Raw genomic sequence first — 144179 nt, 5'->3', positions numbered from 1 at the left:
GACTGTAATGGTACTGGTTGTGGTTGCTATTGTCTTCCTAACACAGATGAGGCTGCACACCGGGAGGTTACAGTAACAGTGATCTCAGTCTTTAATAAGACACTGCTATAAGACAGTGAGGAACAGGCCTTAGGGGCCGGCTTATATACAGTGCTCCCAAGGGATGCTGGGATCCCTTGGGACTTCAGGGGATGAGTTCCCTGGTGGCAGAAAATGGGAGTGCATGCTTTACAGATATACAACATCACTCCCCTGCCAAATTCAAAGTGAAAACTATTTACAAGGTGAGGCGGTCGGGAGCCTTTCTTTCCCTGGTGGACTGCCTCGGTACAAATGTCTGTTCTGGTGTGTTGGTTGTGCCCTCGCTGGGCTGGCGTGTTGTCGGCCCTGCAGGGCTGCTAGGTGAGCCTGGCCTTGCTGGGCTGTTGGGCGCGATGGGTTCGATTTCCTGGTCCGGGGTGGTGTCGTTGATCCTTTGGGTGTGTGTTGTGGGCTGGAAAAAGGTGGTGTCTGCTGTGTGTTGTTCAGGGCAGTCTGTGAACTGCAGCCTCATTTGGTCCAGGTGCTTTCTGCAAATTTGTCCATTGTCTAGTTTGACTACAAACACCCTCCCTATTCCCTTCTTTAGCTATCACCGTGCCCGCGATCCACTTGGGATCATGTCCATAGTTTAGCACATACACAGGGTCATTCAGATCAATTTCCCGTGACACATTGGCGCGACCATTGTTTACATTTTGTTGCTGCCACCTGCTCTCTACCTGACCATGCAGGTTGGGGTGAACCAGCGAGAGTCTGGTTTTAAGTGTCCTTTTCATACGTAGCTCAGCCGGGGGCACCCTTGTGAGCGAGTGGGGTCTCGTGCGGTAGCTGAGCAGTACGCGGGACAGGCGGGTTTGTAGTGAGCCTTCTGTGACTCGTTTAAGGCTCTGTTTGATGGTTTGTACTGCCCGCTCTGCCTGCCCATTGGAGGCTGGTTTAATCGGGGCCGAGGTGACATATTTGATCCCATTGCGGGTCATGAATTCTTTAAATTCGGCACTGGTGAAACATGGCCCGTTGTCACTGACCAGTATGTCAGGCAGGCTGTGGGTGGCAAACTGGGCCCTCAGGCTTTGAATGATGGCGGTGGCAGTGCTTCCTGACATTATTTCACATTCAATCCATTTTGAAAAAGCATCCACCACCAAGAACATTTTACCGAGAAACGGGCCTGCATAGTCGACATGGATGCTCGACCATGGTCTGGAGGGACGAGACCCCAAACTTAGTGGTGCATCTCTGGGCGCATTGTTCGACTGAGCACACACAATGCATTGCCGTACACAGGACTCTAAGTCAGAGTTGATACCGGGCCACCACACGTGGGATCTGGCTATCATTTTCATCATTACAAGACCCGGGTGTGTGCTGTGGAGATCCGAGATGAACGTCTCCCTGCCCTTTTTTGGTAGCACTACGCGGTTACCCCACAACAGGCAGTCTGCCTGAATGGACAGCTCGTCCTTTTGCCGCTGGAACGGCTTGATTGGCTCTTGCATTTCAACGGGGATGCTGGCCCAGCTCCCATGCAGTACACAGTTTTTTACAAGGGACAGCAGAGGATCTTGGCTGGTTCAAGTCCTAATCTGGCGGGCCATGACAGGTGATTTATCATTTTCAAACACTTCCATGACCATCAACAAGTTTGCGGGCTGCGCCACCATCAACAAGTTTGCCGGCTGCGCCATTTCCACCCCCGTGGTGGGCAATGGTAGCCGACTGAGAGCATCTGCACAGTTCTTGGTGCCTGGCCTGTGGCGGATGGTATAGTTATACGCTGATAGCGCGAGTGCCCACCTTTGTATGCGGGCTGAGGCATTAGTATTTATCCCCTTGTTTTCAGCGAACAGGGATGTGAGGGGCTTGTGATCGGTTTCCAGCTCAAATTTGAGGCCAAACAGGTACTGATGCATTTTCTTTACCCCGAACGCACACGCTAATGCCTCTTTCTCAATCATGCTGTCGGCCCTCTCGGCCTTAGACAAGCTCCTGGGAGCATAGGCGACAGGTTGCAACATCCCCGCAACGTTAGCTTGTTGTAATACACACCCGACTCCGTACGACAACGCATCACATGCTAATACAAGTCTTTTACACGGGTTATACAATACAAGCAGTTTGTTGGATTATAAAATGTTTCTGGCTTTCTCAAAAGCAATTACTTGGTATTTTTCCCCATACCCAGTTCTCACTTTTGCGCAATAACACATGTAGGAGCTCCAAAAGGGTGCTTAACCCCCGTAGGAATTTACCAAAATAGTTGAGGAGTCCCAGGAACGACCGCATCTCCATGACGTTCTGTGGCCTGGGCACGTTCCTGATAGCCTCTGGCTTGGCGTCTGTGGGCCGAATGCTGTCCACCGCGATCTTTCTCCCCAAAAAACTCCACTTCTGTTGCCATGAAGATGCATTTCGACCTCTTCAGCCGCAGCCCTACGCGATCCAGTCGCTGGAGGACCTCCTCCAGGTTTTTTAGGTGTTCGGCGGTGTCCCAACCCGTGACTAATATGTCATCCTGAAAGACCACCGTGTGTGGTATCGTCTTGAGTAGGCTCTCCATGTTTCTCTGGAAGATCGCTGCAGCCGAACGAATTCCAAACGTGCATCTGTTGTAGATGAATAGTCCCTTGTGCGTGTTGATGCAGGTGAGGCCCTTTGAAGATCCACCAGCTCCTGCATCATGTAGGCCGAAATCAGGTCAAGCTTGGTGAAAGTCGTGCCTCCTGCCAGCGTCGCAAATAGGTCATCTGCCTTAGCTAGCGGGTATTGGTCCTGTAGCGAGAAACGATTAATAGTTACTTTATAATCGCCGCAAATCCTGACCGTGGCATCACTTTTGAGTACTAGAACAATCGGTCTGGCCCACTCGCTGAATTCCACTGGGGAAATGATGCCCTCGCGTTGCAGCCTGTCCAGCTCGATTTCCACTCTCTCCCTCATCATGTGAGGTACCGCTCGCGCCTCGAGGTGACTGGGTCGTGCCTCTGGGACCAAGTGGATCCACACCTTCGCCCCGGAAAAGTTTCCAATGCCTGGCTTAAAAAAGGAAGGAAATTTGTTAAGAACCTGGGTACATGAGGCCTCATCAACATGTGATAGCGCTCGGATGTCATCCCAGTTCCAGTGGAATTTGCCCAGCCAGCTCCTTCCAAGCAATGTGGGGTCATCGCCTGGGACAATCCAGAGTGGCAGTTCATGCACCGAGCCCTCGTAGGTGACCTTGACCATAGCGCTGTCCAGGACAGTGATAAGCTCTTTGGTGTATATTCTCAGTTTTGTGTGGATGGGGCTCAGGGCTGGTCTGAATGCCTTGTTGCACCACAGTCTCGCAAACATCTTTTTACTCATGATGGATTGGCTAGCGCCAGTGTCCAGTTCCATGGCTACGGGTAAGCCATTCAATTTTACGTTTAGCATTACAAGTGGACATTTCGTCGAAAATGTGTGCACCGCGTGTACTTCAGTATCTGTCTCCTCTCTCTGAGGCTTGAAATTGCTTTGATCCACCATGGACCGATCTTCCTCTGCCACGTGGTAGTTAGCAGGTTTTGCAGAGCTTGAAGTTCGTTTGCAAGCTCGTTGGAGGTGCCCCATTGTTCCACAGCTCTTGCAAACATACCCTTTGAAGCGGCATGAATAGGCTGAATGCCTCTACAATGCCAACAAGGTGTGAATTGCCTTGCATTCATCCTTTGTTGGCGATTCTGAGTCACCTGGGTCACCTGAGGCCAGCTGGCATTTGCAGACTCATGGGTTCTGCCTTGTACATTTCTGCTCGCAAACAGAGTTCCAGTTAATTAATGAATATTGTTAGCACTTGTGTGCTGAGAGATTTGTTTGGTGTTATCACTGCTGGACATAAACACCTGTGCTATCGCAATGGCCTTACTGAGGGTCGGTGTCTCTACAGTCAAAAGTTTTCGTAGGATGGTCTTGTGGCCAATGCCCACTGCAAAAAAGTCTCTGAGCATTTCCTCCAGGTAGCCATCAAACTCACATTGTCCTGCAAGTTGCCTTAGCTCGGCGACATCGCTCGCCACTTCCTGACCTTCAGATCGCTGGCACATGTAGAACCAATACCTCGCCATCAGCACGATCTCCCTCGGGTTAAGATGCTCCCGAACCAGTGTACACAGCTCCTCATATGACTTATCTGTGGGTTTCACCGGAGCCAGAAGATTCTTCATGAGGCTGTAGGTCGGTGACCCACAGAATGTGAGGAGGACCGCTCTCCTTTTTGCAGCGCTTCCTTCTCCGTCCAGCTCGTTGGCTACAAAGTACTGGTCTAGCCGTTCGACATAGGCTTTCCAGTCCTCACCATCTGAAAACTTCTCCAGGATGCCCTCAGCTTGCTGCATCTTTGCGTTGGATTCGTATTCTCGTCGCCAGTTATTGTGTTCCTAACACAGATGAGGCTGCACACAGGGAGGTTAAAGTAACAGTGACCTCAGTCTTTAATAAGACACTCCAGAGTGAGGAACAGGCTTTAGGGGCCGGCTTGTATACAGTGCTCCCAAGGGATGCTGGGATCCCTTGGGACTTCAGGGGATGAGCTTTCTGGTGGCGGAACATGGGAGTGCATGCTTTACAGATGCACAACAGTTGCTTGCTTACAGATTAGACATGTCGTACACTGACTCACGGTGTACTCTATATCTTTATCAAGACCTGGCCACCATAAAAAACTGCGTGCAAAACTCTTGGTCAAGCACATTCTCAGGTGCTGGTCATGGAGGTCTCCCAATAATTTGGACCTGAATTTATTTGGTTTCACCACTCTTGCACCCCACATGATACAATCTTTATCGACTGATAATTCATTCCTACGAATGAAGAATGGATGTGTATCCTTGTCTGTTACCTGGTTTGGCCATCCATTTGCAATATATTCATACACCTTTGACATCACTGGGTCACATTTGGTTGCTCTATCAATCTCTTCAGCTGTGACTGGCAGTTCATCAATTCCTGGGAGTGGGTGCATTTCCAATTGCATCCAATTTTTCCATGGTTGGATGTAAACCATCTTTGTCTTCTCTGTACACTCAGTACTCCACTGAGTTTTTAAATAACTCACTTATGAGCAGACACCCCTACTCGTGCTTCTCTCGGCGTTTGAGGACTTCATTCAATATGTTATTATATATGTTGTAGAGAGTAAAAATATATATATAGACTTAGGCATTAGGCACCTGCTGGATATTTAAAACTCACATAAGCTTAAATGGACACACACATAAAATGGCTGCCCAGGCATGATGGGAAATCAGGTAGTCAAGCTGTGAACTGTTGAACGTTCACTGACCGAGCAATAACCCTGTGAGGCCCACTGTAGGAATGCCTGGGAAGACAGAGATAAGAAGGAAACCATCTCCTGTGAACAAGGTCATAAACCAATTAATTCCCCAGGAAGAAAGATAAGAGGGAAACCATTTGCTGTAAACAAGGCTATAAACCAATTATTTCTCCCAGATGAAAGAACTAGGGAGAGAACCTATAAAGTCATCGATCAGCCCAAGCTGACAATAACCGAACATATGGTTCCCTGGATACTAGGAGAATTCTATTGGGTTAAAAGAACCTATATGTAATCTATAATCGTTGTGATTGGCTTGTGTCCAGCCGTGATGGGCTGTGTAACTGTGGTAAACTGTTTTGTAACTGTTGTGAAACATATAAAGGTACATGTAACCCTTTGTTCTGTGGAGAGAAACCTGGATACGGTCCTGTGTGTTTCCTCCCCGCTGAGCGTTATTAAAGGCCGCCAGGCATTGGAACCGACTCTGAGTGTTGAGTGATTCTTCAGTAAAAAACACTAACGCTAACAATGGCGTAGTCGACGGGATTTCCCGGAGTCGCTGGACGCCCTTGGAAAAAACCCGGGTGAGTATAAAAAACAATTTTTAAGTATAAAGGGTGCGGAAGGTGGAAGCTGGTTGATCGACATGAGGAGACGATCTAATATCTCAAACGCCTAGCCTGAGCCTGAATTAAGAGGACTTTTGTCCCACGTGACGGCCAGGAACCAAGTAGGCGTAGGGAACACACTTAGACCGTGGGATCGTGATACCGAGAGACATCTTCCGGACCCAGTAGTGTAATTTGAAATACCCCGGGGTAGAACCAAGCGGTGTACAGCGGCTAACGGAATCCAAACCTGTGAACAGGGTCGGACCAACGGGCTGAGCGGTGGTAGGTAGTCGTTAAGGATACGTAGAGCACTGCGGGAATTGCTTAAACGCGTTTTTAAGAATTGTATAAGTTTGTGCAACAGCAGAACTTGTGACCTGACAGTAGCCAAGAGACAGTTTACTACAAGTCGCGCTAGAAAGAAAGCGGACCTCTGAGAGTAGATTCCTAACGGTACTAGTCCTACCCAGGAATGGCCATGAAAACAAGTAAACTCGAGTGGGGACCAGAAGGGTCGCTTACCCGCCACCTGGTGGAAAAACAAAAGAAGCTAATTGAAAAAATGATTAAAGCAGGGTGGAATCCTCAGGAACTAGTTATGTGAGGAATTATTTAGATAAAACTACGAATTCCCTGAAAGGTCATGGATCCAAAAATAGAGCCGGCCAAAAACAAGAAGAGAGACTGTTGTAAATGTATGATCGTTGAGTGAGAAGTGTCTGTGTGATTTTTGACTGCAGAATGAATTTTTTTATGTTTTCATGTTCCGAAAGCCTGGTTGGAAGAGGAATGCAAGTGTCTGTTTATTTTAGAAACAGAGTGAAAGTCTTTTTTTAACCCTTTGTAATGTTGTCCTGTATGTGGGAAGTTTTAAGACATTTAAGTTAGAAACGCAGGTGTGGATTTATTCGGATGATAAGTTACGGAGCTAGGAAAATAAACAAATTTAAGTTAGAAACGCAGGTGTGGATTTATTCGGATGATAAGTTACGGAGCTAGGAAAATAAACAAATAAAGAATAGATTTGTTGAGCAAAATATTTATTTGACATGCTCACTTACTTGCCGAAAGAAAACATGCAATGATTGATTGGGTTGAAAGACATAAATTTAGTTTCGGAATGAGATAAAGAATGCTTTAAAAAAAAAAGAGCTTCTAAAAAAAAAGTTTTAAATAAAGATTGAAATTACAAAGTTTGAATTGGGATTTTGAGATATTCAGAGAAGGCACAGGAAATACTGAGGTGGATTTAAAAAAAAAAAGAAAAAGATTAAATTAAATCTGATCAGGTCAAACTCCTGGGCAAGTGGCGAGCTATCTGCGAAGGTGTAAAAGGAACTTTTGGAAAATGTTAAAAAACAGCAACCTTTAGTAACGACTTTGAAACTGGAGCATTTTGAGATAACGAAAGGCAGCCCTCAAACTCTCAAAGCTGGACTCCATTCCAGTTATGGAGAAAAAGAAAAAGATAAAGACGCCACTTTGAAAGTAAACAAATGATTTTAAATACAAAACCTAATTTGAAAAAAGGAAAAAAAGATGTAACGGACTAAATGGAAAAAGACATAACTTACTAAATACTAGTTGATGTTTGCTGTGAAAAAGATATTGGTTTAATTAGAAGAGAAAAAAAAATTGGAATAAGTAAAAAAACACTCTACATGGATTCGAATTTTCAATTATGAAAAAGTTTCAATGCAGTTTGAAAAGATTTCCAAAATGGACAGTGTTTATCAAAAAAGTCCCGAACAGTCTAAACAAGCAGGAGGGTTTTGAAGATAACGAGGAGAAAGAGAGAAATTTAAAAAAAACAGAATTGAATTTCAGTAAACAAAATTGCTATTGTATGTGTGGTCTTGTTTTAAAACAATATAAAAAAAAATTCTTTGGCAAGTACTTGAATTAGAAGTTAAGAAAACATTGGAGTTTACTCTAATGATTTATGCTGTTTTTAACGGATTCCTAATTTCGAAGCCAGTTTTGAAGGCACAAAGACTTTTTTTTTCAGATGATTACGTGAAGTCACGTAATGACATCAGGTCTTCTTACAAACCTGGAAAGGAGTTAACCCTTTCCATTGACAGCCGTTTTATACTGAACATTATTAATTTGGATTTCTTAATAGGAAAAAAAAAAGACTCACCTAACAGAGGAAACAAAAATAAAAACAGAACTAGCTTATGTAATAATACTTGCCTGATACAATAAAGAAATAGATACTCAATAAAACAAATTGAAGAGTTAAAAGCTAAGATAAACAGGCTGGAAGAGATAACGGGACTAGACGGATAGTGCAGTGCACAGCCATAACACCATCACCTCTGGCAATAGAGCCAATGTACCCCACGGTGGGTAGGTGTAGTCCACAAACCCAACCTAACGGTAAAGCAGACAGCGATGTTTGGAGGAATATCTTTGGCCTTGGTCATAGGAGTTTGGGTAATATTTAAGTGGGTAAAGACACGGGCGCACGCCCTACAGATTCAGCTCGAAATGGTTCGATTATAACCTTGTGCTTCTGATTTTGCAGGGTGACAGGGACACTCGTAGAGCAAAAAACTTAACCCCTGGTGACGACCAGGCCGTCTGTTTAAAATTACAGATAATACTTACCGGAATGGGAATACGAAAGGCGCTACTCGTAATATGGATAGCCCTGCGACATGCACGTACCCTGGGCAACACCGACGGACAGCAGAGCACGCTGGAAATAAACAACTATATGAACTATGGAGTCTTGTTTAATTTAACGGATGGAATGTGCATCCCAGCAGCCAAGGACTGGAGCAAGGACAGGACTTATTTTAATGCATGGTTACAAGTGAATCCTAATAAGAATCCTAATAAGAATAAGAGTATGTGTACAGTGCTCCACGGGTATAAGGAGCAGATGCATTAAACGGAGGGATGTCAAAGGGCCTGATGAATGTACTTTCGGCATAATTTGCGCGCCTCCGGGACAATCCCAGCAATTGGTCATCCGCAAGAAGGGAATGGGGCTGTGTGGGTATTACGAAGAGGCGGGGGCGGCTGCAATATCATTGTATGTATGTTTCTCATCCCCTCCGACACCGCGCCCCATAAGAATCACTACATTGCCCGAAGAACTGCCTTGTCCCATAACTACTAAGGGACCAGAAAATGGGATTGCAATGTACAACGAAGGGGAATTATTGTATGATAATGTTAAACATGAAATTGTGCCTGTTCTGATCAATATTTCAGGCATCCAGATGCCGGAATATTGTACCGAACAGTCAAGGAAGATGTACAATGTATTAAGTAAAGTCGTAATGCAGCAGGCTGCCGATGCCATGGGTGCCAGTAAGTTCCGGGGACAGGGGTTAGCACCCAGGGTGAAGAGGGAAATAGTAAATGATGTTGCTACCGTTTTCAATACAGGAACCTCCGTAGTGAACTCGATAGACATACAAGGGTTAAATGAGAGGGTAGAACAGCTTAAAGGGGTGATGAAGGGGTTATTGGAGAGGGTGGAGCAAAACCAGGAAGACCAGGCCAACCTAGGAAAGGAGGGTGCCGAAATCCAGTTGGATGGCATCTCAGTCCTGGAAGCTCACGCCAAAACCATCAATCACCTCATTGATAGAGAACAAGAAGATACAATAAAGCAAAGACAGGGGCAACTCTGTCATGCTTATGGTCTGTGGATGGTGGGACAGATCCGCCACAACCTCGACCAGATCCAACGCGGGGAAGTACCCGATTGGATAGACAGTTCACATTTAGCTCAGTTGGCGAACCAAAGGGGGACACTGGATAATTGTACTCTGAAGGGACTGACCCGAGTATACCCCGCAATTCCAGATTGCCAGATGGGTAGGACGACCAGGATAGGGATAGTCCTGTTGATCCCTATAGCAACGCCGGACTCAGGGCCGTTCCCCTTATACCAACTAGAGAATATCGGAGTAATACGGGAAAATGTCTCCATACGCTACTACCTAACCACCACCTCTGCCGTTCGTCGAAACAACATACTTACTGGGATTTCCCTAGCAGATTGCAAGCAAAGGGGGGAAATCACAGTATGCCCTCACCCGGTGGGCCGAGGGGAACTAGACGAGTGCGGGTTTAACCGAACCAACGGGTGTGTACTAGAAATAGTGCCCGCACACATGCACTTCGCGAGGGCAGGCTACGGAGGGAGGGGAAGATACTGCGTCTCTACCACAGAGCGTTCATACCAGTATAATGACCTGCAGTGCCCTATACCGCAGCCAAACATTTGCTTTACACCACTACGACCTGTCGCGATCGGGCAAGCGCATATCACCCAGGTTAGGCGCCGGAAGTCCGAAGTTATTGAAGTAACTGATCAGCTCCATGATCATTTGCAGGATTATGACGAGCCAGAGCAGGTCCCTATCCCACATCTAACCGAGGTATTACGGGAGTTAAGGCTCAGAGTGGGGCAATCCGTAAAACTCTATCACCAGCTACAAACTAAAATCAAAGAACTGGAAGAAGATACCGAGGTAGACTTACAAAGTCAGAGTTGGTGGAGAAAGGTCTGGGACTGGGGAATAAATGTGAACATCCACCCATGGATCCGAATTATTTCACACACACTGGTCGGTATACAATTAATCTTAGCAATAACATGGGGCGTGATGGCCTGCCAGGTATGCAGGCGCCACAAACGGCGGAAACGGACTAATCACCGTTCCCTGGATATTAAACAGGCCTGTTTGATAAGGGGATGGGAGGAGCTAGCCTTTGTTAATTTGATTTAAGCAACCGGAACTCCTGAAACCGTGTGACTGGCCAGCACGTTGAGGCAAGGAATACCGGGCCGTGCACAAATATCAGATAAAGGCTGTATTTCGGTTAAAAGGGGACTAGGACTAGTCCCTTTACCGAAAGGGGGAATTGTTGTAGAGAGTAGAAATATATATATAGACTTAGGCATTAGGCACCTGCTGGATATTTAAAACTCACATAAGCTTAAATGGACACACACATAAAATGGCTGCCCAGGCATGATGGGAAATCTGGTAGTCAAGCTGTGAACTGTTGAACGTTCACTGACCGAGCAATAACCCTGTGAGGCCCACTGTAGGAATGCCTGGGAAGACAGAGATAAGAAGGAAACCATCTCCTGTGAACAAGGTCATAAACCAATTAATTCCCCAGGAAGAAAGATAAGAGGGAAACCATTTGCTGTAAACAAGGCTATAAACCAATTATTTCTCCCAGATGAAAGAACTAGGGAGAGAACCTATAAAGTCATCGATCAGCCCAAGCTGACAATAACCGAACATATGGTTCCCTGGATACTAGGAGAATTCTATTGGGTTAAAAGAACCTATATGTAATCTATAATCGTTGTGATTGGCTTGTGTCCAGCCGTGATGGGCTGTGTAACTGTAGTAAACTGTTTTGTAACTGTTGTGAAACATATAAAGGTACATGTAACCCTTTGTTCTGTGGAGAGAAACCTGGATACGGTCCTGTGTGTTTCCTCCCCGCTGAGCGTTATTAAAGGCCGCCAGGCATTGGAACCGACTCTGAGTGTTGAGTGATTCTTCAGAGAAAACACTAACGCTAACAATATATTTGCCTATTTGATGCTGAAATTAGTATGTCATCCAAATAACATACTACCCCTTCAACACCTTGCAAAATCTGGTTCATCACCCCTTGGAATATGGCAGGGGCAGAAGACACTCCAAACGGTAGCCTATTAAATTGATATTGGCCTAGATGAGTATTTATAGTCAAACATGACTTGGACTCCTCATCTAGTTCAAGCTGTAAGTAGGCATTCGTAAGATCCAGTTTTAAGAAGATCTGACCACCTGTCAGTGTTGTGAACAAATCTTCTATATTCAGCAATGTATTGGGGACATTACCTTCTCGAACCTGGTTTACAGTTACTTTATAATCATCACACAATCTTACTTTACCATCAGACTTAGGTACAACAACAATGGGTGTAGCCCAATTACATCGATCAATCTTACAAATAATGTTCTCAGCCTCTAGTCTTTTGAGTTCTTGCTCAACTTTCTCCTTGAGTGCATATGGTATGGAACGTGGCTTGTAGTAAACCGATCGAGCATCCTTCTGTACCCTGACACTCGCCTTGAAGCCTTGGATCGGACTGCCCGTTTCGCAGAACACCTTCGGATACTTCTTGATAACCTCATCCGTTGATGAAAATCTCGCTTCCACATAGAAAATCTTACTCCAATCCAGCTTCAGTGAGCTCAACCGATTTCTTCCTTGCAAGGCAGACTTGTCTCCTTTCACTACTATTAGAGGCAAGTTCTGAAATTGATCTTTATATTTCACTGGTACGGTGATACGACCTACCACAGGAATTTTCTCTCCCGAGTAGCCTCGCAGCTCTATCTTGGATTTCTCCAGTTGGAAATCACGCAATTTGTCGACGTACAGCAACTCCAGCACTAAACTCAGGGATGTACCTGTGTCAATTTCCATTGGTATCTTGAATCCCGCAACATCTAAGTGGATTTTGATGCTTTCCAAATCACTGTCCGTTAATCTTGTTCTCCTGATGACGTGTAACTCTACATTTCCTCTTCCTGTTGTTGCTCTTCCATGCTATGTAGTCTCTTGGGGATTTCTACTCATAGCTTTAAAATCTGGTTTACCCTTTAGTTGGCATGCCTTCGCAAGATGGCCAGTCTTCCAGCAGAAGAAACACTCTGCTATCACGTATGGACAACTTTGAGCAATGTGTTGTCCCAGGCGCCTATAGCATGACTTTGACGCTCTGTTAGAATTTCCAGTTTCTGAGACTTTGGGCCCCCACTGTCTCTTACTTTGAAGCTGCAGGTGATTTACCTCGGTTGACTGACGACCGTAATTATTATTTAATTCTCGGGAATATTGTTCGGCCATGCCCATCGACCTCGCTGTCTGACAAGCAATCTCAAAAGTCAAGTCATCCGTCGTCAATAACTTCCTTCTGATCACATCATTTTTCACCCCAAGTACAAAACCATCCCGTAATGCTCGGTTTTGAAAGTTTCCAAAATTACAGTGCATCGATTGCTTTTTTAATGCTACGATGTAATCACTGATATTTCATCAGTCTTTTGATTCCAAATCCCGAAACGATAGCTTTCAGCAATTTCTAACTGATTAGGGTTATAGTGCTGCTCCAGTTTCATTAAAATCTCTTTAAGCATTGTGTTCTTTGGCTCGTCAGACACAAGCAGATTTACAAGGGTTTCGTACAATGCCGGACCCGTCTCCGATAAGAAGATCGCTTTCTTACGTTCCAACACAGCTGCAATGTCTGGAACTTCGATTATGTTATTTGCCATGAAATACATTTCTAGCTGATCCACATACGCTTTAAAACGTTCCCGGTCGTGTCTATATTCCCCCAAATGTCCGATTACACCTGTCATGTTCACACCGTGTGCTATATTTTACCTCGGATTTTATAGCTTTTTTCCAAAGACAGAAACTTCCAAAGTCTCTCTGTCGGCTGGCTGAATCCTTCCCCAACAAAATTTAAGCTTTAAATCATCTGAAAGATCCAATCTCATCACAAAATGTGATATATTCACAGAGCACAGCACATACAGCTTCCTACATGGCAGGCAGCTCTCTCGGAAGCCTGCGGAATCTGCCTGGTTCTGTTTATTATTAACTCTGCAGTTGCAGTACACAATACGTCCACATCCACAGTGTAGAGCTACAAACATTACAAGCTTGCAGTCATTGCAAGTCCCAGTATGCTTCCCTAAGCTGACCTTGCATGAGAACCGGGGCTAACACATGGGTGGGGGTTCGCATAGCTCTGCCGGACATGAGCTTATACGGGGAGTACCCCGTACTCTTTGACTGGCAGGCTCGGAGCCCCATGAGGACGAGTGGTAGGACCTCTACCCGCCTCTTGGGTGAGTCCCCTGTCTCTTTGCGCAGCCTTTCTTTGAGGGTATGGATTAAACGCTCCACAGGCCCGGATGACTGCGGGTTGTGGGCGACATGCCATTTTCCTTTGATGCCGAGTACCTTAAGGGTCTCCTGCATGACCTGCCCAGTGAAGTGACTCCCTTGGTCGGACTCCACGTATTTTGATAGTCCCCATCGAGCAATCACTTCTCTGACTAGGATGCTGGCTGTTCCCAGGGCAATGGCTGTTCGGCATGGGAAGGCTTCCACCCATTTGGTGAATACATCCACCAATGCTAGGCAGTACTTGTAACCTCCCTGGGCAGTGGGTAGGGGTCCGATGTAATTGATTTGGATTGACTGCCAGGGTCCCTCTACCCTCCTGATATGTCCCATAGACATCTTTCTTTTCTGGGGGTCGGGGTTGTTGGCCGCGCACACCAGACAGCTGGCACAGAACTCGCGGACATCTTCCCTGAGTCCTGGCCACCACCATGCCTGTTCCACCCGTTGCCAAGTAGTCGCAGGTCCGGGGTGTCCTGCTCCTGGACCCTCGTGGGCCAGCTGGAGAAATTTTCTCCGGTGTTGTTGCGGTATTACCCATTTCTCCCCGCTGAACAGCATAACTTCTTTAATGGCAATTGCTGCAGTGCCGTATGGGCCGTCTATCCTTTCCCCTTTAGCTAGCGTGTTCTGGACAGTTTTTAGGACGGGTCTTGGGTCTGGACCATTTTTAGTTCCGGGGGCAGAGCTATCCCTACCTTCCCTGCCGTCCCTATCCTACCCCTGACTGCTGCAATAGATCCTGGGTTGTACGGATCGCAGAGCTTGCCCGTGCGGGCACCTTGCTTGGCCAACATATCAGCCTGCTGGTTTCCCTCGCTACGGGGTTCAGTGGTGGAATGTGCCTTCACCTTATGTATGTAGACATTCCCTTCCTCCCCTATGGCTTTCATGATCTTTTCCAGTAGGGGCTTAATTGCCAGGGGTCTCCCGTCTGCGGATGTGTATCGGTGGCGGAACCAGATAGCCAGGTACTCCGTACATGAATTGCATGTGAACATACTGTCCAAGCAAATCATGTATGGGAGAGGGAATTCTTCGGAGTGTGTGACTACATACACCACCGCAGACAGTTCAGAGTGCTGGGCGCTCATAGTGCTGGGGATTTTAATCGCCTGCTTCTGGGTCATAAACTCTGCAGCCTGTGAGTCGTTCACCCGCAGATACCCTGTTTGAACAGTCCACATAGATCTCTCGGCCTGTGGGGTGTAACCCAGCACGAAAACCAATTTAAATTTCCCATACCCCTTCTATGGAACACCGGTGGATTGTCCCTGGAAAAATCATGTTGGCTGCGAGTCTTGGTTCGCAGAGACCCTTTACCCTTAGGTCCATTTGAGAGAGGAACAGGGTCCAGCGAGCAATGCGGGCACTGCTCACTGTCCCGTCTTTGATTCTCCCGTCCAGGAGCATTTGGCTGGGCATATGAGCGGTAAGGAGTGTGATAGGGGATCGCCCTGTGAAGATCAGTGATCTTTTCACAGCCAACTGAGTGGCTAGGAGGTGATGTTCACAATTGGAGTATCCCTTCTCCACATCCGTGAGTATCCTGGAGGAGTAGACCACTGGTCTCAGCCGGCCGTGCCGCTCTTGGAGCAGTACTGCACTCAGCCTGTCTCCACTGACTGCTACCTCCAGGAAAAACTCTTTACCCCCATCGATGCCCCTAGAGCTGGCACTGTCTGCAGGTCTTTCTTGAGTTGGATAAATGCTGCCTCGCAACCTTTGTCCCATTCCCACTCCACTCCCTTGTGTCGGATTCGGAGCAGAGGGGCTGCTGTGGCTGCATAATCCTCAATGAAATCTCTGCAGTACCCGGTTAGCCCTAGAAAAGATCTGACTCCTGTCACTGTGCTGGGGGCGGGTAACTTCTGCACTGCTTCCCTTCTAGCTTTGTCAATGGCTCTTTCCCCAGTGCGCACAGCCAGTCCCAGGAATTTTACTTCCTTCAGGCCGATCTGTGCCTTCTTGGGGTTTACTTTCAATCCTTCTTCTTTCAGCAGCCCCAGCAGTTCAGCCAGCAGTGGGCCATGCTCCTCCCCCTCATCGGTGAACAGGAGCAGGTCATCCACATACTGTACTAATTGCTGGGGTCTGCTGAACCTCTTTATACAGTTGGCCATACACTGATGGAAAATACTGGGGCTGTTGTGGAAGCCCTGAGGGAGACAGTTGCAAGTGTATTGCTGTCCTTTAAAGATAAAAGCAAACTTGTATTGATCTTCCCTTCTTAAAGGTATGGACCAGAACCCGTTGGAAATATCCAGCACCATGAAGGTGGTCACGGAGGCTGGGATACTTCCAATGAGGTCGGCGACAGCAGCAACCGTGGGTGCACAGGCGGTGATGTTACGGTTGAGTACTCAATAGTCCACCGTGGCTCTCCAGGAGTTGTCCGGTTTCTTAACCGGCCACAATGGAGAGTTCACATGGGTAGCTATTGGTCTCAATACCCCCTGTTTAACTAAAGAACCCAAGGCTGTTTCCATGTCTGCCTCCGCCTCCCTGGGGAAGTTGTACTGTTTCTGTGGTCGGGTCATGGGGTCCCCATCTATGCTAAACTCGACAACATTTATTCTCCCGCAATCGTCATATTCTTGATATTCTACAGGGGTGTTACTGACCAGTGATTCAAGGTCGTAACCTTCCTTTGGGTTCATGGTGCACACCGTCCCTTTTCCCTGTTTTCCCGCGATAACAATCACCTCACTCTCCTGTCCCATACAGACTGATCCCCAAAGACAGTGGTTTCTTAAATCCACCAGGATCCTGTGGCCTAGGATGAAGTCAGCCCCCAGGATCCCTCTCCCTTCCTGCTTCCACTTCATCAGGGCACAAGTCCACTTCGTGTGGAGTGTACCTAAATGAATGGAGAGCGGAACGGAGAATGAGCCAGTCTGTTCAGTGCCTGTGAAACCCACCAAGCTGTAGGGGACCATGTTAGACAGAGGCGGCGTGGTTAGCTGCATAGACAAGGGTGCTTGATGCACCGGTGTCCAGCAGGCAAGTCCCTTTCACCTTTTCCACTTCCATCTGTATGGTCGGTCTCCCCCACACATCATACTCGAGGGAACACAGGTGGACAGGTTGTGCCTGTCCTAGTCATGGTTTTGGTTGGGAGGGGGCAGATGGGATTTCGGTACCGGTGGTGGTGGCTACCTTCCCAGGGCCATCTAACATGGCTCGGAATGCGGTTAGAAAAGTATTGAATGAGTGGGGAGGGACTGGCTTATCTGTCTCGGTCTTTTGGGCAAGGGCTGGAGAATTCTTTCCTGCGCTACTCTTCCAAGGATTTCTGCAATCCTTTCTCCAGTGCCCACTGTTTCTGCACCCGAATCAGGTACGTTTTGTATTGGAGGGGTTGCCCCCTAGTGGCGCCATTCCCTCTTATCTTGGCGAGGTCGGATTTTGTGAATCCTTCCCTTTTGTGGGTGCTCTTCTGTCCTTCTGCCGTTTCTGTGAGCTAGGGTCAGTTGCCTAAGCACTCCCTGTTCGGTGGCTTGGGGATCTCTGAGGTCGAACCAGGCCTCAGCCTTGGTTCTTTTTCGAGGTAAACTGTTAGCTACTAGGCTTTGGAGCCAGTGTGCTAACTTGTCCGGGCTTAAGTTATCCCTATCTATGTCCCCACTACAGGCGCTTTGGTATACAGGCCACAGTCGGTCTGCAAAAGCCTGTGGGGTTTCCCCTGTGAGCTGCACCATTTTCTCTACTCTGGAGAAGGGACTTGCGTCATTGCAGCCCATAGCTTCGAAAATGTCTTTCTGGATGGCAGCAAGTGTTTTCCGTCCTCTTTTGCTCTGAGTAGAGAGGGTCTGGTACAGTTTGCTAGTGACAGGAGAAGCATCTTTGCCATTTCTGCATCATCGCACCCATTAATATCCCCTGCCTGTTCCACATCCACAAAGTGAACCGAGTGGTCTCCCTTTGGAGTTAGGTTTCCCAGGTGGCTTATCATAGCCCTAAGCTGTTGGGGAGTGTGGGGAACCACAAATTGACTTTCCAGGGGCCCTGGGCCCCCGGCAAGGGTGGACGGGCCAAACTTCTGGCTCTGGTTCCGGCTCTCCCTGTTCTGGTTCGCCTCCCTCTCCTCCTTGCGGCCAGGCCGAGCTGAATCTTGTGCCACAGGTGGTGGTGGTTCACTATCCCTGTCCGCCCCGCAACTGATTTACCCCTCCTGCTGCTGAACCGGTGTAGTCACAGGTAGTGGCCGGGTAGTTTCCTCCTTCTCTTCCAGGTTTACCTGGGGCATACACGGGTTATTAGGCATACCATGCCTTTTGCCTTGGACAGAGCAAGGTTTAAACTTTTAATTTGTTGTGGCAGGGACCGTGGTCTGCCGATTCAAACCCATTAGTGCTAGCTACTTTATACGCTGCCTGCACATCTTTAAATCTTTCCTGGAGCTCTTTTACTTGTAGGGTGAGGCGAGTGCTTTCCTCCCTCAGTGACTTTTCATTACTTTTGGCCTCGGTAACCTGACATTGAAAATAGTCCTGACTGTTTTTAAACGTTTCCATAATCTGGGTCCTTTCCTGTTTTAGCTTACAGAGTTCTCCCCATAATCTTTCTTCGGACGTAACCCTTTCCTGATAGTTCTCTGCGCATTCCCATAACTCTGCCTGTCGTGTCTCATTTGTTTTGTCTGGGAGTTGCACCTGTCGCTGTGGACAGACCAACCAAATTGCCTTCTCTACTGCTTCTTTGTGATCTTTGCTTGCTGTCCTCTGGGCTGCAGCGTCAGCTAGAGGCTCAGCGCGCAATAGACTAAGCACCCATTCCTTAGTGACATTCACTTTCTTATACACATAGGAGGAAATCCTCTCTTCCATCTTGGTTCTTTGCCCCAAACCAGCACTTTCTACATCACACCCCTTGCACCAGAGTCCTGCTGCAGTCGCCATTTTGCAAGGCGGTGCTCTCTATGAGGGGGTCAGGTTCCCTTCTGACCAACTTGAGCGGTTTGAATCATTCCCAGTCCCTTGGATTCTAGACTCTGGATTGATTTGGGGGATGTGACAAAGTGCAAAGGACACTGGTTTGATGCAAAAGAACTTTGATTTTATTGCAGTCAAGAAATTACAAACTTATAATTACTCTAATAAGAAAGTGCAATGTCAAAACTTATTAAAGAACAATACCTGACACACTCAGAGGGTGTTACAATAGCTTTTAAGACTCTAATAGAGAACAGCACATTACATTCAATGGGGGTTACAGTAGAATTATACCTCGCACCTCCCAATACCTAATGCCAGCTAGGTTGGACTCCAGGGCAGGCAGGGTCTATGCTTACCAATCCTTTTTGACAGTTAGTGGTAGATCACAGTTTTGGGCTTCGCTGGATGCAGTAGGGTCGGCTTGCTGTACTCCGAACGTCGGAGAAGACTTCTAGCTGCGCAATCTTCAGTTGGGTTGAGTCCGCTGATGCGGTAAAGCGCGTTTTGGATTTGTGGGGTAAGTACCCGTTTTCTTTGGCTAGAAATAGGTTTCTGCAGTCTGTTAGGTAATGTTTTACCCATTGGTAGGATTAAATTGTAGAGTGGAAACTTTTTGATTCTTCGTTTTTTTCCCGTTGGAGTTTTCTTGCGAGTTTGATCGATCGCGTTGGTTTTCCGTTGGTACCACGTTGGTTGTGGTCGGTTGCTGCAGCAATGGTGATGTTCTTTCTTCCTTCAGGACTTCAGGACTTCGAGGCTGGAGAAGTTAGTTTACAACTGTTGCGTTGGTTTCTCTCCTTGTCTTGATGACATCAGCTTGGTCTCGGTTGTATGGCAAAGTGTTTCATACCCTCTGTTGAAACAGGGGGCCAGTTATATGGTTGGCGTTGTTCTAATCTTGGCACTAAATCAGTTCAGAATTCTTTGTTTAAATTTGGCGGGTTTGACTCTTCTTTGTTAAATTTTGGCGGGATTGTTAGAAGTTAATATGTTTTTGGTGGGTTGATGTTCGAAAACTGTTTCCTGATGGAAATATTAGCTTGGTAATCGCAATGTCCTTTTGTGCTTAGTTTTTCGCATACAGACTGGATTGGGCCTCTTTGTGATGTATATGCTGAAACGGTTTTTCAGATTCAGATTGATGGTTGGCTATCTCTGGACGAATACACGACCTCATCTCTCTCATCTGGAGGGAGGAGAGCATGCCGGGAGATCTTAGCGATGCAGTGATCATGACCATCTTTCAAAAAGGGGACAAGTCTGACTGCGGCAACTACAGATGAATCTCCCTGCTATCAACCACTGGGAAAGTCGTCACAAGAGTCCTCCTCAATCGTCTTCTCCCCGTGGTGGAGGAGCTCCTCCCAGAGTCGCAGTGCGGATTTCGTCCCCTCCGGGGCACAACGGATATGATATTTGCAGCTCAACAGTTGCAGGAAAAATGCAGGGAACAGCGCCAGCCCTTCTACATGGCCTTCTTCAACCTTACAAAGGGCGTTGACACTGTCAACCGCGAGGGTCTATGGAGCGTCCTCCTCCGTTTCGGATGCCCCCAAAATTACGTCACCATCCTCCGCCAGCTCCATGACGACATGCAGGCCGTGATCCTTACCGATTAATCCATCACAAATCCAATTCATGTTCGGACCGGGGTCAAGCAGGGCTGCGTCATTGCCCCAACCCTCTTCTCAATCTTTCTCGCTGCCATGCTCTACCTCACAGTTGATAAGCTCCCCGCTGGATTGGAGCTAAACTACAGAACCAGTGGGAAGCTGTTCAACCTTCGCCGTCTCCAGGCCAGGTCCAAGACCACTCCAACCTCTGTCGTCGAGCTACAGTATGCGGACGATGCCTGCGGCTGTGCACACACAGAGGCTGAACTCCAGGACATAGTCGACGTATTTACCGAGGCGTATGAAAGCATGGGCCTTACGCTAAACATTAGTGAGACATAGGTCCTCCACCAGCCTGTCCTCGCCGCACAGCACTGCCCCCCAAACATGAAGATCCACGGCATGGCGCTGGATAACGTTGACCACTTCCCCTATCTCGGGAGCCTCCTATCAACAAGAGCAGACATTGATGATGAGACCCAACACTGCCTCCAGTGCGCCAGTGCAGCCTTCGACCGGCTAAGGAAAAGTGTTTGAAGATCAGTCCCTCAAAACTGTCACCAAGCTCATGGTCTACAGGGCCGTAGTATTACCCACCCTCCTGTATGGCTCAGAGACGTGGATCACGTACAGTAGACACCTCAAGTCGCTGGAGAAATACCACCAACAATGTCTCCACAAGATCGTGCAAATCCCTTGGGAGGACAGACGCACAAACATTAACGTCCTCGTCCAGGCCAACATCCCCAGCATTGAAGCACTGACAACACTTGATCAGCTCCGCTGGGCAGGCCACACAGTTCGTATGCCAGACACAAGACTCCCAAAGCAAGCGCTCTACTCGGAACTCATCCACGGCAAATGAGCCAAAGGCGGGCAGAGGAAACGATACAAGGACACCCTCAAATCCTCCCTGATAAAGTGCGACATCCCCACTGACACCTGGGAGTCCTTGGCCATAGACCGCCCTAAGTGGAGGAAGTGCATTCGGAGGGCGCTGAGCTCCTCGAGTATCATTGCCGAGAGCATGCAGAAATCAAGCGCAGGCAGCGGAAGAAGCATGCGGAAAACCAGGCTACCTGCCGACCCTTTCCCTCAACAACTTTCTATGACAGAAACTGTGGCTCTCGTATTGGACTGTACAGCCACCTACTCTACAGCCACCTAAGAACTCATGCTAAGAGTGGAAGCAGGTCTTCCTCGATCCCAAGGGACTGCCTATGATGATGATTTGTTGTAATGTAAATGTCTCTTGTGAAGAAGGATTCTTGAATACCCATTTCTCCAGACAAATTACGTTAGTCCCAACACCTAGACAACCTCAATAATCAAGTTGTCTCCTGTTAGATTTTTAGGCCCGCCCACAGCCTTGAATTTGTCTTTTAAAAGTCCAAAATTCGATTAAAGTTCGTAGTTTCTTCCATCAGCACTTTAGGGTTCCAAACTTTCCGGTAGATAGTCCCAAATTAATTTTCGTTTCGAATGAGCCCAATTCACGAGGGGTTTCTCGTGAATTATGCATTCTTCACATTATCCCGTCTTCAGCAGGACGGGAAGTCACAGTAACGAAGAAAGAAGCCGAGAAGAGCACGAGACCACGGAAGGGAAGCGAGGTGACCGGAAAGTGTGTGCGGGAGCAGGCGAGAGCGCTGTCTGACTGATAGCCAACTTGTTTTGCCTGAAAGGGAGTGCTGAGTGTTTCTGCTCAATGGCTCTGTGCTGGTGAGCAGACACAAATGCTCAAGCATAACAGCTGTGTGAAGGTGGATGCAGAGTGCATTCAGGTTTGAGACGAGAAAAGTGGTGTCCTGCGCCTTCGTGACAACATGATGCACCATAAAGTGAAGGAAGCTGGTCAGCTGCTCAACTCCTGCTTACTCCAAATGAACACTAGCTCCTTAGAGCCAGATTTGAACCAGCAACCCAAGGATGATTTGGCTTCATATTCCACTACAGTCCTCCGTTCTACTAACTGAGCTATCGCACGCAAGCAGTAGAGGTGTTTCTGTGTGATGATTGTTTTCCGAGCACATGTTGACGCTTCTGGACTCGTGGAGTGGCCTGTGCGTCTTCAGTACCAGCCCATGCTGCAGTGCTGTGAGACTGTGAACCGCCAGCTACTCTTTACAGCCTGGAAAACGCGTGTGACTAACAATCACAAGAGTGTAGCTTTGACTTCTTATCAGGCTCGCAGATTTTTTACGCATTCTGAATTTAAAGACCTTGCAAGCTGCCCGACTTGGTCGTGCTGCCTGGCCGCTTGCATGGCAAGTGCCTTCTTCGCGCAGCAGGCAGCATGTCAGTCTGCTCAATCGAAGATCCTGAGTCAAATGCTCAGAAAAGGAATCAATGCTCGCAAGTCGTTCTTTTGGCTTCTCTCACCTCAAATATCCATCTTTGCAAATATCAAGACGTCTTGCTTACGACATGCTAGAAAAAGATTTACTGTGCTTCGGCCCATCTGGCATGAACTCAGTGACACGTGAGACCACGTTTCTTTTTGGAGAATTGCCCTGAGCAAAAATCAGAGTGGAGAATGCGGGCATCGATCCCAATACCTCTCACGTGCTAAACAAGTGCATTACCATTTGAGCTAAATCCACAATAGCTGTTTACAACTTACCCTCATTTGCTTCTCAGTTGCCTTTTCGCACGCGCCTCGCAAGTCAAAGGAAAAGAGGCATCCTGCAGAAACGAGAGGCAAAAGACGGCTAACGTCCATGACGGACAGCAGTGGCTGCAGCTCATCCGAAGATGAAGGGCGAGGCAAAAGTCCCCACTACCACCAGCAGAAGAAGAGGCAAAACGCCAATGCGTCCAGCGCAGTCCAGCTCCAGGACCCCGGGAGCAATGATGTCACCGATACACCCCTGCTCCGGATGTCCGGGAGCGACGAAGCCACCAATGCACCCCCGCTCCGGATCTCTGGGAGCGACGAAGTGACAGATGCACCAAGCTCCAGAACGCTGTGAGCGACGACACCACAGGGGATGCACACAAGGAACAACCAACACCAGGCGAGGGCAGCCCAGTTGACATGGAGGACCCCCCGTCCACACTGCTGGCGTCTCCTGGTCGAAGCATACCCAAGGCAGAGGACAACCCATATCTCACCAAGGTGCAATAGAAAAGTTTAAAGCTAACCTATGTATACGGGAACAGGCCACAGGGCCAAAGGACTGCATGTTCGAAATGTAATCTTTGGATTATAATCACCAATTTAAAAATGGGTTTAAAGATTGCATCCATTAACGTGCGTAGCATTAAGTCAACTACGCGATGTGTTTCCACCTTGGGGTACCTCGCCAAGCTCAAGGCAGACCTGTTGTTCTTGCAGGAATGCGGCTTCAGCAGTTACCGGCAGTGGTCGCAATGGTGGTCGCACGGACCATCCGTCTGGTCAGGAGGCAACGATTGGCATTCTTCCGGCCTGGGCATACTGCTGCGGGGAGGCCACTTCACCATCACTGAAGTTAAGGGATGATTGGCGGCTGCCTCCTCGTAGCAGGTGTATTGTATAAAAATGTTCCTTTAGGCTAATTAACGTGTATGCCTCGCTTCTCAGAAGCGAGTGTGTGGCCCTCCTCCAGCAGCTCCCACTGCTGCTGGCGACATCCAGACCGGTCGTTCTGGGCGGTGATTTCAACTGATTCATCGATGCGGCTGGATGATCCAGCAGAGCCGACAGCAAACTGGACGCCACGTCCAGACTCCTGATGGACGCGGTAAAAGATGCCAAGCTGTGCGACGTCTTCAGCAACCCTGCAGACAGAGCACCGCTCAGATACACCTGGTCGAGACCGGACGGCTCATCCGTTCCAGAATAGACTTCCTGTTTGTGTCCCACACGCTCAAGGTCAGATCCACGTACGTCACGCCGGTGTTCTCCGCTGACCACTGCCTCCTACTGGCCGACTGTCTCCCACATGAAGACCAGAAAGTTGGCAGGGGGATATGGAAGCTCAAGGTGAAACTGTTGACCCCGGAAAACGTTGAGGAACTCAAGAGGGATTATAAAGGTTGGAGAACCGTAAACTCCCTCTGTGATTCCCCGATGCACTGGTGGGAAACAATCAAGACAAACATCAAGAGGTTCTTCATTCTCAAAGGTGTTCAGGAGGCAAGAGGGAGACAGAGGGAATTGTCCCAGCTCCACAAGAGTAAGCAAAACCTGCTCCTGCTGCAGTCGATGGGGGTCGATGTCGCGGAGGAACTCCAAGTGTAAGGGGTTTTCTCAGGGAGTGTTGTTGTGCCTTGGGTGTCTCTCTCTGGGCTTCTGCCCTCACAGCTTATGCCTGGCCTGTGAGGTACCCTGAGTGCTGCAAGAGCACCCCTGGAGAGACTGTGTCCACAGCTTATGAAGGGGGTTTTGAGACTCATGCGTCCCCACAGCTTATGCCTAGCCTATGAGGCACCTGTGAGTGTCAAACACTCCTAACCCCTTCTTCCCTAGCCTGTGACACACAGTTGAGCGTTTTCGAGGCGCTCCTAGCTTCCCTTACACGGTTCTGACATAAGACTCATGATCAGGAGATGTAATACAATAGAACTGAGACAAGGTGATTCCAAGAGGAACTTTAGGCTTCCAATTTATTTGACAAGGTGTAACTCAACAAACAGCAATACACCAACAAAACAATCCCCCTAAATCCCACTAAAACGGACCCAACGAAAATCTTTACACCAGTTTAGCAGTACAATGCCCAACCTCCCACCTTTCCTGGCCTAACTGAGTTGGGAGTTCTGGGGACCAGAGGTTATACTCACTACTGTGCCTTCCGCAGTCTGGTGGTTTGTTTCTTCTATCTTCGGTGTCTTCGGACACTGGTTTTCCTTCAGTGTCGAGAGGCTTGCTGGTTGTGGTTGTTGGATGACGAGGGCAGGGAAAAATCATCACTTCCTTTTCACTACGTCAGAAACCCCTTTTTTATAGCCAGATTATCCAGTCCGTCTCTCCTGCTGAAGTCGATTCTTCTCATTGGTGGACCTTTTGATTTTGAAAAATGCAGCAGTTTTAGATTGTTTTTTTTTTTCCACTGATGTTAACCTACTCAAGGTTTGAGTGGGTGTTGATTGCATTGGCCTCCTGTAGCCATTGTGCTAGTCTGGCCTGAGCCAGATATTTCTATGCCTGATGGAAAAAGGTGGTGGAATATGTATGTGGCATTGTTTAAATGCTAATGTTTTCAAGGGGCAAGTTTCGAGGGTATACAGTTCCCAGACAATTTGATTAGTTCCAATGTCCAAACTGGCCCTTTAGATATTGAACCCACCCCTTTTCTTGCAGACCCGACATACACCTTTTAAAAATCCCAAATTCGATTAAAGTTCGTAGTTTCTTCCATGTGCACTTTAGGATTTCAAACTTTCTGGTAGATAGTTCCAAATTAAATTCCCTTTCCTATGAGTCCAAACACTGAGGGGGGGTCTCCATGAGTGCACCCCCTTTTATCCCCTGCAGGCCTCGTCTGCCCCTATAAAATTCATATGTGTCCCAAAGTTTTCCTTCCATCGGTTTCAATTCACAGCACAGACTGATCCCACAGCCCTTTTCCTTCTGGGTAAAATGAGGGGGTTTTCGTCCTCCCCTACATAATCAATGGCAAGATGAAGGGGAAGGGATGGGGTGGGATTCTAGCCTACACGGATGCGCGGTCCCACACTCCCCACTCCAAATTAACGCCCCCGAACTAAGAACACACATTAAGAAACCCCTACCCACAACCCCGCCAATACGCACAGTAATAGAAAGGTGTCCTACCACCACCAAGGGACCTGGGAATGGATTAGTATTGGTACCGACCGAAAAGCTGTTATATCAGGGGGTACATTATGCAGTAGCTTCAGTAATATTAAACCTTACCGAGGTACACCTACCTGCATGGTGTCCGAAGAAAACAGAGCTGCTATACCAGGCCCTACTTAGAGATATGTTCAAGAAATATTATGAGTTAGACTTTGGAAATGTAGACAAAGCTGACCTATACACCCTAAACTCTAGGGACACCATGGGGCCGGGAAGACCTAGAAGGGGAATCATAAATGACGTTTTCACTACCTACAATATAGCATCCTCTGTAATAAATAGCCTAGATGACATAGAAGTGCAAACACAGATAAACAGTTTAAAGACCCAATTGAGAAATATCCTGAAACAGGAAAATACTGTAGTCGGATCAGAACTACACGAGGACCAGGCTATGACTGTCCATTTAAAAGAAATAGTGGCTGAGCTGGAAAAACATGCACAGACAGTGAATGCACTCATGCGGGAGGATAGAAATGCTTCTGACCAGGCTCTACAGAACGAGGTGTGCGTATTATATGGGGCATGGTTGTTGGGCGAGGGCCACAACAACCTGGAGGATTTAAAACAAGGTGTAGTCCCTTCTTGGATCAGGAACAAGCACCTCGCAGCCCTCCACCCGTACAGCAATTCACTAAGCCCATGCCAGCTCCGCCTAGCCTCTGAAGCCTACCCTGTCCCAGTAGACTGTGGGAAATCTAACCACACCATTATGGGAATCGTACTAAGGATGCCAGTCATGGGTGGGGCACTGGTATACCAGGTGGAGAATATTGGAGTTATTCAGGGAGATGCACACATTCGTTTCGCAGCGGTCCCACCCTATGTCATAAAGTGGGAGCACGCTGTAACGGGTACTGACCTCTCCGGGTGCCGGAGCCGGGGTGCACACGTAATACTGTGCCCCCAGTACTTGAGTGCCCATTCAAAGTCACAGTGTGGGTTTAAAGCTGCTGGTGCACAACCTATTAACTGCACCATGGAGGTAGTGGCACAAGACCATGTCCCTCCACAGGTATCATACATAGGGGTGGGACATATTGTGTCACCACCAGTGTGCCCCACTACCAACATGAACACTTCTGGTGTCCGGTAAGTGACAGCAGTTTTTGCTTCAAACCTGAGGCATCAGTTCAAGTGGCCCAGGAATGGATTGCCCCCATTCCTGAACCCTCCACTGTCCACCTCACTGTGAAGGAAAACATTACAAACCTGCAGGATTATGTTGTACGTTTTGGCTATGCAATTCCCCCTCTACCCGAACTTCTTACCACTCTGCTAAAAGCAGTAATTATCTCACAAAAACACTCCTGTACTCTCGAACAGAAAACAATTGAGATAGGAAAAAGATTCTCGAGATCACTATTCAGCCTTGGTGGGACCTTTTCAGAAATAAAGAAGTCCCAGTCTGGATCAGAATCGCTTCCCATACTTTAGTTATTTGTCAACTCGCGATTATACTTTACTTATGGTGTCTCACTTGCCGAGTGAAACGCAGAGGTCGTCAGGTCAGGCACCAAAGGGTGGTGTACGCTCCTTGGCCGAACTTGGGAATCGCATAGGGAGGGGTGACACCATACTGCCATGTTTAATTTGTGTTTGATTTTACCTGCTGTAAACTGCAAAATCTCGAGTATTGTGAGAAGTGTTACTTGAAATGTTTTGACTATGTACTGAACTTGAAATGTGTTTGACTATGCACCTTTAATGTTACTTGAGAATGTGTTTGACTATATGCTTTTATTTGTTTTACTTAGAACTGTGTTTGGCCATGTACCATTATTCCACGATGAAAATTAAGTAAAAGAGCGACATGATACCCCCTCTATACTGCAACTGAATTGTAACGACTGTATTCGCCTGTAAATTGCATTTACATTTCAATGGGGGATGCAGGGTAACTTTTAGCGAGTGTAAAAGCAGCGAACATTGACTCTCGGGAGCAGGAATTTTGCTTACCTTGATTGACACTCAAGAGTGTGGAGTTTCAACAGGGGGGACTGAAGGCGTGCAAAATTCACAAGAAATCCCCCCAGTGTTGGGCTCATTCAAAAGGAAATTTAATTTGGGACTATCTGCCGAAAAGTTTGGAACTCTAAAGTGCTTATGAAAGAAACTACGAACGTTAATAGAATTTTGGAGTTTAAAAGACAGACTCAAGGCTGTGGGCGGGCTTAAGGAACTAGCAGGAGACAGTCTGATTCAGTGAAGCTACCTGGGTGTGAGGACTAAGTTAACCTGTCTGGAAGAATGAGTATTCGAAAATCCTTCCCCCACAAGAAACATTTACATCACAAAATCACCCAGAGGTAGCTACCCATCAACATAGGTCTGGACAACCATTTCAGCATGTACCTCACAAAGAGGCTCAATCCAGCCTCTATGCGAAAGACGAAGCACAAAAGGACATTGCAATTACCAAACTAATAGTTCCATCAGGAAACAGTTTTCGAACATCAACTCACCCAAAACATATCAACTTTTAACAAGCCCATCAAAATATTACAAAGAAGAACCAAGCCCGCCAAAATTATACAAAAGATTTTGAACAGATTTGGATTTTCAACAGTGTTCCAAGATAACAAACACTGAAATCGTATAACTGGCCCCCTGTCCCAACAGAGGAAATGCCATACTACACCGGGTTGCTAGTTAGTTACAAGGCTGCTACTACCTCAGATGACACTTTGACTGACAGACTAGTACCACACTACGCTGTGTCATCACATCAAGGAGAGAAACCAACGCGACAGATGTAAACTAACTTCTCCAGCCTCGAAGTCCTGAAGTCCTGAAGGAAGGAAGAACATCACCATTTTGGCAGCAACCGACCACAATCAACATGGTATCAATGGAAATACCACCGCGATCGACCAAACTCAAACAAAACTCGAACTCGAATCGAAAAGTTTCCACTCTACAATCTAATCCTGACTTACCAACGGGTAAAACATTACCGAAAAGACTGTATAAACTTATTTCTAATGAAGAAAACCAGGTACTTACCCCATAGATCCAAAACGCACCTTACCGCATCAGCGGACTCAACCCAACTGAAGACTGTGCAGCAAGAAGTCTTCTCCGACGTTCAGGATACGGCAAGCAGACCCTACCGTACCCAGTGAACCCCAAAACCGTGATCTACCGTTAACTGTCAAAAGGATTGGTAAGCATAGTCCCTGCCTGCCCTGGAGTCCAACCTAGCTAGAATTAGGTATTAGGAGGTGGGAGGTATAATTTTACTGCAACACCCTTTAAATATGTAGTATATGGTACTTTATTAGAGTGATTATAAGTTTGACCTTGTTCCTTTCCTTGTATTGTCCTTTATTAGAACAATTGTAAGTTTGGCCTTGCATTCTCTTACTAGAGTAATAAGCTTGTATTTCCTTGACTGTAATAAAAACAAAGTTCTTTTGCATCAAACCAATGTCCTTTGCACATTTGTCACCCCCCCCAAATAAATCCAGAGTCTAGAACCCAAGGGAGTGGGAGCGATTCGAACCGCTCAAGTTGGTCAGAAGGGAACCTGATCCCCTCATAGAGACCACCCCCTTACAGTGGTAAGTAGCAATTCGCTCAAGGGAGAGTTCAGAAGAAGGAGAGGTCTTCACAGTAGAAGACACTAAAAACATCCCAATAGTGAACAATCAAGGGGTTATAGGAAGGGAGGAACTTAAGACAATCACTATCACTAATGACGTAGTACTAGGTAAAATGATGGGAGTAACGGCGGACAAGTCCCCTGGACCTGATGCCTTACATCCTGGGGACTTGAGAGAAGTGGATGCAGAGATAGTGGATGCTTTGGTTGTAATCTACCAAAATTCCCTGGATTCTGGGGCGGTCCCAGCAGATTGGAAAAGCACAAATGTAACGCCGCTATTTAAAAAAGGAGGTAGACAAAAAGCAGGAAACTATAGACCAGTTAACCTAACATCTGTTGTTGGGAAAATACTGGAGTCCATTATTAAGGAAGCAGTGGGAGCACATTTAGAAAAGCATGATTCAATCAAGCAGAGTCAGCATGGTTTTATGAAAGGGAAATCATGTTTGACAAATTTGCTGGAGTTCTTTGAGGATAGAAACATAGAAACATAGAAAATAGGTGCAGGAGTAGGCCATTCGGCCCTTCGAGCCTGCACCACTATTCAATATGATCATGGCTGATCATGCAACTTCAGTACCTCATTCCTGCTTTCCCTCCATACCCCTTGATCCCTTTAGCTGTAGGGTCACATCCCTTTTGAATATATCTAATCAACTGGCCTCAACAACTTTCTGTGGGGGAGAATTCCACAGGTTCACAATTCTCTGAGTGAAGAAGTTACTCCTCATCTCGGTCCTAAATGGCTTACCCCTTATCCTTAGACTGTGACCCCTGGTTCTGGACTTCCCCAACATTGGGAACATTCTTCCTACATCTAACCGGTCCAATCCCATCAGAAGTTTATATGTTTCTTTGAGATCCCCTCTCAATCTTCTAAATTCCAGTGAATATAAGCTGAGTCGATCCAGTCTTTCTTCATATATCAGTCCTGCCATTCCGGGAATCAGTCTGGTGAACCTTCGCCGCTGCACTCCCTCAATAGTAAGAATGTCCTTCCTCAGATTAGGAGACCAAAACTGTACACAATACTCACCAAGGCCCTGTACAACTGCAGTAAGACCTCTCTGCTCCTATACTCAAATACCCTGTAATGTACAGGGTGGATAAATGGCAACAAGTGTATGTGGTGTATTTGGATTTCCAGAAGGCATTCGAAAAGATGGCAAATAAGAGGTTACTGCACAAGATAAAAGCTCACGGGGTTGGGGCTAATATATTAGCATGGATAGAGGATTGACTAACTAACAGAAAACAATGTGTCAGGATAAATTAGTCATTTTCCATTTGGCAAACAGTGACTAGTGGGATGCCGCAGGGATCGCAACTATTTACAATCTATATTAATGACTTGGATGAAGGGACCAAGGTAGCCAAGTTTGCTCATGATACAAAGATGGGTGGGAAACATAGAAACATAGAAAATAGGTGCAGGAGTAGGCCATTCGGCCCTTCGGGCCTGCACCGCCATTCAATAAGATCATGGCTGATCATTCCTCCAGTACCCCTTTCCTGCGTTCTCTCCATACCCCTTGATCCCCTTAACCGTAAGGGCCACATCTAACTCCCTCTTGAAAGCAAATTGTGAGGACACAAAACATCTGCAAAGGGATATAGACAGGCTAATTGGACATTTGGAAAAGCAAAATTCGGTCAGGCAGAGCCAGCATGGATTTATGAAGGGGAAGTCATGTTTCACAAATTTGCTGGAATTCTTTGAGGATTTAATGAACAGGGTGGATAAAGGGGAACCAGTGGATGTGGTGTATTTGGTCTTCCAGAAGGCATTTGACAAGATGCCACACAAAAGGTTACTACACAAGATAACATTTCATGGGGTTGGGGGTAATATATTAGCATGGATAGAGGATTGACCAACGAACAGAAAAAAAGAGAGTAGGGAAAAATGGTTCCTTCTTGGATTGGCAATCAGTAACCAGTGGGGTGCCGCAGGGATCAGTGCTGGGACCCCAACTATTTACAATCTATATTAACGACTTGGAGGAAGGGACTGAGTGTAACGTAGCCAAGATTGCCGACAATACAAAGATGGGAGGAAAAGCAATGTGTGAGGAGGACACACAAAATCTGCAAAAGGACATAGACAGGCTAAGTGAGTGGGCAAAAATTTGGCAGATGGAGTATAATGTTGGAAAGTGTGAGGTCATGCACTTGCACTTTGGCAGAAAAAATCAAATAGCAAGTTATTATTTAAATGGAGAAAGATTGCAAAGTGCCGCAGTACAGCGGGACCTGGGGCTACTTGTGCATGAAACACAAAACGTTAGTATGCAGGTACAGCAAGTGATCAGGAAGGCCAATGGAATCTTGGCCTTTATTGCAAATGAGATGGAGTATAAAAGCAGGGAAGTCTTGCTACAGTTGTACAGGGTATTGGTGAGGCCACACCTGGAATACTGCATGCAGTTTTGGTTTCCATCTTTACAAAAGGATCATCATCATCATAGGCAGTCCCTCGGAATCGAGGAAGACTTGCTTCCACTCCTAAAGTGAGTTCTTTGGTGGCTGAACAGTCCAGCATGAGAGCTACAGACCCTATCACAGGTGGGACAGATATTCGTCAAGGGAAGGGGGGGTTGGTGCGGATTTACCACATGCTCCTTCCGCTGTCTGCGCCTGACCTCTTCACGCTCGCAGCATTGAGATTCAAAGAGCTCAACGGCCTCCCGGATGCACTTTCTCCACCAAGGGCAGTTTTCGGCCAGGGTCTCCCAGGTGTCAGCGGTGATTTCGCACTTTACCAGAGAGGTTTTGACGGTGTCCTTGTAACATTTCCGCTGCCCACCTTTGGCTCGGTTACCATGAAGGAGCTCCGCGTAGAGCAATTGTTTAGGGAGTCTCGTGTCTGGCATGCAAACTAAGTGGCCTGCCCAGCGAAGCTGATCGAGTGTGGTTAGTGCTTCAATGCTGGGGATGTTAGCCTGGGCGGGACACTGATGTTGGTGTGTCTGTCCTCCCAGGGGATTTGCAGGATCTTGCGGCGACATCGTTGGTGATATATCTCCAGCGACTTGATGTGCCTTCTGTACATCGTCCATGCCTCTGATCCATACAGGAGGGCGGGTATTACTACAGCCCTGTAGACCATGAGCTTGGAGCTTGGTGGTAGATTTGAGGGCCTGGTCTTCGAACACTCTTTTCCTCAGGCGGCCTAAGGCTGCACTGGCGCACTGGAGGCGATGTTGAATCTCTGCATCAATGTCTACCTTTGTTGACAAGAGGCTCCTGACATTGTCGAGGGCCGCGTCCTGAATCTTGATGACTGGGGGGCAGTGCTATGTGGCGAGGACAGGCTGGTGGAGGACCTTTGTCTTACGGATGTTAAGCGTAAGGTCCATGCTTTCATATGCCTCGGTGAATACATCGACTATATCCTGGAGTTCAGCCGCAGAATGTGCGCAGACACAGGTGTCGTCCATGTACTGCAGCTCAACAACAGAGGTTTGGGTGATTTTGGACCTGGCCTGGAGGCGGCGTAGGTTAAATAGCTTCCCACTGGTTCTGTAGTTTAGTTCCACTCCAGCGGGGAGCTTGTTGACAGTGAGGTGGAGCATGGCAGCGAGGAAGATTGAGAAGAGGGTTGGAGCGATGACGCAGCCCTGTTTGACCCCGGTCCGATGTGGAATGGGTCTGTAATGGATCCGCTGGTAAGGCTCACGGCCTGCATGTCGTCATGGAGCAGGCGACGGATGTTGACAAATTTGGGGGCATCCAAAATGAAGGCTCCATAAGCCCTTACGGTCGACAGTTGTTGTGCTGCAAAGATCATGTCTGTTGTGCCCCGTAGGGGACGAAATCCACGCTGTGACTCTGGGAGGAGCTCCTCAGCTACAGGGGGAAGACGGTTGAGGAGAACTCGAGCGACAACCTTCCCAGTCGGATTTGTTCCCCTTTTAAAAAATGGTCACAATCACTGCATCTCTGAGATCCCCCGGCATGCTCTCCTCCCTCCAAATGAGAGAGATGAGGTCATGTATCTGTGCCAACAGCGCCTTTCCGCCATATTTTAGTGCCTCAGCAGCAATTCCATCTGCGCCCGTAGCCTTGTTATTCTTGAGATGTTTTATGGCTTTGCCTACCTCGTGCAACTTTGGGGTCTCACTGAGGTGGTTGCATGCTGCGGGATGGAGTTGAGAACACTCGAGTCAAAGGCAGAGTCTTGATTGAGGAGATCTTCAAAGTGCTCCTTCCAGCGGGCCCTGACAGCCTCGGTGTCCTTGATGAGTGTTTTCCTGTTCTTGGCCAGGAGTGGGGTGGGGCCTTGACTGCAATGAAGAATCCTCGCACGTCATGGTTGTCGGCCAGTTGTTGTATCTCCTGTGCTTTCTCCATCCACCACCTGTTCTTTAGGTCCTGGGTTTTTTAATGGACCTCAGCCTTGAGCCATCTGTAATGTTGCTTTGTAGCTCCCGAGTTGGGTTGTTGCTTGAGGCTCAGAAATGCTCTGCGCTTACGATCTATTAGTTCTTGGATCTTCTGATCGTTTTCATCAAACCAGTCCTGGTGTTTTCTGGTTGAGTGACCAAGTATCTCTTCACAGGCACTGGCTGTGGAGACCTGGAGGGCAGACCAAGCACTGTGGGCATTGAGCATTGCAGGGTCATCAAGGCACGCCAGATTGGCTATGAGGCGCTGGCTGTATAGGGCTCTCTTAGCTGGGTCTTTAAGTGTCCCGGTATTAACTTTTTTGTGGCACTGCTTGTGTTGTCCCCTCTGCTTTGGGGCTATGTTAATATTGATGATGGATCAGATTAGGCGGTGGTCCGTCCAGCAGTCATTAGCTCCTGTCATGGCGCGGGTGATGCATACATCCCTGCGATCCCTGGCTCGGACGATGTCATAGTCCAGCAGGTGCCAGTGTTTGGAGTGAGAGTGTTGCCACAATGCCTTGTATTTGTCTCTCTGGCGGAACAGCATGTTGGTCATGAGGAGTTCGTGTTCTAGACATTTTGTCAGGAGTAGGGTGCCGTTGGATTTGGATTTCCCTACCCCCTCTCTGCCAATCATGCCTCCCTAGAGGGCTGTGCCTTTGCCGACCCTGGCATTAAAGTCACCTAGGAAGATCAATTTGGCGCCCGTGGGGATGCGGGACAGGGATGTCTCGAGGTTGGAATAAAAACCCTCTTTAGCCTCATCCATGCATCGAGTGCAGGGGTGCACGCACTGATGACTGTGGCGCATTGGTTCCAGGATAAGCTAAGGCGAAGGGTCATGAGGCGTTTGTTAACCCTGCAGAGGGAGTCTTTGAGGCGGCCGACCAGTTAATTTTTGACGGCGAAGCCGATTCCATGAAGGCGACGTTCTTCCTATTGTTTTTCTTTCCAGAAAAAGGTATAATCCACCATGTTCCTTGAGCTGGCCTTCCCCTGCCCACCGGGTCTCGCTTAGGGCGGCAATGTCGATGTCAAAGCGTCTAAGTTCCCGGGCAACTATAGTGGTGTGGCATTCCGGCCTGTCGCTGTTGGGGTTGTCCATTAGGGTCCTGACATTCCAGGTCCCGAACTTCATATTAGATGAATGGAAGATGCCTGTGCGTGAGTTCTTTTAATGTGGGGTTGTCATTGCACACCGACTACCACACGGGCTTAGCTGAGCAAGGTCTTGGTCCAATGGCAAGGAGGTCCAAGACAACTGGAGATCAGTCACTGCTGTATGAGCCTAGTGTATCCTTGTATACAAAAAGATATCCGAGTATATCCTAGTACACGAAAGGATATACTTGCTTTGGAGGCAGTTCAGAGAAAGTTCATTAGGTTGATTCCAGAGATGAGGAGGTTGACTTATGAGGAAAGGTTGAGTAGGTTGGACCTCTACTCATTGGAGTTCAGAAGAATGAGAGGTGATCTTATCGAAACGTATAAGATTATGAGGGGCTTGACAAGGTGGATGCAGAGAGGATGTTTCCACTGATGGGGGAGACGAGAACTAGAGGGCATAATCTTAGAATAAGGGGCCGCCCATTTAAAACAGAGATGAGGAGAAATTTCTTCTCTCAGAGGTTGTGGATCTGTGGAATTTGCTGCCTCAGAGATCTGTGGAAGCTGGGACATTGAATAAATTTAAGACAGAAATATAGTTTCTTACACAATAAGGGAATAAGGGGTTATGGAGAGCGGGCAGGGAAGTGGACCTGAGTCCATGATCGGATCAGCCATGATCGAATTAAATGATGGAGCAGGCTCAAGGGGCCGTATGGCCTATTCCTGCTCCCATTTCTTAAGTTCTTATGTTCTTAATTGAGTGGGCAAAATTTGGCAGATGGGGTATAATGTGGGAAAATGTGAGGTTATCCACTTTGGCAGAAATAATAGAAAAGCAAATTATAATTTAAATGGAGAAAAATTGCAAAGTGCTGCAGTACAGAGGGACCTGGGGGTCCTTGTATATGAAACACAAAAAGTTAGTATGCAGGTACAGCAAGTAATCAGGAAGGCAAATGGAATGTTGGCCTTTATTGCAAGGGCGATAGAGTATAAAAGCAGGGAAGTCCCGCTACAACTGTACAGGGTATTGGTGAGGCCACACTTGGAGTACTGCATACAGTTTTGGTCTCCGTATTTAAGGAAGGTTATACATGCATTGGAGGCTATTCAGAGAAGGTTCAGTAAGTTGATTCCGGAGATAAGGGGGTTGACTTATGAAGATAGGTTAAGTAGGTTGGGCCTCTACTCATTGGAGTTCAGAAGAATGAGAGGTGATCTTATCAAAACATATAAGATAATGAGGAGGCTTGACAAGGTTGATGCAGAGAGGATATTTCACATAGGGGAAACTAAAACAAAGTGACATGGGGCTAGTTTTTCCATTATTTTTGCATGCATACCACCCGCCCACTTAACGTCCATTTTAACATATATCGCCCATTTAGCCACAAAATGGAAAGTAACGCCCATTTCTTGGTCACTTATCGCTGAGTGTTACTTTCAGCATGTACGTAACGCCGATAAAAAACAATACTGCCTGCCCACTTTTTTGGGGCGGAAAGCTCAGAATGGGCGACACCAACACCCATAATATCGCCCAGCATTACTTTCGGCACGTAATTAACGGCAAGATTTAATAATCTCGCCCAGCCATTGTTTTTTGTCGTAAAGATCACATTTGCCAAAACAAATGCCCAGAAAATCGCCCATCCTTACTTTCGGCACCTTGCACACATCTCGCCGACAATATCGCTAGCCGAAACAACTGCTGTGAAAAAGCTGAACTGACCAGAACTACTCACAGCGGTGTGGATGCCAATTTCTAAATCACATGTTGCATCATTTAAAAGGTTGCTCTGCTTCAACTTCGGGGGAGTTTGGATGTACTCTGGAGGTCTTTTGAGGTGATGTGAACATATGAACAAACATCTTATCATACTGTGGATGATTAGAATTTACTTTAGGTGTCTTAGTGGGGACATTTATTGTTTGTGAACAATCAGTGTAATACTGATAGCTATTGGAATGGGGCCTGTCATTTCTCAGCCTCTCTTGATGACCACGCACATGCTACAGAATCGAGATGGCAGAAGGTACATTCGACAGCATTATGTGCCCACTGTAAGATGTGCCAGACTGATGAGGAGGACCAGACGTTACACCCCTCGCACTTACAGGGAGAAGCAGTCTTACCTCAACTTGTCCGACAGCACCTGCCTTAGGAGACTGCATTTCCACAAGGAGGTTATCAGTGAGATATGCCAGCTCATCAGGGGAGATCTACAGCCTGCCAGCACCATCAGGACTGCACTGTCCGTCAAGGTCAAGGTCACGGCGGCACTTTCGTTCTACGTGTCGGGTTCCTTTCAGGCCCCAGCTGGCGACATTTGCACTATATCTTAGCAGCCACACATTGCTGCATTAGAGAGGTCACTGAAGACTTTTACGTACGCAGGATGGACTTTATCAACTTCCCCATGACCAGGGAGGCTCAGACCGAGAGGGCTTTAGGATGCTACCAAATTGCTAACTTCTCCAAGGTGCAGGGAGCAATAGGCTGTACGCACATCGCGATGCGGGCACCTTTTCAGGATGCAGAGGTTTTCAGGAAACACAAGGGATTCCACTCCCTGAATGTGAAAATTATTATGGCAGTGAATGCTAAATTTCCAGGCAGCATCCATGATGCTCACATCCTGCGTGAGAGCGCTGTATCTGACATGTTTACCAGTCAGCCACAAGGTCAATGCTGGATGCTTGGTGACAAAGGATATGGGCTCGCCACCTGGCTGATGACCCCTCTGTGTGACACCCACACTGAAGCCGAGAGGCGATACAATGAGAGCCACAGATCCATTTGCAATATCCTCGAGAAAACCATTGGAGTGCTTAAGCAACGCTTTGGATGCCTGGACCACTCAGGAGGCGAGCTCCAATACCACCCTGAGCAGGTATCTCAATTCATGGTGGTGTGCTCCATTCTGCACAACTTGGCTATCAGGAGGGAACAAGAATTGCCAGAAGGGTCTGACGGTCCATTCAGGAGAGAGAGAGAGGAGGACGAGGAGGTGGACGCTGACCTCGAGCCAGACAATCAGGCTGGTGATGAAACCATGCTCCTGCCCCCCTCTAGACCACAGGAAAGGGCCCGTGGTGGCTACATAGCTGCAAGACTCTTATGTCAGCAGCTCAGAAATGAGCGTTTTGCTTGAAAGAACCTTGGTGGTATTTACAAAGCTGCAACACTGCTGGTTGTGCAGGTCATACATCAATGGTGTGCATCACCTTGGTGACAGTTAAAGTTTAGGTTGATTCAAGTTAAGTGTAATTATACCCTTTCATGTTAAGGAATCACCAATGTGTAACGGTGCAGCCATCTGAAACAATGCACAACAAGATTCTGTTAAATAAAAAAACATTTAAGGCGACCATTTGTCGGAAATCATAAGTATATCTGTAAAAAAACACCCCACCCCTACCCACGCTCCACCCCATAACAAATTTATCACATTTACATCATTACAATGGCCCCCATTTCCCACAAAACAGAACACAAATGCAAACCAACAAGGTAGCCCCCTCGACCCTACCTACCACCAAAATAGCAGCAGCAACCTAAAAATATGCCCCAGACAACACCTGTGGCCATGCACCTAACTTTCCTTCCACCCCCCCCACTTCTCCTCCTCACCTTCCCCTTCCCCTGCTGATTCCAAGCCGCCTGGCCGAGGCACTCCTCAGGCGATGCTTCATTGTGGGAGATGATGGCAGAATCGCTGCTTGGACGGATACGGGAGAGGACGTTCCCGAGGTGGGAATGTGCTCCTAGCTGTAAATGGTTTCCGTTCGGTGTTTTTGACGCACTGTTACAATAGTTCTAGACCTGGGAGTGATGACTGTACTGAACAGAAGAATGAGTCACGGATAAATACCTCGGTCTCAACCGTCAATACTTTATTAAAGCTACCTCAACACAGCAAAGCTGCGAGTAAGTACAGGGACGATGTAGTACAATCTAATACCCTGGTGTGTCTAAACCACACCTATCTCGAAGTACCCAACGTCTAAACCCTTTGCTTGGATCCAAAGTGTACCCCCGAATCTGTACCGACCGGCTGGGTGTACCCCTATGGTCCTTGCAGCAAAACCTCCCCACTAAAACCCTTCTAAGGCTTGGTTGGGAGAACACACGACACCTCCTCACACAGTGGCTGCGATCTTAAAGATGCGTGGGCAGGGATGATGCTCACTGATTCATTGGCTTACTCGCTGCTTCTCCTGGTGAAAACGTGTCTCTTCTGGTTCCTTACTGTCTATAGTTTCTTCTCTCTGTCCCAGATAGACTGCTCAGTCCTTGTAGAGGTGAAGCAAGTGAGAGCAAAGAGAGAGAGAGAGAGCTATGGCCATGTAGCCACCTTTTATATCCAAAGTCTGTTTGCCTTTTCTGGCCAAATAAAGTTTTTCCTTGTTTCAAGGATCCTGTTTGTTTGCTTCTTCTGGGCCAATAAAGGTTTCCTTGTTTCGAGGCTTCTGTCTGAGTGACCCATGTGTATTCTAGTGATGGCCGGTGATGGGGTTTCGCTTTCAACCGGTCTGGGGCTTAATGGCTTTCTATTGTTCTCGTTTCCTGCCTCTCGGAATTATCTCATTCCAGGTAATGGCTTGATCACTGACCAGTTCACATTGTTTAACATGGACCCTCCATCTTTGCCCATCACCTGTGATGAGTTGCCTTCTCCTGGACATTGTAACTTCCCAGACCACCCCCGCCCATCAAATGTGGATTTCGAGTACAACATGGAGAAGTACCTGGGCTCTTCCCACAACAGGCTACCAGTTTTTTTTCTGCAGTGAGAAATATTAAAACGCAATGTCCAGATATCAAACAATCCTTGGGGAGCCGATGCTTACAGAGCCAGAAGTAAGATCTTCCTCCTAGCTCTCATGTGTCATTGGCAATGGAGGTGCAGCACCTTGGGAGCGCTCTGCCACCAGTGTTCCTGGCTAACAGCTCCAGGGCCTCCTCCATCCCTTCCATGTTATATATATTTTGGACAAAAACTCGATGCCAACTACGTTCTTGGTGCTTAGTAGGCTTTTTGCTGCTGATGAATCTCCCTCCTGCCTCCCACAACAGCCAAACAAGCACACACCACACCCACACACGCTTTCAGTCCCTCTCTGCTCCCTCCCTCTCTGTCTCCTCTTCTGCGCATGTAACGATGACCCTTGACCTCTTGAATCATGGGAAACGAGCATTGCCATGCTGTTGCTAACGACGGCGACACTTTATGGCAGAAGGTCAGAGAGATTTAATCTTAACGTCCATTTAGGATCGCTCGCGGTAACACCCATTTTTAAAAATGGAAACTAGTGGTTTTGAAAATGGCCGATAATCTGGCGATCTGAAAACCCATATTTACCACCCACACTGGAAATAACACCCATTTTTGGATCATCTGCACAAAAATGGAAAATCTAGCCCATAGTCTTAGAATAAGGGGGCGCCCATTTAAAACTGAGATGAGGTGAAATTTCTTCTCTCAGTGGGTTGTAAATCTATGGAATTCTCTGCCCCAGAGAGCTGTGGAGACTGGGTCACTGAATATATTTAAGTCGGAGACAGACAGATTTTTGAGTGACAAGGGAGTAAAGGGTTATGGCGAGCGGGCAGGGAAGTGGAGCTGAGACCATGATTAGATCAGCCATAATCTTATTGAATGGCGGAGCAGGCTTGAGGGGCCAAATGGCCTATTACTGCTCCTATTTTTTATGTTCTTACATTTCATGAGGCCAGAAGCTCAACATGCACATGGAAAATAATCATCACACAGAAGCACCCTTGTTGCTTCCCTTTGGCCAAACCCCATCTCAGCTCAGCAAAATTGACTTTACTCCAATTGAGAACTTTTATTCGTGGTCTCCCTTTGTCCTTTTACATAACTATCCTAAATCTTACTGAATTACTAGCACCAAAGTGCTCTCCTGCTGATACCTGCCCCTCTTCATTACCCCAAACCAAGTCCAGAACCGCCCCCTACCTTGTTGGGCTTGTTACATACTGGCTAAAGTAGTTCTCCTGAATGTGTTTTAGGAATTCTGCACCCTCTGTACCATTCACACTACCCTTTTTAGAGTTAATATCAGGATAGTTGAAATTCCCCACTCTTAGAGCTCTATAGTTTTTGCACTTCGCAGCAATTTGCCCATATATTTGTTCTTCTATCTCCCTCTGACTGCTTGGGGGTCTATAGTACACTCCTAGTACTGTGATCGCCCCTTTTTTGTTCTTTAATTCAACCCAAATGGCCTCGTTTGATGACCCCTCTAACATATCATCCCTTTTTACAGCTGTAATTGTTTCTTTAATCAATACTGCAGCCCGCCCTCCTTTTTTACCCCCCCTCTCTATCCTGTCTGAAAACCCTGTAACCAGGAATTTTGAGCTGCTATACCTGCCCTTCTTTCAGCCATATCTCAGTAATAGCAAAATATCGTACTCCCAAGTGTCAATCTGTGCTCTCACCTCATCTGCCTTATTTCCTATGAGACCTAAAGAAACAAAAGATGGGTCTAGAGGAGGTGTAAATGGGAATGGCAGAATCATTACCAATAGTCTTCCACCCTACTTCCTGCAAGGACTCTATTTCATTCTCCCAGTTTCTCGGTTTCTGTTGCATCTGCTCTGATGCAGCTTCCATATCGATGCTTCCAATATGTCTTCCTTTTCCCTCAACCGAGGATACCCCTCCACCGTGGTTGGCAGGGCCTTGACCGTGTCCGTCCCATTTCCCACTCTTCTGCTCTCACCCTTTCCCTTCCCTCCCAGATCCATAAATGGGTTCCCTCTGTCCTCACTTTCCACCATACCAGCCTCCACATTCAACGGATTATCCTCCGCCATTTCCACCACCTCCAGCGTGGTCTCAGTACCAAACATATCTTCCCATTCCCCCACCCTTTCAGCATTCTGAAGGGACTGTTTCCTCCACGACACCCTGGTCCACTCCTCAATCACCCCCACCCCTTCCCACGGCAGCTTTTCGTGCAAGCGTATGAAATGCAACACCTGCCTTTTTACCTCCTCCCTTCCCATTGTCCATGGTCCCAAACACTCCTTCCAGATGAAACAGCAATTTACTTGTACTTCTTTCAATTTAGTATACTATATTCACTGCTCACGATGTGGTCTCCTCTACATTGGGGAGACCAAACGCAGATTGGGTGACTGCCTTGCGGAACATCTCCGTTCAGTCTACAAGCGTGACTCTGAGCTTCTGGTCGCCTGTCATTTTAATTTTATGCCCCACTCCCACTCTGACCTCGGCTTCCTACACTGTTCCAACGAAGCTCAATATAAGCTCGAGGAACAGTACCTCATCTTTCGATTAGGTACTTTGCAGCCTTCTGGACTCATCGAGTTCAACAAGTTCAGTTCATAACCACTGCCCCCATTCTTTCAGACAGCAAATGTTAGTAATAATTCCGCTATTCCCTTTGACACTTCCTCTAGACCAATCTTTTGTTTCTTTACCTGTTCCATTACCATCCCTTTTGTCATTTCATCTCTCCTGCCTTCCACCCTATGACAGACCTTCCCTTTTATTATTTCCTCCCCACCTCACTTTCCCTGCCTCTGTACTTGCTTAAAACCTGTTACATCTCCAACATTTTCCAGTTCTAATGAAAGGTCATTGACCCGAAACGTTAACTCTCTTTCTCTCTCCACAGATGCTATCTGACCTGCTGAGTATTTCCAGCATTTCGGTTTTTATTTCAGATTTTCAGCATCTGCAGTGTTTTACTTTTGTAGTATTATTCAGTTTAAGCTTGTTGTTTTTAAGACATGCATTGATCCTTTAAAGGTGTTTCCCTCATCCTTCATTGAATTGTTTCTGAACAACCTTCTTCAATCCCTTTGACTTTGTTATTTTGATGATGGCTGGGATATGGGGTTTGAAACTTAATCAGAAGACCAAGGTTGTGCACCTGTGCTCAAATGGCATTTCCTGCCTTGGGACACCAGACTATTTGCAACAATCCTACCAGCTCACTTCAACACATCAATTTGGCCCAGAATTTCCCCAGAGCTGCTCCTGTTCCACTGCTGCAACTTTGCCAGAATTTCGGTGGAAATCTCATTGACCCGCATAAATTGAGTTTCTGCTGCACTCGCAACGAAGCTTCAGTGGCATAAAGCGTGAGGAAATTCAGGCCTCCAATATTTCTGTCTTTAAAATACAGACGGAAGTAAATCTTCATGCCCTGGTCCAATTATTAGACACACTCTATCTCCGCTTCACCAGGTGTCTACTTGTCCTGGGAAGTCCTCAAAGCTGCTCCCGCTCTGCCACTGGAACTTCATTGGAAGTGTGGCAGGAGCTTCATCTACGCACATAAATGGGGCTTCTGCCAAACTTCCGACGATGTTACTGTGGCAGGGCGGAAGCAGATCCAAAGAAATTTCCAGCTTTGGTCTTGAATTCCCATCGGCAATTCAACAGTCGATCAACAAGCAAGATTATGAAAGAGGAACAGAGGAAGGAACAGGATTTGGCTTTCAGCCCCTCGAGCCTGTTGCGCCATTCAATTAGATCATGGCTGATCTCTATCTTAACTGCGTCTACCCTGCCTTGGTCCCGTAACCGGTTACATTATTACAGAAATTTACATTATGGTTTGTACGGATAGGATTAACAGGCAACATTATGGCTCATTGCATTATTCAGTCAGTTCAAAATACTTTATTTACACATTTCTAATACATTCAATATTTCAAGAGGCTGGCCATCATACAGCTGTGCATAAATTCTTATGTCATTATTCTGAAATAAAAGCACCAGAAATTAAAAACGTGAACATTCGGTACATTCTGCAGCTTTATTAAACCCGATTCTTTGTCTGTGAAAATCTGGATGCTTGTCCATTTGGAGGTAAAGTACAAATCAGATGGGGGCGTGGAGGGAGGGAAAAGAAACTTCCATTGGCGTACAGTAATTAAATCAATTTAAAATAAAGCTTTGAAAAAATTGAAGCTCTGTAACAGCACTGGTAAATCCACCAGCTTTTAATCTACAATTCTGCTTTTAACAATGGAATCAATAAATAGATTTACAGTAAAGCGTAAAGAGAAACAAATGTAAATAATTGTCAATGCTAATGTGCTGATCAGTAACATAGTATTTTGAGTTTGCTCTATTCTTGAATTAAACCTTACAATAATTAAACAAATCCTGTTGTTAATATTCAGTGGGTTCAAATGATTTATTAATTACATGGGATTACATAGGATATACTGTACGATACAGAAACCAGTCCAAGTTGGTGATAATACTCCACTCAAGCTTCCTCCTGTCTTTAGTCATCTAAATCTATCTGCATAACCCTCTATTCCCTTCTCCCTCATATACTTGTCTGGTGCATCTGTACTATTCACTGCAACCACTCCCTGTAGTACCAAGTTTCACATTCTCACCACTCTTTGGGTAAAGAATTTTCTTTTGAATTCCCTATTGGATTTCTTGGTGACTATCTTATATTGATAGCCTCTAGTTATGCTCTTCCCCACAAGTGGAAACATTCTTTCTGTATCCCCTTTATCAAAACCTTTCATAATCTTAAAGACATCTATTAGGTCACCCATCAGCTTTTTTATCCCCCAAGAGAAAAGAGACCCAGCCTGATATGTGTGTCCTCGCATTTCTGTTATCATCAGCAGGTGTATGATTGTATAGTACTTATGGTACTGGAGTAGTAACCCAGAAATTGTGAATTTAGAATCTCACCATGATAAGTTGTGAAATTAACTTCAATAAGCATTGGACTGACACCATAAAAAAGTAGCCCACACCACCTGATGAATGCCCACTTTTGAGCTGCTGGATCTGTTCCTTTTCTGCCCCAATTAGTGCACACAACATGATGGAGAGTGAGAAAACGGGACTTGGTCTCCACAAGGACTGCGTCTGGTTACTGCGACCAATGCTGCCATGGACAGATGCATCTGTGACAGGGAAATTGGTGGAGATGAGTCAAGGAGGTTATTCCCTTGTGTTGGTTCTCTCATCACCTGCCCCAACCACAGTCTGACAGCTATGTCCTTCAGCACTCAGTCAGCTCAGTCAATGGTGGTACTAACTGATCGACTCTTGGTGATGGACATTGAAGTTCCCCACCCATAGTACATTCAATGCCCGTGATACCCTCAATGCTTCCTCCAAGTTATGTTCAACATGGTGGAGAAAGGTGATGATGAGCAGGCGGTTTCCTTGGCCATGACTGATCTGAAGCCAACAGATTTGATAATAGTCAATGTTTAGGACTACTAGGGCCACTCACTCCCAACTGTGCCGCACCTCTGATGGGTCTGTCCTGCAGGTGGAAGGAATCTAGGATGTTGGCTGATGGGTCTGATTCTGTGAGTATGACTATGTTAGGTTGTTGCTCAACTAGTCTGTGGGACAGTTCTCCCAGCTTTGGCACCAATCTCCATATGTTAGCGAGGAGGACTTTGCAGGGTGACTGGCCTGGGTGTGCCTTCATCATGTCCTGATTCGATGCCTAGGTTGCAACCGACTGGTCCATCCAGTATTATTCTTGTTTTCCTTTGTACCAGTTTGGTACAATTGAGTGGCTTGCTAGGTCACTTCAGAGGGCAGTTAAGAGTCAATCATGTTGGTGTGGAACTGGCGACATATCTGGGCCAGACCGGGTAAGGAAAACAAATCTCCTTCCCTAAAGTACATTCGTGAACCAGTTAGGTTTTATTACGACAATCTGATAACTTCATGGTCACATGTTTACTGACACCAGCTTTTTATTGCCAGATTTTAAAAAATGAATTCAAATTCTCAAACGGCCATGGATTTGAATTTAGAGTTTAAAGGGTTAAATTATGAGGGCAGATTGCATAAACTTGGCTTGTATTCCCTTGAGTTTAGGAGGTTGAGAGGTGATCAAATCACGATGTTTAAAATGATAAAGGAGTTTGATAGGATAGATACAGAGAAACTAATTCCTCGATTGGGGGAATCCAGAATAAGGGGGCAGAATTTTAAAATTAGAGCCAGGCCATTTAGGAGCAAAATCAGATAATATTTTTTCACACAAAGGGTTATGGAAATCTGGAATTCACTCCCCCAAAAGGCTATGAAAGCTGAGTCAATTCACATTTAAAAGACTGAGACTGATAAATTTTTGTTGGGTAAGTGTATCAAGGGATCTGGAGCGAAGGCAGGTAAATGGAGTTGAGGTACAGGTCAGCATTGATCTAGCTGAATGGTGGAGTGGGCTCAAGGGGCTGAATGGACTATAGCTGTTCCTATGTTTACTAGATGATGTTGTCTCTAGACCAGACCTCTGGATTACTGATAAGGCATATGAATACATGCTATCCTTGAAGCTGCTATGATTCCCTTATTTGAAATGACGTGTCCAGATGCTCATTACAGATGCTCATAATGATTCTGGTTTGGTTTGCTGGAACATCTGGTCAGCGACAATATACCAAGGCTCAAGATGCCACATGAATTCTAATAGATCTGATATGTTGAAGGTCTGCTTTTGGTGCCTAGGTGGATCGGGTTTGGGGGTGGGGGGGAAGCCCTCCAATATTTGCTTGGGTATCTCATATCATTGTCATGTTCTGCAAAGGCATTCTGGCTCTGGCTACTTTTTGCCCAAGGTACAGGCATTTGAGAGGGCTGATGGGAGGACATAAACATGGCACTGTCCTGAGAGACAACATCATCATGTGCCTGTTCACTAGTGCTGGGCTGTGGTTCTGCATGAGCGCTGATCATCAGGAAAGCAGACTGAATGGTACCAATCAGATTGTTGAAGATGGGCCTGTATTCCAGCCCCAATCATTTGAAGGGTAAAAGAGTCAGCCCTCTCCAATCTAACACCCACGATGTTTATGGCAGCTGTTGCAGCCTTCATGCCAGAATCTCTAAATATCCTTAGTTCTTTCTTTGGGTGGATGTGGGGGGGGAAGGGGGGTTGGAGAAGGTGGGTTGGTGTGGGGACGCTCTGCTGCAGATTGCTCTGAAGCTGCCATACTCGCCAGGGTTGACTACATGGCTGAACGTACACAGATCATGGTGCTGCAAACAGCCATAGATAGTGGACTGAGCCACCATGTGCAGCACATCATTGGACACCAATGGTGCCTGTAGTCGGTTGCCTCGAGACTAGCCAGGGATGACTCTCCCCACCCATTTTTAACTGCCTCTCGCCAGCATCTCCTCACTGGAGACACAGAAGCCTCCTCAGTTAAAGAAGCTCAATGCGGGAATGGAGTAGGGCCGGAGCTAAAGATCATTTGAATCTAGAGTTGGAGTGAGGGCAAGAGAGAATAGTACCTTACACTGAAGTATCTTCAACATTTACCTTCTCCTTTAAACATATCACCATGATTACTGAAATGGTTTATCTTCTGGTCTTTCCCCAGACTTAGGAACTGAAGAACAGTTCGAAGGTTTGCTTAAGACAAAAAGAAATCCCAACTTGTTTCCCAATGGTTCAATATAATTTGCATCCAGCTTATTAAAATGGTCAAGATTTTTCCAACTTCTTCATTGGTCTTTCCTTAAAGCGGTTGATGTAAAATGAAACTTCAAATCCTTTCAGGAAAAAATAAAACAGTTATAAGCTTATTATTTACAACCTCTACAGTGTACTGTGCCACAGTAAAACTTTCATACTGTCAGTCCATATTAGGAATAGGGACTCCAAAATACTAAATCACACTGATTCATACCCCATCTGAAATCTGATGTGGTAAAACATATTCAACTTGACTGAACTCAGTTTGACCTCCATCCTCAACCATAGGTAGTATGAAGCCGACATACAGCAGCAACCATTTTGAGAGAAGTTACAAAATGTAATGGTCCAGAAATTCCAGCCTCCCCGGGTCCGTACGAAGTGTCTACGGACCCGGGAAAGCATCGCAAAAGCCGGTTTTCAGCGCACAATGTGCATGCACTGAAAACTGGCTTTTCCGAGCTTGACAGATCATCCGCATATCGGGAGAGAGGACATTTGCAAGGGCAAGATTGCGGTATTTACCCATATCTTGCCCAGCAAATGTCCTCAAAATTCGTGCGCCTGATAAAAGCAGGCACAAAGCCAACTTTTACAGGCGGAAGAGTCTTAAAACACACTTAAAATATAAAAAATCAAATTAAAAATACACATTTTATTTTTAAAAATCCTGCCCACTATATTAAATATATTTTAAACCATAATTAAAAAAACTTTTTAAAAACTCGGAAAAAAATGTTCTCCAAGATATTTATTAACTTCAATTTCAATTAATTTTAATTATGTGAGATGTTTTTTTAATTTTTAATTTGGTGTTATTATGTTTGTTTTTTTTTTCTCAATTAATAGCAATGAGAAATCGTAGATACGGAGTTCCCATTGCTATTAATTGAGAATACTGTACCTGATTGGTTGAGCAGTCACACATGACTGCAGCTTCTGCATGGGAACCTGGAGGACAGGAGCATGCTTCACAACGCGGGAAGAGAAGGCCTCCCCAATGGAATCTGGAACGCCTCCGGGACCACCAGGTACTTTCTTAAAAATTCTTCGTTCGGAGGCAATTGCCCGCGGGAAGCCTCCGACCGGAATTTCACGGCCAATAGCTATTCCTAAAAAAGGAAATATGAGGTGCAAGGAGTGAATATGAGAATAGATTGGCAGCTAACAAAAAGAGAATCCAAAAGTCTTCCATAGACATATAAATAGTAAATGGGTACTAAGAGGTGGGGTGGGGCCGATTAGAGACCAAAAATGAGACCTACACATGGAGGCAGAGGGCATGGCTGAGGTACTAAATTAATACTTTGCATCTGTCTTCACCAAGGAAGAAGATACTGCCCAAGTCATAGGCAAAGAGATACTGGATGGGCTAATAATTGATAAGAGGAGGTACTAGAAAGACTGGCTGTCCTTAAAGTAGATAAGTCACCATGACCGGATGGGATGCATCCTGAGGGAAGTAAAGATGGAAATTGCGGAGGTACTGGCCATAACATTCCAATCCTCCTTAGATACGGGGGTGGTGCCAGAAGATTGGAGAATTGGAAATGTTACGCCCTTGTTCAAAAAAGTGTGTAATGATAAACCCAGCAACTACAGATCAGTCAGATTAACCTCGCTTGTGGGGAAGCTTTTAGAAACGATAATCAGGGACAAAATTGTCACTTGGACAAGTGTAGATTAATTAAGGAAAGCCAGCATAGATTTGTTAAAGGCAAATCGTGTTTAACTAACTTGATTGAGTTTTTTGATGAGGTAACAGAGATGGTTGATGAGGTGTACATGGATTTCCAAAAGGCATTCGACAAAGTGCCATATAATAGGCTTGCCAGCAAAAAAGAATAAAAGGGACAGTGGCAGCATGGATACAAAATTGGCTAAGTGACAGGAAACAGAGTAGTGGTGAATGGTTGTTTATCGGACTGGAGGAAGATATACAGTGGTGTTCTCCAGAGGTCAGTTCTAGGACCACTGCTTTTCGTGATATATATTAATGACTTGAACTTGGGTGTACAGGGCACAATTTCAAAATTTGCAGATGACACAAAACTTGGAAGTATAGTGATCAGTGAGGAGAGTAGTGATAGACTTCAAGAAGACAGGCAGGCTAGTGGAATGGGCAGACATGTGGTAGATAAAATTTAATGCAAAAAAGTGCAAAGTGATACATTCTGGTAGGAAGAACGAGGGGAGGCAATATAAACTAAAGGATACCATTCTAAAAGGGGTGCATGAGCAGAATCCTGGGGATATATGTGCACAAATCGTTGAAGGTGGCAGGGCAGGTTGAGAAAGCGATTAAATAAGCATACGGGATCATGTGCTTCATAAATAGAGGCATAGCGTACAAAAGCAAGGCAATTACTATTAACCTTTATAAAATTCTGGCTTTGCGGCTTTGCTGATTTCGGGGTGGTAATGACGGCGGGACCATTAAGTTTGCGCCTCAGACATCAAAATTGGGCAGCAGGACCCCGAGTGTGGAGCGGAGCACGAAGAGAGGCATTGTATACCTCTCTTAGGGTGCTAGGCCGGCTGAGAATGCAAAAATCCTGAGCTAAAGAGCCAGCCTGGGAGCGCTCCGAGAGAGGCCTGGGGAGAAAAAAAAACCCTGAAAAAAACCCACAAAAAATATTCCCAATACATAGCGCTTGCAAAAAAATTGCAAAAAAAATTAAAAGAAAAAGCAATCACACTTACCTGAGGTTTGACCGTCCGTTTTCGCAGGTGGTCCCAGGTCGGCGCACTGCAGACGGGACTCAAAAAGCGAGCCGGTGTCGCAAGCAGGGGTGTTGCACACCGGCTGAACTCTTCCGAGCGGTACTGCTCCACGCCCTGCAAAACAGGCCCAGAAAACCCCCGTGGGGCGCTGGAAGCTGACAGTCCACCCAGAAGAGCTCAGCGCCACCATTGCCGCCCTTCTGGAGCGTAAACAGAAACGCAAATCACTGGAAAATCTACCCCAATGTATCCAATTGTGGGCACCGCAATTTAAGAAGCATGTAAAGGCCTTAGAGAGGTTGCAGAAAAGATTTAAAAGAATGGTTTCAGGGATGAGGGAGATTGTCTGGCAAAGATGCGGTTGTTCTCATTAGAGAAGGTTGAGAGGAGATTTGATAGAGGTGTTTGATAGAGGTTTGGACAGAGTAGATAGAGAGAAACTGCTCCCATTGGCATAAGAACATAAGAACATAAGAATTAGGAACAGGAGTAGGCTATCTAGTCCCTCGAGCCTGCTCCGCCATTCGAAAAGATCATGGCTGATCTGGCCGTGGACTCAGCTCCACTTACCTGCCCACTCCCCATAACCCTTAATTCCCTTATTGGTTAAAAATCTATCTATCTGTGATTTGAATACATTCAATGAGCTAGCCTCAACTGCTTCCTTGGGCAGAGAATTCCACAAATTCACAACCCTTTGGGAGAAGAAATTCCTTCTCAACTTGGTTTTAAATTGGCTCCCCGGTATTTTGAGGCTGTGCCCCTTAGTTCTAGTCTCCCCGACTAGTGGAAACAACCTCTCTGCCTCTATCTTGTCTATCCCTTTCATTATTTTAAAATGTTTCTATAAGATCACCCCTCATCCTTCTGAACTCCAACGAGTAAAGACCCAGCCTACTCAATCTATCATCATAAGGTAACCCCCTCATCTCCGGAATCAGCCTGGTGAATTGTCTCTGTACCCCCTCCAAAGCCAGTATATCCTTCCTTAAGTAAGATGACCAAAACTGCACGCAGTACTCCAGGTGTGGCCTTACCAATACCCTATACAGTTGCAGCAGGACCTCCCTGCTTTTGTACTCCATCCCTCTCGCAATGAAGGCCAACATTACCTGCTGCACCTGCAAACTAACTTTTTGGGATTCATGCACAAGGACCCCCAGGTCCCTCTGCACCTCAGCATGTTATAATTTCTCCCCATTCAAATAATATTCCCTTTTACTGTTTTTTTTCCCCAAGGTGGATGACCTCACACTTTCCAACATTGTATTCCATCTGCCAAACTTTAGCCCATTTGCTTAACCTATCCAAATCTCTTTGCAGCCTCTCTGTGTCCTCTACACAACCCGCTTTCCCACTAATCTTTGTGTCATCTGCAAATTGTGTTACACTACACTCTGTTCTCTCTTCCAGGTTATCTATGTATATTGTAAACAGTTGTGGTCCCAGCACCGATCCCTGTGGCACACCACTAACCATCGATTTCCAGCCCGAAAAGGACCCATTGATCCCGACTCTCTGCTTTCTGTTGGCCAGCCAATTCTCGTTCCATGCTAATACATTTCCTCTGACTCCACGTACCTTTATCTTCTGCAGTAACCTTTTGTGTGGCACCTTATCGAAAGCCTTTTGGAAATCTAAATACACCACATCCTTCGATACACCTCTATCCACCATGCTCGTTATACTCAAAGAATTCCAGTAAATTAGTTAAACATGATTTCCCCTTCATGAATCCATGTTGCGTCTGCTTGATTGCACTATTCCTATCTAGATGTCCCACTATTTCTTCCTTAATGATAGCTTCAATCATTTTCCCCATTACAGATGTTAAACTAATCGGCCTATAGTTACCTGCCTTTTGTCTGCCCCCTTTTTTAAACGGAGATGTTACATTAGCTGCTTTCCAATCCGCTGGTACCTCCCCAGAGACCAGAGAATTTTGGTAGATTATAACGAATGCATCTGCTGTAACTTCCGCCATATCTTTTAATACCCTGGGATGCATTTCATCAGGACCAGGGGACTTGTCTACCTTGAGTCCCATTGGCCTGTCCAGCACTACCTCCCTAGTGATAGTGATTATCTCAATTTTTGGCATGGTTTTTGTGTCTTCCACTGTGAAGACCGAAGCAAAATAATTGTTTAAGGTCTCAGCCATTTCCACATTTCCCATTATTAAATCCCCCTTCTCATCTTCTAAGGGACCAAGGCAGAGTGGTTGAGAACCAGAAGACACTGATTTAAGGTGATTGGCAGAAGAACCAAAGACGATATGAGGAAAAACCTTTTTACGCAGTGAGTGGTTATGATTTTGAATGCACTGCTTGAAAAGGTGGTGGAGGGAGATTCAATCATGGCTTTCAAAAGGGAATTGATAAGTACCCGAAGGAAAAATAATTGCGGGGCCTATGGAGAAAGGGCGGGGGTATATGGGACTAGCTGAAGTGCTGGCAGGGGTTCAATGGTCTGATTGGCCTCCTTCTGTACTGTAACCATTCCATGACTTGCATATAGGCAATGGGCCCAACAGGAGTTCCAGGCGGGTGTCCAGGGTGACCTACAGGGACTGCTAAACAATATGATATGCGGCCCATAACCAGTGTGGAATGAGCACATCATACAAGATCCACCAGTGCCCATTTTGCGCCTGAAAAACGGGCACCTCGCAATTCAATTTCTAGGCCAGAATCTTTCAAAGAGTGGGAGTGGATTTCCCAGGGAGATCCTCCCAATCTTCTGCCGTAACACCCTTTGCCATTTTCCTGAGGTTTCGGTGGCTCTTCCGCCCGAGTTACGGTGGAGGAGCAGGAGAAAGCCGGAGAAAACAAAGATACGGTTATTAACTGGCGGTGGGCGTGATCCGAAATCCACTTGTGCAAAACCTTACTTTTTAAACACATGGGGCTGAATTCGCGGCCCCTACTGGTGCGTTCGAGGTGCGCACAAACCCGTATGGGCCCCGCAAGATCGGGGTTTAGGCATGCACTGCGCATGCGCCGTAACCCGGAACTTGCGATCTGTCAAGAATCCTCTTCACAGATCGTACGTATCCAACAGAAAGGAGCATTCGCTGCTGGAGAATTGGGCTATTTGCCCAACTTCTGCCCAGCAAATACCCGTGAAATTCTTACGCCTGGTAAAAGCAGTCGTAAGGCCTGCTTTTATCAGCGTAAGACTTTGAAAAGGACAAAAGAAAAATTATTTTCAATAATTTAAACATTTAAAAACCTGTAAAATAAGGTAAGTTTATTTTTAGAGCCTTTAAAATATGTTTTAAATAATTAATTACATGCCATTTTGATTTATTTTAAGTATGTGATTTAATTTTTTTTATTTTAAGTGCTTTTGTATTTTTGGGGGTATTCCCTATATACTTATGGTGATTCCGTACATACGGAACTCACCACAAGTATGAATGGAAATGCCCCTACTTTGATTGGTTGGGCCAGCCCATGTGTTCCCAGGGACGCTTGCGAAATACCTGAGCCCAGCCGAGATACGTGTAGAGGCCCAGGTCCACAAGTCTCTGAACCTCCTGGACGACCAGGTATGTTCGTAGATCTTTTTTCAGGTCGGAGGCATCTAACCGCAATTTCTGCACCATTACCTCACTGGTTAATGTTAGTAACTCAGGGAAAGAAAGCGAAACACATGGTACTGAAACCTTTTGGAATTAGTTTGCTTTGAATTGATACATTATTTAACGGTATTAGAAATGATTGGCCTGCAGTAAAAACTTGGCCTAACAAATAATTCTCAATGTTTTGACAGGATGGAACTGATCTAAAGAATGATGCTACTGGAATTGTTTGTGCTAACATGCAGTTTTTTTTTCCTATTTAAATGAAATCTTTCCCTTGGAAACTATCGCACTCCAGGAGAGAGCTGAGGCAGGTGACTAACTTGCTGCCAGGCCCCTGCTCATGTTGTTCGTGATCTGGCAGATTGAGGCTGAGTGAGTGTGTTTCAGGGTCACCAGTACTGTTGTCTTTGCTTCCGGTTCAAGGCTACCTGGCTTCCACCCAGTACCGTCCCAATGGCAGGAATGGAGATCACGGGGCAGAAATTCACATCGGATGGTATCGGATCAGATCGGCTGTCCGTTCGACACACCGCCTGATATTCAATCCCATTGACTGCAATGGAACTCAGTATTGGGCGGGGTGAATAAACGGCAGGTGATACGATAGTTCCCACATTACAACTCCAAAAAGTACTTCATTGGCTGTAAAGCGTTTCAAGACGTCCGATGGTCGTGAAAGGCGCTATATGAATGCAAGTCTTTCGTTCTTTCTTTAGTGCCTGTTTTGCGCTATTGGCCAAGACAAATTTCTACCCCATCCATGTTCACCACACCAGTAAAATTCCACAACTCTCAGGCTTCTGGTGCAGTTGTCCACCCTGGTACAGCAAATGTATTTTTTGTAGACTTTGTGAACAGATGGAGTCTCAGAATTTCTCTGTATATTACCTACCATAATTTAAAGAAAATTACACTTTCATCTTATTATATACTTTGACAATGAGATGTTATGGAAACTGTTTCAAAACAGGTTAGGTTAGGTGAGTGGGCAAATGCATGGCAGATGAAGTATAATGTGGATAAATGTGAGGTTATCCACTTTGATGGTAAAAACAGAGAGACAGACTATTATCTGAATGGTGACAGATTAGGAAAAGGGGAGGTGCAATGAGACCTGGGTGTCATGGTACATCAGTCATTGAAGGTTGGCATGCAGGTACAGCAGGCGGTGAAGAAAGCAAATGGCATGTTGGCCTTCATAGCGAGGGGATTTGAGTACAGGGGCAGGGAGGTGTTGCTACAGTTGTACAGGGCCTTGGTGAGGCCACACTTGGAGTATTGTGTACAGTTTTGGTCTCCTAACTTGAGGAAGGACATTCTTACTATTGAGGGAGTGCAGCGAAGGTTCACCAGACTGATGGGACTGGTGGGACTGACCTATCAAGAAAGACTGGATCAACTGGGCTTGTATCCACTGGAGTGCAGAAGAATGAGAGGGGACCTCATAGAAACGTTTAAAATTCTGACGGGGTTAGACAGGTTAGATGCAGGAAGATTGTTTCCAATGTTGGGGAAGTCCAGAACCAGGGGTCACAGTCTAAGGATAAGGGTAAGCCATTTAGGACCGAGATGAGGAGAAACTTCTTCACCCAGAGAGTGGTGAACCTGTGGAATTCTCTACCACAGAAAGTTGTTGAGGCCAATTCACTAAATATATTCAAGAGGGAGTTAGATGAAGTCCTTACTACTAGGGGGATCAAGGGGTATGGCGAGAAAGCAGGAATGGGGTACTGAAGTTGCATGTTCAGCCATGAACTCATTGAATGGCGGTGCAGGCTAGAAGGGCCAAATGGCCTACTCCTGCACCTATTTTCTATGTTTCTAAAACAATAATCGCGTCTTTGGCTACGTGTTTGCGCTTACTTGTGCCTGGGGTACAATAAATTATTATTAAATACTTACTTCAGTCTTTGTTTGAGGTGATTTCCTTTAAAAGAAATAAAACACAGATTAGTTCAATTACAATCTAAAATTGCATTGAAATAGAACGTTACTTTTTACCTGCTCTATTTTCTTGAAGTAATGACATTCTACAGGGACCGTCACAGACAGGACCAATCTCTGGTATCTCCGCCAAGCGACCATTACTCATGTTTGAACCTTGAGAGTTTTAGTAGGTATATTGAGGTAGCAGAGGGTGGTGCTGCCTCACAAACTGTACCTATACCAGCAAGAAAGCAACTACTTCAGGAAACATAAAGGAATAAAAAGTAGCGGGCATCACAGCCGAGCTTGATGTTGTCTTTGACACCCATCTATATTCACCCCCAGAAGGAGTCACCACATACGAAAGGGAACCCTGACAGATTTTCACCACCGTAACTCATCTCCTGCCATCTCCCTCGGCTGAGAACCAGTCGCTCAGTACTGGGACCTGGCACCTTCCTAGTCTGTTAGGCTCGGAGACTTCAAAAAGGAGTAGATTTTAATTATTCGGATGCCGAGTCAAAATAGAGTCGAGTGCAGCTCACTGGCTCTGGGTTGGAGCAATATCGGGCAACCCAGAAGCCGACTCAGCCAGGAAATTAATAGGTTGGTGGAAGGGGGGGTGGCAGAGGCTGGTGCGGCAGTGGCCTGCATTAATCTTGTGGAGCCCAGAGGATCATTCCTGGCCTCATTAAAGTAATTTTCTGCTGCACCACTAGGTTCTACTGAGCTGAGCTTCCACCGTGCACACTCTGTCCTATAGGTAGATACAATAATAATAACTTAATATGTATTTATATAGCGCCTTTAACGTCGTAAAACGTCCCAAGACGCTTCACAACAATGTTACAGACAAACAGATAAATTTGACACCAAGCCACAGAAGAAATTAAGGCAGATGATCAAAAGCTTGTTTAAATAGGTAGGTTTTAAGGAGCGTCTTAAAGGAGGAAAGAGAAGTAGAAAAGCGTAGAGGTTTGGGGAGGGAATTCCAGAGCTTAGGGCCCAGGCAGCTGAAGACACGTCCACCGATGGTTGAGCAGTTATAACGAGGGATGTTCAAGAGGCCAGAATTTGAGGAGCGCAGACATCTTGTGCGATTGTGAGGCAGAAAAAGGATGATAGAGAAAGGGAGGGACAAGTTCATGGAGTGATTTGTAAACAACGATGAGAATTTTGAAATCGAGGCGTTGTGTAACTGGGAGCCAATGTAGATCAGAAAGCACAGGGGTGATCTTGACGGTGCGGGTTAGTACATGGGGATTGGGTTCCTATGTCAACCATAGCACCCTGATTTGCATGGAATACTGAGGCTCCTGGTCACCTGGCTGGCCCCATTGGAAAACAGTGGCAGAACAGGAATGTGCTGGAAAGTCTGCCACCTCCATTTTAATTTCGCTACCGCCAGATGGAGGGAGTTTAAATCGCCCTCTTTATCTCAGCCTTTGGGATGATGGAACATTTAATTTCCAAAATTAAAACACGAATATTAAGTACTGATTGCTGCAGTAAATCAAGATGAACACGAACTCGTCTTTTCCTCCTCCTGCCCCCTTTCATCCATAGATCCAACCTTTCACACTTTACTTGCCGTACAAGCTAATTGCTTTCACACAATCAGCCTATGGGCTGGGCTATGGACTGTGCCATGACTGCTGTCAGTGTCTCTACACAAACTGGGGTCACTTTCAACAAGACATATGCCATCTAGTAGCTCCTTCAATAAATAGGAACATAGGACCAGGAGTAGGCCATTCAACCCCTCGAGCTTGTTCCGCCAATCAATGAGATCATGGCTGATCTGTATTTTAACTCCATCCACCGACTTAGTTCCATAACCTTTAATACCCTTGCCTAATAAAAATCTAGCAATCTCAGTTTTGAAATTTTCAATTGAACCCCAGCCTCAATGGTTATTTGGGGGAGAGAGTTCCAGATTTCCACTACCCTTTTATGATGAAATACATTTTGCCATCAGCCCTGAACAGCCTAGGTCTAATTTTAAGGTTAGTTTCCCCTTGTTCAGGACACTTCCCACCAGAGGAAATAGTTTCTTTCTATTTACCCTATCAAATCCTTTAATCATCTTAAGCACCTCAATTAGATCACCCCTTAAATACCCCAAGGGAATACAAGATTAGTCCATGCAATCTGTCATAATGTAATCCTTTTAGCTCATTCTGGTGAATCAGCGCTGCTCACCCCTCCTGAACAGAACGGAACACAGTACTGTAAATGGGGTCTAACCAGAGCTCTGTACAGCTGCAAGATAAATTCAAACTCTTTATATTCCAGCCCCTTTGAGATAAAGGCCAAAGTTCATTAGCCTTTTAAATTATTTTTTGCAACTATCCACAAGCTTTTAGTGATTTCTGTACTTGGACCCCTAAATCGCTCTGCTCGCTCACAGCTCCTAATTTCTTGCCAAATGAGGAAACATTTGCCAGCAATGGCAAAAGGATTGAACAATAGGCAGATCCAGAAGCGCAAACCCATAACCCATGGTTGGGATTCAATACTCCACGACATGCATCTTGCAACTGTTAACCTCTATTCTTCAGAATTAATTCCCTGACAAACCCAAAAACAACGCATTATAAACTGCTGTCCTACCTCAGTTTGGGTGTGATGCAAGGTGTTGTGGGATTTAATAAAGCAGGGATATGCAGATTTTGCCGTATCTGTAAAAAAGATCGCAGAGCAGATTTCAGCTTTGTCATGTGTCTGAAAAGTTCATTATTAAGAGTGGTACTGTAAGAAAGTGTACTTACGCAGCACAGCCGTAAATACCAGCATAGTGATGAGCAATGCAGCAACCACTCCTCCGAGAAACCACCTGTTCAACAATCAGTTAACTGAAGGTTAGTGTGCAAGCCACAACATTCCAGAACAAAGTCAAACTCCGAGGTGATCTCAAAATTTCCGTACCTGGCAAACACGGCGACACATAGGGAGAGGACCAAAATGATCAGGTGGAAAAAGAAATTCTTGACAGTCATAGAATCTGAAACAGAATCAATAAACTCCTTTAACCAATGGAGGCAGAACAGGGCGGGTCCATTTTTTTAAAAAAAAGCTTAATGAATATTGGGTGATATGAAAAAATATGCAACGAAGCAATTCATACTGCAGATCAAATTGTATTCCGCAAGTTGTTTAAATTTAAAAGTGGGATGCAGGTTTGGACCTGAAATTCCACATACATTGAGTTCTTGATCTCAGCCTTGTTGTCAAAGCACTGAGTGTGGAGATCAGGGGCAAAAGAGAAGACTTCTCGTGAAATCATAAACATAAAGTTTTTATTGTTTCTTATATTCGCAATTTCCAGCAATCTCCCGAATATCTTTGCTGTGTTACTCATACACAGTGAGGAGATTGCCTGCATATGCCATTTGTTACAAGACCGCAAGCATGTTGGTCATTTTCATACGTATAGCCTCGAGAGAAAACCACCTTCTTAATGACCAGAGGAAAGTTTTCCATCCAGTTGTATGCCAGTAAAAGAATTAAAAATAGCTGCATAAAATGACACCACAAGTTCCGGCCAGAATAGAGATGGTTGGGTAAGTCCCCTGTCAATCACTCCTCAAGACCACACACATGCCCTGCTGCAAGCAACTGATTTTACACATATAATTTTTATATTCTGTAACTTTCCTCCATTCACTGCATTTTGCTGGAGCAATAATCTTGCTACACTCAGGAGTTTGAGTAAATTAAAAGCACAAGTAACAGCCCAACTGCAACTCATTGGCTGACCGAATCAATATTTACTCCTTTTAACATTGTTTTATCTAGTATACAAGTCAGAAGAGAGGGTCCAAAAAGATCTCCCTACCAAAATTAAAGATTAATCCTCAGGCAACCCAGGATAAAACATTATACAGGCATAAAAACACATCAAAGATAAGAAAGAAGCTATCTGACTGACAGTTAAGACTCATCCAATCGGGTAACCAAGGGCTGGAGTTTATGAACCTTGGTGGGTCCGTGGCAAGCGATGTCGGTGGCAGGTTCCGGCCTCGCTGCTGGCTCCAGCCTGCTGTTCAAACTGATTTTCCCTGATTCGGCTTGTTATGCCCGCCCAGCACGTTTACCAGCCAATTGAAGGAAGAGGGCCTGATGATGTTATGATGAGACATCAGCCGGTTTCCTTAAAGGGACCATGTGCAAATTAATTTTGACAGTTGTGCTGTCAGTGTCCTACAGTATTGAGCTGCTGCAAACACTCATAAGCACGGCACAAAGGTGCATGGCTGCACCCAGGCTCTCCCATGATTCTCTCCATATGCTTACGGCACTTAGGGAGGTTCTCTTCCCTTTCAATGAGCAGAGAGACCTTCCCAGGACACCAACACAGTCTGGTTGCACATTGCACAAGAGGACATAAGAACAAAAGAAATATGAACAGGAGTAGGCCATACAGCCCCTCAACTCTGCTCCGCCATTCAATAAGATCATGGCTGATCTGATCATGGCCTCAGCTCTACTTCCCAGTCTGCCCCCCATAACCCCTTATCCCCTTATCGTTTAAGAAACTGTCTATTTCTGTTTTAAATGTATTCAATGTCCCAGCTTCAATGTTAACAGCTCTCTGAGGCAGCGAATTCCACAGATTTACAACCCTCTGAGAGAAGAAATCTCTTCTCATCTCTGTTTTAATGTGAGCAGTATTCAGAATAAGGTGGACGAATTAACTGCGCAGAGAGCAGTTAACAGATATGATGTAATTGGCATCACGGAGACATGGCTCCAGGGTGACCAAGGCTGGGAACTCAACAGCCAGGGGTATTCAACATTTAGGAAGGATAGACAGAAAGGAAAAGGAGGCAGGGTGGCATTGCTGGTTAAAAAGGAAATTAATGCAATAGTAAGAAAGGACATTAGCTTGGATGATGTGGAATCAGTATGGGTGGAGCTACGGAATACCAAGGGGCAGAAAACGCTAGTGGGAGTTGTGCACAGACCATCAAACAGTAGTAGTAAAGTTGGGGACAGCATCAAACAAGAAATTAGGGATGCATGCAATAAAGGTGCAGCAGTTATCATGGGTGACTTTAATCTACATATTGCTTGGGCTAACCAAACTGGTAGCAATGCAGTGGAGGAGGATTTCCTGGAGTGTACTAGGGATGGTTCTCTACAACAATATGTCGAGGAACCAACTAGGGAGCTGGCCATCCTAGACTGGGTGATGTGTAATGAGAAAGGACTAATTAGCAATCTTGTTGTGCGAGGCCCCTTGGGGAAAAGTGACCATAACATGGTAGAATTCTTTATTAAGATGGAGAGTGATACAGTTAATTCAGAAACTAGGGTCCTAAACTTAAGGAAAGGTAACTTTGATAGTTTGAGGCGTGAATTGGCTAGAATAGACTGGCAAATGATACTTAAAGGGTTTACGGTGGGTAGGCAATAGCAAACATTTAAAGATCACATGGATGAACTTCAGCAATTGTACATCACTGTCTGGAGTAAAAATAAAATGGGGAAGGTGGCTCAACCGTGGCTAACAAGGGAAATTAAGGATAGTGTTAAAGCCAAGGAAGAGGCATATAAATTGGCCAGAAAAAGCAACAAACCTGAGGACTGGGAAAAATTTAGAATTTAGCAGAGAAGGCCACAGGGTTTAATTAAGAGGGGGAAAATAGAGTATGAGAAGAAGTTTGCCGGGAACATAAAAATTGACTGCAAAAGCTTCTATAGATATGTGAAGAGAAAAAGATTAGTGAAGACAAATGTAGGTCCCTTGCAGTCGGATTCAGGTGAATTTATAATGGGGAACAAAGAAATGGCAGACCAATTGAACAAATATTTTGGTTCTGTCTTCATGAAGGAAGACACAAATACCTTCCGGAAGTACTAGGGGACCGAGGGTCTAATGAGAAGGAGGAACTGAAGGATATCCTTATTAGGCGGGAAATTGTGTTAGGGAAATTGATGGGATTGAAGGCCGATAAATCCCCGGGGCCTGATAGTCTGCATCCCAGAGTACTCAAGGAAGTGGCCCGAGAAATAGTGGATGCATTGATGATCATTTTCCAACTGTCTATCGACTCTGGATCAGTTCCTATGGACTGGAGGGTAGCTAATGTAACACCACTTTTTAAGAAGGGAGGGAGAGAGAAAGCGGGTAATTATAGACCGGTTAGCCTGACATCAGTAGTGGAGAAAATGTTGGAATCAATTATTAAGGATGAAATAGCAGCGCATTTGGAAAGCAGTAACGGGATCAGTCCAAGTCAGCATGGATTTATGAAAGGGAAATCATGCTTGACGAATCTTCTTGAATTTTTTGAGGATGTAACTAGTAGAGTGGACAAGGGAGAACCAGTGGATGTGGTGTATTTAGACTTCCAAAAGGCTTTTGACAAGGTCTCACACAAGAGATTGGTGTGCAAAATCAAAGCACATGGTATTGGGGGTAATATACTGACGTGGATAGAGAACTGATTGGCAGACAGGAAGCAGAGAGTCGGGATAAACGGGTCCTTTTTAAAATGGCAGGCAGTGACTAGTGGAGTGCCGCAGGGCTCATTGCTGGGACCCCAGCTATTTACAATATACATTAATGATTTGGATGAAGGAATTGAGTGTAATATCTCCAAGTTTGCAGATGACACTAAACTGGGTGGTGGTGTGAACTGCGAGAGGGACGCTAGGAGGCTGCAGGGTGACTTGGACAGGTTAGGTGAGTGGGCAGATGTATGGCAGATGCAGTATAATGTGGATAAATGTGAGGTTATCCACTTTGGGGGCAAAAACACGAAGACAAAATTTTATCTGAATGGCGGCAGATTAGGAAAAGGGGAGGTGCAACGAGACCTGGGTGCCATGGTTCATCAGTCATTGAAAGTTGGCATACAGGTACAGCGGGCAGTGAGGAAGGCAAATGGTATGTTGGCCTTCATAGCTAGGAGATTTGAGTATAGGAGCAGGGATGTCTTACTGCAGTTGTACAGGGCCTGTGTTCAGTTTTGGTCTCCAAATCTGAGGAAGGATGTTCTTGCTATTGAGGGAGTGCAGCGAAGGTTCACCAGACTGATTCCCGGGATGGCAGGACTGACATATGAGGAGAGACTGGATCAACTGGGCCTTTATATATTGGCGTTCAGAAGGATGAGAGGGGATCTCATAGAAACATATAAGATTCTAATGGAACGGGACAGGTTAGATGCGGGTAGAATGTTCCCGATGTTGGGGAAGTCCAGAACCAGGGGACACAGTCTTAGGATAAGGGGTAGACCATTTAGGACTGAGATGAGGAGAAACTTCTTCACTCAGAGAGTTGTTAACCTGTGGAATTCCCTGCCGCAGAGAGTTGTTGATGCCAGTTCATTGGATATATTCAAGAGGGAGTTAGATATGGCCTTTGCGGCTAAGGGGATCAAGGGGTATGGAGAGAAAGCAGGAAAGGGGTACTGAGGGAATGATCAGCCATGATCTTATTGAATGGTGGTGCAGGCTCGAAGGGCTGAATGGCCTACTCCTGCACCTATTATCTATGTTCCTATGTTGAATGGGCTTCCCTCTAGTTCTAGTCTCCCCCATCAGTGGAAACATTCTCTGTGTATCCACCTTGTCATGCCCCCTCATAATCAAATACGTTTCGATAAGATTACCTCTCATTCTTCTGAATTCCAATGAGTAGAGGCCTAACCTACTCAACCTTATACTCCATCTGCCAAATATTTGCCCACTCACTTAGCCTGTCTATATCCTTTTGCAGATTTTTTGTGTTCTCCTTACACATTACTTTTCCTCCCATCTTTGTATCGTCAGCAAACTTGGCTACATTACATTCAGTCCCTTCTTCGAAGTCGTTAATATAGATTGTAAATAGTTGGGGTCCGAACACTAATCCCTACGGCACCCCACTAGTTACTGGTTGCCAACTAGAGAATAAACCATTTATCCTGACTCTCTGTTTTCTGTTAGTTAGCCAATCCTCTATCCATGGTAATATATTACCCCCAACCCCGTGAACTTTTATCTTGTGCAGTAACCTTTTATGTGGCACTTTGTCGTCAGGGATGTCGTCAGGAAGACCAGGCTGCAGTGATGCAAACCTTTCAATGACCTCAGTGGATCACGAAGCGATACTGCAAAGCCACACTCAACCTTATCCTGCTGTGCCACTCATCACATCCCCATCACTCTGCCTTCCCTACCCTACTCCTGCACATCCATACTCACACCAACTTACCTTGCACCTCCACCCATCCCTTCCTATCTAAATTATCACTTTCCCATCTCACTCGCCACCCCTCACACTCACCCTCATCCTAGTCCAATCACACCAACTAACAATATACATGGGTAGGCACTTGGATGTTTTACGCAAAGTTCATGTAAAGTTTCTGTTCATGTGGTGTCAAACATTGAAACCTTTATTTTCAACACTTTGTGTTCTTGGATAGAGCTGTGTGCACTTTGGAAATGGCTGAGTGAGTTGCAGTGAATGGTGAGACATAGACATATAAATAGTAAACGGGTAAGAGGAGGGGAGGGGCCGATTAGGGACCACAATGGAGACCTATGTATTGAGGAAGAGGGCATGGCTGAGATACCAACTGAGTACTCTGCATCTGACTTCACCAAGGAAGAGGATGTTGCCATAGACATAGTGAAGGAGGAGGTAGTGGAGACACTTGATAGGATAAAAATTGATAAAGAGGAATTGGAAAGGCTGGCTGTATTTAAAGTAGATAAATCACCAGGAGTAGATGGGATGCATCCTAGGATGCTGAGGGAATTGAGAGCGGAAATCGCGGAGGTACTGGCCACAATATTCCAATCCTCCATAGATACAGGGGGTGGTGCCAGAGGTCTGGAGAATTGCAAATGTTACACCATTGTTCAAAAAAAAGGTTGTAAAGATAAACCCAGCAACTACATGCCAGTCAGTTTAACCTCGGTAGTGGGGAAGCTTTTAGAAACAGTAACCAGGGACAAAATTAACAGTCACTTGGATAGGGGTGGATTAGTTACGGAACTCCAGCACGGATTTGTTAAAGGCAAATCATGTTTAACCAACTTGATCGAGTTTTTTGATGAGCTAACAGAAAGGGTTGATGAGAGTAATGCTGTTGACATGATACACATGGATTTCCAAAAGACATTGGAGAAAGTGCCACATAATAGGCTTGCCAGCAAAATTGAAGTCCATGGAATAAAAGGGAGAGTGGCAGCATGGATACGAAATTGGTTAAGTGACAGGAATCAGTGGTGAATGGTTGTTTTTTGGACTAGAGGAAGGTATACAGTGGTGTTCCCCAGGGGTCGCTTCTGGGGCCACTGCTTTTCTTGATATATATTAATGATTTGGACGTGGGTGTACAGGGCACAATTTCAAAATGTGCAGATGAATCAAAGACTTGGAAGAATAGTGAACAGTGAGGAGGATAGTGATCGACTTCAGGAAGATAGGCTGGTGAAATGGGCGAACACATGGCAGATGAAATTTAACGCAGTAAAGTGTGAAGTGATGCATTTTGGTAGAAAGAATGAGGAGAGAACATGTAAACTAAATGGTACATTCCTTAAGGAGGCGCACGAACAGAGAGACCTGGGGGTATGTGTGCACAAATCATTGAAGGTGGCAGGGCAGGTTGAGAAAACAGTTAAAAAATGCATATGGAATCCTGGGTTTCATGAATAGAGGTACAAGTATAGAGTACAAAAGTGTTGAAATTATGATGAACCTGTATAAAACACTGGTTCGGCTCTAACTGGAGTACTGAATCCAGTTTTGGGCACCACATTTTAGGAAGGATGTGAAGGCCTTAGAAAGCGTGCAGAAAGGATTTACAAGAATGATTCCAGGAATGAGGGACCTCAGTTACATGGATAGACTGGAGAAGCTGGGGTTGTTCTCCTTGGTGCAGAGAAGATTGAGAGGATATTCGATAGAGGTGTTCAAAATCATGAGGGGTCTGGACAGAGTAGAGAGAAACTGTTCCCATTGGCAGAATGGTTGAGAACCAGAGGACACAGATTTAAGGTGATTGGCAAAAGAATCAAAGGTGATGTAACTTTTTTTTTAACACAGTGAGTGGTTGGGTTCTGCAATGCACTGCCTGAAGGGGCAGTGGAGGCAGAGCAATCTTATCTTTCAAAAGGGAGTTGGATAAGTATCTGAAGGAAAAACATTTGCAGGGCTACAGGGAAAGGGCGGTGGAGTGGGACGAGCTGAGTTGGCATGGACTCGATGGGCCGAATGGCCGCCTTCCATTCTGTAATCATTCTATGATCCCCTCGATTGTTGCTGCTCCGCTGTCTTGACGCTGTCCGCTAGCACTGTATTTTCTGTAGCGCACAGAGTCATCAGGATAAACGGGTCCTTTTCAGAATGGCAGGCAGTGACTAGTGGGGTACCACAGGGATCAGTGCTGGGACCCCAGCTATTTACAATATACACTAATGGTTGGTTGAGATGAAGGAATTGAGTGTAATATCTCCAAGTTTGCAGATGACACTAAGCTGGGTGGTATTGTGAGCTGTGAGGAGGACGCTAAAAGGCTGCAGGGTGACTTGGACAGGTTAGGTGAGTTGGCAAATTCATGGCAGATGCAGTATAATGTGGATAATGTGAGGTTATCCATTTTGGTGGCAAAAACACGAAGGCAGAATATTATCTGAATAGCGGCAGATTAGGAAAAGGGGAGATGCAACGAGACCTGGGTGTCATGGTCCATCAGTCATTGAAAGTTGGCATGCAAGTACAGCAGGCGGTAAAGAAGGCAAATGGTATGTTGGCCTTCATAGCTAGGGAATTTGAGTATAGGAGCAGGGAGGTCTTAATGAAGTTGTACAGGGTCTTGGTGAGGCCTCACCTGGAATATTGTGTTCAGTTTTGGTCTCCTAATCTGAGGAAGGACATTCATGCTATTGAGGGAGTGCAGCGAAGGTTCGCCAGACTGATTCCCGGGATGGCAGGATTGACATGTGAGAAGAGACTGGATTGACTGGGCCTGTATTTACTGGAGTTTAGAAGGATGAGAGGGGATCTCATAGAAACGTATAAAATTCTGACGGGACTAGACAGGTTAGATGCAGGAAGAATGTTCCTGATGTTGGGGAAGTCCAGAACCAGGGGACACAGTCTAAGGACAAGGAGTAAGCCATTCCGGACCGAGATGAGGAGAAACTTCTTCACTCAGAGAGTTGTTAACCTGTGGAATCCCCTACCGCAGAGCGTTGTTGATGCCAGTTCATTGGATATATTCAAAAGGGAGTTAGATATGGCCCTTCCGGTTAAAGGGATCAAGGGGTATGGAGAGAAAGCAGGAAAGGGGCACTGAGGTGAATGATCAGCCATGATCTCATTGAATGTGGTGCCGGCTCGAAGGGCCGAATGGCCTACTCCTGCACCTATTTTCTATGTTTCGCCCGGCTCCCTTGCCAGCACGAAGCCTCACTGGACGTGAATGCAGCTCGGAGATGGGTCTGTGACACTGTATCCCCAAATTCTGCGCTCAGTGCTACTGAGCCTCAGTGCTAGCACGGAGCGGTGCAGTAACTTTTTTTTTGATAAACCAGTCAGTTTTTATTGTTCATCCTTCTTCTCCACTTTGGATGTCTCCTGTTCTTGCACTTCAGCTGCATTTCACAGGAAAAGAAAGTGATCTGTAAAGTCATTGCTGGAGTTAGCACATTTTTAAGAATGTGCTCACAACTGCTCAGTTGTCACGCTGCAGGTAAGGTTTTGTGGTTAGTTTTAATGAAAAGACTGCTACAATAAAAAGCTGTTCTGAAGATTACTGAAACAAACTGGAGGACAAGAACAAAATCAAATAGCCGGAGGTTAATAATCGCTGGATCTCATAGAAACATAGAAAATAGGTGCAGGAGTAGACCATTCGGCCCTTCGAGCCTGCACCACCTTTCAATGAGTTCATGGCTGAACATGCAACTTCAGTACCCCATTCCTGCTTTCTCGCCATACCCCTTGATCCCCCTAGTAGTAAAGACTTCATCTAACTCCTTTTTGAATATATTTAGTGAATTGGCCTCAACAACTTTCAGTGGTAGAGAATTCCACAGGTTCACCACTCTCTGGGTGAAGAAGTTTCTCCTCATCTCCGTCCTAAATGGCTTACCCCTTATCCTTAGACTGTGACCCCTGGTTCTGGACTTCCCCAACATTGGGAACATTTCAGCTGCCAAGTGGCTCTGCCAAGAACAGTTCACACCTTTTATAACATTTTTTGTCATATATACTTGGAAACATTGTAGTCTCACCAGGACTTTTAGGCATGTTGTTGAAGAAGCACTTTGCAGGGCGCAAGCGGAAATGAGAAGGTAGATCAAAGAAGCCTTCTGCCGATTTGTTTACCAACAGACTTTCTGTGGAGTAGGCTTCAGCGTTAATTAAGGGCAGATTCTCTTCCGATAACCAAGATTTACCAGTGGAGGACAAATCCGCACTGCTTCCTCCTGAAACAACACAGGGAGTTTCAGCATTTCAATCGTGTATCCATTATCTTTTGTTTTAATTTCAAGTGTTCTGTTTTCTCTTTCCACAATAGTTTACTCTAGCAGGAGCAATAAAATGAAAAATGCCAGAAATCGGAACTGTAAACAGAATGTACAACAGACCCATAATTGCCTGAAAGAGAAAAGTGTGGACGACGCTTAGGTGAGGTTCTGAAGAAAGGCTGAACCATTAACCTGTCGTTTCTTCTTTTAGATACTGAGGTAGAAATCCTTTTCAGCCTATTTTTGGGTATGAAATAGGTGGCATGCCAGAAGCCAGAGGCCTGAGGCTCACCCAAAATTGGGCCTCAGGCCTCAACAGCATATTGCTGGTGAGCTGCAGATGCCAATAGGGCATCCAGTGACAGTGCGCCAGTTTTACAAGCACAAAGTTAGGCTGGAGGTCTTCCTCGCAGTGGCCTTCAGGTAGGTCCTGGGAGTCAATCGAGGGGAGGTAATCGGTAGAGGGATAATCAGGTGGGAGAGGGGGAAAGGGTGGTGGAGGTCAACCGGGCGACGGCAACCATCTTCAGAACTGCTGTGGAACCAGGAGGAATACTCCTGCGTCTTCCAGCTCCATTTAGGTGATTTAAAAAAAAATGCACCTACTTGATAGCAGACTCTAATGGTCCCTTTAAGGGCCGCTGGTTAGGCCGCATACAGACATGGTTATCCTGAACACAGAGACCTAGTGCCAGCTGTGTTCAGTGCTGCCCAATTTCAAGAAGGGGTCCTCACACAGACATTAGGCTATTTGCAGATGCCTGTTTCCGCCATGGGCCCCCGCGCCTATACTTCAGCCTGTACCAGCATAGCAATTGGCACATTTCTGGTGTGGAATGTGTGTGCGCAAGCCACCTGCCATAACGGCCACTTGGGTGCCCGTTTTATGCCTATAAAAACCTGTGAGGGGTCAACAAATTTCTAGGCCGCAGTCTGTGCTGCATTTCCAACACTTACTTTTTTAAACTCTGCTCGCAATAGACACAGGTACGCTGCTGTGTCTCAACTGAGCAGGAGCTGCACAGGTTTAGGATGGGGGTTCAAAAATGTTCTGCCAATGCTAAGTCTTTAATTGCTGACTATTTAGAAAAATAAAATTACTAGTGTTCACTTCTACTCATTTGCAATTGTTGAATCAATGTACCCTGGTTGTTACTGAAGCTGGAGTCGAAGTCACTTCCCCCATCAATCCAAGAGGATTCAGCAAGAGGTGTGTCAGGCCCACCAAAAAGACTGCTGTTCAACCAGGAACTGGAAGAATCTATCGAAAAAAGACTTGCAAAGGATCTACGAACTCTTCTCTTTCGTCGGAAAATTCTGCGAACAGTTAAAAAAAAAAGGTTCCGTTAGTAAATAACCTAAGGTGGAGGATTATGCTGCTTGTTGGGTTATGAATCACAATTTGCCAGCTACCAGTGGCGTTGATCATGGATAAAACTGAGAAATAGCTTCTCTTCTTATAACAATGTCTGTGCTCAAATTCCACAATCTATTGCTTTCTGTCACTTTTTAAAACATTTACTTAATTCAATGTGAGGGATACTAGTGTTGGGGAATAGAGCTCGTCCCATTTCATCGACCCAGTGGCATCATCAAGCACTTCCAGATCAACTACAAACAAAACCAGAAACAGAGTAAAGCTCCCTCTATTGTGTTGCAACATGCCTCAACTCTAAGCCTAATCCCAAACCCAACCCTAACCCGAAGCTAAGAGCATCGCCGCCCAATGTACTCTCGTCACTTGCTCCATTTCCCACATCAGCCATTCTGCCTCTTTTTGAATGAGATTGACAATTAGGGATCGTCTGTAGACCACAGCCACTAGCATTAAAAATGTCCATACCCATTTCACATAGGACCCTTGCAGCCAGCAGACAGACAGGCCCATTTGCCTGGGTTGGATTTGAATGCGAGTCCCGAAGGATGTCTCACACTGTGCATGCCCTTAGTACACATACTTCCCTTCTCTAATTCATCATGTCTTTCAGCATGTCTTCAGTGAATGTCCTTAAACCATGTTCTCCAGACTCTCAATTAGCTGCACAAAATATATTCATAAAGACAAGAAAAATGCTACAAAAAAGATTTTGAAATGGTGAAAACAATAGTGGGTCTGATCCAAATGAACATGTGCTGAATATAGGGCTAAAATATTTTTCCAAGATTAATAAAAGTAACGGTTGATCTCTCAATATAATATTCACAGATAAAGATGAAATTGTGTCCTCCTCACCTGCCACAAGGAAATAAATATATTTGCACCCGTCACATATTGTGTTTCATCTACTTCTGGAACTTGTTATGTGATTAAATAAAGATAGAATTGATGAAGGTGAATAATTATGTATTAAAAGTCATGTATAAAAGACGCACTTTTTGTGAATGTCCCATTTACGTCCTGTAACGGAAATGAGGAAAAATTTATTCTCTCAGAGGGTTGTGAATCTTTGGAATTCTCCACCCCAGAGAGCTGTGGAGGCTGGGTCATTGAATTTATTCAAGGTGGAGATAGACAGATCTTTGAAAGATAAAGGAGTCAAGGGTTATGAGGAGAGGGCAGGGAAGTGGAGTTGAGGCCAAAATCAGATCAGCCATGATCTTATTGAATGGCAGAGCAGGCTCAAGGGCCAGATGGCCTGCTCCTACTCCTATTTTTTATGTTCTTATGTAACATTTTTCCATAACACCTAAATACTTGCTTATCTATTATACTTCCCCCCACGGTGAGGTCTCCCAGCTCCAAGGCTGGTGGCACTGTGGAGACAGAAAATCTGGAAATAAAAAGCTCGTACCAGTAAGAATGACGATGAAGCTGTCGATTTTTGAAAAAATCCAACTGGTTCACTAATGTCCTTTAGAGACAGAAATCTGACGTTCTTACCCAGTTTGGCTTGTGTATGATTCCAGGCCTACACCCAACATGTTGGCCAGAACTTACAGTCGGAGGCTTCCCGCGGGCAGATGCCTCCAACCGGAATTTTTTTTAACGAAAGTTCCTGGTGGTCCCGGAGAAATGCACACTTCCGGAATGAGGCCAAGATGCGCAGCCCAGCACAGAGGCTTACGCATCCCAGGAGCATACACGTATCCTGGGATCACGTGGGCCTGGACCACCAATGAAAATGGAGTGCTCTCATTGATAGTAATGGTGAGTTCCGTGTGTACGGAGCTGCCATTACTATCAATGAGAATACCCCCAAAAAATACAGAAACACAAAACATAAATAAAAAAAACCTCACATATTTAAAATTAAATTAAATGTTTAAAAAAAAAAGGTTTTGAAGTTTTTTTTTAAATATGTTTTAATAGGGTTAAAAATAAACTTACCTTAATGGACAGGGTTTTTAGTGATAAAATTAATTTTTTCTATCTTTTAAAACTGGTAAAAGTTTTAAGGACATTCGCTGGGCAGGAGTTGGGCAAGTAGCCCAAATCTCCGTCCACGAAGGCCCTTCCCCGCGGAGGCACACGATCTTTCAAAAGAAATTTTGACAGATTGCAAGTGCTGGGTTTAGGCGCATGAACTTCATACGTCTAAACCCGAAACTTGTGGGGCCTCTTCGGGTGTGTGTGCACATCGTACGCACCTGGAGAGGCAGCAATTCAAGGCCAGTTATTCAGAACTTCCCTCTGAAGTGACCATGACACTCGGTTGTATCAAATTGTTAACAGCATTGTGGGAGCACCTCAACCATACGGACTGCAGTGGCTAAAGAAGGCGGCCCACCACCACCTTCTCGGAAACAACTAGGGATGGGCAATAAATGTCAGCCTTGCCAGTGACGTCCAAGATGGAATAATTGAAATCATTCCTTGTAATCTGTTACATTTCTCCTTTAATCCCAATTTTGAAATATCCTTCAGTTTTATTGGGAGTTCTCTATTGGCGATTCTCAATAAGTATCACCGATCTTTCCAAAACTTTTGATATTATTGTCCGTATGCTCTAGCATTCAAGCAATAAACAGTGGGACTTGCACATTCTACAGTATCTTGATTCACACAAAGGTGCGTCAACCCTATATGTAAAAAGCAAGTAAATGCTTTACCCACTATTTAACAGCACCAGACACACCATACTTTCCTGTTTCACTTATGGTAGTTTGTTAATAATTAGAAAAAAATTATTTCTGATAATTCAGAAGCTCTTAAGTATTCATTTATGTTATATGCTACTTTAAAATTTGGTAACTATCGAGTTATAAGCAGGAATAACTGTACCTTCACTTACACAACCCGCCATCGATAAACCTTTCCCTACTGTAATCATAGAATAGACTCATAGAATGGCTACAGCTCAGAAGAAGGCCATTCAGCCTGTCGAGCCCGTACCCACTCTCAGCTAGTCCCACACCCCCGCCCTTTCCCTGTAGCCCTGCATTTTTTTTTCTTCACGTACTTATCCAATTCCCTTTTGAAAGATAAGATTGAGTCTGCCTCCATCACATTTTCAGACAGTACATTCCAGAACCTAACCACTCGCTGCGCAAAAAAGTTTTCCTTACATCGCCTTTGGTTCTTTTGCCAATCACTTTAAATCTGCGTCCTCTGGTTCTCATCCCTTCTTTTGAACACCTCGATCAAATCTCCTCTCACTCTTCTCTGCTGCAAGGAGAACAACCCCAGCTTCTCCAGTCTATCAATGTAACTGAAGTCCCTCATCCCTGGAATCATTCTCATAAATCTTTTCTTCACCTTCTCCAAGGCCTTCACATCCTTCCTAAAGTGTGGTGCCCAGAATTGGACACAATTCTCCAGTTGTTTTATCATAATTTCCACACTTTTGTACTCTATATCTCTATTTATGAAGCCCAGGATCCCGTAAGCCTTTTCAACCTACCCTGCCACCTTCAACAATTTGTGCACACATACATAGAAACATAGAAAATAGGAGCTGTAGTAGGCCATTTGGCCCTTCGAGTCTGCACCGCCATTCAATATGATCATGGCTGATCCTCTATCTCAACATCATTTTCCCGCTTTTTCCCCATACCCCTTGATGCTTTTGTTTCTCGAAATCTATCCTCTTATCTCCCTCTTAAATATATTCAGTGACTTGGCCTCCACACCCTCCGAGTGAAAAAATTTCTCCTCATCTCGGTCCTAAATTTCCTACCCCGTATCCTAAGACTGTGACCCCTTGTTCCCAGCCAGGGGAAACATCCTCTCCCCATCCAGTCTATCCAACCCAGTCAGAATTTTATACGTTTCAATGCAATTCCCTCTCATTCTTCTAAACTCTAGTGAATACAGGTCTAGTCGGCCCAATCTCCTCATACGACAGTCCTGCCATCCCAGGACTCAGTCTGGTGAACCTTTGCTGTACTCCCTCTATGGCAAGTATATCCTTTCTTAGATAAGGAGACCAAAACTGCACACAGTACTCCAGGTGCAGTCTCACCAAGGCCCTGTATAACTGTAGTAAGACATCCTTGCTCCTGTACTCAAATTCTCTTGCAATGAAGGCCAACATACCATTTGCCTTCCTAACTGCTTGCTGCACCTTCATGTTTGCTTTCAATGACTGGTGTACAAGGACACCCAGGTCCCTCTGTACATTGACACTTTCCAAGCCATCACCATTTAAATAATAATTTGTCCTTATGTTTTTCCTACCAAAGTGGATAACTTCACATTTATCCACGTTATACTGCATCTGCCATGTGTTTGCCCACTCACTCAACCTATCTAAATCGCCTTGCAGCGTCTTTGTATCCTCCTCACAACTCACAATCCCACCTAGTTTTGTGTCGTCAGCAAACTTGGAAATATTACATTTGGTTCCCTCATCCAAATTGTGAATAGCTGGGCCCCAAACACTGATCCCTGTGGTACGCCACTAGTCACTGCCCGCCACCCCGAAAAAGACCCATTTAATTCCTACTCTCTGTTTCCTGTCAGTTAACCAATTTCCAATCCATGCCAATACATTACCCCCATGTGCATTAATTTTGTGGGACTTTATCAAAGGCCTTCTGAAAATCCAAATACATGACATCCACTGGTTCTCCCTTATCTATTCTATCAGTTGCATCCTCAAAAAACTCCAGTAGGTTTGTCAAACATGATTTTCCTTTCATAAATCCATGTTGACTTTGTTTAATCCTGTTAATATTATCTAAGTGTGCCATTATCACATCCTTTATAATAGACTCCAGCATTTTCCCTACTACTGAAGTCAGGCTAACTGGTCTGTAGTTCCCCGTTTTCTCTCTCCCTCCTTTTTTAAATAGTGGGGTTACATTTGCCACCCTTCATTCTGCAGGAACTGTTCCATAATCTATAGAATTTTGGAAGATGACAACCAATGCATCTACTATTTCCAAGGCTACCTCTTTTAGTACTCTGGGATGCAGATCATCAAGCCCTGGGATTTATCAACCTTCAGTCCCATTAGTTTCTCCAGCACTATTTTCTTACTAATAATCATTTCCTTTAATTCCTCTTGCTCACTAGACCCTTGGTTCTCTAGCATTTCTGGATGTTATTGGGTGTCCTATTCCATGAAGACAGAACTGAAGTATTTATTTAATTGTTCTGCCATTTCCTTGTTCCCCATTACAAATTCTCCCGTTTCTGTCTGTAAAGGACTTACATTTGTCTTCACAAATCTTTTTCTTTTTATGTACTTGTAGAAACTTTTGTCGTCATTTTTTATGTTCCTTGTAGGTTTACTCTCATACTCCATTTTTCCCCTTTTAATCAATCTCTTAGTCCTTTTTTGCTGAATTCTAAACTGTTCCCAGTCCTCAGGCTTGCTACTTTTTCTGGCAACTTTGTATAACTCTTCTTTGGATCTAATACTATCCTTAATATCTTTTGTTAGCCATGGTTGGGCCACTTTTCCTTTTGCCAGAAAGGAATGTATAACTGTTATAATTCATGCTTTCGTTCCTTAAATATTAGCCATTGCCTATCCACCGTCATGCCTTTTAATGAATCTTCCTCATCTATCATAGCCAATTCATTCCTCATACCTTCGTAGTTTCTTTTGTTTAGATTTAGGACCCTAGTTTCGGATTGGACTATTTCACTTTCCATCTTAATAAAGAATTCAATCATGTTATGGTCACTCTTCCCTAAAGAACCCCGCACAAGACTATTAATTAACCTCTTCTCATTACACAATACCCAATCTAGGATAGCCTGTTCCCTAGTAGGCTCCTCAACTGGTCTAAAAAAACCATCTCGTACACACTCCAGGAATTCATCTGTCACGGTATTATTACTAATTTGGTTTGGCCAGTCTATATGTAGATTAAAGTCACCTACGGTTACTGTAGTACTCTTGCTACATGCACCTCTAACTTCCTGTTTGATGCCATTCCCTACACTACTACTACTGTTTGGAGGCCTATAGACAACTCCCACCAATGTTTTCTAAGGAGCCCTTTGGTGCTCCTTAGCTCCACCCAAACTGATTCTACATCTTGATTTTCTGAGCCAATATCCCCCAGGTCTCTCTGTTTGTACAGCTCCTTTAGGATTGTACCATCAGTACTAGTCAGTACAGTTTTTTCTGTTCCTCCAGCTTGAACTATTGTATAGCCTCCTCCTGCTAGTGCCAATGCTCCTCCTTCTCCTCTTCATTTTCCTCCTCAAATCTTCCCGACTCCTCTGCAATCTCCAGTTAAGCATTCTAACTGGAGACTTTCTTTGTCCTGTTTCTCTGCAGCCAGACATGCTACTACTAGCTTACAGTTCACATCTTACAGTCATCGAGCACTCGTTTTTAAATACTGGTTTCCTTCTGGTAACATCTTCCCTGACCGACAGATGGATTTAATCCCACTTAAACTGCCATTTGTTGTGACTTTGGGCTGTCCAAATACTGTTTCTCATGCCGCGCACAAAGTACTGCTCCCACAGGCACGTTCACGTCTTGTGACCCGTAACGGGATCCAATGTGTGAAGTAATCTGGAGGTAGCAGGCCTGCGTTGAACAATAAAGCCTTTGCGCACCTGAGAAACGCACTAGAAATTAGTGTAAGATGCCGCATACTCTCCTCGTCTCTCTCGCTGATGGATAAATAACCCTGACAGACTATGGAGGAGAAATTCAATATCTTTGCGATCATTTTTGGGGGGAAAAAATCAACTTTGGGTGGCCAATTTTGGATTTTCCCCAGAAGTGAGCTGGATGCCAAATTGCAAGCTGTTGAATTGTAGAAATGCAGAGCATTAGGCAATGCGAAATGCAAATATGAGTCCTATTCCAGTTCCTGATTCCACCAAAGTACTGCAGGTCTCTGTTGGACTCAGTCCACCTGACCCCTCTACTTTGCCTCTTCCCCTCACCCTAGGACCTGCTAGCAGGTCGGGCTCGGTGTCAGCACCTGCCAAAATTGGTCAGACCCCGACAGCAAGCTACACTGGGATACCCGATTGGCATCCGCTGCTCACTGGTTTAATGTAAATAAGGCCTGAGGTCCAATTTGGCCGGGTTTCAGGCCACTGTCTGTGGGCATGCGTTCCAATTTAGTAAGAAGCAAAACTACGAAGAAGCAAAAGCAAACACAGCAGATTTCACTCGATTTTACTACCTCACTATGTCAGCCGCGGCTCAGTGGGAAGCACTCTCGCCTCTGAATCAGAAAGTTGTGGGTTCAAATCCCACTCCAGAAACTGGAGCACAAAAATACAACAACAATCAAAAATCTAGGCTGACACTCCAGTGCAATGCTGAGGGAGTGCTGCACTGTCGGAGGTCCTGTCTTTCAGATGAGATGTTAAATTGAGGCCCCGTCTGCTCTCTCAGGTGGATGTAAACGATCCCATAGCACTATTTCAAAGAAGAGCGGGAGAGTTAGCCCCGGTGTCCTGGGCCAATATTTAACCCTCAATCAAGAGAACAAAAACAGATTATCTGGTCATTAGCACACTGCTGTTTGTGGGAGTTTGCTGTGTGCAAATTGGTTGCTGTGTTTCCTACATTACAACAGTGACTACACTTCAAAAGTACAGGTACGTCATTAGCTTGTAAATGATTTGGGATGCCTTGAGGTTGTGAAAGGTGCTATATAATTCAAGTCTTTCTTTCACATAGCAGTGTCTCTTTCAAAACAAGAACATTATCTGCAAGCACTCCTTCCTGCTCCACACCACTAGTGTGTCATCACTGGCCCACAATTGCAACCCCATCACCATTCTACTTCAGTCCCCTCAGAACTTACCGGGGAGGCTAGTGGCCCAAATTGGAATGTTGGCAATGGCCGATCTCCCTCTGGCAGCAGGGGAGATACTGGCAGCTCACTCAAAATGATTCAAATAAGGCCCGAGTCTCTGGCCTCCCGGTTGGGGTGCATTGCTGAAAATGGGCCATAAGCAATGATTACTCCCAAGAGTTTAAACAAGTTACATGTTTCTGGCCCAAAAAACATGTTAAAGGCTACTTGTTGGCTCGTCATCACATAACTGCTTAATTGCCAGATCTTTGCAGCCAACCCAATGGTGGTAACAACTTGTGAGCAATAAGGAGAGAGAGGTCTCTCTCATATCTAGTATGTATAGTTTCCTCAGAAGTAAAGACAGAAGAAAATCAACTCAAAAGATCCCCTATTTACAAAGCAATGCACATTCCAGTTGGTCAACCTGTGCTCAGTCAGAGCAGTAATAAAATGAATGTGATCTCCAACACAAGCTCCTATAAAGGAATATTAATAAAATAGTGGCTGATGTTATGAATGTACGCTATCTGTGGGGGGGCTTCACCTGGCAGCCCACATATCGGAAACTCATGGGCAGCCTGCTCACGGTTTCTTGCTATCTGTAGCCAGTGGCAAGGCAGCATTTGTAAAATCAACTCCAGAGTCCTATGAAATGAAAAGACAGATCACCAAATTAATTCCTCTTCTCAAAAGATATCAATTCAGTTCTCTTTTAAAGATGACAACTGACATACAAACCACCTTATCTAAGAGTATACTCCACTGTGGGGTGAGCTTAATTTTCAGACCTTCAATCTCGTTCAAGGGTTGTGAATTTTGCACTAGAATCCTCCAGTCCTATCCTTATTGTCCAAGTTCAATAATTTGCTTGTTTCAACATTATTTATACCTTTCATTATTATAAAGACCTGCAGCGTGTCTCCCCTCTGTGTGCATAACAAGGCCCAATTACACATGGAGAAAATGGCCGGGCTGTACATACAAAACTCTGAACAGGTTAATTTTGTACCCGTATACTTTGTGATTGTTCAATTTTGCGCACAGCATTTTCTTAAATACCCAGCTCCAGCATGGCAACAAAGTCGCTATATAAAACTGCTATGGCACGTATCAATAAAAGGTACATCTTCAAACTGTTTCCTTCTATATAAAATAAGCTCCCTCATTGTATGAATAGATCTGCATGGTTCTCAGTGTTACTCAATGTGAACCAAATGATGAGACACATATTGTGACTTTGAAGCTTGGATAGTACGGTTCGGCCTACTGATGTGGGATATTGTTTCTGGAGCCATATTGTACACTGTGTGTTTGCTGTATTATGTTTACCACAGTAATCAGGGAAGGAGACACCCACCGTACGAGATTTTCCTTGTAACTGATGTTTATTTTGGAAGGTGTGAGGGTGAGATTCCCTTCCTCATCCAGGAAGCTCTCTTCACTGAGATCATAATAGCCGTTGGTCAGCAGGCGAGGACTCCGACGGCACATACACGGGGAACCGCCCAGAGGATTCAGGTGCCAAGGTGAACAGGAGTTTTCATTGGTCATCAACGAAAAGCTTGAACTAACAAAATGCAATCAATAAGAGAAACAATCAAAATACAATCAAATGAAGTTAACACACAGGGAACAAAGCCATCGCTTAGAAATATGGGGGCAGGAGGCGGGTGGGATGGATTTTTACTGGGGTTCTCAGGCTCAGAGCAGGCATGGACACGAGGGACACGATGGCCACGATGGACCAAAATGGCCTCCTTCGGTGCTGTAAATTTCTATGACACTGTGATTAGTTATGGATTGCTCTCACAAAAAGCCCACGCAGACACAACTGACTCAATGGGCTCTTTCTGTGGAGTAAACTTCTTCACTAGTAATTTCCAGGGAATTCTCCCGATCTTACGCCATAACTTAGCGGAAGTTGTCCTATGAGGAGAGATTAAGTCAATATTAGCCGGAGTTCAGAAGAATGAGAGATGATCTCATTGAAACATACAAGATTCTAAGGGGGGATTGACAGGGTAGACGCAGAGAGGTTGTTTCCCCTGGCTGGAGAGTCTAGAACTAGGGCGCATAGTCTCAGGGTAAGGGGCCGGTCTTTTAAGACTGAGATGAGGAGGAATTTGTCACTCAGAGGGTTGGGAATCTTTGTAATTCTCTACCACATAGGGCTGTAGGTTCTAAATCATCGAGTATATTCAAAGCTGAGATCGATAGATTTTTGAACTCTAGGGGAATCAAGGGATATGGAGATTGGCCGGGAAAGTGGAGTTGAGGTCGAAGATCAGCCATGATCTTGAATAGCGGAGCAGGCTTGAGGGGCTGTATGGTCTACTTCTGCTACTATTTCTTATGTTCTTATGGAAGATCGGAGAACTTGAGGGAAATTTTACCTCCTAGTCTCCTCTTCCGGAACATTTTTTTTTTACAAGGTCTCAAAACTCAAACTCTTTATTCAATCTATTGTTCTTCCTACAATCCTCTAGGCTTTTAAAACCGGATCTTAGGATCACCTAATAACTATTTCCCAATTTCTCTTCCCTTCTCTTACTGCTTTCCAACCACAGTCTTGTTCTGCACAATTATCTTGGCATCTGACCTAGATACAGTTTAAAAAGAGGCAGCTCGTGCAGAGCACGGAGTGCAGCAGCATAGAGTGGCATTTGTGAGTTTGGTAAGTGGGTGAGTTTTAAGGGTTATTCTCTTTGAACCATTTGGAGGCTGAAGTAAATTGTTAGTGGCAATTGCCAGTAGCTTCTAAGTAAGTAGCAGTTTAATTTAAAGGGGAAAAGTTTAATAGTTGGGATTCTTTCAGGTTTAGGCAGAGAAAAACAAGGTAACTCTCCAGTATGAGGCAATTAGCAGTGAGTTAAAACCAGTTCTGTAAACGACTGACCAGTAGTGAGTCATCTGACCTCGATACAGTTTAAAAAGAGGCAGCTTGTGCAGAGCACGGAGTGCAGCAGCATAGAGTGGCATTTGTGAGTTTGGTAAGTGGGTGAGTTTGGGCAAGTGGGGGTGGCAGGTGCTGTTTTGTCTTGTTTTTCCTACCAGGGCTGACACAAGAGCAGCTGATAAGGAGTGCGAGAGGAGGAGACGGAGGCCCAGAGACCAGCCCAACCAGCTGCAGACAAAGATAGAGGGGTGATAAATCGAGAGGTGACGTCAGAGTGCGGGGAGGAGCAGCGTCAGCGGCAGACCGGGGTCAGCGGCCTACAAAGGCCCAGCGGCAGTCGGTGAGCGAGCAGTGTGGGGAGGAGGGACAAGAAATCAAAAAGTGACATCACAGCCAAGCTGGTAAGTGGTTGGCTGATCGGCTGGTGAGTATATCTCTTTGATTTTGTGTTCTAATAGATAAGAGGATAATTTACTAAATAGCTGTTTAGTGTGTGTTATGGGAGTCAGTGTTTTTGCTGGGTAATTTAAGGGTAACTAGTGGGATGGCAGGGCAGCTCGTTCAAACGGAATGCAAACCTGTGCCATGTGGGAATTCCTGGATGCTTCCCGCAAAGGGGATGACCACATGTGCAGGAAGTGTCTCCAGCTCCTCCAACTCGAGCGCCGAGTCTCGGAGCTTGAGCGAGGACTGGAGGCACTGAGGAGCATCCGAGAGAACGAGAGGTACGTGGATAGCTCGTTTCAGGCTTTGGTCACCCCACACATTAAAAGGGTACAGAAGGATAGGGAATGGGCGACCGCTGCACACAAGAGTATGGCGAGGCATGTAGTGCAAGAGTGCCCTGAGGCTATCCTGCTCTCCAACCGGTACTCTATTCTGACTACTGGCGAGGGCGGTGATGCCTCTGGGGAGTGCAGCCAGAGCCAAGTCCACAGCACCGTGGGTGGCTCAGCTGCACAGTGGGGGAGGAAGAAGACGGGAAGGGCTATAGTGATAGGAGATTCAATAGTTAGGGGAGCAGATAGGCGCTTCTGCAGCAGCAAAAGTGACATCAGAATGGTGCGTTGCCTCCCTGGTGCAAGGGTCAATGATGTCACTGAGCGACTGCAGGGCATTCTGGGGAGGGAAGGGAACAGCCAGTGGTTGTGGTCCACATTGGTACCAACGACAGAGGTAGAAAGAGGGATGAGGTCCTGGAAGCTGAGTTAAGGGAGCTAGGAGTAAGATTGAAAGCCAGGACCTCAAAAGGTGGTATTCTCGGGATTACTGCCGGTGCCACGTACTAGTGAGGGTAGAAATAGGAAGGCTAGTCAGATGAATATGTGTAGGAGGGAGAGCTTTAGTTTCCTGAACAATTGGGGTAGGTGGGACCTGTACAAGTCGGACAGGTTACACCTCAACAGAGACGGGACCAATGTTCTCGCGGGTGGTTTCGATAGTGCAGTTGGGAGGGCTTTAAACTAGCTTGGCAGGGGGATGGGAACCCAGGAGAGGGCTCTGAACTAGTTAGAGTGGGTGAGAGCTCAGATGAACAGAACCCCAAGAAAGGATGCAAAAGGCAGGAGGCAACAGAGCAGAGTAGCATTGGGGTAAGTGTAAACCACAAGGTGATAGGAAGGGACAATATGTATGAATATAAAGGGGCTGCAGGAGGGGTCAAAACTAAAAATCATGGTTTAAAAACTAGTATTAAAACACTTTACCTAAACGCACGCAGCATTTGAAACAAAGTAAATGAGTTGACGGCACAAATCATTACAAATGGGTGTGATTTGGTGGCCATTACTGAAACGTAGTTTCAGGGTGGCCAAGACTGGGAAATAAACATACAGGGGTATCTGACAATTCGGAAAGATAAACAAGAAGGGAAAGGAGGTGGGGTAGCTCTGTTAATAAAGGAAGATAAAAGGCAGTTGTGAGAGACGATATTGGCTCTAATGAACAAAATGTTGAGTCATTGTGGGTGGAGATTAGAGATAGTAAGGGGAAAAAGTCACTGGTGGGCGTAGTTTATAGGCCCCCAAATAATAACTTCACGGTGGGGCGGACAATAATCAAGGGAATAATGGAGGCATGTGAAAAAGGAACAGCAATAATCATGGGGGATTTTAACCTACATATCGATTGGTCAAATCAAATCGCACGGGGTAGCCTGGAGGAGGAATTCATAGAATGCATACGGGATTGTTTCTCAGAACAGTATGTTACAGAACCTATAAGGGAGCAAGCTATCTTAGATATGGTCCTGTGTAATGAGACAGGAATAATAAACGATCTCCTCGTAAAAGATCCTCTCGGAATGAGTGATCACAGTATGGTTGAATTTGTAATACAGATTGAGGGTGAGGAAGTAGTGTCTCAAACGAGCGTACTATGCTTAAACAAAGGGGACTATAGTGGGATGAGGGCAGAGTTGGCTAAAGTAGACTGGGAACACAGACTAAACGGTGGCACAATTGAGGAACAGTGGAGGACTTTTAAGGAGCTCTTTCATAGCGCTCAACAAAAATATATTCCAGTGAAAAAGAAGGGCGTGAAGAAAAGGAATAACTAGCCATGGATAACCAAGGAAATAAAGGAGAGTATCAAATTAAAAACCAATGCGTACAAGATGGCCAAAGTTAGTGGCAAACTAGAAGATTGGGAACATTTTAAATGAGAGCAAAGAATGAATAAGAAAGCAATAAAGAAAGGAAAGATAGATTACGAAAGTAAACTTGCGCAAAACATAAAAACAGATAGTAAAAGCTTTTACCGATATGTAAAACGGAAAAGAGTGACTAAAGTAAATATTGGTCTCTTAGAAGATGAGAAGGGGGATTTAATAATGGGAAATGTGGAAATGGCTGAGACCTTAAACAATTATTTTTCTTCGGTCTTCACAGTGGAAGACACAAAAACCATGCCAAAAATTGCTGGTCATGGGAATGTGGGAAGGGAGGACCTTGAGACAATCACTATCACTAGGGGGGTAGTGCTGGACAAGCTAATGGATCTCAAAGCAGACAAGTCCCCTGGTCCTGATGAAATGCATCCCAGGGTATTAAAAGAGATGGCGGAAGTTATAGCAGATGCATTCTTTATAATCTGGGGAGGTACCAGCGGATTGGAAAGCAGCTAATGTAATGCCTCTGTTTAGAAAAGGGGGCAGACAAAAGGCAGGTAACTATAGGCCGGTTAGTTTAACATCTGAAGTGGGGAAAATGCTTGAAGCTATCATTGAGAAAGAAATAGCGGGACATCTAGATAGAAAAAGTGCAATCAAGCATACGCAACATGGATTCATGAAGGGGAAATCATGTTTAACTAATTTACTGGAATTCTTTGAGGATATAACGAGCATGGTGGATAGAGGTGTACCGATGGATGTGGTGTATTTAGATTTCCAAAAGGCATTCGATAAGGTGCCACACACAAGGTTACTGCAGAAGATAAAGGTACGCGGAATCAGAGGAAATGTATTAGCATGGATCGAGAATTGGCTGGCTAACAGAAAGCAGAGAGTCGGGATAAATGGGTCCTTTTCGGATTGGAAATCGGTGGTTAGTGGTGTGCCACAGGGATCGGTACTGGGACCACAATTGTTTACAATGTACATAGATGACCTGGAAGAGAGGACAGAGTGTTGTGTAACAAAATTTGCAGATGGCACAAGGATTAGTGGGAAAGCGGGTTGTGTAGAGGACACAGAGAGGCTACAAAGAGATTTAAATAGGTTAAGCGAATGGGCTAAGGTTTGGCAGATGGAATACAATGTCGGAAAATGTGAGGTCATCCACCTTGGGAAAAAAAAACAGTAAAAGGGAATATTATTTGAATGGGGAGAAATTACAACATGCTGCGGTGCAGAGGGATCTGGGGGTCCTTATGCATGCCAAAAAGTTAGTTTGCAGGTGCAGCAAGTAATCAGGAAGGCGAATGGAATGTTGGTCTTCATTGTGAGAGGGATGGAGTACAAAAGCAGGGAGGTCCTGCTGCAACTGTATAGGGTATTGGTGAGGTCGCACCTGGAGTACTGCGTGCAGTTTTAGTCACCTTACTTAAGGAAGGATATACTAGCTTTGGAGGGGGTACAGAGATGATTCACTAGGCTGATTCCGGAGATGAGGGGGTTACCTTATGATGATAGATTGAGTAGACTGGGTCTTTACTCGTTGGAGTTCAGAAGGATGAGGGGTGATCTTATAGAAACATTTAAAAGAATGAAAGGGATAGACAAGATAGAGGCAGAGAGGTTGTTTCCACTGGTTGGGGAGACTAGAACTCGGGGGCACAGCCTCAAAATACGGGGGAGCCAATTTAAAACCGAGTTGAGAAGGAATTTCTTCTCCCAGAGGGTTGTGAATCTGTGGAATTCTCTGCCCAAGGAAGCAGTTGAGGTTAGCTCATTGAATGTATTCAAATCACAGATAGATAGATTTTAACCAATAAGGGAATTAAGGGTTATGGGAAGCGAGCGGGTAAGTGGAGCTGAGTCCACGGCCAGATCAGCCATGATCTTGTTGAGTGGCGGAGCAGGCTCGAGGGGCTAGATGGCCTACTCCTGTTCCTAATTCTTATGTTCTCTCAAATTATTCTACAGAGCTACGGACCAAGAGCTGGAAAGTGGGATTAGGCTGGATAGCTCTTGGTCGGCTGGCACGGACACAATGGGCCGAAATGGCTTCCTTCCGTGCTGTAAATTTTTATGATTTTATTTTTTTTTTAATTATCTATTTCATCACATGTTACCTAATATCCCTCAAACAGTTTTCCTCACATCCTATTTGAGAACAGAAATTATTGTGTCATGAAGTGTTTGATCATCTCAATTTATACCAATTTGAATAAGCAGCAAATTTCCAGTGAGATGGCACCATAATGTGACTCTTTTCTAATTACCCCTTCACTGTATAAGCAGATACAGCAATCCCATCTCCCTTTTCATTAAAGGGATAACATTCTTTTCTCAGTACATTACTAGCCCGTTTGCATGAGACACAATTGTGATAAATTGACAGAAGGATTTTTTTCTCTGCCTAAAACAAAGAAAAGGTTAAGTAAACAATGATTCTATGACCCATCAAATGCCATACAAACACTGAATGGTTGAAGTTAATTTTTGCATGGAACTGTACCCCAGGGATGAAACATATTTAACAATCTGTAATCCCTCAGGGTGATAAATATTAAACGGACGTGTCCCTGATGGTGAATTAAAGAGAACAGCTTCAGCTCAAGAGTCAACTCCCTTGAAGGTAGCAACATGAGTAGACCATTCAATATTCCACCATTCAATCACATCATGGCTGAGAGAGAAAAAAAACTCCAGCTGCTGTAAATATGAAATAGAAACAGAAAATGCTGATTCAGGTGTTGACCATTCACCCAAAATATTAACGCGGCTTTTCTCTGACAGACCTGCTGCATATTTCCAACATTTTCTGTTGTTATTTCAGTGTATGAATACTCCAGCTGTTTAATATGCAAAGTAAATCTCATTTAAGTTTCAATTTGTCAAACTAAGCAAACCCCACAAATATCTGTGGCAACTAACAGCACTTAATACGGATTTTTAAACAAGAGCTCATCTGAATTTATCACATCATAGCCAATGTTATAAAGCAAGAAAACTATAACACGCATCGTGGTGCATCATAGAAACATAGAAAATAGGTGCAGGAGTAGGCCATTCGGCCCTTCGAGCTTGCACCACCATTCAATAAGATCATGGCTGATCACTCCCTCAGTACCCTTTCCTGCTTTCGCTCCATACCCCTTGATCCCCTTAGCCGTAAGGGCCATATCTAACTCCCTCTTAAATATATCCAATGAACTGACATCAACAACTCTCTGCGGTCGGGAATTCCACAGGTTAACAACTCTCAGAGTGAAGAAGTTTCTCCTCATCTCAGTCTTAAATGGCCTACCCATTATCCTAAGACTGTGTCCCTTAGTTCTGCACTTCCCCAACATCGGGAACATTCTACCCGCATCTGTCCTGTCCCGTCCCGTCAAAATCTTATATGTTTTTACGAGATTCTCTCTCATCCTTCTAAACTCCAATGTATAAAGGCCCAGTTGATCCAGTCTCTCCTCATGTGTCAGTCCTGCCATCCCGGGAGTCAGTCTGGTGAACCTTCGCTGCATTCCCTCAATAGCAAGAACGTCCTTCCCCAGATTAGGAGACCAAAACTGAACACAATATTCCAGGTGAGACCTCACTAAGGCCCTGTACAACTGTAGTAAGAGCTCCCTGCTCCTATACTCAAATCCCCTAGGTATGAAGGCCAACATACCATTTGCCTTCTTCACCGCCTGTTGTACCTGTATGCCAATGACTGATGAACCATGACACCCAGGTCTCGTTGCACCACCCCTTTTCCTAATCTGCCGCCATTCAGATAATATTCTGTCTTTGCGTTTTTGCCACCAAAGTGGATAACCTCACATTTATCCACATTATACTGCATCTGCCATGCATTTGCCCACTTACCTAACCTGTCCAAGTCAACCTGCAGCCTCCTAGCACCCCCTCACAGCTCACACCGCCACCCAGTTTAGTATCATCTGCAAACTTGGAGATGTTACACTCAATTCCTTCATCCAAATCATTGATGTATATTGTAAAGAGCTGGGGTCCCAGCACTGAGCCCTGCGGCACTCCACTAGTCACTGCCTGCCATTTTAAAAAGGACCGGTTTATCCCGACTCTCTGCTTCCTGTCTGCCAACCAGTTCTCTATCCACGTCAGTATATTACCCCCAATACCATGTGCTTTGATTTTGCACACGAGTCTCTTGTGTGGGACCTTGTCAAAAGCCTTTTGAAAGTCCAAATACACAACATCCACTGGTTCTCCACTGTCCACTCTACTAGTTACATCCTCAAAAAATTCAAGAAGATTTGTCAAGCATGATTTCCCTTTCATAAATCCATGCTGACTTGGACCGATCCTGTCACTGCTTTCCAAATGCGCTGCTATTTCATCCTTAATAATTGATTCCAACATTTTCTCCACTACTGATGTCAGGCTAACCGGTCTATAATTACCCGCTTTCTCTCTCCCTCCCTTTTTAAAAAGTGGTGTTACATTAGCTACCCTCCAGTCCATAGGAACTGATCCAAAGTCGATACACTGTTGGAAAATGATCATCAATGCATCCACTATTTCTAGGGCCACTTCCTTAAGTACTCTGGGATGCAGACTATCAGGCCCCGGGGATTTATCGGCCTTCAATCCCATCAATTTTCCTAACACAATTTCCCGCCTAATAAGGATAGCCTTCAGTTCCTCCTTCTCACTAGACACTCAGTCCCCTAGTATTTCCGGAAGGTTATTTGTGTCTTCCTTCGTGAAGACAGAACCAAAGTATTTGTTCAATTGGTCTGCCATTTCTTTGTTCCCCATTACAAATTCACCTGAATCTGACTGCAAGGGACCTACGTTTGTCTTTACTAATCTTTTTCTCTTCACATATCTATAGAAGCTTTTGCAGTCAGTTTTTATGTTCCCAGCAAGCTTCTTCTCCGACTCAATTTTCCCCCTCTTAATTAAACCCTTTGTCCTCCTCTGCTGAATTCCAAATTTCTCCCAGTCCTCAGGTTTGTTGCTTTTTCTGGCCAATTTATCTGCCTCTTCCTTGGATTTAACAGCATCCTTAATTTCCCTTGTTAGCCACGATACCTCTGGAGAGTCCCTTTGGAGGACACCTCTTTCTGAATGTCTGCTGGCGACATCTGTGCACCTGCCACAAACATCAAAGAATTCAAGTTAGTAATAAGACATGGTCAGAAAGTTAAACTTAAAACACTACCAACAACTTGAAAGAACACTAATTTTAGGGCTCAATTTCCCCCAATTATCTGCGCCATTTTTTTGGCGTGTACCGTTTTTTTGAGTAAATTCAAATCTCCAAGTTTCCCCAAAGTTTCTGCGCTAGCGTAATTCACTTAGGTAGGATGTTTTTAGGCAACAATTTTTTTTATCTCATTGGGGCCGTAACCTGTTACCCGCGCCAATACTGGCAAGGTTGGCCAGCTCCGATTTACTCCCATTTTTCTTCGGACAGCGTATGTGACCACTCTGGAAAAACGCTCTGTCCAGTTACAAAGTCGGTGCAGGTAAGAGAATCAGCACAGCAGATGCAGTTCCACGGCCGGGACAGCAGAAGCAGAGAGGGGGAGAGGAGGGAGTGAGGGCGGGGAGGGGGGGGGAGAAGAGAGGGGGGAGAAGAGATAGTGGAGGGGAGGAGGCCTTTCGGCCAGGGTTAGGAGCAACATTGGCACCGGGAAGGGAGGGAAGCCTTTTGGCCATGAGTAGAAGTGGCAACCAGCACCGGGAGGAGGGAGAACATAAGAAATAGGAGCAGGAGTAGGCCATTTGGCCCCTTGAGCCTGCTCCGCAATTCATGGCTGATCTGATCATGGACTCAGCTCCACTTCCCTGCCCGCTCCCCATCACCCTTTACTCCCTTATCACTCAAAAATCTGTCTATCTCCACCTTAAATATATTCAATGACCCAGCCTCCACAGCTCTCTGGGGCAGAGAATTCCATAGATTAAATCCTACTGCGAGAAGAAATTTCTCCTCATCTCAGTTTTAAATGGGTGGGCCCTTATTCTGAAACTATGTCGCCTAGTTTTAGTTTCCCCTATGAGTGGAAATAAAGCTCTCTGCATCTACCTTGTCGAGTCCCGTCATTATCTTATATGTTTCGATAAGATCACCTCTCATCCTTCTGAACTCCAATGAGTATAGGCCCAACTTACTCAACCTATCATCATAAGGCAACCCCCTCATCTCTGAAATTAATCTAGCGAACCTTCTCTGAACAGCCTCCAATGCAAGTATATCCTTCCTTAAATACAGAGACCAAAACTGTATGCAGTACTCCAGGCGTGGCCTGACCAATACCCTGTACAGTTGTAGCAGTACTTATCTGCTTTTATATTCTATCCCCCTTGCAAAAAAGGCCAACATTCCATTTGCCTTCCTGATTACTTGCTGTATCTGCATATTAACTTTATGCACAAGGACCCGCAGGTCGCTCTGCACTGAAGCACCTTGCAATTTTTCTCCATTTAAATTATAATTTGCTTTTCTATTATTTCTGCCAAAGTGGATAACTTCACATTTTCCCACATTATTCTCCATCTGTCAAATTTTTGAATACTCACTTAGCCTGTCTATATCCCTTTGCAGATTATTTGTGTCCTCCTCACGATTTGCTTTCCCCACCCATCTTTGATTCATCAGCAGACTTGGCTACATTACACTCGATCCCTTCATCCAAGTCATTAATATAGATTGTAAATAGTTGAGGCCCCAGCACCGATCCCTGCGGCACCCCACTAGTCACTGTTTGCCAACCAGAAAATGACCCATTTATCCCGACTCTTTGTTTTCTGTTAGTTAACCAATCCTCTATCCATGCCAATATATTACCCCCAACCCCATGAACTTTTATCTTATGCTGTCTGTGGCATTTTATCAAATGTCTTCTGGAAATCCAAATATACCACATCCACTGGTTCCCCCTTATCCACCCTGCTCGTTACATCCTCAAAGCACTCCAGCAAATTTATCAAACATGATTTCCCTTTCATAAAACTATGCTGACTGCTTGATTGAATCATGCTTCTCCAAATGTCCTGCTACTGTTACTTTAATAATGGACTCCAGCATTTTCCCAACCACAGATGTTAGGCTAACTGGTCTATAGTTTCCTGCTTTTTGTCTGCCTCCTTTTTTAAATAAGGGCTTTACATTTGCAGTTTTCCAATCCACTGGGACCGCCCCAGAACCCAGGTAATTTTGGTAGATTACAACCAATGCATCCACTATCTCTGCAGCCATTTCTTTTAAGACCCTGGGATGTAAGCCATCAGGGACCCTTACAGCCAGGGTTCGGAGCGGCATCGGGCACTGGGTCGGGGGGCTGTTGCTGCAATGTGCAAGGTGCTTGTGCAGGTTGCTGTGATCTGGCCAGAAGGTGTTGTATGTTTCACTTTCCAGCCTCAGCCCGCAGTGTGTCCCTCGTTACCCTGGCAACCCAATCTTTTAGGCGCAGATCTTTGGCTCCACCCCCAAAGCTAAAGGACAGGCTATGCGGCGCCAAAATCAACAATTCAAACGGAGAAAGTTGGATGTTTTTTTTGGTATAGTTCGGCCCCAAAAAATGGCATGCGGAAAATTGAGCCCTAACTAATTGAGCCATTTATACGAGCACTGTCCATGTGCAGGAAAACATCTCAAAGTACCTAACATTAGAGTGAGAAAACAGTGGGCAATGACCAGGAGAAGAAACATGAAACACAGAGGGTAAACCTAGTGTAAAGAAGTACTTTAAAACGTAAAGACGATTGAATTGGATCATATGAGTTAGTGTTGCCTGTTTTACAGTAGAAATCTGTCTCTAAAAAAAGTTCAAAAATAACCATTTTAGGAGATCTACATTTGGAATGTTAGTGCACTATCAGAATTGGCTTTATCAGCTGATTCAAGGAACAAATCCCTCCCCATATACAACATGGCCACAGTGCGTTGCTACTGTTTCCCCAGCAACCAGTACCAGGTCATTCTCTCTAAGTCAAAACTCCTGTTTTGCCTCAAACACTCCTAAGCAACCAAAGGCAGCCCATCAATTTGGCAAAAATTTGGCAGATGGAGTATCATGTCAGAAAGTGTGAGGTCATGCACTTTGGCAGAAAAAAATCAAAGAGCAAGTGATTATTTAAATAGAGAAAAATTGCAAAGTACCGTAGTACAGCGGGACCTGGGGGTACTTGTGCATGAAACACAAAAGGTTAATGTTATATATGTAAACCTGTAAATACCATGTTTAATCACCAGAGGGCTCATCCCTGGATTCCCAAAGGATCCCACAATCCCTTGGGAGCACCTATACATAAGGAGGCCTCACAGGCTGGAGAGGCACTCTGAGACCTCCTTACTTTGAGCTTGCAGTATCTGGTCAGACTCTTCATTCAAGACATAACAGATAGTATGCAGGTACAGTAGGTGATCAGGAAGGCCAATGGTATCTTGGCCTTTATTGCAAAGGGGATGGAGTATAAAAGCACGGAAGTCTTGCTACAGCTTTATAAGGTATTGGTGAAGCCACACCTGGAATACTGTGTGCAGTTTTGGTTTCCATATTTATGAAAGGATATACTTGCTTTGGAGGCAGTTCAGAGGAGGTTCACGAGGTTGATTCCGGGGATGAGGGGGTTGACTTATGAGGAAAGGTTGAGTAGGTTGGGCCTCTACTCATTGGAATTCAGAAGAATGAGAGGTGATCGTATTGAAATGTATAAGATTATGAGGGTGCTTGACAAGGTGCATGAAGGGAGGTTGTTTCCACTGATGGGGGAAACTACAACTAGAGGGCATGATCTTAGAATAAGGGGCTGCCCATTTAAAACTGAGATGAGGAGAAATTTCTTCTCTCAGAGGGTTGTAAATCTATGGAATAATGCTGCCTCACAGAACTGTGAAAGCTGGGACATTGAATAAATTTAAGACAGAAATAGACAGTGTCTTAAACGATAAGGGGATAAGGGGTTATGGGGAACGGGTGGGGAAGTGGAGCTGAGTCCATGATCAGATCAGCCGTGATTTTATTGAATGGCGGAGCAGGCTCGAGGGGCAGTATGGCCTACTCCCTGTTCATATTTCTTATGTTCTTATTATCAAACGCAAAGGTTTAGTGAGGGGCTTACAGAGCTTAGGGATCAGATGGCTGAAGGCACGGCCACCAATGGTGGGCCAAAGGTAACTGGGGATGCACTGAAGGCCAGAATTGGAGGAATACAGAGTTCTCGTAGGGTAGCAGGGCAGAAGGAAGTTCCAGAGATAAGGAAGAGTGACACAATGGAGGGTTTTGAACACAAGAATGACAATTTTAAATTTGAGGTGCATAGATCAGTGAGCACAGCAGTGATTGGATCAACAGGACTTTGTACAAGTTAGAATACAGGCAGCAGAGTTTTAGCTAAGTTCAAGTTTATGGAAGTTGGAAGCTGGGAGTCCGGCCAGTAGAGCACTGGACTAGTCGAGTCTGGAGGTAACAAAAGCACGGATGATGATTTCAGCAGCAAATGGTCAGAGGCAGGAGCGGGGATGGGCAAGATTACAAAAGCTCTTGTTATAACAGATAAAGAAAATATAGAGCGAGTCCATGATAGTTCCATAAATAGAATACTGAACAAAATACAGCTATATAGTTTTGTGCAATAGATGTTTCATTTACCATGTAAAGCGGTCGACAAATAAGGTGATGTGGGATACATTTCTGATGTTTGTCTAGTCTTCAACAGTCAAGTACTGAATGAAGAATGGTGAATATCTGTTAAAAAAATAAATCGACACAAACAATTCAGGTTTACTGTTAATAATTCACATGGAGTATTCTCCCTTAATGAAACCCTCACCTCGAGCTATACTCTTGTCTTTTTGGACCCCAATCCACAAATGGCAAAAGGAACATCTGTCTCCAAAAATGCTGGCTTCTCAAGGATTTATCGGCTACCGTACCATGAGAATAACTGGAAAGATTCTGGATGGAACAATTTGTTGCAGCACACACTCTGCTGTTTGCTACCTCAGATTCAGGAAGGTGCTAATTTGCAAACATCACTTCAGAGAATTAAAAAAACAAGAAACAATGGGGCCGCAATTCCCTCCAACTAGTGTCTCCAGATGGGCGCTAACAGGCCACAATACTGTTTCTGTCCGGGAGGAAGGAGCACTACCGACTCCTGTGAAATGCGTGGGAATTAGCGAAGGCGCAAACACGGTAGCATCATGTTCCCGCTGGTAGCTCCCTGGGCCACTGGACCTCTGGCAATGACGCCATTGCTATGCTGGTGACCTTGGTGGTCCCTTTCCGCCCCGCAGCGGAAATTGGCTCGCGCCCCGTGAAGCCGCTACGGGTGATGCCCATGCCAGCCTCACAGGTCACGCGGTGACACATCACGGGGTGAACCTTAAAGAGGTTGCCATCTTTGTTTCTTTACCCCCTTATCAGTCGGGCTGTTCACCGCGCCTTTCTTGGGGTGCGGGCCACCATCGTGCAGCCTGGCACTCCATCTCGGTGCTGGGCTGTGGCCACGGTACCTCTTAGGCCTGATGGTCCAGTGCAGGCTTTCAAATGGCCTGCAGAGTTTGCAGCATCCCTTCCCTTTAGCAGAAGGGGAGGAGCGTTGAAACATGTCAGCGCTACATTGAGAAGCCATATAGTGCTCCCAAACCCACCCGCATAGCTCCCGCGAACCCACGCCAAAGGGAGCCCACGATATTGCGCTCCACTTCCTGTGAGGGGCGGTAACCAGAATTTCGCAACTGGGGCTGGACTTCTGCGCCGGGCGCGGGAAGTCCCGCCTCACCTCAGTTACCGTCCCCAAACAGGGCGTAACCGAATTTCGCTCCCAATGAAAAAAATGTAGCAAGGAAGAAGCCAGAGAACACAAAATTGCAAGCAGTAAATAATTACCTCACAACCTTGGATCAAAATCTTTCCTATATCCACCCAAGTCGGGATGTATTCAGAAGCATTTTGAAAGGGTTTAGCAGTTTATAACCCTTTTTTTGATATCTTTATATCTGAAACAGCTGGGGAAGGTGAGGGGGACAATGTGGATTCACATCAGATTCTATGGCAGTCTGGTAGGACTTGTTTTGATCTTGGGTAGGATAAGAGAGAGAAGGGAAATGGTGCATGAACTCCTTAGTAACTTTACGTACAATTCTATATTATACTTCCCCTCCGTCTGGAGAGGTAGACTTTGAATTCACAGCTTAAGGTTCTGATTTTGGGGTAAGGGTGGTCATCATCATCGGCAGTCCCTCGAAATCAAGGAAGACTTTCTTCTACTCTAAAAGTGAGTTCTCAGGTGAGTGTACAGTCCAATATGGGAATTACAGTCTCTGTCACAGGTGGGAAAGAGAGTCGTTGAAGGAAAAGGTGGGTGGGGAGTCTGATTTGCCGCACGCTCCTTCCGCTGCCTGCGCTTGTTTTCTGCATGCTCTCGGCAACGAGACTTGAAGTGTTCAGCGCCCTCCCGGATGCTCTTCCTCCACTTAGGATGGTCTTTGGGGATGTTGCACTTTATCAAGGAGGCTTTGAGGGTGTCCTTGTAACTTTTCCGCTGCTCACCTTTGGCTCGTTTGCCGCATAGGAGTTCCGAGTAGAGCGCTTGTTTTGGGAGTCTTGTGTCTGGCATGCGGATAATGTGGCCCGCCCAATGGAGCTGGTCTAGTGTGGGTCAGTGCTTTGATGCTGGGGATATTGGCCTGATCGAGAACACTGACGTTGGTGCGTCTGCCCTCCCAGGGGATTTGCAGGATCTTGCGGAGACATCGTTGGTGGTATTTCTCCAGCGATTTGAGGTGTCTACTGTATATGGTCCACATCTCTGAGCCATACAGGAGGGTGGGTATCACTACAGCCCTGTAGACCATAAGCCTGGTGCCAGATTTGAGGGCCTGATCGTCGAACACTCTCTTCCTCAGGTGGCCGAAGATTGCACTGGCGCACTGGAGGCAGTGCTGAACCTCGTCTTCGATGTCTGCCCTTGCTAATAATGGGCTCCCAAGGTATGGAAAGTGGTCCACATTGTCCAGGGCCATGCCGTGGATCATGATGACTGGGGGGCAGGTTGATGGATGATCTCTGTTTTACGGATGTTTAATGTAAGGCCCATGCTTTTGTACGTCTCGGTGAAGATGTTGACGATGACTTGGAGTTCAGCAGACGAGTTTACCCATCTGAGTGGCACCCTCTTCATCTTTTGTCAATCGGTACCTCTTGTCCAATCTGCAGATCTTTGGTATCAATCGGCTGAAAGGCTGCCCTTCAGAACCATGTTGCTCAAAAGGTTAATTTTTCCAGCCTTACTTCCACCTCTAAAATAGCTGTTGAGAGCAGGCACCCAGAACAGACAAGGGATGTAAATTGTTTTATCCTTCAAATAATAAAGGGCATCATAGATTATTAACTATAAAATCAACAAAAGAGAGAAGAGGGAAAATTGTGGCAGGCTTTTATCGGGGTATTGCAGCAATAATGTATTTCTTTTTAGCCTACTGTTAGCTGACAATGTACAAAACCAGTAGACTCAGGGAGACAGGAATTTCCCTGGACCCACAAGCAGTTTAAAGGTAAAGGTCATAGCTGCTAACCAAGGAATTTTAAAAAGTTAACATTTACAAAACAAATGCATTTACTCATGCAGATAGAAATCCTAATGTCTGAATTCTGAATCATCGGGTTTAGTACAAAGTGCTAAAGTCCTTGGGCGTTTAACTTTGGGTGATGTGTTAAGCGGCCATATCAAATTATCTGTGCATTATGCACATTTGAATTTCCATTCCATTGGAGTCAAAATCGGGCGAGGTGACCAATGGACAGCTGATTCGATACCACCCATTTTATGCCATTGCCCAAAGTTAAAATGAGCCCAAACGGGGTTGATTTTAAATGGCCTCACCAGGCGTAAGCATGTTTGAATGCCTGCTGCTCGCCCAGCAAATGTAAATGAGGCCAGAATCCTTAAAATCATGGCCACCACTTCAGCAGCGGAATGGACGGCTGACCAGCAGACTCCATCTGTTGGGCGTACAAAGGTCAAAATCTACCCTCTTCACTACAGCACACAGACACTTCATCTGAGACAATCCACCATGACTTTAGTGGGTAGATGAAGACATATAATGCACATGTTCTGAAAGCCCTCATCCTATAGCTGGGGCTTTTTTCTCGAGAAAATAGGTCTTTAAAATCATGAAAGGGTTTGACAGGGTAGACGTTGAGAAGATGTTTCCTCTTGCAGGACAGCCACTAATAAATCCAGTAGGGAATTCAGAAGGAAATTCTTTACCCAGAGAGTGGTTAAAATGTGGAACTCGCTACCACAAGGAATAGTTGAGGCGAGTAACATAGATACATTAAAGGGGAAGGTAGAAAAACACATGAGAGAGAAAGAAGCAGAAGGACTTGCTGATAGGGTGAGATGATGAGGGGTGGGAGGAGGCTCGTGTGGAGCATAAACACCGGCATAGACCAGTTGGGCCAAATGGCCTGCTTCTGTGCTGTAAATTCTATGTAATCCTATGTATAAATCTCCAAACACTTTGTTGAGTGCAGGACAATCTCATAACCTTCTACACTGGATAACTTCTCTAAATTCCCCAACACTTAACATGTGTTTATTTATAGAACAGCTGCACATTCCCATGTACACACATACAGACAAATCCCCCACAGCTATTTCCTTTCAGGCATCTGACACAATCCAAAGCTGCGCAGACAGAATGAGGTCATTTCAAGTTAACATTCCTTCTTGGCCAGTCCTTGCCCCAGTAACAATTTATGTTGCACACGCAATTTCCTTTATTTTATTAAAGCAGCTTCTTCTAGTTACTAACTTTAAACCTTCCTAATGTTAAAGAAGTAAATGTTATAATCAGTTCGGTTGAGGTCCTTCGAGGTGCTGTCAACTCCGAATACTCAATTCAGAATCATTGTTTTCATTACAAAACTTTATGAGCCACAGTACTTCTACATTTGAATTTTGCTGTGGAGAACCACAAACGACAAAGGAACCATACTTCGAAATAGAACTTGCTTTTTCCTCTGCCTCCTCTGTAAATCCACTGGTTCGAAGATTCTTCTTTAGAAAGATTTATTAACCACCCACTTAATTAAACTGTTCTTACAGATTAGCAAATTCAAAATAAAGTTGTTGCCTATTTGTAGGACATTGCTGGCACAAGCACGGCTGCTGCATTTTCCTATATAAGTCACTGCGCATTATTGTACGAAAAGTTTTCAAGTATTTCAAAATGAAAAGGCAAGTAGTATAATGTTAGTCAATTATTGATGACTGGGAAATCCACCAGTTTACAATCAGAAAGATTGGTGTAAATATCGGGGCGGCGCTGAAATGTGTGCTCCCATTGTCAGAATTGTTCTTAACAAGTGTTGAATGTGGTTGTTCACATCAGGATTTTATTGCATTAATTACATAGCACTTACAGCACAGAAACAGGCCATTCGGCCCAACTGGTCTATGTTGCTGTTTATGTTCCACGTGAGTCTCCTTTCATCCCTCCTCATCTAACCCTATCAGCATAACCTTCTATTCCTTCTGCCTCATGTGTTTATCCAGTCTACCCTTAAATGCATCTGTGCTATTCGCCACAACTACTCCATGTGGTACGGAGTTCCACTTTCTAACCATTTTCTGGGTAAAGCAGTTCCTCCTGAATTCCCTATCAGATTTATTAGTGACTGTCTTATATTTATGGCCCATAAGTAGAAACATTTTCTCAACGTCAAATTGTTTTTTTTAGAAATAGCCTGGTCACTGATCCTCAAGGAGTTAAAGTGACGTCACTCAGCTGCAGTTCATCTCCAGCACTGGATTTACTATCAGACATTCCCTTCTGGCAATGCCAGACGCTTTTATCCCAGATTAGTCTACTATTATTGCTGAATGCACAGACCAAAACAAAGATCAGCAAGGATCTCATCACTGTAATAGTCTCATTAGAGCCAGGAGCGACATGAGGAGAAGAAAATGTATGCAGCATGTTGCTGTGATCAGGACTGCACTGACTGAAAGGGTGGTGGAAGCAGATTCAACAGTAACTTTCAAAAGGGAATTGATTTAATACTTGCAAGAGAAAAAGTTACAGGGCTATGGGGAAAGAGCAGGGTAGTGGGACTAATGGGATAACTCTACCAAAGAGCCAGCACAGGCATGATGGGCCGAATGGCCTCCTTCTGTACTTTATCATTGTATGATTCTGTGTGTCCCACTGTTTGAGGAATGGAAACACCGATTGCTTACACCAAAACCCAAGCCACACGCGAAGGCCATTCAGCCCTTCGAGTCTGCTTCGCCATTCAATAAGATCATAGCTGATCTTCCACCTCAACTCCACTTTCGCTTGTTTCCTTAATATTCAAAAATCTATCAATCTCTGCCTTGAATATACTCAACGACTGAGACTTCACAGCCCTCTGTTGTAGATGAAATCGGCACGGCCCCGGCCTGCAAGACCATCAGCAGGCCGGAGCCATTGGAGGGAGCAGCGTGCTGTGGCATACCACTGCAGGGGGCAGTGCGTCCTGCTGAAGGAGGTCGAAGGCTACAAAGCCAGGTCACTCACTGCAGTGCGGGCAGACACAGCAGGAGGGGTGAAGGAGCGGCAAGAGACTGTAGAGGGAAATGACCGGGACCCAGGAGAGGCGTGAATCTGAGGCCCAGAAGAGGCAAGGGCCCAGGGGCAGCACAGGCCAGCCCACAATGCGATATGTGTGCACGCTCGGTCTGTGCAGCAGAGCTGGTCTCCAGTTAGTCTTGGTTAATCCTTGCCACTGGACCAAGACCTAGCTCTGTCAAGCCCATGTGGTGGCTGGTGTGCAACAGCCACCACACGTTAAAAAAATCTACGCACAGGCATCTTCCACCCTTCATGATGTAGTTCGGGATCTGGAATAATAGGTCCTTCATTGAAACACCTGTGAACTCATCCCTTTTTGGCGTGGAAGCAAGTCATCCTCACTTCAAGGGACTGTCTATGATGATGAGTCTCATTATCAGAAGGAAAAGTGGTAAAGGAATCTCCATAGAAACACCTTTGATTACAATGACTGAAACCCAATACCCAATCTCATCCTTCAAAGCCAGTTATGCAAAAAGCAGCAACAGGTCAACCTTCAAAGCCTGCATTGAAGTATCATTGATATAATATAACCATCACTGGTCCCCAAGCTGTAAACACATCGGGACATGTTAAATGTTGCTTAAATTCAACATTTTGAGGAACAGTATGGTAGCTGATGTCCAAAAGTTTTACCTTCTTTCTAAATTAACTGAAGAATCTTTCACATGATTATCAAAATCAGCACCAATGATATTAGGCTGCATTTGGCATTGAGAATGTATCGCAACATCAGTGATATATAGATTATAGATTGTAGTTAGGGTGTGTGATTTGATGCAGCACATCCTGTGACAAATGTCATGAATATCTACTCTTAACATAAGTAGCACAGTTTGCTGCCCAAGTACTACAATCTTACAGAAAAAGTGTTTTCCAAGAGGGTACAAATGATCTTGCTAGCTGCAATAAATCACTTGTCCGAGCTGTACAATGTAGAAGGTACTGTATTCCCTTGTAAAACGCAGTGAACCAAGTGGCGATACCAATTCTGTTTAAAATTGTATTAAAACTTTTAGCACAAGCGGAGACTATTCAGCCCATCAATCCACCTCTCTCAGGGTAGCCCAACATCTTTCTTGATCATCGGTGACAACCATTGCCAGAAAAATCAAAAAAACTTAATGAAAATGACAGAAAACTGTTCCGATGAACTTCACTTGTACATATTGCAGAGACATGCGGAGACTGTTACAAGAAAGAACACAGCTCAAGCCCGAGACATTAATAAACTCTCTGGGCTAGACTTTCCACTTCACATCGCCCATCTATGGCCCAAAATGGACCTCTATCGCCCATTTTGAGCAAAAAGTGGAAACTCGGCCCAAAATATCGCCGGAAAAATAGGCCACCAAGTTTCCACTTTGATCGCTGAGATGATCGCCCAAATGATCGCCCACACAAGGCCCATCCAAAGTTTCAGCATTTAGCATGCACTTCGCTGGGCCGATGCAAGGCCCAAATGAGTGCTCAAAAATAGTTGCTTTTTCAGGGCCTTAGAGAGAGAAATGGGCACTATGGACGCCATTTTTAGCCTCTGAGGAAGGGTGGAGAATTGTTCTGAGTTATTTAGAGAGTAAAATTGATGCAAATTGTATTCAAAAATTTGGGACAGGGAATATAAATAGGTATTATCACCTTATTTATGCATATATTGGAATTATTTATCAAATAGCTTTTACATAGTGAAGTTATTTAATGATATTCCGTGGGGAAACAGAATAAACAAACAAATCTGCATGAAGAACTGTACGTTGTAAAACTTGTGTAAGTAAGAGAGAAGGTTCAAAAGTTGTAGAATTTTTTTTTTATTAACAAAGAACTAATGAACAACACCCTCCCTCCAAACCCCCACCTCCCGCACCAACCCACCCTTCCCTCAAAATCCCCAAAACGTTACAAGAAGAAGAAATGAACATTTTACGGAACAAGTGGCCATTTAAGTAATGATAACAAGTGACCATTTCAGTCACGCTAACAAGTGACTATTTCAGTTATGATAACAATTGACCATTTCAGTCATGCCAACAAGTGACCATTTTAGTCATAACAACAAGTGACCATTTCAGTGATGGCAACAAGTGACCATTTCAGTGACGATAACAAGTGACTACTACAGTGATGACAACAAGTGACCATTTCAGTGATGCCAACAAGTGACCATTTCAGTGATGCCAACAAGTGACCATTTCAGTGATGATAACGTGACCATTACAGTGATGATAACAAGTGACCATTTCAGTCATGCCAACAAGTGACCACTTCAGTCACGCTAACAAGTGACCATTTCAGTCATGACAACAAGTGACCATTTCAGTGATGATAACAAGTGACCATTTCAGTCATGCCAACAAGTGACCACTTCAGTCACGCTAACAAGTGACCATTTCAGTCATGACAACAAGTGACCATTTCAGTGATGATAACAAGTGACCATTTCAGTCATGCCAACAAGTGACCATTTCAGAAAGAATGGAAAGGGAACAGTTAAGTAATGATAACAAGTGAACAAGTGAACATTTTACTTTATGCTGGGTTGCGTAAAATGTAGTTATGTTTAAATGTAACCCAATAACATTGCAGATTCTAGTTACTATTTAGATCATTAAATAATACATAAATATAAATGTCAACTACTCTCGCAGCTGCCAGTAGGCTGTTCCACCGTTTGCGGCACTGGTCCGGTGTGCGCGTTTCATTGAATGCCGATGTGACTACGTCGGCTATTTCGGACCAATTCCTGCGATATGCACGGGCTGGAGGTTTCCCCTGCCCACCCCATGTCAGATCCTCCCACCTGGAGCTGACGGCATTTACGAGGGCCTCATTTGCCTCTTCGCTGAAGGGTTTGGCCCTTCACTTTCCTGCACCTCCCTCCATTCTTTAAATTTAACTGTAATTTGGATAAGACTTTCTGACCTGTTTCCTTTCTCCTCTCTCTCTCTCTCTCTCTCTCTCCCAGACCCACCCAGAGCTTCTGAGCATGTGTGAAGACCCTTGACCTCTCAAAACGTGGGAAGAAGCATCAACCTGAAAAAAAAATCAACCTGCACATGTGCAGTAATGCGTTGCTAGGGAAGCTTTTTTTTTTCATTCACTTCCGTTTTCTTTGGGCGATCAGGAGATCGGCGAGAAATAACATCGCCCATTTGACATCGCTGGGCTAAGGCCGAGTGGAAAATCGCAAAAAAAAAATATGGGCCTTGAGCCGGGAATCAGCACGGGCGATAGATCCCGCATCGCTGGAACAAGGCCCATTTTTTTCAGCCTTAGCCTGAAAGTGGAAAGTCTAGCCCTCTGAGTTCAGCTTTTGCAGTTCATGACATCGACTTCTTGCTGATGTATGCCATAGCATAGTCTCCAACCTGTTCATTATATTTTATGCAATGTCCTCCGAATAACAAATCTTTAATCTCGTCAGAGTCTAGAAATCACTGTCAGCACTGTTATCGTATGAATGCGGTCATATCAGATTCCTTTCTCTGCTATTTTAATGTCACCATCATAGGCAGTCCCTCAAAGCGAGGATGACTTGCTTCCACGGCAAAAAGGGATGAGTTCACAAGTGTTTCAATGAAGGACCTAATATTCCAAATCCAAACTACATGTTGAAGGGTGGAAGATACTGTGCATGGATTTTTTTAATGTGTGGTGGCCATTGCACACCAACCACCACACATGGGCTTGACAGAGCTAGGTCTTGGTCCAGTGACAAGGATTACCCAAAACGACTGGAGCCACTTTCCAGTGGGTAACTGGGCACATTTTGTTCTGACGTATATCCTGATAAAGAATTTTTTTAAATTCTACCAGCAATTTAACACAGGACTGTAGAACTTGCAAAAAATCAATTGCGTCACTTCTAAGCAATGTGGTTCTAATGAAAGAGATTATCTTAACACTTCTTGAAATAGTGAAGAGAGGAATTTGATATGAATCCATTAGGAATTTGTATGATAACAGAAATCTCTACTCTTTTACATTTCAATGTAAAAGTTCTACTGTACCACAACAATCAGTAGCCTGAGATAAAGGCCAAGATTTTATAAACTGGCAAAAACCCATTTATTTTACAATTGTCACTTTTTGTCTGTCAGGGTCAACACTGGTATTAAAACTGGCTGAAAAATTCAAGACTAAATACTCATTAAGACTCTAAGGTTATTGATGATCAATTGGTGGTGCAATAATAATTCAGGCAACATTTTACATAAAATTACATCAAATTTACAGTACAGAAACAGGCCATTTGGCTGAACTGGTCTCTGCCGGTGTTTATGCTCCACATGAGCCTCCTCCCACCCTACTTCGTCGAATGCTATCTGCTTATTTTGACATGGACATTTTCTAGACTGTAAGTGAGCAGTATGGAGTTACTAGCCGCTCATGCTACTCTCTTCAAGCAGAGCATATCGGCTTAAAAGTGCAGTGTTATTTGCCCTCCAACTGTGGAGGAAACATTAAAAATTAGGAAGGAAGTGATAGCTTAGGCAACTCTGCATTGATGTTAAAAACTTGAAGGTAAAATTGACCACTAAAGATAATTCAATTTGTTTCTGTAAAACTGAAGTTGCACTGTGTTTCTTTCGCAAACTGCTTCAACCGGCACAGGATATGCAGCAGCATTTTCCTGTGGGTAACTGGGCACATTTTGTTCTGACGAATATCCTGATAAAGAATTTTTTAAAATTCTACCAGCAATTTAACACGAGTGTAGAACTTGCAAAAAATTAATTGCGTCACTTCTGAGCAATGTGGGTTTTTTAAAAAAAAAAGATGTTGTGCTTCAGACTTTTAAAGTAGCTTCAGATTGTTTATTTTCAAATATAAGATGAGTTCTGTGGCTATCACCGGAAGTAGCTCTCCATGTCTGCTTTGTTCAGCAAGTCTGCGATCGAAAAGGGAAGAACTTAAAAACAAAATCAAGATTTCACTGATCAATATAAAATAAACCCGACAGCATTACACAGCACTTCTACTTTTCTAAAATATAGAGGGGAGTTTTAACATAGAAACATAGAAAATAGGTGCAGGAGTAGGCCATTCATCCCTTCGAGCCTGTGTTCATGGCTGAACATGCAACTTCAGTACCCGATTCCTGCTTCCTCGCCATACCCCTTGATCCCCCTAGTAGTAAGGACTACATCTAACTCCTTTTTGAATATATTTAGTGAATTGGCCTCAACAACTTTCTGTGGTAGAGAATTCCACAGGTTCACCACTCTCTGGGTAAAGAAGTTTCTCCTCATCTCAGTCCTAAATGGCTTACCCCTTATCCTTAGACTGTGACCTCTGGTTCTGGACTTCCCCAACATTGGGAACATTCTTCCTGCATCTAACCTGTCTAAACCCGTCAGAATTTTAAACGTTTCTATGAGATCCCCTCTCATTCTTCTGAACTCCAGTGAATACAAGCCCAGTTGATCCAGTCTTTCTTGATATGTCAGTCCCGCCATCCCGGGAATCAGACTGGTGAACCTTCGCTGCACTCCCTCAATAGCAAGAATGTCCTTCCTCAAGTTAAGAGACCAAAACTGTACACAATACTCCAGGTGTGGCCTCACCAAGGCCCTGTACAACTGTAGTAACACCTCCCTGCCCCTGTACTCAAATCCCCTCGCTATGAAGGCCAACATGCCATTTGCTTTCTTAACCACCTGCTGTACCTGCATGCCAACCTTCAATGACTGATGTACCATGACACCCAGGTCTCGTTGCACCTCCCCTTTTCCTAATCTGTCACCATTCAGATAATAGTCTGTCTCTCTGTTTTTACCACCAAAGTGGATAACCACACATTTATCCACATTATACTTCATCTGCCATGCATTTGCCCACTCACCTAACCTATCCAAGTCACTCTGCAGCCACATAGCATCCTCCTCGCAGCTCACACTGCCACCCAACTTAGTGTCATCCGCAAATTTGGAGATACTACATTTAATCCCCTCGTCTAAACCATTAATGTACAATGTAAACAGCTGGGGCCCCAGCACAGAACCTTGCGGTAACCCACTAGTCACTGCCTGCCATTCTGAAAAGTACCCATTTACTCCTACTCTTTGCTTCCTGTCTGACAACCAGTTCTCAATCCACGTCAGCACACTACCCCCAATCCCATGTGCTTTAACTTTGCACATTAATCTCTTGTGTGGGACCTTGTCGAAAGCCTTCTGAAAATTCAAATATACCACATCAACTGGTTCTCCCTTGTCCACTCTACTGGAAACATCCTCAAAAAATTCCAGACGATTTGTCAAGCATGATTTCCCTTTCACAAATCCATGCTGACTCGGACCCATCATGTCACCTCTTTCCAAATGCGCTGCTATGACATCCTTAATAATTGATTCCATCATTTTACCCACTACTGAGGTCAGGCTGACTGGTCTATAATTCCCTGTTTTCTCTCTCCCTCCTTTTTTAAAATGTGGGGTTACATTGGCTACCCTCCACTCGATAGGAACTGATCCAGAGTCAATGGAATGTTGGAAAATGACTGTCAATGCATCTGCCATTTCCAATGCCACCTCCTTAAGTACTCTGGGATACAGGGTGAGCGAGTGGGTTTGGGAGAGGGTGGGGGGTTAGCTGGGCAAAAATTCCAAGCGTGTCAGGAAGCCGGCTCCAACCTGCCAACATCCAGGTTTTACTGAGGCGGGACAAGGGGCAAGCAGCCAAGCTGCTCCCAGGAGGCGGCCTGGCCTTTTAAATATGTTAACAGCGACGACAGCCTCAGGGAACACTCTTTGAGCACCAGGAGGAGCTGGAGGGCTTCCTCCTGTCCCCCCGAAGCTCCCCTAGCAACATACACAATCCATACAAATCACCCCCCCCCCCACCCCCAGAACTGGAGGGCTTCCCCCTGTCCTCCCGAAGCTCCCCTAGCAACATACATAATCCATACAAATCACCCCCCCCCACCCCCAGAACTGGAGGGCTTCCCCCTGTCCTCCCGAAGCTCCCCTAGCAACATACACAATCCATACAAATCACCCCCCCCCCCCACCACCCCCAGAACTGGAGGGCTTCCCCCTGTCCTCCCGAAGCTCCCCTAGCAACATACACAATCCATACAAATCACCCCCCCCCCCCAGAGCTGGAGGGCTTCCCCCTGTCCCCCCGAAGCTCCCCTAGCAACATACACAACCCCCATACAAACTCCTCTGCCCACAGCTGGAGGGCTTCCTCCTGTTCCCCCCAAGCTCCCCTAGCAACATACACAACCCCCATACAAACCCCTCTGCCCACCGCCCGGAGCTGGAGAGCTTCCTCCTGTTCCCCCCAAGCTGCCCTAGTAACATACACAACCCCCATACAAACCCCTCCACCCCCCATGCCCACCCACCGCCCGGAGCTGGAGGGCTTCCTCCTGTTCCCCCCCGCAAGCTCCACTACCAACATATACAACCACCATACAAACATCTCATCAGGATCAGAACTTTCCCACCCCACCGGGCTCGGACCCAGCCCCCTGCCCCCACCGGGGTTGGGGATTGGACCTACCTGGTCCTGCAGCCTCCCACAGAGTGCTTCCTGCCCGATTGGAAGTCAAGCTTGTCAATCAGGCTGACATCCAGGCGGGGAACCTGCCAGAGTGGAGTACAAATACACAAATCACTAAAAGTTGCGACACAGGTTAGCAAGGCCATAAAAAAGCGAACCAAGCACTAGGGTTTTTTTTTTTAAAAAAGAGTTAAAGAATTGAAAAGTAGAGAAGTTATACTAAACCTATATCAAACCTTGGTTAGACCACACTTGGAGTACTGCGTACAGTTCTGGTTGTCATGTTATAAAAAGGATATAGAGGCACTGGAGAAGGTGCAGAGAAGATTTACAAGGATAATACCAGAAATGCGAGGGTATACATATTAGGAAAGGATGAACAGGCTGGGTCTCTTTTCTCTTGAAAAAAGAAGGCTGAGGGATGAGCTAATAGAGGTCTTGAAAATTATGAAAGGTTTTGATAGAGTGGATAGAGAGAGAATGTTTCCACATGTGGAAGAGCATAACTGGAGGCCATCAATATAAGATAGTCATCAAGAAATCCAATAAGGAATTCAGAAGAAACTTCTTTACCCAAAGAGTGGTTAGAATGTGGAACTTGCTACCACTGGGAGTGGTTGAAGCGAGTAGTATAGATGCATTTAAGGGGAGGCTAGATACCATATGAGGGAGAAGGGAATAGAGAGTTATATTAACCTCTTTTTAGATGTTGGTGCGCATTCTGTGTATTTCCTGCATTTTCTGTTTTTTCGTTTTACACCTGTAAAGGAAGCCTCTGCAATAAAGTCTATTCCTGGTCATTTGCTTTTTGCACAAAAAACCCCAGAATTATTTAATAATTTGATTAAGCAATGTAAATGACACAGCAAAGTGGGAGTTTATTGCGAAGATGAATTATGAATTAAGTGGAGCAGACTGTATGCTTTACCAGTTCCAACTTAGTTAGGTTACAAAATTTAAAGTGACGATCCCATATAACTATTCAACTTAAAACAAACCTGGTAAAGCAGTTTACAAAATACTGTGGTAGACAGTAATCCTCCTTAACAATCTTCATGCATTTTAAAATGCATAATGAAGACAGGTTTGAAAACAGTGTCCCACAATCCTCCAAAATGCTGATTTGTTCATTTTACAGTTCAATCTAAAATACCTCACATCTACATATTTAGCCATCTTATATTAAATTAAAGATTCAGACTCCAATGTGTAATGGGAGGAGACAACACTAAATTCTAGATATGGATAGCTTTCAATGAGAGCAACCACCTGCATTTATATAGTGCCTTTAATGTAAAATAATGTCCAAAAGTGTTTTACAGAGGAGAAAGGAGTGGACAACAAGCCTTTGCAGGAGACTCGAGAAGAGGTAACTGAAAGTTTGGTTGAAGAGATGTGTTTTGAGAAAGTTTTTGAACGTGGGGTGAGAAATAAAGTGGCAAAGAGTTGAGGATGGAATCCCAGAGAGTATGGACAAGGCGGCTGAAGGCTGTGCCACCAAAGGTGCAGAAGGAACATAAGAACATAAGAAATAGGGGCAGGAGTAGACCATTCGGCTCCTCATGCCTACTCCGCCATTCAATAAGATCATGGCTGATTTTCTACCTCAACTCCACTTTCCTGCACTATCCCATATCCCTTGATTCCCTTAATATCCAAAAAAACGTTCAAGCCAGGTAGTGGTCTGGTGACATCATTCATGATGCATTTTCAGCCGGGATTTTTGAAAAGGGACCATGGCCACATTTCAATTGAAGTTTAATCTGACATAGTGCTGTCAATGCAATGCAACATTGGAGCACTGTAAGCACTGACATAGAAACATAGAAACATAGAAACAATGACTGCAGAGGCAGAGGGCTGCACCTAGGTTCTACAATAACTCTCAAATAAATATGGAGGGAGTCACAGCATGCAGGGAGGTCCTCTGCCCTTCCGATGGGCAGAAGAGACCTCTGTAGAAAACCAAGATAGCCTGGTTGCAATTTGCAAAGGAAGTCACAAGCAAGGATGTGGTCAGGAGGACCTGGGTGCAGTGCCACAAATGTTTCAATGATCTCATTCGATTAGGAAACTTTAGTACAAAGCCACACTCAACTGCATCTTGCTGTGCCTCATCACATCCCCATCACTGTGCCTTCCCTACCCATCTCCTGCACATCCTTACACCAACATACCTTGCGCTTCCACCCTTCCCCCTCTCTCTATCGATCTATATTATCACATCCCCATCTCACGAGCCACTCCTCACACCCATCCTAATGCTATCATACCAACTAACAACAAACAAGTGCAGCAACCTGGGTGTTTTACCCAATGTTTATGAAAAGTTTCTGTCAAACGTAAAAGTTTTATTTTCAACACTTTCCAGACTTAGACAGATTTGTGTGCACCTTTAGAAGTTGCTTAGTGAGTTACAGTGAATGGTGAGACATAACAGTACTCCCCGCAATGGTGATGAGTGTGAAAGGAATGGCTTGGTTATTGTAGGGATGCTTTATGGTGTTGATGTGTGGTGGTGCCAACCTGGAGCATCTTGTGGCAGCCAGGGTGCAGAGTGTACAGTTAACTAAATCTGGCCATGACGAGGCCATCCCTGGCCTCCCGGGCCACAATGTGCTCGGGTGCTGATGTCCTGTGTCCTGTGTGGGATCAGGTGATTGTGGAGAAGGTTGATGTTGTAGGTTACTGATGGTGTGCCTGGTGCTGCTGGTGTTGGAGCTGATCATGGTGGGATTCTGAGGACCAGGGTCAGACAGTATAAACGGCACCCATGTTGATGGAGTAGATGGCAGGTGAAGTACAGATGACAGAAGCATTCTGTCAATAGTGAGAGAGTTCTTCCAATGAGATGACACTGGATGGAAACTTTGCTGGAAAGACTTGCAGCCTGCAGAATCTGTGCAGGAAATGGACTGAGCAACAGCTTCTGCCTGAGGAAAGTGATCATCTGTCAGGTGGGAGCTTTTACTGTACATTTGATGCTGTCAAGTAATCAGCTGAAGCAATGGCCACAGAACTCTCTCCTCAGTTGACAGACGTGGTTCCCGTGCTGTGTGAATCCCGTGTCCATGCAGGGAAGTTTAAAATCCTGTAAACTACCTGATAATTATTTTAATTGGGTCGCCTGCAGCTGCCGGTCGGGTTGGCTCCGCGATGACTGACGCACCTGGGAGAAAGGCATGTGAGGGTGGGATGACAGCGGGTTCCAGTGGCAGCGAGAGGCGGCGGCAGTCGAGAGGTGGGAGTTCGTGGTGTTGGTGAGGCATATTAAAGGCTTGCTTGTGCAGCTGCAGCGGGGAGAGAAGGCAAAAAAGTAGAAAGGAATTGAAAGGTGACGTCACAGCCAAGGGGGCAAGTGATTGGCTGGTGATTGGTGAGTAGTTTTCTTTTTTCTTTTCTATATCAATAAGTAACCTTTAGCCTTGTTGTTGCCAGATTAAGTTTATCTAAGGGTTAATCAATGGCAGGACAGCTCGGACACGTGTTATGCTCCTCCTGTACTATGTGGGAAGTCAGGGACGCTTCCGGTGTCTCTGACGACTACGTGTGCGGGAAGTGCATCTGCCTGCAGCTCCTGATGGACCGCGTTGCGAAACTGGAGCTGCGAGTGGATTTACTCTGGAGCATCCACGATGCTGAAAATGATGTGAATAGCACGTTTAGTGAGTTGGTCTTACCACAGGAAAAGGGTACACAGCCAGATAGGGAATGGAAGACCAACAGGAAGAGCAGTGCAAGGAAGGTAGCGCAGGAGTCCTCTGCGGTAATCCCCCTGCAAAACAGATACACCACTTTGGGTACTGTTGAGGGGGATGACTCATCAGGGGAGAGCAGCAGCAGCCAAGTTCATGGCACCGTGGGTGGCTCTGCTGCGCAGGAGGGCAGGAAAAAGAGCGGGAGAGCTATAGTGATAGGGGTTTCAATTGTAACAGGAATAGATAGGCGTTTCTGCGGCCGCATCCGAGACTCCAGGATGGTATGTTGCCTTCCTGGTGCAAGGGTCAAGGATGTCTCGGAGTGGGTGCAGGACATTCTGAAAAGGGAGGGTGAACAGCCAGTTGTCGTGGTACATATAGGTACCAACGGTATAGGTAAAAAACAGGATGACGTCCTAAGAGACGAATTTAGGGAGCTACGAATTAAATTAAAAAGCAGGACCTCAAAAGGTAGTAATCTCAGGATTGCTACCAGTGCCATGTGCTAGTCAGAGTAGGAATCGCAGGATAGCTCAGATGAATACGTGGCTTGAGCAGTGGTGCAGAAGGGAGGGATTCAAATTCCTGGGGCATTGGAACCAGTTCTGGGGGAGGTGGGACCAGTACAAACTGGACGTTCTGCACCTGGGCAGGACCGGAAGCAATGCCCTCGGGGGAGAGTTTGCTACTGCTGTTTGGGAGGAGTTAAACTAATACGGCAGGGGGATGGGAACCTATGCAGGGAGACAGAGGGAAATAAAATGGAGACAGAAGCAAAAGCTAGAAAGGAGAATAGTAAAAGTGGAGGTAGAGAAACCCAAGGCAAAAAACAAAAAGGGCCAATTTACAGCAAAATTCTAAAGGGTCAAAGTATGTTAAAAAGACAAGCCTGATGGCTCTGTGCCTCAATGCAAGAAGTATTCAGAATAAGGTGGATGAATTAACTGCGCAGATAGCAGTTAACGGATATGATGTGATTGGCATCACGGAGACATGGCTCCAGGGTGACCAAGGCTGGGAACTCAACATACAAGGGTATTCAGCATTTAGAAAGGACAGACAGAAAGGAAAAGGGGGCGGGGTGGCGTTGCTGGTTAAAGAGGAAATTAATGCAATTGTAAGGAAGGACATTAGCTTGGATGATGTGGAGTCGGTATGGGTGGAGCTACGGAATACCAAAGGGCAGAAAACGCTAGTGGGAGTTGTGTACAGACCTCCAAACCGTAGTAGTGAGATTGGGGACAGCATCAAACAAGAAATAAGGGATGTGTGCAATAAAGGGTGACTTTAATCTACATATTAATTGGGCTAACCTAACTGGTAGCAATGTGGTGGAGGAGGATTTCTGGAGTGTAGTAGGGATGGTTGTCTAGACCAATATGTCGAGGAACCAACCAGAGAGCTGGCCATCCTAGACTGGGTGATGTGTAATGAGAAGGGACTAATTAGCAATCTTGTTGTGTGAGGCCCCTTGGGGAAGAGTGACCATAATATGGTAGAATTCCTTATTAAGATGGAGAGTGACACAGTTAATTCGGAAACTGGGGTCCTGAACTTAAGGAAAGGTAATTTTGATGGTTTGAGGCGTGAATTGGCTAGACTAGACTGGCAAATGATACTTAAAGGATTGATGGTGGATAGGCAATGGCAAACCTTTAAAGAGCATATGGACGAACTTCAGCAATTGTACATCCCTCTCTGGAGTAAAAATAAAACGGGAAGGTGGCTCAACCGTGGCTAACAAAGGAAATTAAGGATTGGATTGTTTTAATTCCAAGGAAGCGGCATACAAATTAGTCAGAAAGAGCAGCAAACCGGAGGACTGGGAGAATTTTAGAATTCAGCAGAGGAGGACAAAAGGTTTAATTAGGAGGGGGGAAATAGAGTATGAGAGGAAGCTTGCCAGAAACATAAAAACTGACTGCAAAAGCTTCTATAGATATGTGAAGAGAAAAAGATTAGTGAAGACAAATGTAGGTCCCTTGCAGTCGGATTCGGGTGAATTTATAATGGGGAACAAAGAAATGGCAGACCAATTGAACACGTACTTTGGTTCTGTCTTCACAAAGGAAGACACAAATAACCTTCCGGATGTACTAGGGGACCGAGGGTCCAGTGAGAAGGAGGAACTGAAGGATATCCTTATTAGGCAGGAAATTGTGTTAGGGAAATTGACGGGATTGAAGGCCGATAAATCCCTGGGGCCTGATAGTCTACATCCCAGAGTACTTAAGGAAGTGGCCCTAGAAATAGTGGATGCATTGGTGATCATTTTTCAAGAGTCTAGCGACTCTGGATCAGTTTCTATGGACTGGAGGGTTGCTAATGTAACACCACTTTTTAAAAAAGGAGGGAGAGAGAAAACGGGGAATTATTCACCGGTTAGCCTGACATCGGTGGTGGGGAAAATGTTGGAATCAATCATATAGGATGAAATAGCAGCGCATTTGGAGAGCAGTGACAGGATTAGTCCAAGTCAGCATGGATTTATGAAAGGGAAATCAAGCTTGACAAATCTTCTGGAATTTTTTGAGGATGTAACTAGTAGAGTGGACAAGGGAGAACCAGTGGATGTGGTATATTTGGACTTTCAAAAGGCTTTTGACAAGGTCTCACACAGGAGATTGGTGTGCAAAATTAAAGCACATAGTATTGGGGGTAATGTACTGACGTGGATAGAGAACTGGTTGGCAGACAGGAAGCAGAGAGTCGGGATAAACGGGTCCTTTTCAGAATGGCAGGCAGTGACTAGTAGAGTGCCGCAGGGCTCAGTGCTGGGACCCCAGCTCTTTACAATATATATTAATGATTTAGATGATGGAATTGAGTGTAATATCTCCAAGTTTGCAGATGACACTAAACTTGGTGGCGGTGTGAGCTGTGAGGAGGACACTAAGAGGCTGCAGGATGACTTGGACAGGTTAGACAAGTGCGTAAATACATGGCAGATGCAGTATAATGTGGATAAATGTGAGGTTATCCACTTTGGGGGCAAAAACACGAAGGCGGAATATTATCTGAATGGTGGCAGCTTAGGAAAAGGGGAGGTGCAGCGAGACCTGGGTGTCATGGTTCATCAGTCATTCAAAGGTGGCATGCAGGTACAGCAGGCAGTGAAGGCGGCAAATAGTATGTTGGCCTTCATCGCAAGGGAATTTGAGTATAGGAGCAGGGATGTCTTGCTGCAGTTGTACATGGCTTTGGTGAGGCCCCACTTGGAATATTGTGTTCAGTTTTGGTCTCCTAATCTGAGGAAGGACGTTCTTGCTATTGAGGGAGTGCAGCGATGGCTGGACTGACATATGAGGAGAGACTGGATCAACTGGGCCTTTATTCACTGGAGTTTAGAAGGATGAGAGGGGATCTCATAGAAACGTATAAGATTCTGACTGGACTGGACAGGCTAGATGCGGGAAGAATGTTCCCAATGTTGGGGAAGTCCAAAACCAGGGGACACACTTAGGATAAGGGGCAGGCCGTTTAGAACCGAGATGAGGAGAAACTTCTTCACTCAGATAGTTGTTAACCTGTGGAATGCCCTGCCACAGAGAGTTGTTGATGCCAGTTCATTGGATATATTCAAGAGGGAGTTAGATATGGCCCTTACTGCTAAAGGGATCAAGGGGTATGGAGAGAAAGCAGGAAAGGGGTACTGAAGGAATGATCAGCCATGATCTTACTGAATGGTGGTGCAGGCTCGAAGGGCCGAATGGCCTACTCCTGCACCTATTTTCTATGTTTCCCGTCCCGTCCTAAAAATATCAACTTTCCCACCCGACCCGCAACTGATCGTGCCCGCTTCCAGCCTATATTTGTATACATAGGATTATAGTGAACTGATTGTGTTCTCCTTTGCTCCGAATAAGTGCCTTGTGCTTTGTGATTGAACTAGATAGATAACAGTGCAGCTCATAGGATCATGAGGAACAGGAGTAAGCCATTCAGCCCCTTGAGCCTGCTCTACCATGACTGATTTGCACCTGGGAACACAGAAACAGGAGCAGACTATTTAGCCCCTCGAGCCTGTTCCACCATTGAAACATGTAAGATAATTAGGGGGCTTGACAAGGTGGATGCAGAGGGGATATTTCCACATAGGGGAAACTAAAACTAGGGGACATAGTCTCAGAATTAGAGGCGCCCATTTAAAACTGAGATGAAGAGAAATTTCTTCGCTCAGAGGGTTGTAAATCTATGGAATTCTCTGCCCCAGAGAGCTGTGGAGGCTGGGTCATTGAATATATTTAAGGCGGAGATAGACAGATTTTTGAACAATAAGGCAGTAAAGGGTTATGGGGAGCGGGCAGGGAAGTGGAGCTGAGTCCATGATCAGATCAGCCATGATCTTATTGAATGGCGGAGCAGGCTTGAGGGGTCAAATAGCCTACTCCTGTTCCTATATCTTATGTTCTTATAGCCCCTTGAGCCTGTTCTGCCATTCAATGTGATCATGGCTAATCTGTGACCGAACTCCATATACCCATCTTTGCTCCATAATCCCTTAATACCTTTGGTTAACAAAAATCTATCAATCTCAGATTTAAAGTTAACAATTGACCCAGCGTTTGTGGCAGATAGTTCCAAACATCTACCACCCTTGGGGGAATGCACTCACCTGCTCCTGCCCTTCCATCACAGGCCCTCTGTGCCCTCTTGTCCCGATGCCTTGACGTGTCTGAAAGTATTGCCCCTTGTTTCCTTTCCATGTCATGACATTTCTGGGAACTGCTCGACAGACGCAAGATGCTCCCCAATCCCAGTGGAGATTGGGAAATTCAGCATATGGACTGAGCAAATGAATCTTACTAGCCTGGCAGCTAGTACAGCAACACATGCCCAAACATGTATGAAAGATGATGTTGTCATCTGTACATCTGTTGTGCTGATGTAGACCAAACGGTTTCAGGAATTAGTATCTCATATATCTTTATTTTAATTGCCTGGTCAAAGTGTTCTTTTTGTTGCCCATCAAGGAAATGTATAAAGAGTGACAGGTTACAAGGTCATTTAAACACACGAAACAGTGTACATTTTAAGAGTGAATCAAAGCAAGTACACTTTAAAATCTCAATGACCATCACTGGTCATTACCGATACCTGGCAGGACTGTAGTTTTGTTTAACAAAAATCTGAAGCTAAGCAATTAAAACAACTGAACAGAATTTGAACACTGAAAAACACCACAAAAAAAAATAATAACAATTATTAATGAGAAGTTTGACACAAAAGCTCGAGAGCATTTTAAAATGAAATTGTGTTGTAGGAAATATTAATCGTGCTACTATAGATAATGAATATCTGGTTGCTTACAAAACAAAAATTGAGGTCTTTAGATGACATCTTAAACTGTAAGAGCAAAACAACAACAAAAAGTTGACAATGTTAATCTGGTGATATCAATTGCTTTGAAGTCACTACACACGCTTAAAAAAAAAACGGTGTTCTGCAAAAATTGGGGGCAATCTCATTCGGTTTTGGCCTGGCAGGAGCACACAGTGCAGTCACTAAATCCCCTGGGAGGACAGGCGCATCAACATCAGTGTTCTCGACCTGGCTAACATCCTCAGTATTGATGCACTGACCACACTCAAAGCCTCCTTGGTAAAGTGCGACATCACCACTGACACCTGGGCGACCCTGGCCGAAGACCGCCCTAGGTGGAGAAAGTGCATCCGGGAGGGCGTTGAGCTCTTCGAGTCTCAACGCAAAGAGCGTGAAGAGGCCAAGCGCAGGCAGCGGAAGGAGCACGCGGCAAACCAGCCCTTCCCTCGACGAATGTCTGTCCCACCTGTGACAGGGTCTGTGGCTCTCGTATTGGACTGTTCAGCCATCAAAGAACTCAAGACATGGTGATGATGATGATGATGATGACTATGCCTTGGTAAAGTTGTCTTACGATCGCGAATCCCCTCAGTGTGAATGTCATTATGAATCAAAGACCAAATGTACCGGCAGTCCCTCGGAATCGAGGAAGACTTGCTTCCATTCCTGAAGTGAGTTTTTTGATGGCTGAACAGTCCAATACGAGAGCCACAGAATCTGTTACAGACAGTCGTTGAGGGATAGACATCATTACAGCTGATCACTGCTGTATGCTGTACCCCAAAATGATAACCTGCTCATTTCTATACCATACAATCCAACATTTGAAAAGTGAAATCCAAGAAATGGATTAAATATAAAAAAGCCTTACATGAAATTTCTACTGGAAACAAATAGTTTCTCCAAATATCCTTAGTTAAATTATGTTGGCAATTTATTGGCCTTCGGTTACTAAAATCAACAAATTACTTTCTGGAGGACATATGAATGTAAGCTGATTGAGGAGGCTGGCAGTGGAGTTGCTAGTTGAGGCTCAGACCGTTAGACACACAGCAATACAAACAATAGAGATTGTACAGGGCTCACTCCAGTTTACTCACTCTGTCAGCCTCCCACTTCTTCTCTGGGCTCAGCTCTCTCCGCCTTTTCACCGCGACACGCCGTGCAGACACACAGTAAAAGCTGTCTGCTGAAATTGGATTCTTGCATTTGTGCTGAAGCGGATGTTGCGAGTCCTTGTTATTTTTCAAGAACTGCCGATAGTAACCTGGCACTCGCAACCACTCCCACGTCCCGGCTCAGCGCGCCTCGGGTCCTAATGCCCGTCAAAACTCCAACGACTTCGCCACTAGATATATCGCTTCAAAGGAAAGACAAGTTTCCTTTTCTCAACAGTTAGGTGTCGAAATCGATTTCAAATATATTCGATCATTTTTAAATTTAATGAGTAATGTTAGAACAATACAAAGAGAAAAATTCCTTATTAACTAATTAGTAGCTTTCTCAAAATGTTCATGTTTCAAAATAATGGCATTTTCATTCATTTCAAATAGATAACAATGTAAAGTTTATTGAATTTGATAAATTGAAGAATATCAACCAGGTCCGTATAAACAGTCAAATACAAAAAAGTATTGGGTGAAATATGCTGTACAATATTATTACATGAATATTTAACTTATCCATATGAATCTCCTTTCTCCACTATTCTAACAAGAGGTTGAATATCCCCAGTGAAGTACTGGCATAAGAGGGAATAAAGCTTACTCCTGATAATTCAAAGCAATCTTTTGATAGGATAGATGTAGGGAAGATGTTACTGCTTGTTGAGGAGTCCAAATTTAGAGGACACAAATATAAGGTAGTCACTAATAAATCCAATAGGTAATTCAAGAGAAACTTCTTTACCGAGAGAATAGTTAGAATGTGAACCTGCTACCACATGGAGTAGTTAAGGCGAATAGCAGAGATAGATTTAAGGGGCAGCTACATGAGATAGAAAGCAATCGAAGGATATGCTGATAGTGTTAGATGAAGTAGGGTGAGAGGAGGCTCGTGTGGAGCATAAACATGAGCATGGACCAGTTGGCCTGTTTCTGTGCTGTAAATTCTATGTAAAAATACAGCAAGGTGGGATTTTAGTGCTAAAATTTGAATTATCAGATGATTTTGCATTGAAGAGTAAACTATATATCATTTGAAATAAATTTACTAAAGTAAATAAATTTACATGATAATAAGTAAGGTAAAAGTAACAATCTTGTATGAATCACTATGTCTTGTGATGTCACATTCTAAAATTGTTTTACAATAAGTGGCTTGCAATACCCTACCATTAATGTCATTCATTCAGGTGAAGGCAGTCATAAAGCAGCAAATAGTCATTTAACTCTTCCCTCAAAGTTTGCAGCCTGGTATACAACTTTATGAATTAAATATCCTTAGCAAGTTGCTGGGAGTTATAAACAAATGCTGAGATTCATGTGATGTTGATAAATTGTCCAGGGTCTGTTCTTTGTGATTTGATGAAATGTGAACCCTTCACTTATGCTTTAGTCTTGTAACTCCTTTGTGGTATTTGTTTTTCAATGTATAAATCCTTCAAATACCACTAATTTTCTCAAAGACAGATCATTAACAATCTATCCTTTTTTGGGATATCTTCATGAATGCTTTTTACTGATACTTTAATAGAGGCTGAACCAGAAAACTACAGAATAAAACATCGAATGTGAAGACAGTTCTGTGCAGAATGTTCAGAATGAGTGGCTAGCTGTTATGAATAAGTATGTGTTATGAAACTTGCTGTATCCATCCAGAAAATAAAACATGCTGTAATTGGTAGAGCAGAATAACTCGACAGGCACTAAGACCATGAGGAAGCCTTTCAGAGAACAGTAGGATCATTCAAGAGAGGCATTGCATCATTTGAATTTACTGAATACAGTTAGAGGTTACAACAGATTGAACTGTGTACAAAAATTCATACATGTTTGCTGTTGGGGGTTAATTGTTCATAACTGAATGTCCTCTTTTTATCTAAATTCAGTTGCAACAAGCAACAACATATATGTGGTACGATATTGGCTTAAATGATAAGGGTGTTGAAATAGTTTCGGTGGAGATGAGGACCAATAAGGGGGGAAAAAATCACTGGTGGGTGTAGTCTATAGGCCCCCTAAGTAGCAATTCTGTTGGTTCAAGCATAAACCAGGAAATAGTGGGGGCTTATAAAAAGGGAATAGCAATAATCATGGGTGATTTTAACCTCCATATTGATTGGACAAATCAAATTGGTTAGGGTAGCCTTGAGGAGGAGTTCATAGAGTGTATAAGGGATGGGTTCCTTGAGCAGTATGTAATGGAACCAACCAGGGGGCAGGCTATCTTAGATCTGGCCCTGTGTAATGAGCCAGGATTAATAAACAATCTCCTAGTAAAGGATCCCCTCGGAATGAGTGATCATAGCATGATTGAATTTCAAATTCAGATGGAGGGTGAGAAAGTTGGATCCCTAACCAGCGTACTAAGCATACTAAAGGAGACTATGAAGGTATGAGGGCAGAGTTGGGTAAAGTGGACAGGGAAAACAGATTCAAGTGTCGGACGGTTGATGAACAATGGTGTACATTTAAGGAGCTATTTCACAACTCTCAAGAAAATATATTCCAATGAGGAGGAAAGGGTGTAAGAGAAAAGATAGCCATCCATGGCTAACTAAAGAAGTAAAGGACAGTATCCAATTAAAAACAAGGACATACAAAGTGGCCAAAACTAGTCAGAGGACAGAAGACTGGGAAGCTTTTAAAAGCCAGCAAAGAATGACTAAAAAATTATTAAGAAAGGGAAGATAGACTATGAAAGTAAGCTAGCACAAAATATAAAAACAGATAGCAAGTGTTTCTATAGGTATATAAAAAGGAAAAGAGTGGCTAAAGTAAATGTTGGTCCCTTAGAGGACGAGACCAGGGAATTAGTAATGGGGAACATGGAGATGGCAGAAACTCTGAACAAATATTTTGTATCAGTCTTTACGGTAGAGGACATTAACAATATTCCAACAGTGGATAGTCAAGGGGCTATAGGGGGGGAGGAACTTAACACAACCACAATCACTAAGGAGGTGGTACTCAGTAAGATAACAGGCGTAAAGGCAGATAAATCCCCTGGACCTGATGGCTTGCATCCTAGGGTCTTAAGAGAAGTAGTGGCAGGGATTGTGGATGCATTGGTTGTAATTTACCAACATTCCTTGGATTCTGGGGAGGTCCCAGCAGATTGGAAAACTGCAAATGTAATGCCTCTATTTAAAAAAGGAGGCAGACCAAAAAGCAGGAAACTATAGACCAGTTAGCCCATCATCTGTGGTTGGGAAAATGTTGGAGTCCATTATTAAAGAAGCAGTAGCAGGACATTTGGATCAGCAAAATTTGGTCAGGCAGAGTCAGCATGGATTTATGAAGAGGAAGTCATGTTTGACAAATTTGCAGAAGTTCTTTGAGGATGTAACGAACAGGGTGGATAAAGGGGAACCAATGGATATGGTGTATTTGGACTTCCAGAAGGTATTTGACAAGGTGCCACATAAAAGGTTACTGCACAAGATAAAAGCTCACGGGGTTGGCTAACTAACAGAGAACAGAGAGTCGGGCTAAATGGTTCATTCTCTAGTTGGCAACCAGCAACTAGTGGGGTGCTGCAGGGATCAGTGCTGGAACCCCAACTATTTACAATCTACATTAATGAAGGATGCAAGCCATCAGGTCCAGGGGATTTATCTGCCTTTAGTCCCGTTATCTTACTGAGTACCACCTCCTTAGTGATTGTGGTTGTGTTAAGTTCCTCCCCCCCCTATAGTCCCTTGACTATCCACTGTTGGAATATTGTTAATGTCCTCTACCGTAAAGACTGATACAAAATATTTGTTCAGAGTTTCTGCCATCTCCATGTTCCCCATTACTAATTCCCTGGTCTCGTCCTCTAAGGGACCAACATTTACTTTAGCCACTCTTTTCCTTTTTATATACCTATAGAAACACTTGCTATCTGTTTTTATATTTTGTGCTAGCTTACTTTCATAGTCTATCTTCCTTTCTTAATCATTTTTTAGTCATTCTTTGCTGGCTTTTAAAAGCTTCCCAATCTTCTGTCCTCTGACTAGTTTTGGCCACTTTGTATGCCCTTGTTTTTAATGGAAGAAGGGACTGAGTGTAACATAGCCAAGTTTGCTGATGATACAAAGATGGGAGGAAAAGCAATGTGTGAGGAGGACACAAAAAAATCTGCAAAAGGACATAGACAAGCTAAGTGAGTGGGCAGAAATTTGGCAGATGGAGTATAATGTTGGAAAATGTGAGGTCATGCACTTTGGCAGAAAAAATCAAAGAGCAAGTTATTATTTAAATGGAGAAAGATTGCAAAGTGCCGCAATAAAGCAGGAGCTGGGGTACTTGTGCATGAAACATAAAGGGATAGTGTGCAGGTACAGCAAGTGATCAGAAAGACCAATGGTATCTTGGCCCTTATTGCAAAGGGGATGGCGTATAAAAGCAGGGAACTCTTGTTACAGCTATACAAGATAAGGAATACTGTGTGCAGTTTTGGTTTCCATATTTATGAAACGATATACTTGCTATGGAGGCAGTTCAGAGAAGGTTCACAAGGTTGATTCCGGGGCTGAGGGGGTTGACTTATGAGGAAAGGTTGAGTAGGTTGGGCCTCTACTCATTGGAATCCAGAAGAATGAGAGGTGATCTTATCGAAATGTATAAGATTATGAGGGGGCTTGACAAGGTGGATGCAGAGAAAATGTTTCCACTGATGGGGGAGACTAGAACTAGAGGGCATGATCTTAGAAAAAGGGGCCGCCCATTTAAAACAGAGATGAGGAGAAATTTCTTCTCTCAGAGGGTTGTAAATCTGTGGAATTCGCGGCCTCAGAGAGCTGTGGAAGCTGGGACATTGAATAAAGTTAAGACAGAAATAGACAGTTTCTTAAATGATAAGGGGATAAGGGGTTATGGGGAGCGGGCAGGGAAGTGGAGCTGAGTCCATGATCAGATCAGCCATGATCTTATTGAATGGCAGAGCAGGCTCGAGGGGCTGTATGGCCTACTCCTGTTCCTATTTCTTATGTTCTTATGTTATAAAGTGAAAATCAAAATCAAAACTGTATTATGTGACAGTTGACATCATATATGTCGTATGTGTAGAACACTGTAAACAGATTTATGAATTTATCATTTAGCAACTTCTGATAGCCTTGATTTTAGACTCCATTATCCTATAAATAAATGGAATCAGGGTGGAACAGAGTGGAAATTATGGGCGGAGATTAGTTTCGTTCAACCTACACCAGTAGAGGTAGATTTGAACTATTGGGCGACTGACATGGGAACAGAGGAACAAGAGTAGGCCTTCAGCCCCTCAAGCTTGTCGCTCCATTCAATTAGATCATGGCTTATCTGTATCTTAATTCCATCTACCTCATCTGACTGACAAAGCAGCAGGCCAGCAGGCTGACAATGCCGAAACTAGGCCCGTTCACTGCGATGCACGAATCCTGCTGGGACCCTGCTAAAATATTTACATTATGCTCTGAAAATTCACTTGAGTAAGCACCAGCCTAGTCAAACACATGAAGATGTTGCTGCTGGCAAATGTAGCATTTGTCACTTACTTGATGCATGTGTGTGGCAGGCTACCCGACTTTGGCAGGTATCATAAAAATGTAAGAATTAGGAGCAGGAGTAGGCCATCTGGCCTCTCGAGCCTGCTCCACCATTCAATATCATGGCTGATCTGGTCTTGGCCTCAACTCCATTTCCCTGCCCTCTCCCAATAACCCTTGACTCCCTTATTCTTCAAAAATCTACCTATCTCCAACTTAACATTATTCAATGACCTAGCCTCCACAGCTCTCTGGGGTTGGGAATTCCAAAGATTCACCACCCTCTGAGAGAAGAAATTCTTCCTCATTTCTATTTTAAATGGGCGATCTCTAGTTCTAGATTCTCCCACGAGAGGAAACATCCTCTCTGCATCTACCCTGTCAAGCATCCTCAGAATCTTACACATTTCAATAAGATTACCTCTCATTCTTCTAAACTCCAATAAGTATAGGCCCAACCTGTTCAACCTTTCTTCATATGACAACCCCTTCATCTCAGGAATCAACCTCATGAACCTTCTCTGAACTGCCTCCAATGCAAGTATATCCTTCCTTAAATAAGGATGCTAATACTGCACACAGTACTCCAGGTGTGGTGTCACCAATGCCCTGTACTGTTGCAGCAGGACTTCCTTACCTTTATACTCCATCCCATATAGTGGTTTGGAAGGATCAGGTCGAACAAAAGCATCAGACTATTGTGACTTTCACTTCTGTAGATGTTCTCTGAAGATCATCCTGCAGCAGATGATACAACTGTGAATATCTGAATGTGAAGCAGAGCTGGTGAAGAGTGACCTCTTCTGACATGCCAAGGTTGAGTAGAGGATTCTATGGGTCCCAGGGTAGTAATTTAAAGAAAGAAAGATTTGCATTTATATAGCACCTGTCATGACCTCAGGACATCTAACTAAGAAGTGCTCTACAACCAATGAACTACTTTTGAAGTGTAGTCATTGGTGTAATATAGGAATATATGCCGAGAAAATATATCAGGTGTCATTCATCTACATGTGTTGGCCCCTCATGAACCCTTCTTCCTCATCTACATCATACAATGCTTTCCGAACCCGCAAAGGAATTGCCATCCTCGCCACTTTGTATGGTAGGATTTAAATCCCAGTAGCAACTAAGAATAATGACGGAAAATATTATAAAGAAAAAGTATATAAAAATAGCAGACTACCCACTTAAACCAGCTAATGTATGGATTAAAATGAAATTAAATATGGCAAAAGAAAACCTTTATCAGCAACTTTAAGAAGCCTGTTTGAGTATGGCATGCCTCAGGACTTCTATGTGCTCATTTTATATGGGTGAGGGGAAAACTGTGGGCAGAGTCTTGTTCAAAATCACAAGGTCTGGCATGACACCTTTTTAAAATAATTACAATAATGATTAAAATAATGCTATTGCATGTCAATAATGCAACCTTATTTTCTAGCCACGAAGCATGCAAGTTGTGAAATTGAATTCAGTGAATCTGGTAATATGTGGGCTGGTGCCAGAAAAAATCTGACCACAAAAAGCTGCAGGAATGTTACAAAAACCCAATTGGTTCATTAATGCCTTTCAGGGAAGGGAACTTGCCTCCCCGTACCTGGGCTGGCCCACATGGGATGCCAATCCTGCAATTTATGGTTGACTCAAATCCTTCAGGGAACTCAGGATGGGAAATAAATACGGCCTTGCCAGGCCGCCCACATCTCAAGAACAAATAATGTATACTTTTTGCAGGAGTTAGGGCTCCAGTCTGCACCAAACTGCTGCTGAACACCCGGAGGTGTGGGTGGTGGGGGGTGTGGGCACGGGGCTGGAATTCAGTCCAAAGTGGCCATATCTCTTCACAAAACCCTTTACATGAGAACCTGGATTAAGCTTTGAAAATCAATGGCACATGAAGCTTGCGCTGACCATACAGAATGCTGTCTTGCTCCCGATTCTCGTGCACATTAACAATATAGTAACGCTGTGATGTGCTCCAACCAAATATGAAGTACAAAATGTAGAAAAAGCCTCCAAATGGTTCGACCACTAAATGCTGTACGGCTTCTTCATATTTCAGCATCTTTTGATTTCAACGGTCTCATTTTACAGATAGATACAATGACTTCCATTCATCTATCAGGACTGGCCTTTTAGACTGCTGCCTTCTAAAGCAGATTTTAGAACATTAAAATGCCAATAACAGTATAAAACCCGAAACAACTACTTGTCCCTGATTCTGTCATGTATCCAAACATGTTTACTGCTTGTACTATTACATATGATGTGCCATCAGAGGGCACTACTATGAGAAACTTGTACACCAGCTGTATGGTCACTAAGGTTTGCCACCAGAGGGCACTGCAGTGAGAGACTTGTAGGTTACCTGAACAGGTGTGCCAGGCCTAGTATAAAAGGCAGGCCACCATGTGTGATCCTCACTCAGGAGTTACATTAAATGGACTAAGGTCACTACAGTTCAAGTACAATACATTGCCTCATGGAGTCATTATCAGAGCATCTAAAGACATAACAATTGGCGATGAGATTACAGACTTTCATGCGAACATGGCTAACCTTGGTACGTTGCAGCAGTTCGCCGATGGTGATGATTGGGACGCCTTTGTGGAGAGGCTCGACCATTTCTTCACAGCAAACGACTTGGCAGGCGATAATCCGGCCACACTGGCTGATAAGCGCAGAGCTATCCTGCTAACTAGTTGTGGGCCCACCGTCTATAGCCTTGTCAGGGACTTGCTAGCACCAGCGAAGACAACGGTCAAGACATATGAGGAGCTTGTAACGCTGATCCAAGAACAACTCAAGCCCAAAGAGAGCATCCTCACAGCCAGACACTGGATTTATACCCACCAATGGCCCGAAGGCCAGGAAATCGCGAAATAAGCTGCAGACCTCAGGAGGCTGGCAGTACTCTGTGATTTCGGTGACCACCTCACCGAAGCGCTGCGGGATATTTTTTTCATCAGAATCGGCCACGAGGGCCTTCTTCACAGACTACTATCTGCGAATACCACAGTCACACTGCAGAAGACCATCACCATGAGCCAGGCATTTATGGCCTCGACCTGTGGCTCCAGGCTGATGACTCATCCTCAGGACTCAAACCCGGCAAGTACTGTGCACAGAGTGGTATCTTTTAAAGACTGGACCATAGAACGTAAACCTTCTCAGGGAAGAGAGAACGGGCCCCCAAGTCACTTAACTCCGAGTCCGCCGAGGGGGGCTAATCAAATAGCATCATGCTGGCGTTGTGGAGGGAATCACAGGGCTCATCAGTGCCATTTTAAGGACGATGTGTTTAAAGGCTGCAGCACAAAGGGCCACCTCCAGTGAAGGTGTAAAAGAAATACGACTCACTATGTTGATGAAGAGTCTGCAGATAGTTGATGAAGAGTCTGCAGATAGTCATGAATCCAGCATGGATTATGATGCATTGATCAGAGAGCCAGCTCAGCCCCACGATGAGGCGTATGGCATGTTTACCTGCATCACAGAATGTACCCCGTTGAGTTGGAAGTCGAGATACACGGTCTTCATGTAAGTGGACACGGGGGCGAGCCAGTCAGTAATGAATCAAGAAGCCTTTGAGAGGCTATGGGACAATCAAGCTGAATGACCCAAGTTAGTCCCAGTTCAGGCAAAGCTGCGCACCAACACCAATGAACTAATCCCAGTCATTGATAGTGCGGATGTAAAGGTACTCCACGATGGCGCGATGCACAAGTTACCACTGTGGATTGTTGCAGGTGATGGACCAACGCTACTCGGAAGAAGGTGGATGGAGAAGATCCATTGGAGCTGGGAAGATTTCATCCCTCCAGCGATTGACGTCCCCCGCGCTCAGAGGCAAAGCAAGCCCTCACCTGAGGGTGGACCCGGCACCAGAAAGCAGACCAGCACAGCACCTGAGGCACAGACTGCCCAGCACGACTGCGTGGAGATGAACCAGCTGAGATGACCCGAACGCACCTTCCAGGCTCCAGTGGCAGGACTCCGGAGGAAGACAATCGGATCCAAAGGCGACTTCCCAGCCTCGGTGGCAGAATCCGGGGAGAAGAGGATCACATCGTGGATGGAAGAAAGATGGCGCCCAAACCACGAGGTGAAGCGCTGAAGAAAAAGATGGCGGCGGCCAGACCACGAGGTGCAGCGCCATTGGAGCAACACGTGTTACCAAGCGAAGAAGATGGTTGGGGTAAAGAAAGCAAGGCTTTCTTAAAGGAGGCTGGCAACCCACCACACTTAAAGGGACAGGTCCGCATTCTCAATCAATGTAATAGCAACTGTGAGTTAAATGTAAAGCTTGTAATTCATGATCAGAGTTTTATATATATAATAAGCAAAGAAAAGTCATGCAATCACAGCTACAGTTTATCTACAATGAGTAATGAAACGTTGTGTGATGTAGGATTTCAACTGCATTCAGTTAATGTAGCAGGCAAACACCCATCGGGAGCACACAGGTCCATTCAGTCAAAGGCAGTCCCTCGGAATCGATACTGTCCCCCTCTCCCTCAAATCTGCCATCATCACCCCTCTCATCAAAAAAACAATTCTCGATCCCTCTGTCCTTGCAAACTACCACCCCATCTCCAACCTCCCTTTCCTCTCCAAAGTCCTTGAATGTGTTCATAGAATCATAGAATCATAGAAATTTATAGCATGGAAGGAGGCCATTTCAGTCCATCGGGTCCGTGCCGGCCAATGAGAGGCTATCCAGCCGAATCCCAGCTCTAGGTCCTTAGCCCTGTGGGTTACAGCACTTCAAGAGCAGATCCAAGTACTTTTTAAAATTGGTGAAGGTTTCTGCCTCGACCACCCTTTGAGGCAGTGAGTTCCAGACCCTCACAATCCTCTGGGTAAAGAAATGTCCCCTCAAATCCCCTCTAAATCTTCTACCAATTACTTTAAATTTATGCCCCTTGGTTGTTGACCCCTCTGCTAAAGGAAATAGGCCCTTTCTATCCACTATATCTAAGCCCCTCAATGAGGTCTCCCCTCAGCCTCCTCTGTTCCAAGGAAAACAAACAGCCTATCCTATCTGTCCTCATAACTAAGATTCTCCACTCCTGGCAACACCCTCGTAAATCTGCTCTGTACTCTCTCCAGTGTAATCACGTCCTTCCTGTAATGCGGTGACCAGAATTGCACACAGTACTATAGCTGAGGCCTAACTCGTGTTTTATACAGTTAAAGCATAACCCCCCCCCCCCCCCCGCTCTTGTATTCTATGCCTCGGCTAATAAAGGCAAGTATTCCGTATGCCTTCTTAACACCTTATCTACCTGGCCTGCTATCTTCAGGGATCTGTGGACATGCACTCCAAGGTCCTTTTGTTCCTCTACACTTCTCAGTGTCCTCCTCCTCATCATCATCATAGGCAGTCCCTCAAAGTGGAGGATGACTTGCTTCCACACTAAAAATGAGTTCTCAGGTGATTGACGAGTCCAATGTGAGACCTACAGTCTCTGTCACAGGTGGGGTAAACGGTGGTTGAAGGAACAGGTGGGTGGGGTGCCTGAGTTGCCACGCGCTCCTTCCGCTGTCCACGCGTGGCTTCAGCTTGCTCTCGGCGAAGAAACTCGAGGTGTCCAGTGACCCCCCCGGATGCTTTTCCTCCACTTTGGACAGTCTTGGACCAGGGATTCCCAGGTGTTGGTGGGTATGTTACATTTTTTCAAAGAGGCTTTCAGGGTGTCCTTGAAGCATTTCCTTTGCCCACCTGGGGCACGCTTGCCATGTCGGAGCTCCAAGTAGAGCGCTTGTTTTAGGAGTCTCGTGTCAGGCATGCGGGTGATGTGGCCCATCCAGCGGAGCTGATTAAGCATGATCAGTGTTTCGATGCTGCGGATATTGGCCTGAGCGAGGACACTGACGTTGGTGCGCCTATCCTGCCAATGGATTTACAGGATCTTGCAGAGGCAGTGTCGCTGGTACTTCTCCAGTGTTTTGAGGTGCCTGCTGTACATAGTCCATGTCTCTAAGCCATATAGGAGGGCGGGTATCACCACTGCTCTGTTGACTATGAGCTTGGTGCCGGGTTTGAGGTCCTGGTCTTCAAACACTCTCTTCCTCAGGCGACCGAAGGCTGCACTGGAAAACTGAAGGTGGTGTTGGACCTCTTCGTCGATGTCTGCCCTTGTTGACAATAGGCTCCCGAGGCATGGAAAATGGTTCACGTTGTCCAAGGCCTAGTCGTGGATTTTGATAGCCAGGGCGCAGTACTGTGGAGCGGGGGCAGGTTGGTAGAGGACCTTTGTCTTACGGATGTTTAATGTAAGCCCCATGCTCTCGTATGCCTCGGTAAAGGTGTTGATGATGGTTTGGAGTTCGGCCTCTGAGTGTGCACAGACGCAGGCGTCATCTGTGCACTGTAATTCAATGACGGAGGATGGGCTGACCTTGGATCTGGCGTGGAGGTGGCGGAGATTGAACAGATTCCTGTTTGTCCTGTCGTGGGTGAGATGGAGCATTGCAGCAAGGAAGATCGAGAAGAGCATTGGTGCGAATACACAGCCTTGCTTGACCCTGGTCCGAACGTGGATCGAAGTGCCGAAGCACTAAAACATGGCTAAGAAGCACTACTGGTGCAGATCCATGACCTCATCTCTCTTATCTGGAAGGAGGAAATCATGCCAGGAGATCTCAGAGATGCTATAATCGTGACCATCTTCAAGAAAGGTGACAAGTCCGACTGCGGTAACTATAGAGGAATCTCCTTGCTGTCGACCACCAGGAAAGTCATCGCAAGAATCCTCCTAAATCGCCTTCTTCCTGTGGCTGAAGAACTCCTCCCAGAGTCGCAATGTGGATTCTGCCCACTAAGGAGCACAATGGACATGATCTTCACCACGTGGCAGATACAAGAGTAATGCAGGGAACAGCACCAACCCCTGTACATGGCCTTCTTTGAGCTCACAAAAGCCTTCGACACTGTCAACTGTGAGGGATTATGGCACGTCCTCCTCAGATTTGGCTGCCTCAAAAGTTTGTCACCATTCTCCGCCTGCTCCACGATGACATGTAAGCCTAGATCCTGACCAGCGGATCCACCACAGACCCATTCAATGTGTATTCACTTTCCTTGTTAGCCCTCCCCAAATGCATTACCTCACACTTCTCTGGATTAAATTCCATTTGCCACTGTTCCGCCCACCTGACCAGTTCATTGATATCTTCCCGCAGTCGACAGCTTTTCTTCATTATCTACCACAAAGCTAATTTTGGTATCATCTGCAAATTTCTTAATCATACCTCCTACATTCAAGTCTAGATATTGATGTATACCACAAAAAGTAAAGGACCTAGTACTGAGCCCTGCAGAACCCTACTGGAAACAGCCTTCCAGTCACAAAAACATCCATCAACCATTACCGTCTGCTTCCTGCCTTTGAGCCAATTTCGGATCCAACTTGCCACTGCCCTGGATCCCATGGGCTATTACTTTCATGGCCAGTCTGCCACATGCTGAAATCCATATACACACTACCCTCGTCGACCCTCCTGGTTACTTCCTCAAAAAATTCAATCAAGTTAATCAGATATGACCTTCCCATAACAAATCCATGCTGACTGTCCTTGATTAATCCGTGTCTTTCCAAATGAAGATTTATCCTGTCCCTCAGGATTTTTTCCAATAATTTTCGCACTACCGAGGTTAGGCTGACTGGCCTGTAATTACTCGGTGTATCCCTTTCTCCCTTCTTAAACAAAGGTACCACATTAGCAGTCCTCCAATCCTCTGTCACCACACCTGAAGCCAGAGAAGATTGGAAAATGATCATCAAAGCCTCTGCTATTTTCTCTTTCGCTTCGCTCAATACTTTTCATCCGGCCCTTGGGACTTATCCACTTTCAAAGCTGCTAAACCCGTTAATACCTCCTCTCTCTCTCTATGTTTATTTCATCTAATATTTCACACTCCTCCTCTTCGATAGCAGTGTCTGCATCGCCCCCCTCCTTTGTGAAAACAGACGCAAAGTATTCATTAAGATCAATACCCACATCTCCCGCCTCCACACACAGATTACCTTCATGGTCTCTAATAGGCCCCACCCTTTCTTTAGTTATCCTATTGCTCTTAATATGTTTATAAAACATCTTTGGGTTTTCCATGATTTTACTTGCCAAGAACTTTTCATGCTCTCTCTTTGCTTTCCTGATATCCTTTTTAATTTCACCCCTGCACTTTCTATATTCCTCTAGAGATTCTGCAGTATTTAGTCCTCGGTATCTGTCATAAGCATCCCTTTTTTCATTATCCTATCCTATGTGTCCCTGGATATCCAGGGGGCTCTAGATTTGTTAGTCCCGCCCTTTTTCTTTAAGGGCACAATTTTTCTCTGAACCCTCCGGATCTCCTCCTTGAATGCCTCTCACTGCTCTGACATTGATTTATCTTCAAGTCGCTGTTTCCAGTCTAAATCACCTCCCAAATCCGTGCACATCTTTCCTGCAATTCCATGATTGAATCCCTCAAATCTGGTTTCCGCGCCTGCCATAGTACTGAAACAGCTCTCATCAAAGTCACAAATGACATCCTTTGTGACTGTGACTAAGGCAAACTATCTCTCCTCATCCTTCTTGACTTGTCTGCAGTCTTTGACACAATTGACCACTCTATTCTTCTCCAACGCCTCTCCATCTGGGTGGGACTGCACGCGCCTGGTTCCATTCTTATCTATCTAATCGTAGCCAGGGAATCACCTGCAACGGCTTCTTTCACGCCCCCACATCATTATCTCTGGTGTCCCCCAAGGATCTATCCTTGGCCCCCTCCTATTTCTCATTTACATGTTACCCCTTGGCGATATCATCCAGAAACACAGCGTCAGTTTCCACATGTAAGCTGATGACACCCAGCTCTACCTCACTACAACTTCTCTCAACCCCTCCACAGTCTCTAGATTGTCAGACTGCTTGTCCGACTTCCAGTCCTGGATGAGCAGAAATTTTCTCCAATTGAATATTGGGAAGACCGAAGCCAATGTTCTCGGTCCCGTCTTATTTCCACCTCCGTAACCTCGCCTGTCTCTTCATGACCAGCACCGAGGAATTTGTTGACCAAGATTTTTGCACGCAGTTACTGATGGTAGCCAGGTTTAGATAAGGATATAGAGTACATCGTTAGTGTACAACATGTCAATCGGTAAGCAAGAAACTACCATCAGTACCATTATAGCCATGGAAATGGCCTGCCAGGGTGTGGCAAAGGTTACATATAGATTTTGCTGAGCTAGAGGGACAATTGTTCATTGTGATTGATAGCCATTCAAAGTGGGCAGAGGTGATTCTGATGTAGAAAATTACAAGTAAAACACCAGTCAATTTGCGAAGATTGTTTTCTTCATATGGCCTCCCAGAGAAATTGTGTCTGATAACGTGCCGCAATTTTGTTCAGAAGAATTTACACAGTTCATGAGCAGTAATGGTGTGAACCATACCAAGGTTCCACCGTACCAGCCTGCTTCACATGGTGCAGCAGAGCGCACAGCACAAATTGAAAAACATGCCCTCATCAAGCAAATGTCGGATCCAAATCCAAAGGAACAACAGTTGTCGTTGGATCACAAATTAGCAAATTTTCTCATTACATATCGCAATACACCTCACACAACTACTGGTAGAACACCAGCAGAGTTGTTTCTCAAATGACAGCCACGAACCAGGTTCTCATTGATAAAGCCAAACTTGGCACAGTCCGTAGAAGAGAAACAATTAAGGCAGAAAGAAAATCATAATAGAGGTAGAGTAAGAGAGAGAAATGTGAAATTGAATCAGAAGGTTAGAATGAAGAACCATCACCATAAATGGTTAAAGTAGTTACCAGGAAGAATAATGAAGATATGTGGCCCTCACACATATTTGGTCAAGATGTTTGATCGTGGAAAGGTTAAGTTTGTTCATATTGATCATATTTTATGTACAGATGTGGAAGGAGTTCAAAGTCGGAATGATTCGATTATTTCTGATGAGTCAGAAATTGCCCCTTCCCTTAAGTCCTGTTACCACCGGAAATCAGCGGCCGCGCTGCGGAGTGGAGTGGCCGCCGACTTTTCGTGGAATGGCCGCCGCTCGCCCAATTGCCCTGCCACGGTTTCCCAGCGGTGAGCATCACCGCACCACTTCCCCCCACTTTCGCCGCGCTGCCGGTCAGCACTCCAAAGTGCATCATCAGAGCGCTCACCGCCGAGGTCCCGGGCCGGAAGCCACATTCTGCTAAAGGTGTGCTGGTTTTTGTTGGATTTGTGTCGGTGTTTTTTTCCCCATCTTTGAGAATCAGTGGGAGACGGCAGTGCGCGATTGTTTGCGAGTGCTGGAGGTGCCTCCACCTGCAGAACCGGGAGCCGATATATCGAGGAAGTTGGGCTTGGGTAGGGGTTGGAAATGGGGGCAGTAATTGCAGGCCAACGCTGCCTGCACATTGTGCGTGCCGCCAAGGCCTACTGGAGAAGGCGGCGCCGGGGACAACGGCTACAGGGGCTGCGGGCAAAGGCTGCAGCTATCATAGAAAGAAACATAGGAACATAGAAATTTACAGTGCAGAAGGAGGCCATTTTGGCCCATCGTGTCCGCACCGGCCGACAAAGAGGCGCACAGCCCTTGATCAGCAGCCCTAAAGATTACATATAAACCTATGAACAATGACGGAAAAGCAAAGAGCACCCAGCCCAACCAGTCTGACTCACACAACTGCGACACCCTTTATACTGAAAACACCTACACTCCACCCATGTGATCTCCTGGGAGAGGCAAATACCAGATAAAAACCCAGGCCAATTTAGGGAGAAAAAAATCTGGGAAAATTCCTCTCCGACCCATCCAAGTGATCGAAACTAGTCCAAGAGATCACCCTGGCCGAGTATGCATGTTAGATATATTCAAGAGGGATTTGGATATGGCCCTTGCAGCTAAAGGGATCAAGGGGTATGGAGAGAAAGCAGGAAAGGGGTCCTGAGGTGAATGATCAGTCATGATCTTATTGAATGGTGGTGCAGGCTCGAAGGGCCGAATGGCCTTCTCCTGCATCTATTTTCTATGTTTCTATGACACAAAAAATCTGCAAAGGGATATAGACAGGCTAAGTGAGTGGGCAAAAATTTGGCAGATGGAGTATAATGTGGGAAAATGTGACGTTATCCACTTTGGCAGAAATAATAGAAAAGCAAATTATAATTTAAATGGAGAAAAATTGCAAAGTTCTGCAATACAGAGACACCTGGGAGTGCTTGTGCTTGAAATACAAAAAGTTAGTATGCAGGTACAGCAAGTAATCAGGAAAGCAAATGGAATGTTTGCTTTTATACTCTATCCCCCTTGCAATAAAGGCCAAGAAGTCTTTCTACAACTGTACAGGGTATTGGTGAGGCCACACCTGGAGTACTGTGTGCAGTTTTGGTCTCCATCTTTAAGGAAGGATATACTTGCATTGGAGACTGTTCAGAGAAGGTTCACTAGGTTGATTCCAGAGATGAGGGGGTTGACTTATGAAGATAGGTTGAGTAGGTTGGGCCTATACTCATTGGAGTTCAGAAGAATGAGAGGTGATCTTATTGAAACTTATAAGATAATGAGGGGGCTCGTCAAGGTGGATGCAGAGAGGATATTTCCACTCGTGGGGGAAATTAAAACTAGTCTTAGAATAAGGGGCCGCCCATTTAAAACTGAGATGAGGAGAAATTTCTTCTCTCAGAGGGTTGTAAATCTATGGAACACTCTGCCCCAGAGAGCTATGAAGGCTGGGTCATTAAACATATTTAAGGCGGAGATGGATAGACTTTTGAACGATAAGGGAATAAAGGGTTATGGGGAGCGGGCAGGGAAGTGGAGCTGTCCATGATCAGATCAGCCACGATCTTATTGAATGGCAGAGCAGGCTCGAGGGGCCAAATGGCCTACTCCTGCTCCTACTTCTTATGTTCTAAGGGGGAGAGTGAGGTACGTGCCCCCCCACCCCCGCACCAGCTACTGGGCCAGGAGGCAGCCTGCAGCGGAGCCAGATGCTGGGCAGCAGCAGCCTGCAGAAGTGGAGGAGCCAGCAGACCAGCAGAGAGAAGCCAATGAGGCACAACAGAGAGCAAGACGGCTGCACAGAAGTGGGGGTGAAAGGCGATCTCGACAAAGAGTCTTTCACCACCAATTCTCATACAGAGACCTGAATGATGATCAATGCCTGTGCAGACTACGATTCCGCAATGATGTAGTGATAGAGCTTTGCAATCTCCTGCAGGCGGACTTCGACCCGTAAACATGTGTGAGAACAGCCCTGAGCGTGGCATCCAAGGTTGCAATTGCTCTGAACTTTTATGCAACTGGGTCCTTCCAAGTTGCCACTGCGGCCATCTCCAACATCTCGCAGTTTGCAGCCCATACATCGATACAGGAGGTCACGTATGCTCTCTATAGGAGGAAGGCCGATTACATCTCCTTTCCTATGAGCAGGGAGTTGGAGCGGCAGACTGGATTCCAAAGCGTTGTGGGCTTCCCCATGTCAGTCTCAGGGCACCCCAACACACTCCCGAGCAATTCCGAAACCGCAAAGGATTCCACTCCCTCAATGGTCAACTGGTTTGCGACCACAACCACAAGATTATGGAAGTGCCGGTTTCCAGGACTCTTTCATACTGCGCCAGATCAGTGTGCCACACCTCTTCACTGGTCTCAATGAAGAATGCGGCTGGCTCCTTGGTGAAAAGGGCTACACACTGAGCACTTGGCTCATGACTCCTCTGCGCAACCCTAGAACTGCTTCACAGCACGCCTATAATGACAGTCTCTCGGCCACCAGGACCATCATCGAGCACTCAATTGGAATTCTGAAGCAGAGGTTCCGTTGCCTGGACCGCTCAGGGGGTGTGCTGCACTACTTGCCTGAGCTTGTCTCCATATTCCTGGTGGTGTACTGCATACTCCACAACCTGGCCATCATGAGGGCACAGCCATGGGAGGTCGAGGCAGCAGTGCCACCTGTGGAGGAGGAGTATCCGGAAGTGCATGAGGAGGAGGACGAGGAGGTACAGGAGGAGGAGCAGGATGCGGGTGGGCAGCCATGCAGGAGGCAGCGTCGCCATCGTGACCCTGCAAGGGAAGCAGAAAGCCATCTTAAAGCTGCACGTTTCACATAACTGAATGCTCAGTTGAGCCTGCATCTGGCCATGTCCATGGGCCAAACTATGAGCCCTCGAACACATCATTCCCACAGTTAAATGAGAGACCTATTCAGAAATTTCCAAAACAAAATAAAGATTTATTACACCCTAAACAATGGGTGGCCAAAACTTCAACGTAATCAATTATCACCCTTCTGCAACTCCTTATTACCCCTCTTACACAGACCTATCCTTACAGTATGCTGCAGTGTCTCCCCTGTGGCTGCCTCATGGCTTGGGGAAGTGTAATAAATATAGCTCCACCCAGCGCACTACTGTGGCATTGCAGCCATTGCTGTTTACAACAATAAAGAGGGAGTCACCTGGCTGGCTTCCTGAAGCTATCAGCCATCTTATAGCCTGTGTGTTTGTGAGGTTATATTGAAAACATAACAGGAAGGCTGCTGTGTGTGTCGAGGAGGCTGCAGATGTCCTTCTCGGACACCCTCGACCAGCTGTGGCCCGGGATTGCTCAGGCATGTATGTGTGTACACTCACAATGGAGGCTCCCTTACATGTGAGATTCACAGCTGCATGTAATGGACCCACACTTGCACTAATTGCCGAGGCCTCAGGAAACTCCGACTTACCAACACTTCTTTGCTTTGCAGGCCAAGGTGGTGCACAACTGTGCCCAGCAACAAGCCACTGGTGGGGGCTCACTGATCTGGAGGAGAGGGTGCAGCGGCTAGTGGGCATGCATGTTGGAATCTCCGTGGCTGATGGTCACTCCGATGGCGCTGGGGGGAATATGGGTAATTGAAGGCCTTTGTGAAATGCCATCTCTCCTTGACAGTGTAATGGGCTACCTGGCTATTGCTTATGCTTGAGCGCAAGCTACTTGCTGCATGGTGCTATGCAGCACCTCACCATCTCCGCTCCATTTAGCTATCAAAAAAGCTGAATTTCGCTCTTAAGACCGCCCCATCCATATCGGCGGTAAGGAACGCTAAAATGCGGTAGGTGTGCCCCGTCTCCGGGGGGAGAGCAATTTCAGCTCCTTTCCTGAGTTACAAGTAGAGTACCAGTAGCAAATCCTACCTCAGATGTACGAGAAATGTATGATCTCTACCCCCACAACGGTAAAAATTAGAGTGTTAAATATAAAAACGAAGCTGGACAGGAAAGGATTAATTCATACATTGCAGCCCAGCCATCAGACATCATGAGAGACAATGATACATGGTATCTGCCATCAATTGCAAAGTGCTGCAGTACAGCGGGACTCGGGGGTACTTGTGCATGAAACACAAAAGATTAGTATGCAGGTACAGCAAGTGATCAGGAAGGCGAATGGAATCTTGGCCTTTATTGCAAAGGGGATTGTAATGTCCCGCACAAGAGATTGGTGTGCAAAATCAAAGCGCATGGTATTGGGGGTAATGTATTGACGTGGATAGAGAACTGGTTGGCAGACAGGAAGCAGAGAATGGCAGGCAGTGACTAGTGGAGTGCCGCAGGGCTCAGTGCTGGGACCCCAGCTCTTTACACATGAATGATTTGGATGAAGGAATTGAGTGCAATATCTCCAAGAATGCGGATGACATTAAACTGGGTGGCGGTGTGAGCTGTGAGGAGGATGCTAAGCGGCTGCAGGGTGACTTGGACAGGTTAGTTGAGTGGGCAAATACATGGCAGATGCAGTATAATGTGGATAAATGTGAGGTTATCCATTATGGGGGCAAAAACACGAAGACAGAATATTATCTGAATGGTGGCAGATTAGGAAAAGGGGAGGTGCAACGAGACCTGGGTGTCATGGTTCATCAGTCACTGAAAGTGGGCACGTAGGTACAGCAGGCGGCAAATGGTATGTTGGTCTTCATAGCAAGGGGATTTGAATATAGGAGCAGGGAGGTCTTACTGCAGTTGTGCAGGGCCTTAGTGAGGCCTCACCTGGAATAATGTGTTCAGTTTTGGTCTCCTAATCTGAGGAAGGACATTCTTGCTATTGAGGAAGTGCAGCGAAGATTCACCAGACTGATTCCAGGGATGGCTGGGCTGTCATATGAGGAGAGACTGGATCAACTGGGCCTTTGTTCACTGGAGTTTAGAAGGATGAGAGGGGAGCTCATAGAAACGTATAAGATTCTGACGGGACTGGACAGGTTAGATGCGGGAAGTATGTTCCCGATGTTGGGGAAGTCCAGAACCAGGGGATATAATCTTCGGATAAGGGGTAGGCCATTTAGGACTGAGATGTGGAGAAACTTCTTCACTCAGAGTTGTTACCCTGTGGAATTCCCTGCTGCAGAGAGTTGTTGATGCCAGTTCATTGGATATATTTAAGAGGGAGTTAGATATGGCCCTTACAGCTAAGGGGATCAAGGGGTTTGGAGAAAAAGCAGCAAAGGGGTACTGAAGGAATGATCAGCCATGATCTTATTGAATGGCGGTGCAGGCTCGAAGGGCCGAATGGCCTACTCCTGCACATATTTTCTATGTTTCTATAGCTGTTAGCTTGTGATGTTTGTAGCTCCACAATGTGAATATGGATGTATTGTGTACTGCAACTACAGAGTTAATAATTAAACAGAACCAGGGGGTTTCGGAGACTTCCGAGAGAGCTGCCTGCCAAGTTAGAAAGCTGTGTATGCTTGTGCTCTGTGAACATATCACATTTGGCAGTGAGATGGGATTTTTCGGAAGATTTAAAGCTGAAATTTTGTTGGTGAAGGATTCAGCCAGCCGACAGAGAAACTTTGGAAGCTTCTGTCTTTGGAAAAAGCTACAAAATCCGAGGTAAAATAGAGCACACTGTGAACAGCTAGAAATTAAAATGGCAGCACCTGCAGGTGTAATGAGACATTTGGATGAATATAGACACGACCGGGAACGTTTTAAAGCGTATGTGGATCGGCTAAAAATGTTTTTCACTGCAAATAACATAATCGAAGTTCCAGAGAATGCAGTCCAGAATCAGGCAATATTGGAACGTAAGAGAGCGATTTTCTTATCGGAAGCTGGACCAGAATTGTTTGAAACTCTGGTAAATCTGCTTGTGCCTGACAAGCCAAAGGACACAATGCTTAAAGAGATTTTAATGAAGCTGGAGCAGCACTATAATCCCAAACCGTTAAAAAGTTGCTGAAAGCTATTGTTTTGATATACGGGATCAAAAGACTGATGAAAGTATCAGTGATTACATTAACAAAGCTATCTATTCACTGTAATTTTGGAAACTTTCAAAACCAAGCATTGTGGGATCATTTTTGTGGGGTGAAAAATGATGCGCTTAGAAGGAAGTTATTGACGACGGATGACTTGACTTTTGAGATTGCTTGTCAGACAGTGAGGTCGATGGGCAAGGCTGAACAATATTCCCGAAAATTTCATAATAATTACAGTCGTCAGTCAACCGACGTAAATCGCCTGCAGGTTCAAAGTAAAAGGCGGTGGGGGCCCAAAGTTGTCCATATGTGAAGGCAGAGAGTTTCTTCTGCAGAAAGACTGGGCATCTTGTGAAGGCATGCCGACTGAAGGGTAAACCAGCTTTCAAAGCTACGAGTCCAGTTTTCAAAGCTATGAGTAGAAATCCCCAGAGACTACATAGCATGGAAGAACAACAACAGGATGTGGAGATGTTAGAGTTACATGTCATCAGGAGCACAAGTTTAACAGACAGCGATTCGGAAAGTATCTAACCCACATAGATGTTGCGGGATTCAAAATACAAATGGAAATTGACACGGGTGCATCCGTGAGTGTAGTACCGGAGTCGCTATACCTCGACAATTTGCGTGATTTCCCATTGGAGAAATCCAAGATAGGAGCTATGAAGCTACTCGGGAGAGAGAATTCCTGTGGTAGGTCATATCACCGTACCGGTGAAATATAAGTATCAATTTCAGAACTTGCCTCTAATAGTAGTGAAAGGAGACAAGCCTGTCTTACTAAGAAGAAATTGGTTGGGATCACTGAAGCTGGATTGGAGTGAGATTTTCCGTGTGGCAACGAGATTTGCATCAACGGATGATGTTATCAATAGTTATCCGAAGGTGTTCTGCGAAACAGGCAGTCTGATCCAAGGCTTCAAGGCGAGTGTCAGGATACAGAAGGACACGAGATCGGTTTACTGCAAGCCATGTTCCGTACCATATGCACTCAAGGAGAAAGTTGAGCAAGAACTCAAAAGACTAGAGACTGAGAACATTATTTAAGATTGATCGATGTAATTGGGCTACACCCATTGTGTTGTTGTACCTAAGTCCGATGGTAAAGTAGGATTGTGTGGTGATTATAAAGTAACCATAAACCAGGTTATAGAGGGTAATGTCCCCAATACATTGCCAAATATAGAAGATTTGTTCACAACAATGATAGGTGGTCAGATCTTCTCAAAGTTGGATCTTACGAATGCCTACTTACAGCTTGAACTAGATGAGGAGTCCAAGTCCCACTTGACTATAAATACTCATCTAGGACTGTATCAATTTAATACCGTTTGGAGTGTCTTCTGCTCCTGCCGTATTCCAAGGGGTGATGAACCAGATTTTGCAAGGTATTGAAGGGATAGTATGTTATTTGGATGACATACTAATTTCAGCACCAAATAATCAAATTCATAATAACATATTGAATGAAGTCCTCAAACGACTGGAGAAGCCCAGAGTACGAGTGTCTGTTCGTAAGTGTGAGTTATTTAAAAATTCAGGAGAGTACTTAGGGTACAGAGTAGACAAAGATGGTTTACATCCAACCATGGGAAAGCTGGATGCAATCAGAAATGCACCCACTCCCAGGAATGTCACTGAACTTCATTCATTCTTGGGTCTTTTGAACTATTATGGGAAGTTCCTACCAAATTTGGCTACAGTATTACATCCACTGAATGAACTATTGAAAAAACAGGTCCATTGGAAGTGGTCAAAAGAATGCAATGCAGCATTCAAGGAGTGTAAAAGCAAATTGGTAGAGAGCACCATATTAGTTCACTATGACATATCTAAGGAGATTAAGCTAGCATGTGATGCCTCTCCGTATGGAGTTGGGGCAGTGATCTCTCATGTATCACGTAGTGGGGAGGAGAGACCAATTGCTTTTGCTTCACGCACTCTCAGTGCCAATGAGAGTATTTATGCGCAAATCAAAAGGGAAGCTTTGGCATTAATTTTTGGGGTCAAGAAGTTTCACAAATACTTGTATGGTCGTAAGTTTACCATCGTTACGGACCATAAGCCCCTAACAGCAATCCTCCATCCAAAGTCCCCAGTTCCAACATTAGCTGCAGCCTGAATGCAGAGATGGACTTTGATTTTGTCAGCATATACATATGATATTGAATACAGACGATCAGCTGATCACAGTAATGCTGATGCAATGTCTAGATTGCCTTCCCCATCACAAATTACACCGGATAGGGAAGAAGTGTTTTATTTTTCATACATTGATGAACTGCCAGTCACAGCTGAAGAGATTGGTAGAGCAACCAAACGTGCGAATGGCCAAACCTGGTAACAGATAAAGATATTCATCCATTCTTCATTCATAGGAATGAATTATCAGTCGATAAAGATTGTATCATGGGGGGTGCAAGAGTGGTTATACCAAATAAATTCAGGTCCAAATTATTAGCAGACCTCCATGACCAGCACCTGGAAATGTGCTTGACCAAGAGTTTTGCGCGTAGTTATTTATGGTGGCCAGGTCTTGATAAAGATATAGAGTACATCGTGAGTCAGTGTACGACATGTCAATCGGTATGCAAGCAACCACTATCAGTACCATTACAGTCATGGAAATGGTCTCCCATTGTGTGGCAAAGGCTACATATTGATTTTGCTGAGCTAGAAGGACAACAATTGTTCATTGTGATTGATAGCCATTCGAAGTGGGTTGAGGTTTTTCCAATGTGGAAAATAACAACAATAAAATATTAGACATTTTGCAAAGATTATTTTCTTCATTTGGCTTCCCAGAAGAAATTGTTTTGGATAATGGACCACAATTTCTTTCAGAAGAATTTGCACAGTTCACGAGAAAAAATGGTGTGAAACATACCAAGGTTCCACCATACCATCCTGCTTCGAATGGTGCAGCAGAGCGCACTGTATAAATTGTAAAACGTGCCCTCATAAAACAAATGTTAGATCCAAATCCAAAGAAACGACAGTTGTCATTGGATCACAAATTGGTGAATTTTTTGATTACGTATCATAATACTCCTCATACAACTATTGGTAGAACACCAGCAGAGTTGTTTCTCAAACGACAGCCACGAACTAGATTCTCGTTGTTAAAACCAAATTTGGCACAGTCTGTAGAAGAGACACAATTAAGACAGAAAGAGAATCATGATAGAGGTAGAGTAAAAGAGAGAAGTGTGAAATTAAACCAGAAGGTGAGAGTGAAGAACCATCAACATAAATGGGTAAAGTGGTTACTCGGAAGAATGGTGAAGATATGTGGTCCTCGCACATATTTGGTTAAGGGGTTTGATAATGGACAGGTTAGGTTTGTTCATATTGATCATATTTTACCTACAGACATGGAAGGAGTTGAAGGTGGGAATAATTCAATTATTTCTGACTCATCAGTTTTGATACACAAGTAGCATATCCTACATCTAGTGTACTGGAAACAAATCCAAGAGGAAATCAGAATGTAAGTCTGAGTCCAAGTCAGGAAAACAAACAGCCTGAAGTTAGAGTGAGTTCAAATGAAAATCAAAGAAATCCCTTGGAGGAAAACATTCCTCAGGATGAGCCCCGAAGGAGTTTAGATTCGACACCATGTTTGGAAGGTTCTGTTCGAGAGCGAAGGTATCCTCTTCAAAACAGAAAACAAGTGGTTAAGTTAAATTTGTAAATATGGAAAAAATAAGTCTATATCCTGTGTTATGTATAAACATACAAGTCATGTGTGATGTTGCAATAACTTCTTCATTAAGGAGGGAGAAGTGAAATGTCTGTAAGCTTGTAATGTTTGTAGCTCCACAATGTGGATGTGGACGTATTGTGTACTGCAACTACAGAGTTAATAATAAACAGAACCAGAGGGTTCCGGAGACTTCCGGGAGGGCTGCCATGTTCGAAAGCTGTGTGTGTCTGTGCTCTGTGAACACACCATAGGGATGGAGTATAAAAGTAGGGAAGTCTTGCTGCAGTTGCACAGGGTATTGTTGATGCCACACCTCGAATACGGCGTGCAGTTTTGGTTTCCATATTTATGAAAAGATATACTTGCTTTGGAAGAAGTTCAGAGAAGGTTCACAAGGTTGATTCCAGAGATGAGGGGTTTGATTTATGAGGAAAGGAAAGGTTGAGTAGATTGGGCCTCTACTCATTGGAGTTCAGAAGAATGAGAGATGATCTTTATCGAAACATATCAGATTATGAGGGGGCTTGACAAGGTGGATGCAGGGAGGATGCAGGGAGGATGGGGGAGACTAGAACTAGAGGACATGATCTTAGAATAAGGGACTGCCCATTTAAAACTGTGATGAAGAGAAATGTCTTCTCTCAGAGGGTTGTGAAATTCGCTGCTTCAGAGAGCTGTGGAAGCTGGGATATTGAATACATTTTAGACAGAAATAGACAGTTTCTTAAACGATAAGGGAATAAGGGGTTATGGGAAGCGGGCGAAGGAGTGGACCTCAGTCCATGATCGGATCAGCTATGATCGTATTAAATGGCGGAACAGGCTCGAGGGGCCATATGGCCTACTCCTGCTCCTATTTCTTATGTTTTTATGATCTAAATCATCAGACAATGGCAGCAGAAGAGAGACATTCACACCTTCAATTCTTTGAGGATATAACAAACAGGATGGATAAAGGGGCATCAGTAGATGTGATGCATTTGGACTTCGAGAAGGCATTTGACAAGGTGCCACAGAAAAGGTTAATGACAAGATATAAGTTCACAGGGTTGGGGGTAATATATTAGCATGGGTAGAGGATTGGCTAACTGACAGAAAACAGAGAGTCGGGATAAATGGTTCATTCTCGGGTTGGCAATCAGTAACTAGTGGGGTGCCACAGGGATCAGTACGGGGACCCCAACTATTTACAATCTATATTAACGACTTGGAGGAAGGGACAGAGTGTAACGTAGCCAAGTTTGCTGACGATACAAAGATCGGAGGAAAAGCAATGTGTGCGGAGGACACAAAAAATCCGCAAAGGGATATAGACAGGTTAGGAATGAACCATTTATCCCAACACTCTGTTTTCTGTTAGTTAGCCAATCCATGCTAATATATTACCCCCAATCCCGTGAACTTTTATCTTGTGCAATAATCTTTCATGTGGCACCTTGTCAAATGCCTTCTGGAAGTCCAAATACACCACATCCACTGGTTCTCCTTTATCCACCCTCTTCGTTACATCCTCAAAGAATTCCAGCAAATTTGTCAAACGTGACGTTCCCTTCATAAATCCATGCTGACTCTGCCTGACGGAATTATGCTTTTCCAAATGTCCTGCTACTGCTTATTTAATAATGGACTCCAACATTTTCCCAACCACAGATGTTAGGCTATAGTTTCCTGCTTTTTGTCTGCCTCCTTTTTTAAATCGGAGTGTCACATTTTCAGTTTTCCAATCTGCCGGATCTCCCGAGAATCCAGGGAATTTTGGTAAAAAAACAACCAGTGCATCCACTATCCCTGCCGTTACTTCTCTTAAGACCCTAGGATGCAAGCCATCAGGTCTAAGGGATTTATGTCTTTCGTTCCCTTATCTTACTGAGTACCACCTCCTTAGTGATTGTGATTGTGTTAAGTTCCTCCCCCGCTATAGCCCGTTGACTATCCACTGTTGGGATATTGTTAGTGTCCTCTACCGTAAAGACTGATATAAAATATTTGCTCAGAGTTTCTGCCATCTCCATGTTCCCCATTACTAATTGCCCGGTCTCGTCCTCTAAGGAACCAACATTTACTTTAGCTACTCTTTTCCTTTTTATATACCTATAGAAACTGTTGCTATCTGTTTTTATATTTTGTGCTAGTTTACTTTCGTAGTCTATTTTC

General features: G+C 45.0%; 1 protein-coding gene across 5 annotated transcripts; it reads right to left on the bottom strand.

The window, feature by feature from the left end:
• Window positions 1-44039: 44039 nt before the first annotated feature.
• tmem71 (transmembrane protein 71) lies at window positions 44040-116640 on the bottom strand. 5 transcript variants are annotated; one of them, XR_011595940.1, is made up of 13 exons: window positions 116483-116640; window positions 106363-106445; window positions 92879-92974; window positions 88311-88371; window positions 79103-79312; window positions 69722-69894; window positions 68341-68535; window positions 59026-59101; window positions 58869-58933; window positions 58711-58778; window positions 56074-56098; window positions 50565-50785; window positions 44040-47938 (listed from the first exon to the last, which is right to left on the bottom strand). XR_011595940.1 is itself a non-coding variant. In XM_070894610.1 (12 exons), the coding sequence occupies exons 3-11, from the start codon at window positions 92916-92918 to the stop codon at window positions 56075-56077; spliced, it is 912 nt and encodes a 303-aa protein (XP_070750711.1). In that variant the 5' UTR covers window positions 92919-92974; window positions 106363-106445; window positions 116483-116639; the 3' UTR covers window positions 44040-47938; window position 56074. The 5 variants fall into 5 exon arrangements, 3 of the variants coding, with proteins under 3 accessions (XP_070750711.1, XP_070750719.1, XP_070750732.1); XR_011595942.1 differs by lacking the exon at window positions 50565-50785 and adding an exon at window positions 48766-48973; XM_070894610.1 differs by lacking the exon at window positions 50565-50785 and having other exon boundaries at window positions 116483-116639.
• Window positions 116641-144179: the final 27539 nt, after the last annotated feature.

This window comes from Pristiophorus japonicus, chromosome 1, assembly GCF_044704955.1.
Source record: "Pristiophorus japonicus isolate sPriJap1 chromosome 1, sPriJap1.hap1, whole genome shotgun sequence".
Lineage (NCBI taxonomy): Eukaryota > Metazoa > Chordata > Chondrichthyes > Pristiophoridae > Pristiophorus > Pristiophorus japonicus.
Note: the sequence above shows the minus strand (reverse complement) of the source record. Positions and strands in the feature narration are given on the sequence as shown.

Excerpts from the sequence above, each read along its gene's own strand:
- tmem71 (XM_070894618.1), bottom strand. The coding sequence starts at position 92,918 with ATGTATCCCACATCACCTTATTTGTCGACCGCTTTACATG. Across the intron at positions 59,102-68,340 it reads CAACATGCCTAAAAGTCCTG|ATTCTATGACTGTCAAGAAT; the intron begins GTGAGACTACAA and ends ATTCTGTTTCAG. Across the intron at positions 58,779-58,868 it reads GGTATTTACGGCTGTGCTGC|ATACGGCAAAATCTGCATAT; the intron begins GTAAGTACACTT and ends TCTTTTTTACAG.